This window comes from Motacilla alba, chromosome 20 (assembly GCF_015832195.1).
Source record: "Motacilla alba alba isolate MOTALB_02 chromosome 20, Motacilla_alba_V1.0_pri, whole genome shotgun sequence".
In the NCBI taxonomy this organism is placed as follows: domain Eukaryota; kingdom Metazoa; phylum Chordata; class Aves; order Passeriformes; family Motacillidae; genus Motacilla; species Motacilla alba.
Genome location: NC_052035.1, coordinates 4,714,404 through 4,857,366, shown reverse-complemented (window position 1 = coordinate 4,857,366; position 142,963 = coordinate 4,714,404). Strand labels below are relative to the sequence as shown.

The following is a 142,963-nucleotide window of genomic DNA, read 5'->3' as shown; positions in this document are numbered from 1 at the left end:
TGCCGGGCAGCAGCACAATGCACCACTTTTATAATCTGTTAATGGATGAAAAATATTTACCACATTACCCTGAGGTAACCTTGTCAAACCACGACAGGAGCCACATTGCCCCACACATCCCCATTTGAAAACTTCTGTGCCAAATTAATTAACATGCAACAATTTTTCAGAAGCCAGTGGTGGGAGTGGAACAGCACAGAAATGCATGTGCTTGCCCTGTGAAAATGTTTAGGGTTAAAGGAAAGAAGATTCTTCTCCACCTGGGTGAGAAATCTTTAAAAAGAAAGAAAAAGCAACATCTCACAACTTCCCAGTCCCAGCAGGCAGGGAGCAAGGAGAAGAGGAGCTCAGTCCAGAGAGCCTCCCCTGGCTGTCAGCTCTACTCACTGCTTCAACAAATGAGGTCAGGATTTTCAACCACAAGCTCCTCAGTGTAAAATTCAGAGCGAAGTAAAAACCAGTGGTTTTGCCCCAAAATGGTCAACAGCCTCTGACAGCAGAACTCTGGAACAGCCTGCCCTGAGCATCTGAACCTGCCAGACCTCCTGGCCCAGGGAGGCTTCTCTGGGTTAAGGCAGAAGCCTAATTCAACACAATCCTGTGTCTATGAAACCTTCCAACTTCCAACTGAAGGTATTACTCAAATTGATACATTCCTGGGGGAAAAAAAAACCAAAAAAAACAAAACAAAAAAAAAAAAAAACCCAAACAAACAAACAAACAAAAAACCTGTTGCAAATTATCAGTGTTTTCTTCAAACTAGTTTTGACTAAAATATTTCAGGCTTGCTCTGGTGACAAGGGAGGCTCACAGGCCCCCAGAGGTGGCAGGAAGCAACTCAAGAGCTGGGACAAATAAAGCAAAGATTTCTGTAGGGAATGAGGAAAATAGTGTCCAAGGCCATTTCTGTGGGCTACCAAGGGACCTATGGGAGTTATTACAGCTGCTGCTTTCGGGAAAAGACATTCCAAAGTTTTACTTTTCGCTAGACTCCCCACCTGACAATATGACCAGCTTAAACATTTTTTATCCTGATAGCTCTATTTTAGCCTTGTCTTCTCCTTTTATGCTCATCATAGCCATTTGCAATTTTTTCCTATCTTTTTGAGATACAGAGGTTTCCATTCTTGTAGCCTTGCTAGGCTTTTGTCAAATTGCTCCCTTCCAATTTTTTTTTAATCATAGATAAATTAATATTGCCATTTCCTGTTATCCAGACTGATAATAGGGATAATTGTGGATAGACTCCTAGTGAAACAAAAAGCAACTTTTCTTCTCTTGGAATACACAAATCCTTTCCACCAGGGACATAAAACTGCTGTACACTCAAAGAGCATAAGCCCCCTGGGTCAGGGGCCTCTTGCACAAGACAGGGCTCCTCATTGCAGGCACTGTTTGTCCATGGAAGGATTTGCAGAATCTGGCCCTTCCAGCTCATATTTGAACAGATCCCTTCCCAAATTCCCATGTCACTATTGCACTTTAGGATTTTTGTTAATGCAATGCTACCAAACACATACAGCTGATTCCACATCCATTTCCTGAGCAGCAGCCTCTAGATCACTGGAGAGATTTTTTAAAGCAGACTCTCTGTTTTTAGAGTGCATATTAATTACCCTTAAGCAGGTGCAAAATCAACCTGTTCATTACTGTTTCTTCAAATCCTTAATGGTAGTTGCAAGGAAATAAATCCAGTTAATGCAATAAAAGGATTTATTGTCATCTAAATTTATGCCAACAGTTTAATCATAACACCTTTCCATCTGACACACTTCCTCGAGAACAATTTGCCCCACAATTTGTCAGCAAGAAAATGGCCTTGTATAAATGCTGGGAGAAAATAAATGCTAATACGTGGCACAGTCTTTCATTCTTCTAATTGCCCAGGGAGTTTAAGGGAGACAGACTTATTTACTCACTGTAGGAAGTGTGCTGTAATAAATTATCACTATTACGAGCCTAAGTTAGTCCCTGACAGTGACAGAAGCAAGGGTGGAAGGGAAGCCTGGGGAGGTGTTGGCATCCAGAAAACATCCGTGCTGGGTAGGGTGTGTGAGGGCACAAACATCCACTGGACATCCACACTGGCAGCTCCAGCCCCAAGGGGTTAATGCTTAGGATCCACACAGGAGCCCTGGGGGACATTCCTTGCATTTTAAAGGGATTCTCACAGGCTGTAAGGTGAGCATCCTCCTCCCTGCTTGCTCACTTGCTGAAGGATTCCTGACCCTCTCCAACCACCACAGCCATGGGTGTACAGCAGCATCCTGGCAGCTCCCAGCCCTGGCATTCCCTTTGGCCCAGGCTGGAGCTGACAGCCCTCAGGGACAAGGGGAATGCCACCTCTGCTCAGGATCCCCTGCACCAGTGCCCCGTTTGCAGCATCTGCCTCCTTCCCGCTGGGGAGGCAGGAGCCAGGGCAGTGCACTGAGCACGGGGGTCTCCTGGGTGTCAGAGCCTCCAGGGCTGGGCTCATGGTGAGGAGCAGCAGCCCCTCCACGTGAATCCAGGCATGCATGAACTTCTCCGCTCTGCTGGTGAGTGGCTTGAGAAGTTTATCTGCCCACAGGCACTGCAGCCCTTTGTGAGCTCTTTCAGATGACACCCAGGCCCCACAAATAACAGCAGGTGCCTCAGCAAGCCAGCAGAGAGGTAAGAACAGAAACGAGCAGAGACAAACTCAATGTTCCCATGCCAGACACCTCCTCCTGGGGTCCCTAATGAATGCCAAAGACCCCAAGCCTGTCCTTGAAATGAGATTTGCCTATTGCCATAACAACAGGCTGGTGTTGCCACAACACAGACAAGCTTTAGGTATTTCCCTCTCTTATTATTATTACTTTATTTTCCCTCCTCTTCCTTTTTTTTTTCCCTTCTTTTGCTTGTGTCCCTCTCTACAAAGACTCCCTCATTTCTCTGAAACAAATTGCCTGCAGCTTGCTTTCCCATACATCACAGAGTGGGGACCAGGCCTTATCAACACTGCTCTGCTTTTCCCATCTATTACCCGGTTTGTTTGCACTTTTATCCCATCGTCCTTGCACAAGGGAGAAAACATCCATCATCCATACATCTGCCAGCTGTCACGGGGCTGTCAGCACGGTGACAGCCAACATGACAAAACTGTTGTAACGCTGCACCAGTGCTGGGGCTGAGTTGAGATTAAACAGGCAGAAAAGGGAAAAAAAAAAAAAAAAGGAGGAAAAAAATTTTAAAGTAGATTTAGCTACAGAGAGCAAAAGCAAAAGATTAGGAACTGCACTTTGTGCAAAGAGGGGGGTAAGGAGAAAGCAGCAAAGAGGGAGGTGAGTGAGTGAGTAGCAGAGTTAGGTTTGTTTTAAAAGAGGTTTCAGAGAGCTGGTAAAGCAGAGAAGCTGAGATGTGTGCTTGTTACCTGGCTCAGATGAACGTTCCTGAAACACAAATGGGGTGCACAGCACTTCACCCTGTGTTGTCAAATCTCCTGCAGGAATGTGGCTCAACTCAGGGGGTCAGTGCCAGACCCCAGGTGACACAGGAGGGACACAGTAACACCCACATAGCAAACCACAGGGTTAGGGATCTTTGCTGCCGCTTTGGTTTTTCTCTCCAGCACTTTGAGCAGAGCTGTAGGTCCTGCTTTCAAGGCCATTTCCTTCCTCACAATTCCCTTGTAGCTGTGCAGAGCCCTTCCCAAACCTCTGAGCCAGAGTGGGAGGGCTGTGACCCAAACCCTAAGGAGAACATTTTCATTGAAGCATTCCATGCCTTTAGCATGACTACAGCCCCAGTGACATGAAAACGCTTTAGAAAGCTGGAGTTAACTCCTTCTCATCAGAGCACAAGTTATACCAACATAAAACCTTTGGCTAATACAGGTGTACTCTCAATTTGATAACAACTGTCCAGCCATGCCCTGCTTTGAACTCCTGGAGGGATCAAGGCATGCTGAGCACATCTATTCACTCCTCTCTATTGTACCTTTTCCTCACCACCATTCAGAACAGAAAGTGCTTCACCTCTGTCACCCCATCAGCCTCAATAGGAATAAAAACCAATTATAAATCCTCAGGATGCTCTTGTGCTAAAGTGAAGAGAAAAATCACCATTTGTGTGGCCAGGACCCTCAGGTTGTTAAAGATATCTTCCCCTGAAACACTCAAATGGCAATGGGTCAGAGACACAGAGCAGCTCTGATGTGCTCTGGACAGAGAGAATGCACAGCACTCCTAACACCATGAGTGCAGAGTCCAAGCCAGTTTGAGTCCAAGCCTGTAGATATTTCTTTTCAGGTGATATAAAAATAGGGCTGGAAGACTTGCCCATGTTTATCTTCAACTGATTTATTCATAATACACAGTCTGAAGTCCATGGTCTGGGAATATTAGTTTAACAGAGATTTTTAGCTTGCACTTACTTTTCAGAGAGTTTTGCTTTGCAACCAAAATACCATTCCCTCATGGGATGTGTCTTTACTGGTTTTGTTTTTTCAGAACTTGTGAGTGAAAAGTGTTGAATTGAGCTTTAACCCACTCTTGATGTCAATGAGAAGAGCTGCAGCTCCAGCCTCCCAAATCTGCAGCACGTGAAGCCAAGCCAACTCTGGGAGCAGCACCATGTACCCTCAGGAAGGTTGTTTTGTCCAAAATCAGTAATCAGCCTGGGCTTCTCCGGCTGGGAATGGGATGGCCACACAAGACAAGGGCAGGAATCTTTAAGCCCGTGAGTGCCACGGGGCAGGCAGAGGGATGGTGACAGAGCACAGCTCCTTGCAAAGCACAAAGTGGGGCAGCAGGTGAAGGGAGGCAAGAAAGGAGTCTAAAAGCAGGAAAAAAAGGAGGCTTTTTTTTTTTTCCCATCACACCATGTGTTACAGAGGGGAAGTAATGAATTTACATATGTTCAACTCAATAAATTCACAAAGGGAAAAATCCATCAAGGGCCATTAACAAATGTGTTCCCTTTGGCTCATAAGTTCCCATATAATAGATTGCTGGAAGGATATATTGAGGGAAATATGTGCATACAGTTCTATCATTCCACTTCCAGCCACAGTGGCCCACAGGTCTGAGTCAGAACAGCCATTTTGATACCAGTTTTCAAATTTCTTATTTGCACTATATATTTTTTAAATCTCTTAGGAAGTAAAATTATTCAATTTGATCTAAAAACAGTCTTTCTTCCAATTTACAAATCAAACATATAATCCAAATCTCTTCAGAGGCCTTAAATATATTGAGGTGAATAAAAAATGAAAAGCAAAAAAGGAGTAGATCATTCAAAACTGCAAAGTCCAAGTCAGAACTGAGGTGAGAGCTCATTCATTGGCCCTGTCAGATTTCCAGTTAACAAAGCTCTTGTTCAATAGTTCCATCTAAGCAAGGCCATCTCATCTTCTTTTACTTTCTTATATTCAGGGATACACAGAGTGGGTCAAAGTGGAGCAAGAAAATTCACTTTAGTATTCAGAACAAAAATCTTATTTTTTTTTTTTAAAAAGTAAATAATTTTTATCATACCCCAACTCCGCACTGATTTAAGAAAAACCTTATCAAAAAACCAGTCCAGATCATTTAGCCATGGAAACATTAACAAAGGTTATGGATAAGAAGACAACCTGGATAATCCCTTTCCCCGTGCCCTGGCGGCTCCACTTCCTCAGCACCAGGAGGCTCAAATTCAGCCAAGCACTGCCAACATTCAGCTTAGAATTCAGGGTTTCTTCCAATTTCCCTCTGGTTTGGGACTACACTAACCATAATTTAGCCAAGGCGGTGCCTGACACTGCAGCTCTGCAGGAAATAAGGATTGTTATGGTTAAGAAAGCATGGAAAAGCTTGTGTGTTCCTTTCCCCAACTACTTTCGTGTTTCTGCTAAATAAAAATCCATTTTTATTCTTAAGGGAGCTGACTGGAGAGATGTTGTTTTATGTCCTGCTTTTTGCCAGTGATGATGTATGTCCCTTTTACAAACTTATCTCTGGGTTTTTGCTCAGTTTATAAGCTAGGAGCAATCTTTCTTTCCTAAAGCTTCCTTCTCTCACAGTCTGGAGGAACCTTGAGATTTCCTGCTGGTGATTTAAAGGGCTATAATACGCGCAGGCTAGATTTGTTTTAGTGTCCATAAAACTCAAAAATTTCATAAAACAATTGGTGAAAATAAAATTACCAAAAAATGATGTACTGCCAGCAGACTGTATAATAGTTACGGGGGAAATGGAGAATATGATTCACTGGGGTATAAAAATGACAATGTATTTATTGCAGTGCAGTGACAAGAAACTAATTTGTCCCTTTTACTTTTCAGACAGGACTTGAATTCTGATTTTTCTCCTTTCCCTCTGTGGCAATGTGCACACTGGCTGGAGGGACAGTGACAGCTGTGGCCACAATGCCAGTTACTGTGTCATTGCAAGAAGAAATGTCAAGAGGGGTTGCTCTTTAGAGCTCATGGAAACTGCAGAAATGTAACTACAAGCAAACACCTTTGGCTAAAATAAGTAAGCGTTCAAGTGTTAACCTAGAAATTGGTCTATTTATGTGGCTGACATAGAGTTCATTCTCCTAAATCCATTTTCTCTTCTTTAAGTCAAACCTCTCCTGTGGCTCAGATGTTTTCCTCCTTAGGCTTCTCCAGAAGGTTGCAGGAAAAACAAGCAGACTTCAAAAAACGCAAAGTGAAGACACTACCAGCAAGTGAGGGATTTGTCTTGATTTGTCTATTTCTTGCCTCGAAATGTGCAATATTGAGCTCCTTCCCACTCTGCAACCTTTGGACAATTTGCCCCTTTTTGCTTTGGAATGGGGAGCTGGAAAACCTCGTTAAAACAGAGATTCAGAATTAGATCTGGAAAGAGGGAAAGGAGGTTTAGTCCCTGAAAAAAAATTAACTGATGCAATGTGAAGTATAAAGCAACCAAAAATGCACTTTGTATTTCTGAATGAAAAATTCTTGGGGGAATGAATGCACAGTAAAATTCAAACACTGCTACAGAAAATTCAGCACCAGGAAGTGGAGATCCCTGGCACAGTCAAGTAAAATATGCTGTGGGTGTCATCTTCACCTTCCTTTTTGGGGGGTATTTTTGGGAGTCTCTCTTGTTTCAGCTGTGCTACCTCGCGTAAGCAAACTTAAAAAAATTCAGATCCTGGAAAGCAGAGAAATTCCCTCAAACTGAAGGGAGAGGCTCTGCCCACGCCACAGCAAGGGTTATTTGTATCTAAATATCCCTTTCCTATTGACACAGAGGTGAGCACCATGGCTGTGCTCATGTCCCAGTGACACTTCAAGTCCATATCATAAAGTGCTTCTGCTGGCAGTCCCTGCTCTGGAAAGCCCCGAAGAGAACAGGATTGATTCCAGGACTGTATAAACTGGGTTTTATGAGGCAAGCAAAGCAGCTGAACACATTGCCCAGGTCATTGTCCTAAAATGCACCATAAAAGTGCTCTAAATTCTCTCTGTTTTGGGGATGGAGTGGAAAGCTCACTTCTTCCCCCTTAGCTTGCACAGGTCTCTGAAGTTATTAAGTTTCTGTGGATTATAAAACCCCAGAATTAGATTTCAGCACAATTTCAATTTGTTGTTTCATTCTGTGCTATTAAATATTTTGGTTTTGTGAGCTCCCTTACTCTCCTCAGCCCCCAGAAAAAAAGGGAACATCCTGTAGTTTGTTCCTGGCCCATAACACCATAACTTGGCTCCTTCCAAATCCTGCCAAGAGCTCCTGAGAGGGGCTCTGGACCAGCTGAACGTGGGCTGATTACAGGCTGATGGCCCGGGGATAACTCCAAATGTGGGTTCATAACGTCAGGAAATGCAGTAACTGTCTGCAGCAGCACTGCCTCTGGAAAAGGCTCTGCACACCAGCCTGAACACACCTTATTCTTGGGAAGTATGGCACGGTTCTTAGCATTTCTCCAATTTCCATTTAAATGAGCAAGGACAAGAAGGAGAGACTCTCCTGGCATCTCACCAAGCAAAGCCAGAGCACTGCACCCACCTCCTTGTCCCCTAAACTGTGGGATTTGGGCTCATGTTGGCCATTTCAGCACTGCCATGGACAGCAGAGCATTAGAGCCAGCTCCACTGGGGTTGGAGTGGCAGGAAGAGATGGATCACTCACAGCAGGCTGAGAAAACACATTCTGCTGTGCACAGCTTTGTTGCAGTAAGGTAGAAAAATTATAAAAGAAAGGCCTCATAAAATTAGGCCTGCTCTGTTAGATGAGTGGCTAGCAGTTTGCAAGTTCCCATGTGAAACCAATCCTGGTGTGAACAGTTTGTTAACATAACAGTCTATTCCTAGGTGAAAAACAGCTAGCACCCACATAAACATTAATCTGTCCCATGAGAATCGGTGAAGAAGAAAATATGTAAACAATTTAAGAACAGAGAGATTTGATGGACAAAAAAAATACCTTTTACTAACCAATAGAGTAATTGGCAAGAAAGCTACTAATCAAATGGAGTCACACAGGAAGTCTGTAAAACAGTATAAAAAAGGAGGACATGCAGCAATACAAAAAAGCCTTTGCTACGTTGCTTGGTGTGTGTCCTAGGATGGCATTATGATGCTTGTATCCCCGGTTGTGTGTTCTGTTTATGCTGGATGTTATATCCTGTGCCTGCAAGACTGGCTCTGAGAGTGAAGGAGGGGGGAAGAGGAAGAAGCACAGAGTTTTGTTATCAGCCTGCTCTCACTCCTTCACATGCTGCTGGGCACAGAACTCCATGGTTTTGTCTGGGCTCAGATGGGGTAGAACATGGCACTCTGTGGCATTCACATTTTCTGGAAAAATCTCTTCGCCCAGGATTTTTCTCCTGGGAAACTGAGAAGCCTCAGAGAAAAAGGAAAACAACAATTATCTGATTTGCTTCTCCTGTGTTGTGCTCATGTGCAATGTGTTTGGAGATTGTTTACCCACAGGTGATTGTTTCATTGGATTCTGGTGTGAGTGTTTTGACTCTTTGGCCAATCAGGGCCAAGCTGTGTCAGGACTCTGGAAAGAGTCACAAGTTTTCTTTATTATCCTTTTAGCCTTCTGTAAGTATCCTTTCTGTATTCTTTAGTATAGTATAGTTTAGTATAGTATTCTTTAATATAATATAGTATCTTAAAATAATAAATTAGCCTTCTGAGAACATGGAGTCAGATTTCTCATTCCTTCCTTCCTGCCATGGGACACCCTGCAGATACAACACTGGATATTATATTCTGTGCCTTCAAGACTGGCTCCCCTCAAACGAGGGGAGAAGAAGCAGCACAGGGTTTTATTATCAGAGACTGCACTCACTCCTCTAAAAGCAACACTCCTCCACATGCTGCTGGAACACAGAACTCCATGGTGCTGTCTGGGCACAGATGGGGCAGAACGGGGCCCTCCTTTGCTTTTTAGCTAGCTGAGGCAGAGTTTTCCCTGGACTGTTTTAATTTCCCTTTTCTGGGAGCTGTTCAAACCGGCTCCGGACGGGGAGCAGCGAGAGCTGGCGCTGTGCGGCCTAGCGGGGCCTGCTCTGGGCAGCAGCCTTTCCCAGGGCCGGAGGGATTGATAACAGCACGACCAGCCCCAGGAGAGACTTCCTGAATTTGGCATCTCTTCAGAGCGGTGAATGAGTTTTGTCATCTGGTGTTGTTCATTCTGTGTGCAGCGGGGTGCTTGGCCTGTTCAATAAACAGGTTCTTTCCACTTCTCTCAGAGGAAATTCTTCCCGAACCAGTTGTGGGGAGGGGCTGTGTGGGTTTGCTTTCGGGAGGAGCCCCCTTTGGAGGTTTTCTCCCAAATTTGCCCTAAACCAGGACAAATAATTGGCACCCAACATGTGGCTCGAGAGAGTGGGAAAAACCCTGTTCTGATTGCATTTTGGTTGCCATTACTCTGTGTTGGGATAAAGCAGTCAGTAGCCATGGTGTTTGAATTGATAATGTCTCTTGGGGTGGCAGCCTGCTTGTGTTTCTGGTCCCTAGGTTTTTTTGAGGTCCTAATACCTCTATGGTCCCTAGGTTTATTTTCTTATCCAGAAATAGCTCCAATATTGTCCCTAATACATAGGTTTTGCAGTAGAGGGGCACAGACTAGAAAAGCTATTGGGCTAGGCTTGGTGGCAATGACTTGTAGGAAGTTTATAAACATGCTGGGGTCTGTTCAAGGTATGAATGGTTCATGGCTATGTTTATGCACCCAGCTTGTTGGAGCAGGAGTGGGGGACGAGGCTTTTCAGCCTTTGCTTTCCTTCTTCTCCTCTGAATCTGTCACATCACTATTGGAGAATGTTCAGTTTCCCCTGAATGTAAAGAGACTATCTTTCTGGTATTTAATTTGGTGAGCTTCCTCTACAGAGTCTGCAGCTTCTCTAGGATGAGGGCTGAGATTTCTAGAGGGGCTGATGAGCCCCTTCAAAGCAATAATACAAAGAATTTAAAGGGCTAACCAAGAAAAAAACAGATGGAACTGGAATCAGAGCTTCAATCCCTTCAGAAAGCAAACCAGCATCTTGAAAACATTCTGGAGGCAACCAAAGCACACAAGCACTGAGAAGTCTCTCAACTACATAAGCTACATAGAGAAATCCTTAAAAGCATAACCACTCCAACTAGTGCTTACCAGCTAAGGTCTCACCTTGTGCTGCAAATAAACCCAGATTATAATTTTGAAGATTTTCAGCATTCTGAAGCGATGATGCATGACATTCTAAAAGAGCCAGTTCCTCCAGAGGTGAGTGAACAAGCGTGTGAAGCCATTGCTGAGGAGCTCAAAGTGGCACAGGAGCAACTGAGCACAATGCAGACAAAGCTGGATGAAAAGGAAAGCAAGAATATGAAACTCCAGCAGCATATTAATAAACTGGAGCATCACTCTGCACAAATACGGAGTGCCTAGCCAGGTAGAGGCTAGGGAAAACCATGTTTTTTGGACTGTGTGGATTTGTTGGCCTGGCACATCTGAACCAGAAGAATATAAATCTTTGGTCAATACTTGTCACCATCATATTTTCTGAAAAATCCCTTCACCAGGATTTCTTCTCCTGGGAAGATGAGAAGCCTCAGAGAAAAATTAAAACAAGAATTATCTCATTTGCTTCTCCTGTGTTTTGCTGCTTTGGAATGTGGTTTGGAGATTGTTTATCTAACAGGTGGCTGGTTGATTGGTTTCATGTGAATTGTTTTAACTTAATGACCAATCACAGGCAGGCTGTGTCAGGACTCTGAAGAGAGAGTCACAAGTTATTTATTATTATCTTGTTAAGCCTTCTGTCTGTATCCTTTCTCTATTCTTGAGTATAGTTTTAGTATAGAATTCTTTATTACAATATAATATCATAAAGTAATAAGTTGGCCTTCTAAGAACATGGAGTCAGATTCTCAATTCCTCCTCTGTCTGGAGAACCCCAAAAATACCACAGATACTGGTGCGAGTGCACATTAATCCCATCCTGACATGTGGGGACAGAATCTGTACTGCTGGTGTGACAGGGGGATCACAGGATTTCACTTTGGTGGAAGCTGAGGTGAGCCTGACTGGAAATGAGTGGAAGAAAACACCCTACTGTGACTGGCCCAGAGACCCCATGCATTTTGGGTGTAGATTACCTCTGAAGTGGGTATTTCAAAGACCCAGAGGGACTCAGGTGGGCATTTGGGATAGAGGCTGTAGTGACAGAGGGCATCCAGCAATTGAACACCTTGCCTGGACTGTCCAAGGATCCATCTACAGTGGGACATTTCTGTCCATCTCTACTACAACAGAGTTTAAGATTATTTAGACAGAGAATCTGGTGTTTGACATTTCAAACCAGCTTGGAATCACAGAATCACAAAATCACTGAGGTTGGAAAGGATCTGTTGAGAGCACCAAGTCCAGCCCTTAACCAAGCACTGCCAAGTCTGTCACCAAACCACCAGGAGAGGCACCACAGCTACCTCTGCCTGAGCTTCTCCCTTAGGCACTTCAGGGCTGCATATTTCCTCCTCACATTTTCTCCTTTAACAAGAGGTGCCAGATTTTCCTCTTACAAATTGCTTAGCAGACTTGTTTATTCTGTCATTGTCCTTGAGATTTTATTCATTTATCTGCTAAGTTTGTTTCTATTTTCCACCCTAGTCCTATGAGATGTAAACTTAATTGAGGCTCTTTCCTCAGCTGTAACCTGATCAGAGAGTAGATCACACTTGGCAAGGGTTGCTTTTGCCAAAAGTGACTTACAAACTGGGGGGAGGCCTACAGTGTTAGCTTGAGTGTGAAGTGCCATCCACACTTGGTCTAAAATTTAGGGTGGAAAAGACATAGTTTTTATAATTCATTCATTCAGCTGCAATACACAGAAGGCAAGAGTCAAAAAGCTTGACTAATGCCCACAGAAGATGAGTCCAGGTGAAGCTGATATCCTCCCAGGTACTCTGCAAACACTCCAGAGCAATTTATGAAAGCACCTGCTTTGCCTGCAGCAAACCAAGCTTCTGACCCTCACAAACTTTCAATCCTGTTGTGGCAAAATCCTTGCCCAGCTAGCAGGCATAGGGGAGCTATTTTGTGACTATTTCTAAGCAATGCAGAGATTTAGTCACCCATCGTTTGGCTTTTTTTCCATGATGTTTAGATAGTTTTGATTTTGGATTAAGGATTTTGGTTTTAACATTTGCTAAATTACAGATGAACCCCAATAAAAACTCCTTTTACAACAGCATGAAGTTTTCAAACAATTAACATTTTCCTGAAAAAAAAGCAGTTTGGAGCATTTTAGAGGTGAATTCAGTATTTCTCATGGCTGAAAACAAATCAGTCTGTGCTAGCATGTCTCTTGCTCTCCAGAACAATAAAAATTAAAGCCCAGAACAATAAAAAATTAAGTTTAAAGACATTTTCACAATTCTCAGCAAAGCCAGGAGAGCTGGCTGTAATACCAGAGCCAGCACTGACCTGTGAGGAGCTCTGGCAGGGCAGCAGTGTTGGTTCCCCCACCCTCCTCAGCTCACACCTGATCCTCTCCCTTCTGTCACTGAATAAAGTTTCAAAATTACATTTGTTCTTTTTATTTTTCTGCTGTGCTGGCTAAGGAGAGCAGTGGTGCAGAGCCAGGTGTTATCAGATCAGCACAGACTGTAGATGTACACAGTTTCTGTATCTGATGGAGGCATTGGTAATTAGCACTAAAGTGACAAAAAGGGCTTATTACCAAAATCACAAGTAGTCCCTGCCTCACTGGTCCTGCGTATCTCACAGTGTTTTCCTGGATGTTTTTGGCTTTCCCCTGCATGGACTTTTCAAGAAGTATTTTGGGATTACAGCCATATACCCACAGCCCAAGCAGGCAGGCAGGTAAGCCAGTGCAAATGAAACCATTGCAGGCAGACAGGTGAGGGAGGAAGAGCTGGGAGTGACCATCCCAGGCAGTCCCTGAGCCCATCTGACCCCACAGCTGCAGCTGGTGAGGCCAGACAAACCAGCTCAGGCAGGGAACATCCCCATTCCCTTCTTCTCACTGCCTCAAACACTCTCTTCCCTGACACAGAAATAACCAGCAGCCTGTGGCAGGTCTGTCCGTGGTGGGTGCTCTGCACAGGGAGGTGCAATGATGAAATTCCCCCAGTGCTCCAACACTTGGCTGCCCTTTCCTGCTCCCTCCTCTCCCCTCCAGGAAGTTTCTTTTCAAATGTTATTGTATTTGCACCATTAATGTCACCATCTGAGCTCCTCAACCTGCACACAGCAGCCCTTGGAGCGTGGATTTATTATCCAAATGCCAAGAGCCTTGTTATCTCTAATGAACTTTGGGAAGCAGGAGGACTTGTGCATGATGGTCTGGGTTTATTTACCCAGCTGGCATCTTTTCACTACTGAAAAATGTTACCCCTTTAAATCATGCAGCCCCAGATATATGTGTCTGCTTGAAGCTGGTAACTCTGCTGACAGAACACGTGGTGACCCTTCCCCAGCACAGCTGATGGCTCTCAGATATTAAACAGGATCCCATTTCTTAGGCTTTGCCTGGAATCACTTTCATGGCCAGAAATCTGAATTATGCTAGTCCAAAGATGGGAAATCTGTGAATTTGCACTGGAGATGGATTTCCTGAAAGAGCAGGAGTACATGCATGTGGACACTGAGATAAGCGAGCCATCCACCTCACTTTGTTACAAAAATCAACTGTATATTTTGATCAGCTCATAATTTATCCCATGCAAACAACTTGCTTAATTTAACCTCTTTGCAGCAGCAAGTCTTGCTATCCCACAGATCCCAATTCCACAATACATGAGGCAGCTTTGTGATTGAGCAGGTAAGTGACACACTGGATGTGTCACATCATAAACATTGGCTTTGCTCAAAAACTGTGAACTTAATACTTTGGTTCGCACATGCAAACTATTAGTTTGGGATATGGAATACTGCTGCACACAACTTTAAACTTTATAGAAGGAAAAACTTTCATACCAGCAGGGTTTTATAGTCCCAATTTTCATGGGAAGTACTTGACATAGAGGCGTGAACACAGCTGAAACAAATTCACTTAAGATGTTACACACTTCCCTCAGATTGCACATGTGTTTAAGGGTTCTGCTGGGCTATGGATCAAAAATCCAGTCATAGAAATCCTTCTTGTTTGCTCTGAAATTTTGTTTTAGTACTTCTGGCCCATCCACACACAGGCTGAAGTTTCTGACAGAGATCTGCAAAAGCAGAGTTAATGCTCACCACAAAATTCTCCCATTTACATGGTGGGGCAAGGCCAGCTGCAGAACAGATAAAAGGTGGTGGGAAATGTCCCAATCCAGCTATACCCCCCAAGTTCAGCCTGTTTCTCTTTAGAAACCAAAAACTTTAGAGATCAAAAACCGTTCTGGAGAGATGGCAGGTACCACAGCTTTCTCACCAAGTGAAAGAGGAAAACAGCGCTTCTGTGAACAGAAACAGCTCACAGAGAAATTTCTGTGAACAATTAACTGCACCAATTCTGTTTTCTTCACAAGTTTTTACAATCCAGCAGGTTACTCTGACACACAGCAAGTCTGCAGCTACCTCTGATTGTCCATAGAAAGTGTAACATGGTTGACAAAAACAAAAATAACAAAGACAGAAAAATTAATTTATACCATGTTCATGCCTGAAAGAAAACAAACAAACAAACCCCAAAACCAGCACTGGTACAGTTGTGACTTTTTGGATAATAACAGTTCTTTTTTGATCATAGTCATCATCCAACCACCACAATATCCAAACCACTCAAGGTCTCACCACCTCTTGCTCATCCCTTTAGATGCCAAGGTGCATTTCCTCAATTCCAGTAGCAGAAATTCCTACAGCCACTTCCAACTGGATGTGAATTCACCATGAAAAGTCATTTCCAAGCCCAGCATTCTTTGGCTTGCATTGAATGTGGAGCAAGTGAAGCATCACAGGAGGAAAGCAGTTTCAAATATTTTTGTTGTAGTTGATGGTAGCTGCTTGCCAATTCTTTACATGACACACAACTTTCCAAATGAAAAAAGAAAATAGAAGTGAACACCTCCATATATATAATGATATATATAGACATGTATCGTGAGTATATTGTCCACCCTCCAAAAATAAAAGGAACATAAGTAGCTCAAAAATTAATTGGGGTGTTGTGCTTTTTTAACTTTGGTTTTTCTTTGTCTTCTAGTCCCTGAGTCTTTACAGTGGAGCCAGATCACATTTTAAAGCCATTCTCACAAACCACAATCACTAGAAATGCTTAAAACAAACGCCAGGATTCTCTAGCAGTCCCTTGCCTCCAGGAGCTGGGATAATAAACACAAGCCCAAATATCCCAGGGCTCAGTAAAGCACAGGAACAAGCAGCACTGTCTCCATTTCAGTGTTAAAAGGTACTAAAAGCCCTGGTCTCTAGAGGGTATAAACCAAACACTACAGGATCTGTGACTGGAGATCCTGTTACTCAAATGAGTTTGAGCAGCTCTAATTTTATAGATAAAACTAGAACAATAAATATGTCCTGCAGAGTGTTACTGATAACTCACCCGTGGCCAGGGACCCTCCCAGATGGGCAGAGGCAGCTGTGCCAGCTGGGTGTGAGCTCCAGAAGCTCAGATTGGCTTTGGGATGCAAGATCCAGGCTGGTTCTCTGTTGGACTTCATTGGCCAACTTCAAGAATTCTGATTGGTTTTCTTCCAGCTGCTCAACTTCTCTTGAAAAACAAGAAAAAAAATGAAAAGAGACAGGGAGGAAAAAACTAGGGGAGGGTTTAAAGCAAGATGGGTATCTGGGAAGAGTTTAAAAGCTTCAGCTAAATGCAGTGGGAGTTGGCACACTCAGGTTTTATCATCAATTTGACCTTCACATAAAGTTTTACAGCTGCAGATGACCCAGCCAGCTGCCCTGTGTCCCTTGCCATGGTGTGCAGGAGGTGACCTGCCCACTCTGCTCCCACATCTCCTGCCCCTCCACAGGTGATTATTGACCCAATAATCCCTCAGGACTGAGGTGAAATCCATATGTCACCTCACTGTAAGAGAAGAGCAGGGGCAGCAGGGATGGAGGTTTCTCCATTTGGAATGCGCATTCAGGACTAAATTCTGCACCCTGGTGTGACAGACACCGGGCCCTGAGCATCACTTCCCACCACAGCCAGGGATGTGCTGGGCTCAGCCACATGAAGGGACTGTCCCCACCCCTCTCCTGCCAGTTGTTACCTGACTGACCTCTGTGCCCACCTGGCAGAGCTGGAATCATGGTGCAGCAGCTGCCTCAGGCACGGCTGGGATGGACTGAGGGTTCAAACCAGCTGATTGCAGAGAACAGCCAGTCCTCTCCAGCACAGTGCTCTGCTGGCTGTCCTGAGAGCTGGAGCAGAGTGAAGCCGTTGCCCAGTAAAACCCTAACTGCTCTTCCCTGGCGCTGATGGTGTGTTCAGCAGCATTAACCCCTTCCTGATCAGTGATTGACTTCAAAGAGTCAATCTTTCCTCCTTCCCCAGAGGATCTCCAAGAACACTGCGTTTCACAGGATTCTCCTCTCCACTTTGAAAGGAACAAACACAGGTTAGGAGGAGGCCAGTGCTGCAGCACACCCAAGGGAAAGAGCAGGGAAGGAAAGACAAGAGCCCTGACTCCCAGCTCTGAGCTGCAGGTCAGAGTTTCAGAGGCTCAGCTTGTGGCATTGGGAATAAACATCCAACCCCCCAGACTGGGTTACCCCCTGAGTATCCTCAAAGTGCTAAAAATAAATCTGAAAAATAAAAGCTCTTGCCAGGCACACCAAAACACAACAGGCATCAAATTGCATTAGAATGTTTATATTGAGGGAAATTGCATCCTGCAAACTTAAATTATCTCTCTCCTCCCTCTCCCCTCCCACCTGCCACAGCCCATTTCCTATTATATTTTTCTAACAAACCAATAGATGCTTGAAATCATGGAAAGCCATAAAGAATTGGAATCAAATTAAGTCTACATTCTAACTGCATTAGGTGCTGTCAAGCATAGTTTACTCACTCTTCACAGTTCTATCTAGAGGCTAAACAATTTTGTACCCTTTCTCTACTAATCAAAACTGATTACTCTGATAATGGACCCCTGACGCTGAACACTTTATGAAGGTAAATTATGCCATATCGAACAGGAAGGGGAATGGAAAAATCACCCAGAGATAAATAGGCCTAAAGATGCATATATTGATCTCCCACTCATTCCTTCTCTCTCTCTCAATGTCTCTATGGCTAAAGGTTCAATCAATACTTCCAGTGCTGTAATGCCATCTTTTATAATCCCATCATAATTGGCCGTTCCCGTCGCGTGCCCTCAGATTGGCTTGAGCTGGGGCCTTTTAGAGCTGGGATCTTTTGTTTCTTTCCTTCCCAGATCGGGTAACTGAAGGGGCAGGTCAAACCTGGCCCCAGAGGTCTCTGAAGCAGGACCTGCCTGCACACCAGGGCAAGGGGAGAGCAGGGATGCTCAGCCACGAGCTGGAAGGGCTGGGAAATTCACCCAACAATCTTCCCATTCCTTCAGTGAGGATTGCTCAAGTACAAGCAGCTCTTATGCTTGAACACATTGATTTTTGATTGTGAGAGACAATACACCTTCACTCTTCTGGAGCTTCAAAACCCTTCCTGTCCCCAGAGGAAAGGATGGCTTTGCTTTACAAGGTTTAGCAGTTAACAGAACAAGCTGCTCAAGGGAAAGAAATGCTGATTTGATGCCTACCCACCATGAATTTCAATAATTCTGGGCTATTCTGTCAGAGGACAAAGAACAGAACTGCTTCCCAACCCTGCCCAAGCCTCAGAGGCCCCCCTGGGGTAGATTTATGGTTCTCAGAGATCAGGGTGATACAGAGAGCACAGTGCACACCTCCAGAGGGGAAAGGTCTGTGAGGGCTTTTTTTTTTTCACTGTGGAAAACCTGTATTTGGTCACACTGTGTTTGCCTGTACTGGTTTCCAAACACCCTCCAAAGCTTCTGCTTGAGATGCCACCGGAACAAAGTTGTGTTACCCTGGGGTAGGAACCCCTCTGGCTTTGCTCCAGGCCCAGCACCTTCCCTCTCATTCCAGTGTAAGAAGATGCTGCGCTTTCACAGAAACCAAGAGCTTCCCAAAGGGTGGTTTCAGCTGCTGCTTTCACTGCTGCCTCCCCAGGGCAGAGGTACAAGTGCTGGGCTCTCCTGCAAGGGCCCCACCTCACTGAACACAGCTCTGCTCAACAGTGGAAACCTCTCTGTCAGAACAGCCCAAGATCCCCCACAGCCACAGAGGGCAATATAAGGATGAAATCCTCTATAACCACAGGTTAGGGCACGATACAAGCTTGTGCAGATGTCAAGAAACCTCTTATTGAGAATGAGGTGGCAAAAAAATAAGTAGAAAGATAAAACAAAACAGCAGAACTGCATAAAAGCAGGCACTCCACAGAGTAAAAATGAGCCTTGATAAAAGTCCTGAATTGCATCTATAAATATCCCATAGAATTCCTTCACTGCACTTGTAAATATTCCACATGTAACTCACGTGTGAGACAAGAGCCAGGTTATAAGTTGTGGAGCTTTCTTGGTCCAAGATGTTAAAGTATCACACAAAACAAGGGGAAGATTTGTGGCATCACATGCAGATTCTGCTAGACAAGGTACAAACTGTTCTTTGCTACCTGGATGTGGCCAAAGGATTCCACTCCCCTCATTGATTCAGGAATTTAGACTGTTGCAAGTGTCTAAAGACATCACAATGAACCTGATGAATAAAAATTAACAAAATAAATAAACAAAAATTTTAAAAAGCTTGGCTGGACTGATACCTGGGCTAAATCTTCTCTTTTGACCCATCCAGACTTTTCATTTGTGTGTTTCTCAACAAAGAAGGAATTAATACCCCACTCTCCACCCTCACAAAATTTCCTGTCCTCTCCCCACCTCTGTAAATCTCCAGGAGGCCAAAGTATTTGCATTTCACTGGAACAGGATCCCTGTCCCCAAATTACACCACAGGAAAGGACAGGGAGGATCCCTGTGGGAAGTCAGCAGGACCACTCTGGGAACCTCTTGACCAAGAGGAGGAAAAAGCAAGCAGTGCTCTCAGAAGGCAGGTTACTGCACACACACACTAAATAAAAAGCACCAAGGTTCAGTTTCCCATCAGAGCTGCACCCAGCCTACATAAGACCATGGAATATCCTAAAAAAACCATGGAGCCTCAGGGGCAGATGTGTTTCACTGCAGCCACCCTCGTGCTCCACCAGTGGAAGGGTTGTTACAGAGCTACATCTGCTGTTTGGGTAAAGATTGCTGCCCTGAGAAATCCGCAATTATCTTTGGCTCTGAGGAAAGAAAGTTACTGCTGCAAAGAGTTTGATTTGTTAAACCAACTCTTTGAACAATCGGGAGATTTTGCTTATCAAGGATGAGCACAGCAGCTTGGATCACATCTCAGAAGTCCTGTAACACCTCTTCAGGTCTCGTGGGGAAATGGCTCACTTTCAGAACGACTGTGGGCTTATTTGTCAGATTATGTCCTTTTCTGATTTAGAGATGGGGTAATTGAGAGGTGTTTTAAAAACTTTTATTCTATTTTTAGTCTCATGTGAAGGGTGAGACAATACAGATGTTATAATTTATGCTATTACAATTAGAAGCTAACTATTTTTTAATTACAATACACTATAAGTGTTTCTTTGCCTGTTAGCTTTAGGCCAAGAAATATTTTCACTAATAACCTACAGCAAGGGATTTACTTGTGCTTCCACACTTGTTGGGGAATATTTAGAAATTAAAACATGAATAACTGGCACTTACAGGTGAAAACAATCTTGAATCTCACCATAGCCCCCACCCAAGCAAACAGCACACACCAGCAGCTGGGACTGCCCCTGGATGCTCAGCAAGGTCGTGTCCTCCTCTCCAGGATGGGATCCCCATCCCACAAATCCCCCTGCAGCATCCCTTCCCTCCAGCCGTCCTCCATTACTCATTCCCTGCAAGCCAATCAAGGAGCAATGACAATTAGACAAGTACAAAGAGAGGGTGGTGCTGGGGATGGTGCCTTCCCCTCCACACATGGCTGTTCCCATGCCAGCAGGCCTGGCTGTGCTCACAGACACCCCAGGGCTGGCACATCATCCCCTGCTGCCCAGGGTGGCACTGCCCAGCTCCTCGTGTCCCCTCAGCTTCACCTGCACTGGTGCTCCTCAGGAAGGAGCTCTGGGAAAGGCTCCATGGGAGCAGCACATGGAGGTGGCTCAGCTTTGGGAGGGGGCACAGGCATGGAGAAAGCAGTTATGGGATGGAGCCCTGGTCCAGAGGGGGTGTGGGACAGCCACACCCTCACCCACACCTCTCAACACCTGCAGACAAGCTAAGTGGGATGCCTGAGCTGCATGAAAAAGTGGATGCTTGAAAGGCAAGGAGAAGATCTTTGTTTTAAGAGTAGATGTCACAAAACCCCTGTGGGATCCTGCTAGCAAAATTAACAAGTCAACTTCAAATATTTTGGGAGAAAAGCCTACTGCAGGGGAGTGATGCTCTTTGGTGCAGCAGCACCTTCCTGCACCTGAGCTGCTCCAGGGTCATCTCCTTCACAATATTCCCTGTCTGCCCAAGCACCTCACCTGATTTCCTAGGAAATAAAATCATTAAATTTAACAGGCTCAGTAGAACATTGAACTCTACAGGGTATGCAAGAAATACCTGTGCACCCCACAGTCACATGCCCAAAATCACTGAGCTTTTAAAAATCTTGATCATTACTCTGGAGTTAGGTAACAAAATCTGGTTGAAAGGAAACATCTGGAAACACCAAAAGAAGCACAATTGTACCTTTCTGAAGGGACAGAGCTGCAAAGGGTTGCAGTGGGGTTTTCCTCTCTTTCCCACTACAAGTTCAAACTTGTAAGGCTGGAAGATCCAACAGCAAAAGAAAAATCCCAAAACAGGTTACCAGTTTTTCTATCACATGAAGGAATGGGGAAATGGGGAGAGGACGAAGTCAATCGTTTTCTAAACCTTTGCAAAAGTATTTCATGAACAAACAGTTGCTCCATTTTATATCCTGCAAATGTCATCAATTTTTCTCTCCAAAGTTCTTATTTACAATTTTATTATGAGGCTTAGCAATCACATATTGATTTAATTAATCTCACTTTGCTGCCTGATCTGACCTTGCTGTCTATAAAATGGCCAATGTCCCAGTTAAATTTTGCAAACCCTACCTATTTACCTAGGGTAAAGCTTAGGGTTACCTAAATTTGGTAACCCTACTTCCAGCTGGTGCAGTTGTTTCTACTATCACAGAAACCTGATGAATCCAGCTATTCCTTTAACCTCTCTTCCCAACAGCTGAGCTACATAAATCCCATCTCCTCTGTCAGCTTCCTTTGAGGACTCCTCTCTTCCCCCAAAAATCCCTCCTCAGGGGGCCGGGCAGCTCCTGAGCTGAAGTTATTCACAGCACAAATGCTTTCAGGGCTCTACATCATCCCCACTGCAGGGACCTCCCATCTCCCCTCACTTAGCAAGCCAGTATTTATTTCATCTTCCTTTCCTGCTTTGCTCCACAAGGGAGAGGGGCAAAAGCCAGAGGAAAGACAGAAGCCAGGGGAAGTTATCTTTCATAAAAAAACTAACAAAAGGGTGGAGTTTTTCCTTTTCTTTCTCAAGTAGCTCTGTTTTCCCAGTATTCAACCACAATAAAGGCAGGTAAAAGTGCACCAAGATAACAGTTCATGTGAGCAGATAATGGTGCAAAAGCTGGGATAACTAAAATAGCTCAACAAAATAACCTAGTCAGACCCTCTCTGTTGTTTCTGACTGGTTCTGGGACACTGCCCTTCCTAGGCACACTAAGAACTGGAATAAAAGGGCATTTCAGCATTGAAGAGGTCAGGCAGAACACTTAGTTCCTAACTCACCTATTTCTAAAGTGTGTGAAACAGCAAAGATTTTGCTAGAAGATAAAAATAGTAAACAAAAGGAGCTATTCTAATTTACTGGGTTCTCATTGCACAGATGCACATGTCTAAGAATTATTCACTCAAAATCCACACACCTGCAAGGGACTAGCCAGACCTGTGTCAAACATTTAAATTAGGTGTTTCCCAGCAGAGAACAACCACTCAGGAACTGCACCCGTTAAAACAGGAGAGGTGAAAGGACTCTCCTGATCCCTTTATTTCCAAGAAGAGAGGAGAGGGATGTTCTTCTTATTTCACATGCAACATCAAGACCCAAAAATAAAGTTATTCCATTCCCCCCTGCAGCCAACCACACAGCCTCATTCATCCCTTCTGGTGCCTTATCCAGGCAACACTTTTAAACACATTTGCTATTTCTACAGCTACTGACATCTCTCCTCTCTCACTGTCCTCTCACCATTAAAAGTCTTTTTGAAGTGACTTGGAGTTGGAACATTTGGACAGTTCCCAACACACAGCAGTGCCCAAACATCTTCTTATCCAGCTCTGGAGCAAGTTTTAGTTCACGAGGTGGTTAAGGATAGCTGGAGGTTGTGCCTACACCAACACAACCAGCTGACCTGAGCCTATTTCAAACAGGAAACGAGAACATCAAATCCTCCAGGCACAATTTCAGGCATTTCAAGTGGGAGGAGGCAGGGAATAAACTTCTGTTAATTTAATTACTGTTCCTATTTGAAATGCCTGTGTCCTGGCAGAGGCCTGCCCTCACCTGCCCCCCTCAGCCAGTGCAGTTAGAGAAAACCAAGGAGCACAAATCTCCTGAGCTCCCCTGTGAGAACTGATTCAAGGCTTGTGCGTTGGGGGTGTTGAGGCAGATGTGCACAGGTGTCACCACAGGTGCTCAGGTGACCAGACTGGCCCATTTAAGGGTCATGGCCCAAAGCTCAGGTGGGTTCTGCAGGTGTCCTGGCAGAGCTGCTGTTCCTCCTCAGGATCACAGGCTCCTTTTTTCCTCTCCCTACAAAATCCACTCGGTTTTCAAATAACACAGCAAGCCTCATGCCTCTCCTCTGTGCCTGCCAACAAAGCTGCTTTGTCTCTTTTGCACTTAACAAGACAAAGAAGATGGTTAACAAGAACTTTTGCAGATATGTTTTATTTTTATTTTTAAGACCTTCGGAAGCCAACTCATCTGCTCTCATGGGCTTCTTGCTGATACGTCTCACTTTATTAGTGACTTTGGCCTTGAGTGTCTCAGCTGTTTGATCAATACTGCAGGGGGTCAGTGATATTTTCTCACTTTTAGTGTCTCCCTGCCTTTAACTTTGTCACCTGATGAACAGCACTACCCCTGGAACGCTTATCTCGTATCGATTTTCTCCAGGCTCCTGCTGCATTTCCAGCTGTCCCACCATTTCCCTCCCTGTCACCACATGCCCATTTAATGTTAACTTATCCTCTTGCTCCTAGGCTTTTCATTCTTACGGGGTCTTTTGCCTCCCCCCCCTGCCCAACAGCAGATTGTCAAAAAAACAATTTCCTTTTTTCACCTGACTCATTGTTATCCTTCAGCCGTTCATTGTTTGTCAGCGGGTGCCCCTGGCTGGGCTCAGAGAGGGGCTGAGTGGAAGCAGATGTTTGAAATTCCCCTGCCCCCAGCCACACCACCCAGCCTGGCCTGGAGGGCTTGCATTTACCATAGAAAGTTTGTCTCCCTCACCAACAGAACTTTTCCTCTCAGCTCCATAGCTCAGGAAGCAAAACAAATTTATTTTTGCACAGCGAGGTAGAACAAACAGCATAATAAAGTTTAATACCTTCTAAATGGTACCAGTTTAAAGGCCAAAGCTGATTTTGGGGAACACTGGAAAGCAGAGCCCTCCTCAAGGCAGGGAGTGTTTAATTCCACTGTACCTGGCCACAGGATGGAGAAGCCTCTCCAGCCACACCTCTGGAAGCAGGGAACTGTTTTCACAACTAGCAAGGTGCTGCCTGAAAAGAATCAACTCATTTCATTCCCAACACCTGAGAAATTTACCCACAAAGAACCACTCCTCCTCATTTCCAGAACTCTGGGCTTTCTGCCTTGGGCACCTCACTTTTGGTAATGGCAGAGTCTGTTCACATCTTAAGATGAGACTGAGAGAATCATTTCTAGTGAGAGAATCATTTCTAGTGAGAGAACCTTAGAAATGTACCTCAATTTAGAAATATCTAAAAGCAAACCAAAGTAACTCATCTAGAATTAAAACCAAAACAAACAAACAAAAAAAGGAATCATAAGATCTAAGTCACTATTCCTGATTTCACATTCCAACAGAAAAATGAAAAGCAAAATAAGTTTCACCTGATACTTGACATGTAAAAGTTCAGTTTATGAAGGAAAAGGAAAAAGAAGCAATGATTTACATAGTTCTATTTTCAGTCCCATGGCTGGGAGTCCATTGGTTTCAGCAGAGCAGATCTAACAGGTTTCCATGTTGTTTCCCTGTTACCAGCTCTGATCTTCAGCCTTTCAAAGTCCTGAGCTCAGGGCTGGAGAGACAATGAAAGACAATTCCTTACCTTGATCTACTTTTTATGTATGTCCATGGCTTGAACTGCTCTACTTTTAGGCAAATAGTACAGTAAATCTTAGGGAAACTATTCCACTGCTTGAGTTAACATAGGAACTGTCCTCTGCAGTACTTAGCCCAACATTTTCCTGATTTTACCCTTTGAAATGTATAGTTTCAATGAACACACCCCCTTTTAACAGTTGAGTATCCTACCACAGATTAAAATGCTGCCAAGGAGATCTGGGGCACTGAGCAGTGAGTGGGGCTGGATCATTCCCACATCCAAGAATTAACCAGAAAGGAGGATTTATTTGTAGCCCACCCAGGTGAAGCCATCATTTGTAGCCCACCCATCACGGAGGCAGCTGGGGCCCGAGGTGGAGGAGGAGGTCACCACCATGTAGTGAAGCAGCAGGACTGCCCAGAACACTGCCCAGGGAACATTTTTGACCAGGGCAGGGTTTCACAGAAGCTTGTTTCCCCACTGGGACTGTGGGAAAGGAACCACAGGCACGCAGCACACTCTGCCCAGCAGGACAAGCAGAGCCCAGGGAGTGGAACAAGAGCGCGATGGTGAGGGCTGCTGCCATCACCTGCCTCCAGTGCAAGGATGCTCCACAGATCCTGGCCTCCCAACTCCCTGCTGCAGCAGCCACCCAGTCCCAAAGGAGGTTATGGACAGGTCTCACCCTCTCCTTTTCTCCTCTGGTGGGTGAGAACAGCACATGCACTCAGGACTGGGGGGCAGCTTGTCCCTGCCCTGCCTATTCAAACCCCTGGGGTCTTCCTGTGCCTTCCTCCAAGCTATCCCAGAGGATGGAGCTGCACAGCTGAAGGGCCACCTGCAGGTCCCTGTCCAACACTGAGCCTTCCCTGAGCAGCTGTACCCCCTGCCCAGCCCTCTCAGACCCTGCCATTAGCCCCTGATTTAACGTCCACGTGCTTTATTATTCATCTAACAGGTTTATTCCTTTGTCAGGTGCAGCCTCGCGTGGGAGCGCTGCGCTGGGACAGGCGCAGCAGGATTTATTGTGCTGGCAGGTCTGTTCCTAGAGCAGCTATTCATTTCTGCAGGCTCCCAAGCACCAGGGAGGCAGGAGGCTCCTGCTCAGAGCGAGCCTGCATTGCCCTCCTGCGGCCAGCACCCGGCTCCCGGAGCCCGCACATTCATCATAGCAGCAGGAGTGTAAAATTCAATTTTACCTCTCCATTCATTCTGAGATGAGTTGAAGGCCGGCCTTGTACATATAAACCACACTTTACTTCATCAGAGCCTTGGTAACAAATGGAGTGTCTTCTTCGGGGAGTTTAACCATCAAAAAGCAGCGCGCCGTTTAATTCCACGCGTGCCGAGGGTCAGAGAAGGAGCTCTTGGCATCAGCAAATGCTTCAGCCCTCAGCTGTGCAGTAAACTATGTTTTAGAGATTGTTCCTCAATACGAAATGATCAGTCCATTTATCTGCTAAAGCAGCCTGTCTCTTTGTTCAGTATCCCAATATTTTTTCCGCTGACCTGATCTGGACAATAAACCAAAGTCATCTTAAGATATTCACTGTTCAATTTGTTACTTGAGTGCCTCTGGGTCTGCCTGGCCCTGCTGTCAGCATCCCGGGCTCCCCAGCCTTCCACACTGACCCCAGTGCCTGTGCCAGGCACGCCTGGTCTGCACCAGCTCATGGGGCCAGGCTCTGATCCCAGCCCCTGCCATGTCCCAAACCTCCAGGCAGATGTTCTGCCCTGCATCCCTCCCACACCAAACACCCCACAGCGCTTGTAGGAGGGTTTGGGGCTCTCTCTGAAGCTGCTTTTGCACAGCTGCAGCCACAGTCTTTCCCCAGGATGCTGTGATGCTGGTTCCCTGTTACAAGGAGGAGCTGATCTGTGCTCAGGGGGTGCCCAGGTCCCCTCTTTGCACCCTGACCCCTCTCCTGGAGCTGGTGACCCACCACAGTTTGAGTGAATGCATCTGAGCCAACATGCAGGACAGGAATTTATCACCTATCTCCTCCTATGACTGGAATTTTAACTGTTTTGCAGCAGTGTGGTGCAGGAGCTCACCATCCTCACACTTCTTTGTACACTTACTGGCAAAGGCCAGTGAAATGGACTGTGTCCCTCTCCCTCAGAAGGGGATGTAGCTCGTGCACAGCCAAACCACTGCTGGCCATCAGCATCTCCCTGGTGTCTGAGTTCTTGTCTTCCAGTGCTGGAACTGCTTTGCCTCTCTCTACATCACTTTGTGATGAAGCTTTCAGAAACTCAGTTCCACAGGAGGTTTCACAGTACCACAGAGAGCTGAGCTCGCTCTGGCACTCCCACCCCAAGCTCACTTTTCCCTGCTAGCTCAGGTATCTCAGTCAGCAAACTGGGTGCACCTTATCCTTGGGCATCAGCAGTCCCTGTGCACTGCATGGAGGATCAGACAGCCACACGAGGCTGCGGTGTCCACTGCAGGAGCCAGACACCCCAAAGCCAGCCCTCACAGCTCCCTGACTCACGCCCTGAGCCCTTTCATGCAGGTACCTGTAAATAACTCGTGCAAGTTTACACTACAGTGATGAGGGATTTAATCTTTAAAAATGTTAAAAGAGCTTCCAAACCACCAAACCGTCCTGGCTGCACAGACAGGACACTGCCTGGAAAAGCTGCTCCTCATAATCATTAATTTTGATCCTCTTGCCATTTTTCATGGGCTGTTTGCCCCGTGTTGCTCATGAGGAGCTCCATATCATCTGTCCAGCATCACATAAGCAGCAAGATTTTAACAGCAGCCTGCTGACTGCAGCTTTCTCAATGCTTCCCACCTTGGCTGTGCCACACCAGCCCTTCAGCCAAAACAACAGCAGCCTGCAGGAGCAAATGAGAGATGCTGGGAGTCTCTAGAAGGACATTTTCATTTCATTTAAAACATTTTTGATCTTTTTTTCCCAAGGAAGATCCTAACCCTTTATCCATGTTTTGAAGTTTCACCCTGCTTCTTTCACAATTTTTTAAAAACAAAGGGAGGAGGAAAAAGCTTCTTTTGCAGATCTGCATTTTTCTGCAGTGGAAAAGCACAGCGAGGAGAGGGATGTGGCAAAATACTTTCTGCCACTCAGCCAGAGTGAGTAAAGTGAGGAAAAAAGTGCAACTGAAATCAAGCACAGCATTTAAAGATCAGTCAGCACTGAGAAATATCAGATGTCAGCAATCTGCTCCTTCCAGCTTTAGAATGAAGAGTTTTCTCTCAAACCGTCTCAGCCAGTTTTGGTGACAAAATTCCAAACATGCAAACCCACTTGCCAAAACCATTTTTGCCTTCCAGAAAGCATCATGTTGGTGGGTGTCAATAAATCTGACAGACACTGCAGTCTCCTACTGCTGTGGGAGATAAAATTTCACCCATATTTACACTTCAGTAAAATGAACTACAACTGGATTTATCCAGAGAGAGACAAAGTCAACAGCAAAATTCACATGTTCCAGTTCCTTGTTTCCAACCAAAAAGTGATTCCAGAATAAAATTCTGGAGGAAGGAGGAGAATAATCAATGTTTATCTACCAACTTCAGTAAAAAATACACCAAGCAGCCTGCTCCAAAGTGGTGGATAGTGCCTCTGGAGTCCTTGAAGGTGTTTTTCCCTGGAGAGCCCACCTGGGGAAGAGCTGTGATGCTGACAGGCACTGTGCCCTGGGCAAGCTCTGTCAGGCTCAGCTCCACTCTCCTCTCGCTGCAGCTGATGCAGGAATTCTGGCAAAGCCTAAAACTCCTGTCTTGCCAGAAGTTATTGCTTGCTTAGGTACAAGGGCTCCTGGAAAGTTTCCAAACCCTAATGGGAACTTCACTCAAATGACTGAGTAGTGGGTTCCCACATATTTCAGCCTCCCCAGTCCCTGAGATTTCCTTCCACAATACATCTTCCCTCTGTATTTCACTCCTCACTCTCACAAGACAACCCTTAAATAGACTCAAGAGGACTTTGTGACAAAGGGACAAGAGTTAGGAGGTGTCTGTGAAAAGCTTTTGGATGGAGAGCAGCAGGAGGACATGGAGCAGATGCAGAGCAGCAGCTGCACTTGCCAACATGCACCAGCCCCTGGCTGCCTCCATTCCCTGTTCAACGATGAGTGCTTCCCACTTGGACCTCCTCACTCATCTCCACAAGCCTTCCTTGTGGCACAGCACATCCCCAGGATGCCTCCAGATGGGGCTGAAATGGAAAGGTGCAACAAAGAATCACACCAAGGGCACAAATACCCACAGAGTAACCTGCACAGAGTGGGTTTCACACTGCTCCCCTGCTGCAAATCCTGCCCCCAAAATGGCACCAGTGGGGACATGCTGAGCAGGGGACCATGAGGTCTGAATGGGGCCATTTGCCATTTAGAGAATTCACTGAAAATTAGCCTTTTCCACAAATATTTTGGGGACAGGATGAGGAACAGGACATAACATGAGTCTGATAGCTGCTTGGAAAATCAGTGCTAGGGGATGTGGACACCTTACAAGTACCACCATGTGGGACCCTTGGCCAGCCAAAGGGGCAGTGACAGCCTGGTTCCTCTCTGCACAGCAAGAGAGATGTGCCCTGCAGCCAACAAGAAGCACACACTCACCACCAGAACTGTCTCCTTCTCTCCATGGTGAGCCCTGCAAGGCAGATCAGTGTCCAAACCCTGCACTGACTCCCTGCCATGATGGTGCTCAGCCAGGCAAGCTCTGAGGGCAGGGTTTGTACCACAGCCAGGAATCATCTCCTCTGGAAATGCCCCGGTGCAGCAGGAGCCCTGCACACAGCTGCAGGGGGAATCACTTTCTGCTTCTCTAGCTGAACCAAGAGGCTTCAAGGCTTCTCTGATGGGTCCCTCACCACTGTAACATGCTGCTTTCCCACCTGTGGGATGCAAAAGCTTAAATCAGCAGCAGCTGCAATTTCCAAAAAGACAGATTTTGAGTAAGCCAAGACTTGTTCAACACTGCTACAGCTCTGCTACAACCCCCCTCCATGTGCCAGGCTGGCCAGCATCCCCAGGAAGCTGCAAAGAGCCTTCCTGGTGTCCTGGCTGCTCTGACAGCTCCTAATGGCCACCACTATTTCACAGTGCCCCAGCTGGATTTACACTCAGAGCTGCCTCTGTGATGGATGCCTCCCACCAGCACTGCCCCAGCCTGTGCCAGCACAGCAGGGCCAGGCAGATCCTGCTCCCTGTGGCAGGACTGAACATCATCTGGCTCTTCCAGGCCCCAGCAGAGTCCCTTCCCTGCCCTGGCTACAGCAGGGTCTTTGCACAGCTTATGACACGCTGGTATCTCCCCAGACACCAAAGGGAGAAGCAGCAGGAGTTCCATAAAAGCTGGCAGATGGAAGATGTTTCCTGACATCAAAACATTCCCTGTCTGACAGGATCCTCTCTCTGGCAACAGGCATCTGCAATAAACAATCGATTTCTTGGCTGAAGGAAGCCAAGAAGCTCTTGTGATTTGCTGCTCTCTGTCCTGCTCTCTCTCCTGTAAGGTTGGACTTTTCCAAGCAGAACAGGATGGAAATCTACCAGGATCTGGTGGCTGACCCCTGCTCAGTGGCAGACCTTGAGAGGAGCCTTGCAGGCAGAGGCTGCACAAGCAAAGCAGGACTCACTGCAGGGACCCCCACCCACCTCCAGGCATCTGTGGGAGGACATCAGAAACAGCCCAAGGACAGGAAAGATCCTCCTCTGACTGCTTCTGCCTCAGCTTTCCCCCTTCTGCCTCTGCCTGCAGCACCCAGCCTGGGAGGAGAGCACAGGGAGCAGCCTTGGACCTGGGAGAGCAAGGAAGCAGCAAGGGTGGGATGTGCAGCTGCAGCCAGCTCCTGATCCCACCGTGAGCTCAGCAGCAGGGATTCCCTGGAGTGCTGCTCCTGACGCTCTGTGCACTCCAGGAACTGTAAGAGACAGTTCAAATAAATCTGCGAGACAGGTTAAACGCATTTAGTTATTTTCAATTCTTTTATTCTAGAGAGGAGAAAAGAGGGATTTTTTTTTTTCCGCAGGAAATTTTGATCATTCATAATTGGCAGCACAGCCAAATTCAACCCCTGCATCTCACAGCCCTGCAATCCACAGCCCTGCAAAGCCAGTTCTGGAATGGAGCAGGAAGACACTCCTGCACCCTCTGAGACAAATCACATCTGCCATGCACATCTGCCACAAAAACCAAAAAAAACAAACAAACAAAAAAAAACCGGGGATTTTTTAGTCTGGTTTGGAGTTTTTTGCACTAATCTGTTAATTTTGTTTATTACAATAGTGGCTAGAATCCAACAGAGCTCAAAGATTCCTTTGTAGTGAATATGAAGTGTGGACAAACTGCCATTTTCTAGGACTCAGGGTGTAAGTGAAAGAGCCACTATAGAACGTCCTGCTTGGGAATTTTGGGGGTTTTTTAAGGCATTTTGTTTGTTTGCTTTTAAACCAGCAGGATATTCAGCCCTCTGGGTTTTTCACTAATCTCTGCACCTCAAATGCTGCCTTTATCCCACAGCCACCGACAGCTTTTTCCTTTACCCTTTCTCATCCCACTTACCATTAAAGTAATTAAATATTAAAACTGAATAAGGAAAACTTTTGAAGAATTGGCAAATTAGTTTTTCCCCACGATACTTTTTGAAACCGGTGCCTGCCATCTACTGGCACTTTTCTCAAAATGCAGCCACTTTTAAGCCAAAAACTGGAGAAAAGAACATTTTTGCCACAAGCTCCTTACATTCATCTTGCAACTTTCTTATTGCAAGCCCCAGCAAAGTCACTTCCTCTAAATGCTGAGTTAGGGTGTCACCTTTTTTGCTAATTGTTGATTGCATGATCACTTGATAGATTTACATTATGAAATTAGAGTAATAAACCTGTTTCCAAGCTACTTTCAGTAAAATTGTCTGAGCTCAGTGACAATTACCAGAATCCTGGGATGAGCACAGTTATCCATGACACTGATGCTCCCAAGAGAAGGAATTCTGAAAGGCTCTCTGCTCCCCTGCTCTCTTCTCTCCCACCTTCCATGCAACCAAGGCTCCCAACTTTTAATTACTTGTCTCTTCAGATTAACCAGAAAGAGTTGTGTCTGTTTCCCAATAGTTTATCAGAATTGCTTTTAATCCACAAGGTGGGAAACATATTTCAATTCATATTTTCTTTGGCTGAATCTTTATTCCAGTTTAACTTGATTTTCTTCTAGAGCTGACAACACTGAAGTCCTGAGTAGAAACACTGACAGCACTTGCTGAGGGGCTTGAGGAGTGCACCTTTTACCCCACAATCATTTAATGTCAATGGGTAGTAAATTTACTTATTTTTAAAATCTGTCTCTTTGCCAGCAATGGAATGACTTCTATTCCAAGCAGTATTTTGATTCAACTGCTATTTTAACCTCATTCTCTAAAAACAAGGGTTCCAATCCTTAAATGTTCCCTAAACTGACAACCAACTTCAAATGACTCCAACCTTCCCCACAACAGCCTGTTACTGCAGCAAAGGGCCACCACCAAGGCAGTGAGCCACCTCCTTACAGCAAGCTATTTAAAGCAGAATGCTCTCTACTAATCTAGCAGGGAGCTGGAGGCCAAAGCTTTACAAAATAAAGAGATTTTCAGAGGGTTTTAAAGTCTTCTGTCTTCCAACACCTTCCAAGGGCCCACATCTCTGATGCCAGCAGTGTTTTCTCTCTAAAGGTGACCTTAGTCTGGATTCTAATAACACTTATTAGCCTGCATCTCTAGTGTAGGGTATGCCTGTTCTGGGTGTGGTGATACCTCAATAGTTCGTAAAACTGCCAAAAAGTCTCAATTTTTTTTTTTGTTTGTTTGTTTGTTTATAAAGACCTACCACACTCATTCTTACCTAACTACAATGGTTTGCAGTGTGTGACAAAGCTTGCACTTCCCTGAGTTCTGACCTCAGCAGGAATCACAGTCATTCCTAGAGGAAATTCTGCAGCTGTGCAGCCAGGTAAAAGAACATCTGGACAAGACAGGTCTCCAGAGCCACCCAAAATTCTCAGAGCTGGCAAATGCAGAGGCCAGCCACCGCCAGCCCAGCCCAACACACCCACCCAGCACCCCTGGAAATCACCCCCTGCTCAGGCCCAAGTGATGCATTCCCAAGCTTCCTCTATTCAACAGTTTTATTTTTCTTAAGAATACTTCCAGAGGACAGAGAAACACAGACAATTGACAAGTCTTCATATTCAGTTCTTTCTCCGATCCTTTAAGAGAAAAAAACCCGCAAATGAGATCTTTTTAGTGAGTCCCAACACTGCTCTCAGCTCTGGCTAGGAGACAGTCCCTGCCCCGAGGAGCTTCCAGTCTAAGAGAGTGATACAAAGGTGAGGGGCACAGGGACAACAAGAAGGAAGGTGACAGTTTTCATGCTGCTGGTGCCATTCCTGGAGACTGGTACATGTGTTTGTGCTGGCAGTCAGGATGGACACACCGAGGAGACCACACAGTGCACGTGGCACAGCGTGTTCTCTCTGCAGGTATTTGGAAGGGACAAGGTAAAGAAGCTCTCAAGAAAGTTTTCAAGGCAGTCCTGTGATGAGGAAGGCATTTGTTCTATGTAGAAATTTTTGCCTATTTACATCCTTTTTTTAAAGAAGAAAATAAAACAGTTAATATGAAAAAAACCACATTCATCAAATCAGCTGAATTACAAAAATAAAATTTTCAAGCTATGTCTTTCTAAAATAAATATCATTAGGTAAAAATGGAAAATGGAAATAAATAAATACATGTATCCAAGCTGTCTTGTTAAAACACAAACAAGCATAATTACTGAAAAAGTAGCCATGGAATCCAAATTAAAGCAGCAACTGTTCAGAGGATCCTTCTCCTCAGTAACAGAGGAAAACGAGTCCCAAGCAGCAAAGAACAGATTTGTCTTAAAAGAAATATAAAGGACTGTGTTCCTTATAGGAAAGTATAGAATATTTCCTTCTTTGCTGATCAACAGAGGCTAAAAAACAGAGTTTCATGATTTTCCCCAATGAAATATTTTACTGGTATTTCCAACCAGTGGAAGGTCAACATTTTTTCCCTCATAGGATAAAAAGAAAAGTAAAGCCCCATCTGTGAACTTGATTGATTGTGAACATACATCTTTAGTCCCCTGATTGAGCAGAAAATTAATCCATCTCAAAAATACTGAGCTGCTCTTTCTCCCCCTCCCCAAACAGCAACTCCCATGAGCAGAACCCAGACATTTGAGTGCCCAGGGACTGCTCAGCACAGTGAGCTGGGCCAGCTCAGCCTCGGGCAGGACACTTTTACTGCTTGGGAGCACAAGCTGCACCAGTTTGGGATGGTCCAACAGGAAATCCATGTTTCCATGGCAGCACCTTGCATTTCAAGGGGTAGTTGATTGCCCTGAGCTCCTGCTGGCAGGAGCCAGGCTCAGTTTGGCCGGTGTAAGTCACAGTGCTCTGGGTGACAGGAGGCAGGGTACCCTACTCCCCACGCTCATAAGGCAGTACCACTCCAGGAAATCTGTTTCTTTCTTGAAGGTTTTTTGTGGTCCTGTATGTCCTCTTACTTTTTAAGTTGTTTTTCTACCTATTTAAAAGGAGCAACATGCCCAGATTAACAACAGAGGTCAAGTAGGCAAAGATTAAAATGTCCACAATGCAAGCTCTAGGTTTACAATGTACTGGTCATGCATAAACCCCTACAGATCCTGGCAGGCATTTAAACATTTAGGATGATGGAAGATCAAATTGCTAATGAACTGACTGCTGAATGGACTGTAGCCAGCTTGAAATCACTGGTAGGTTCTGCTTCTGATGTCACAACTAAAGTCATGTCAGTGGTCATCAACTTTAGCCCTTTTTGCTTTCAAGGAAAGATGCTGCAAGAAAAGAAAAGAACAAAAAATTGCTTAGCAGATACACCAAAACTTAAGAAAAAAATCAACTACAATGCTTTCTATCCTTAATCACAATTTAAATAAATTCTAACAGAAATATCCACACCCATCCAACCTCTGCTTGTTACTGACTCAATTAAAATAAACCCGTTAAATAAAAACCCACATGTACCCCAAAGCGATATTCTGGCTTGTAATAAAACAACTCCTAGTTCTTCTGTACTAGCTGCAAGCAAAGGAACAATTTCCCACTGGAAGCAATTTTCCAGGTGTAAAAATGCACAGAAAAATGTGCTCCCAACAATACATCTGCAAAAAAAACCCAGAAGAATGTACATGAAGGGGAAGATTTTAACAATTGTATTAATCCTGAAGTTCCACTGGAACTTTGGAACCTCTGTGCCTTTAAAGACCTTCAAATGTGGAATGAAATATGAAAAGAGTTCTGCAAAACTTGGAATGAGAAATAACTGACCAAAATCAAGCTGTAGAACATTTTTTAACAGAGTCCTATTCAGTGGTAATTTGTTTTTAACTTGACAAAGGAATAAAACCTTTCCTTCCTACCACAAAGATGTGTCCTTCAGTAGAAAAAGGGTCTGAATATCTGTAAATTAACACAAACCTGTGTGATTTGTAACAGTTCATTCATTAAATTTTTTTAGGTATGACTCAAATTTTTACACAAAAGAAATATTTCTAATTTTCAAACATTTTATAAGGACACCCAAGACTTCTGGCTGATATGGATAACTGACCAGGCTGGAAGAGAGAATCTTCCTCAAAACCAGCACCATCCTTGAGAGCTACCATTTATTTTAGGATGAAAGCAATGATTAGATCATACTGCAAACTGACTTCACTTGATCAAAAGGTAAAAAACTTGGTAAAAATTGGGTTTTGATGTAACTTCCTAGGATATCTACAGCACTAGTAGCACTACTTTGAAAAGCATGTTCCCTCATTCAAGACAAGTCCTCTTTGCTACCACCTACCTAAAGGAAAACCTCACCCCAAACTTCAGCCCATGGAGAGGTCACAACAGGATTCTGTGTGGGTGTGGGCTGCTAAATGTAAATTATGTGACAACTGTAAATATGTGAGTCAAAGGACTAATTATTGCAGGAACAGATTTGATCCAGCATTGGCTCAGCTCCTTTTTACAGCACGTCTGCAGATCATCTCCCAGCAGCTGAAGGCTCAAGGCTCTGCCCCACAGGGGTCATCCCTGCCTTTGTCAAATGTCTTACAGGAAAAAGGCAGAAAATATTCAGCTACTTAGGAAGTCCATTTATAGATGGGAGTTGTCTGGGTAATTGAGATGAATTATCCAAGATGAGCATAAAAAACCCCTCTCTCAAGTCAATCACATGAACAGATGCCATACTGTGGGGAACTGGAACCACAGAGGTGTCCTAAGGTGCTCCATGCACCACAGGATTCTCCCTTTTGACAAAACCCCAAGGAAGTGAAAGAAAACAAACATCAGATTCTCCAAGAAGTCAAATAGTGAAGCAGATGTATAAATGAGAAACACACCACCTTTTTCACAGGTCTGTTATGCAAATGCATTTTTTCACTCAGATTTTGGAAATATTTCATTAATTTAAAATATAAAGCTCAGTAGATATTAATGTCCCATGAGAAATTCAAATACAAGATCGATCTGGTAATCTGTACAGTATTTATAGGCTCTGTGGTACCAACAGCCCCAGCTGAACTAACATTTAGGTAATATTTAATACCAATTCAGTTCTCAGAATGACCAGTGAATAAGTCTGGATTGACAGATTCACATGGGACAGTCAATTGAAAGATACTTATAAATAAAAGGTATCTGTATCACACACAGCAATTTGCAATAAAGCTCTGCTCAAACAGCAGCTGCTCTTTGCCATTTCACATTTGAACAGATCAGTAAACATAATTAATGCTCAAAAAAAAAAAAAAAATACTCAGGATTTTCACAAACATTTGCAAAACATGCAAAGGCTCTCCTAAAATTGTTATGCAAAGTGTGATCACTGTCTACCTACAGTACTGCTCAGGGAATTGCTACCAAGAGCTACCACTGAAGTGTAGAATGGCTGAAGGCTTCATTTCCCAAAGTGATACGATGGTGAATGTAACTTCACCAGCAAATGGATCTCACTTTGTAACTCTGAGATCCACTGGCTGGATCATAAGGAAAAACATTTCATGCATTAACTTATTATCCTCTTCCTTTATATTAAAACCACTACAATGACCAGAGCCAACTGAATTTCTGTCCCATCAGACCACAGCAAAACAAAAGCCCCTAGAAAGTTCAGACACAAGAGCTGCTGTGCAGCAATGGTACCGTTTGGCCTTTATGCCGATTCCGTACCGTTCCTTGCTGGTAAAAGTGAGGGGCCAGCTCCAACAGCCAGGAGGATTCAACAGCTGTCACATCTCTCATGTAGTATTTAGCAGTCTGTATGACTTCATTGTAGACTACCCTGGGAGAAAGGAGACAAAAATGAATAGTGTTTGCTGTCAAGCGATGAGGGAGAGCTGATTAACACATATTTAGACAGTTTCACACACATGCTGCCAGAGGTGGCACTTACAGAGTGACAAGAGGGTCCTTAAGCTGTAATTCAGCCTCTTGCCTCCTTCTGATTGGTTGGTCAAAGTTGTCCACATTAAGAAAATCCTTAGATTGCCATGAAAACAACCTCACGAACTACCAGACCATATGGGTGCAAGGTATCCATGAAAGAATGTTTCTTATAATAGGGTCAAGGGGGACTCACAACTGATGCTTTGGAAGACAGAATATGAATTACTCTGTGATATCATAAGGGAAAATGTCCAAAGCACCAAAACCCTGCACCCACAACAAGGAGGGCACAAACCCCAGCATGACTATCCCTGGCGCCAGTCTGCAGACAGGTGAGATAAGCATCAGAGGAAGAAATCAGCTTTAACTCCTGCCAGAACATCTCCTGGGAAAAGATTTAGGAACATCCAACCATGTGGACTCGTCCCCACTGCCAGCACAGTCAGGCTGCCAGCAGGGACAATCTATTTCTGAGGTCACCTTCTGCAGGTAAGGTCTTTTTCCCCAAGGAAGTACAAACCCTTGCACTGAAGGGGCAGCTACCAAATCCTTAAGTCACCATCTGCCTTCTACACACAGCAGAGCTGCAAACACCTGAGGTTTGTGGTTTCTCATTAATTGGTATTTAGCTCTCAAAGAGGAAAGAGTCCAAAATTCTCTTTGCCAAATGCATCCTGAGACATGGCAACTAACACAACTAAAAATAAATCAGAGGAAAACAAACCAGAATGAAAACACATTTCCTATACACTTGTAGCAGAGAGAGAACTGAAGCCCTCAATAGAGGATGGCTGCCCAGGCTGCAGCAGCACTGAAATTTAGTTTGCTAAGTTAACTCCTATGTGACAGGATGCCATGACACCAGGCCAAGCTTATCCTTCTAAGTCTCAGCAGCAGGCAGTGCAGGATGGAAGTCCAAATACTTCAGGCTGATCATGCTGACCTGAGAGCTCCACACACATTCTGTTTGTTATCTGGGGACCTTTAACCTGCAAATGGAATGATCATATCCCAGCTAATGGGAAGTATAGCCAGTTCTTTCCTCAATCTGCTGGACAGCCATAACTTTTCACATCATGCATTTTATGTGTAAGCCCTTTCCCTGCAATCCATTTACCATTTCTGCAGCACCTGTTTGATAGGATATTTCCTTAACAGGCTTAATAGAAGTAAATTAACCCTGGCTCTGTTTAGATACAGAGACTACTTGGAGAACAATCTGCAGTGCAATATGCCCACGAAACAGGGTCACCTGGCTCTGCTTTCCAGCCTCTGCAGGTTTTTTTGACAGTCAAACATCACTCTATTCCCCTTATTTATTTGGATACTCCCTACAAAATGTTTCAAAGGAAATGCTATTTGGATTCTCCCTGTGGGAACTATGACCTTCTACACCTATTCCTCCACTGATGGAGAGAAACAATTCAATTTGGATGCTTCAAGACTCTTAAAAAATCCCCAAAGAGGAAGCAGCTGTAACTTACCAGCGTGGAGGTTTCTCTGCATACAGCACTGAGCTGGGGTGGATATGAAGCTCGTGGTCATCACGGATAGTCCTTGAAAACAAGATACTACTTCAGACTGTGCCTCTCTTTATTGCTTAACATTTGGTTCCTTTCTGCCCCAGTATGAACGTTTAATAAAAGCAAGAATGAAAGGGCTGGAATAAATTAACAGTTGCATTTAATGAACAGATGAAACCAGGCTTAAATGCTAGCGAAAGGAACAATCAATAATTTGATGTCCTAAAAGAGTTTTATCCACATTAAATGAAAAAGCAGCACTTCAGGCTTTTACTCAGTGCTTTGGGAGTGCTACAACACTACTGCACTACAATTGTACCTGCTTAACTTAAAGCAATCTAACGACTGCTAGTAGCAGCTTCCCACTATTAATAATTTTAGTTATATTTGCCAAAGAGAAGAGATAAACACTGAGGCAGTTTCCAAATACAGAACTTCAAATATTTAGTGCATTGATTGCCACATGTTTCTCCTAATTTGCAATTAGGAACATCTGCTTGTTGATTAAACTCAGATTAATTCATCAGGGGAGCTTTCCAACCAAGCACCAGTTGTAGTGAAACTGTATAGAGTCACCTGTAAGCTCCTGTGGAGTGGAATTTAGCTGCATTAGCAAAGAATCCAGAAACTATGCACCTCAAAACAGGATCTGGATCACCTGGAAAGAAGAATTTTTCTGTAAGGTGAGTCAATGGAAAGGCAAAAATCCCTAAAATACCACTTAATCATCTCAAACAACTTTTCAGAGTGCATCAGGCTTTGACAGCAAAGACAGGAGAGCAGACAAACCCTGCAATTCCTTTTGACTTCAATTTCACAGCAAAGCAAAAATTGCTGCCTAACGAACGAATGTTGCCACCTGTGTCTCCATGAAGAGTTTCACTGTCCCCAAAGCAGCCCAGTGTGACAGCTGAGCATTGAAGGCTGATTTTTCAGAGCAGGTAGAGACAAGTGCTAAGAACCAGTCCTGGCACCTGTGCACACACAGCACAGCTGGAAATCATATCCCAAAGGCAGAACAGCACTTTGAACAAAAATGGCCTTTTTGAAAAGACAAAGAGGGAACAGGGTGACCTATTTAGGAGTCTTTTGGAAAATCTGTCCACTAAATAGATAATCAGTGGTTTAAACTTTTGCTGGAAATCTCAACTAATGAAGACTGGACTAAAATTTAATTGTACAAATAGGCTGAAGTACTCTTCTGCAGTCATTTTTAGGAAAAAAATCTGGTCTAAATTAACATTATTTTGAGGCCAGGATAAAAATACTCCAAAGGTTACAAGAAAAGCAGGGAGCAGACTGCCAGTTTGGAAACTACTTTCACTATGTATTGGACAAGAGCTTAAAAAAAATATCACCTTCACTGGACTTCTTTGGCACTTTAAAGCGGACGAGAAGTTTTTTCAGCTGCTCTCTTACAACAGAAGCTCTCACAAGCCCTTTGTAGTTCAGAAAGTGTTCCTGACACCACTGGGAGCTCTTGCTGTGCTGTACAGTGAGAAGAGAAAAAAATCTCAGTGAGATATCATCAGTAAAGCAAACCCAATCTCTTTTGGATAGCCTTGTTCTGTTTTAATTCTGGTCTCCTGCAACACATTTCTTGTGGTTTTCCCTGAAAATTACCTATTTACAGAGCAACTAACAAGGGTATGTAGCACTAGTAACTAAAAAACATGTCTCAAACAACTTGTAAATAGCAGATCAAATGCTATGGGGTATTTTCAAACAGATGTGCTTCATTTCTTCACATGTGGTGAAAGAGAAGAGCATTCATTCCATTGAATTCTCTCAGATCATAAACTCGTCTGTTTTCAACCTCAAAATGTAAACAACCTTTTCAGTGCTGTTTTCATTGGTCTTCTCTCTGCAAAGGGCTGTTTCTCCAGAACCCAGCACTCCCTCCAAGAACTTTTGCATCTGACTGTTTCTAAGAGAGTTACACAGATACAAAATGTGAAGGGCAACATTTCAGTTGGTGCCTGCCTGGCTGCTTTGTGGCTGGGGAAAAAGAGTCATGGTTGAACACTTGGGTGGTTATATTGCTTCAACTCAGCACTGCTGCAAGTATTTTACTACAGAATTGGTTTATACCAGCAAAATATACTCCTCCCAAATAGGTGTAGCAACTTCAAAACTATTTAATAAACCTCAGCTTACAGAGCAGTACTAAGGTTGGTGTTAGACCTCAGGGTATGACGATCAGTGAGTTAATTTAACACCAGAAAATAGACTGCTAGATTTAAATGCAGATTATCATCAGTAAAACGTGAAAAAATATTAATTTCATTGGAAATTTGGACATTTGTTTTCCCCAAGACCAAATCCCTGTCTCCTTGAAAACACAGCTGTCTACCCATAAGATTTCCACGCTGTACCCCAACAAAATTCTCTTTTACTCCCTGTTCAGAGGAACTGAGGAAGATCTGTGGCAAATGGTGATCAGAGAGTCTTTTAATGTAGACTTATCACTTGGTAGGCTTGGTAAGTCCTCAGCTTTGAGAGCTTTTTGTATCCAAAACTTTCCGATTCAGAAGTGAGAACCTCAGGTTCCTCCCATTCCTGCAAATCCACATCCACTTGAACTGACTTACTTTGATAAAGGCTTCATAAACATTCAGCATGGTCAGATGATCACCTTCCTCCACAGCAAACTTTCTGTGTTGCCTGGCCTGCAGAACAAGAAATACCATTTTATAGGCAGACTGATTTTTGCTGAAATCATGTCTGACATGCCCAATTCCTTTCAGCTCCATATTTCTTGGGGACTGTTAAATTCTAACCATCTATGGCAGCTCCTCTAGGCAACAGCAATGCTTTCCTAGCCCCCCTAAACTCAGGAACACTTTTAAAACTGAAATTGGAAAAATTAACAGATCAAGAATCTCCATTCATTAAAATTAGGCTATTAAGCATTTGCTACATCCTTCCTTGTTTTGTTCATCTCTAAAGCAAATGGTGTGTGGGAAGGTTTTGGAGGATTTTTTTCTGCAAACCCTTCCACTGACCAGTATTGGTTTATAACCTTTCATGTTCCTGGACCTCAGAAGGAGGTTTATAGCACTACTAAAAGACTCCAAGGTTCCCCTGTTATTTAGTTTCTTCTTCTACCTACAACAAACAGATACAATTCCAGACCTTATTTTATTTTCGCACAAAGCTGCAGTCTGTAGTAGGCACCAATACTTGCCAGAAGTCCAGAAATGTGGAACCAACAAGCAGAAAAGGAGACACAACTGAACTTACAGCCTGGTTTTTTTGATTTGGAGGGATCACAAAGATGTTTTGAATCTGCATCATGGCAGCAATTGTCAAAATCTCTTGGGAGCAGCCAAAATTTCCTGAAGAAATGAATGAATTTTAATGAAGAAATTCAGTAAAGGAAGTCTTCCATTCAAGTTACCTCCACAGAGAATAAAATAAAAAAGAAGCAGAATATGTTTTTATAGTCTTTAAAACAAAAAATACATAAAGTCCTGTATTTTTTTCATATCACAGTGAACATTTTCAATGGAAAACTTAAGAAGAAAATGTTAGACTTATTAGACTGTGAAATGTCTTAGACTAATTATTTAATAGACATTTTAACCAATTCTTTTCACTGCAGACCACACCAAGATGAAGTATAGTATGAGTTTAGCAAATGTCTAGCAATGCATTACAACTCCATAACTGTGAAGAAACTGTGGTAGTTTTCCTCCTACCTGATTCCAGAAGCATCTTTGCAAACATAGGATTCAAAGGAAACTCTGCTATTCTCATTCCAAGAGGCTCTGTTAATCGGCAGTGCATGTCCAAACCTGCAGCACATCAAGAAAGGTAGCTGGGACCCAGGCAAACAGCACAGCAAGGCTCCTTTGAGACTTCAGCTGTACTAAAGAGCAGAATTACAAGCTAAAACATAGCAAATGCACCTTAGAGTTGCTAAGTGTATATTACACTCAGCTTAAAGGCAATCCATGACACCCATTTACTCTCCCACGGGTCACCAGATTTATTTTTCAAAAATACTTGAACACACAAGTTTTTTAATTTTGACCAAGTTTCCCTCTCGCTGTCAATAATTTTTAAAAAATTCAGTCCAAGTCAATGCCATGGCCAGAGAGGATATTAGCTGTTAGACCTCCTATCCTCTTTTTAAATATTTAGTAACATCTTTGTTCATGGGGATGTAAGGCAGATGAGAATGGAAATGGGAACAAAAATGGAACAGGCATTATTGCAGGAACAGGAAGCACTCCTGATGGCAGGGTGTCATTTTTCTAAGCACATCTACTTAGGTCATGGAGAAAAATAATATATTATTATGTAAACAAGAGATGCACAGCTGATGAAGCTTTTCTACAGTTTAGTCTGCCTTGTTTATCAGCCACTCAACTGCCAGTCATGTTCCAGCTGTAGCCTTCTCCCTGGAGATGGCACAGGAGGGAGGCCTGACAGCCTGATCTGTGATGGCCAGAGCAGCCCAGAGCAACCATGCACATTTACCATTTTAGAGGTTTGGCTCCCTCCAGTCAAACCCCTGCAGCAAGGGTGACCCATGCAAAGCACAGGTCACACTCTAACTCTGAGCTTTATGCTGAGATTTCAGGGAAAGATTTAAATGGCAAAGCCTTCCCTTTGCAAGAGGACATAGAATTAAAAAAATACAATACACGGGGAACAATAATAAGGAAAAAAAGCTTGCTAAGAAAGGCAGCAAAGAGTAAAAATTGAAAGAGAAAATAAAAATTGAAAGAGAAAACTTCAAGAGGCTAAATTGTATGAGGTATGACAAAGAAGTAAAGCACAAGAGAAAGGCTACACTAGTAGGGGTGAGTGAGAGCCCAATAGCAGGACTTTGGGGCACTGCAGGTTGCATAACCAACCACAGCAAAGCAACCTGAGGAAACACAACCACAGCTCTCACATTATATAAACACATTATTTGTCAGACTGTGTGCTGGTAACAAAGCCACAGCTGCACCGTAGATCTATTTCACAGAGAAAAGCAAAACCACAAATCAGGTCAAGGAATGAGATCTCCTATAACTCATGTCAGCATATCAGAACCCACAGATCCCTCCAGCCAGTGTTTATTTCATTATTTGATATGCTACCTACTCATGACAAGGCAGTGATTCACTCACACACCCCTACACTGTCCAACAAAACCTACCAGGCTTTTCACATCCAGTTTTCCTCAGAAAGAGCTACCAAAGCTTTTGTGCAATGGTGAACTAACATATTGAAACACAAAGTCACAGCACCTGCAAAAATTAAGGTATGACAGCTTTCATTGGACTAGTGCCATATGAGAAGTTCAAGGTTTACCACAACTAATAGCTTAGACAGGTTTTCATCTACAGAAAGAAAACTGCATTCCTAAGTAGGAAAAAGGAGAAATTTCCATATATTTATGCACCACCTTCTACAGGTACATCAAGTCAAAATCCTTTGGCTTCTGCTGCATCCTACAAATGTCAGTACAATTTTGCATGATCTATATGGGTTGTGCACAGATCTATTTGTAGTAATAAGCTTGAATATAGCCTGCAATGGATACTAGTTTGGAATAGGTGAAAGTTTCCTTCAAATAATCCTGGAAGCAATCACTGAATCCACATATATACAGGAAATTAAAGATCTTAGAAAAAGATATTATAAAGATTTTAATTAAATGTGCTCAGGAGAGATTATTCAAGTACCATGGCACTAAAATGTTTCAAGTAACAACCACTAGTGTGTGACAGACTGAGGGATTAAAACTATCCTTTTTGAACTTAGGTGACAACTCTCAAACAAATCTTCAAGAAAGACCTGAAATAACCCTAAAAATAAAGCCACTTTTTGCCTGCTTATTTACCTCTTAAATTATGCTTAAAACCAATAAACTCCAACTGACAACTCAGACTCTCAAAAGGGCATCAAAGGAGAAGGCTGAGGAGAGATACTCCTGATGTGATCAGTTTGCACCACTGTAAAAATAATCCCTGTACAAACAGTGATGTGTTTATTCAACACAGCTATCTCAGCCTGAGGACATCTGCCCTGCACGAGCTGGCACCACGCTGGCACAACAGAGGCCTGACCCCAAACTGCCTTTTTGAATGTGGCTGCAATGGCAATGATGAAATTCATGCTCCTACTTGCACAAGAGAAATTTAATCCTCACTGCACCTGCAAATGCTTGGGCAGCTCCACCTCTGCACTTTTATATAAAATCTTCATAATAAACCACCTAAAACTTAACTTCACCCTAAACTTCAGCAAAAACTGAAGAGTGTATCATACGCATTTCTTTCCATCTGAAACACCAAGATCAGCACTTCTCTGTTCTGCTACAAAGCTGTGCAGCCAAGAGAATAAGAACTCTTTGAACCTATATGAGCAGAACATTTCTGCCAAAACATCACCCAGCTAATCAGTGAGTTTATTGAACTTTCCTCACCATTTCCCTAAGGTGGTTTTGGCTGTGAATTCATCCTTGCAACACATTCCTGAGCCACTGTGAAGGTCCTTGTTCCAAGCTTGCAGAGGTTGCCAAGAACCAAGTGTCTTAAGTGAAACCCTCCTTTGCAAGATGGAACTGAACCAGCACAGGGCAAAATCCTGGCCAAGCAGAGTTACAGCTCCATGAGAATAAAAAGAGAGCAGACTGCCACAAGTTACAGCACAGCATCTGTGAGTGGTCTAAAAACAGCCACAAACCCCTGGAAGCTTCCAAAACTTACACAATCTCCTTCATGCTGCCTCATGTTTACATTATGGAGCAAACATTGTCAACTCTGAATTAGCTACAAACAAGGAGCTGAAGTCAAACAGAGCTTAGTTTTGACTACTTGGCCTCGCATCAAGTTTCTGTTTTGTTTAGTTTGTTGCATTCAAAAAGATTACACATCTGTCAAAAAAAGCTCAACAATATAACAGTTCTTCCTATAAACAAAATTAGGCAGCAGGCATCCCACTCACCACACAAAAAGGAGTTGAAAACTGTGTATAAAAACATATTACTACGGTGTGATCTGAGTGTTAAAAGTAGCCAACAGCAGCATAATGAATAAAACCAAAATGAACACACTTAGAATCAAAGACTATCTCAAGTTGGAAAGGACCCTCCCATAAGGCCCAAGTCCAAGCCCCTGCTCCTCACAGAACCACCTAAAACCAAACCATATGCCAAGTGTTGTTCAGACTCCAATGACTTGGAGAACAAGCTGTGATTAGTAACACAGAATTTTTGAAAAGATACTCTTTTAAGTAGCTAAATAGTAGAAAAGTACTTTGAATTATGCTCTCAAGATCTGTCAGACTAATCTTTTCACTAAAGTTGTGTGTATCTGTTGACTTGTCCATAACTAGCAAGTTCAATACTAAAACTAGAGCAGAGTCTTTGCAAGTGGCATGCATTTAAAAGCATGAAAAGCCAGAAAGCTGTTCACTGAAACACACACACTGCCTTGAGAAACAGAGTTCCATGTCCATCCAGGAGAAAATGTGCTGGTTTTAGGGATGATCAGGGGTTTTTGTTACTGGTTGTATCCTGTAATCACAGCTAATGGAATCAGAACAGTTTGACTTGCTGTGGGTTTGAACTTTGCCCCAGCTGCAGGACCAACAGCACAACCATGGAGACCATTACACTACAGCAGGTGTAGCCTTTCAGCCACAGCCCATCCTGCATCCAGAGCAGAGAACAGACTGGAATTCATTTTAAAAATTATAATTAAATTAGCTCTTAATAACTTCTGTCAGTCAAACCTTCAAAATCATAGCAAGAAGGCAGTTTGAAAACTACCACACTCTCTGTGGGGTTTTACAGCCTGCACAGCCTCCAGGGACTGAGCTCTCCCAAATTCAGGCATCACATTTGACTCACAATGCTTGGGCAGAGTTCCAGCACACACACAGCAGGATCAGATAATGACTGCGATGTGTGAACAGGAAAATTTACAATAGACAGACTGTGCTTTTCAAAGTCCCATTAAGGAACAAAGTTGCAATTCTATCAGCCTTGATAAAGTCTGGGTTATTACAGCCAAACCTTTGCTTACAACTTTTTCTATCTCCAAGTGTTACATGTTTCCATTGCTGGCACAGTAAGGAAATAAAAGACCACAACACCAAGTCTTAGGTATGTAACAATTTATCTAACTGGATGCAGGTAAAGTTAGTGTCTAACTCCTCAACTGGTCTAACTAGTATCCAAACTCCATTTTTATCTTCATACCACTCTGTAAGGACTGAAGGAACACAAAGCGGATCTGACAGGGAAAAAACACCCTCATCAGCTCAGAGCCCTGTTCCTAGCAAGGACAAATAGGTGGTTTCCTCTCATGAAATTGCAAGGAAATACAGATAAGATAGTTATAAAATACTCATTTACCCAATCTAAATAGTTAAATTCTAGTTTAAACTCCATTGCTGCTGTTTGCTTGCTTATCCATCTGAAATAACCAAAAGAAAAGACTAAATCCAGAAGAGACTGAGGTACACTCTAAAAACCCACCAACAAAAACTTTCCACCAGTCACAGCTGTGTTTCTCCTTCTTTCTCAAAGCACAGTTCTGAAATGCAATTTTAATAATGCCCATCCAACACCAAATACAAATTAAGAGTTTTTTCCACAACTCCTGTAATGTAGCTACAAATAAAGCAAAGCTTTAAAATCTCACCTCCTAAAGCATACAGCAGCTCTAAAGCTTGCACCATCGACTGTGCAGGGGGTGGCTGTGAAGAGAAAATGTGCATTGATTGAAGTTATCAGCATAGGACATGAATTCATTGACTTTCCTCTTTTACAAAATCCTTAACTACCTACTCCCTGCTACAAAATGAACAAAGAGCTCTCACACTCTTCCTCCTTCATAAATTCAATGCAAAGGGACAGTAGCTACAATTCTACAGAACCTCGCTTTTTTTTTTTTAAGGTTTTCCTGACTTCTCAACAATTGAAACATCAAACTCTGGAATACAAATGGTTGTTTCTAAGTGGTCACACACATTATTTGCACCACTGGTTCCCAGGAACACACTTTGCTGCCTGACAGGGGCCAAGGAGCTACGCTTTCCAAACCAGCAGGGCAATGGTGAATGGCTGTGAGGGCAATCCCCAGGTCATCCCCTGATCTCTCTTCAGCCCAAGGAAAGCTGGCAGCCTGCAGAGCCTGGGACTCACCGAGAGGAAGGGGAACCTGAGCACGTTGTCAATGCCCAAAGCCTTGAGCTGCAGGATGACAGGGGCCAGGTTGCTGCGCTGCATCTCCGGCACCGTGGACTTGGGCAGCTTCTCAAAGTCCTCCTCTGTGGGGGGAGAAAAACACAGCTGGGGACTGAGCTTCAGCTCCCATTCTGTGCAGTCACCACGACACAATCACACCCATTTCAAGTTTGAATTATCACATATGGATAATTAACAGCTATTAAAAGACTATCTCTATCCTAAAGATGATATTTCTCCAATTACTTTATTTTACATTATTTTATTTTAATAAAAATTCAGTGGTTTTGGCTACAGTTGTGATTTTGTAGTTCACCCACCCACATTTCAATTTGAAATGTTATAAATTCTTCACAGAAATCTGGAAATGTTTTGTTTCTCTTCTGTTTCATGTTTTTGTCAGAAAATAAAAGGCAGGGTGCAATACTACAAAAAAAGCATTTTTTTTAAGAGACATGGAAAAGTTTCAAAGCAGCATGCTTTCAGTACAAGAACACTATTTTTGTAACTACTCAAACAAATGGTTTAAAATATATATTTTAAATAAAGGATGGAAAAACAATTTATTTAACAATGCCTTTTTAAAATCACGCTCACTATAAATCCAAGTCTGGAAAAATACCCCATGTAAGGATAAAACCTTCCACTAACCAACTGTTCTGCAGTAAAAAAAGGCACATTCTACATTATTTTCACCCAAAATATTTTCATTTCTACAGAAGCCTTTTCTATCTCAAACCTTCCCTAGGACAAAGACAGTGCTGTTTCTCTGCTGTTGTTCACTCTGCACACTTTCTTCTTTTCTTTTTCATTTTTCCCTCCTTTAAAACACTTCTTAAAGCACTCCCTAGACCAGCTCTTAAGCACACAAAAGTACCTTCAGTGTAGTCATGGTTTCTCCAGGAAAACACTCACAAAGCTGTGTAAGCTTGGGATATTGCACAGCATATATTGTCTCCTGATTCTTACTGGATATATATAAATTCAGAGCATAAATCATGGCTTGGTTTAATATGGCAATTACTGGCAAGCACATACACTTTTTAAAGGAAAATGCTGCATCTCCAATGTCTCAGAGCTCCAGTAAAACTAGAGGGGACCTGAAGCCCATCAGCAATGGGAGTGTTCAGCTGCAAAGCCTTTTCTCATTAAGCAGCTGAGAGCAGACATTTTGATTGCAGCTCTCTGGACAGTGTGAGGTGGCCAAGAGATTTATTTATAACAGCAATTTTGGTGCACTGCCAGGGTCATTGATTCAAGGGAAGAATTTGGGGTTGGCAGCTATTCCTAGGAAAAAAAAGAGACATGAAGTTTTCTCTGAGTTACCTAAAGGATTTCCAGAGCCCTTTTGTTAAATGCAAGGTCTATAAAGACTTCAGTCAGAGAAGAGAGTGTATAATACTGGTAAGTATTAAAAGCTGAAACTGCTCAGAAACCAAAGTCCTTAAAGAACGAACTTCTTAATAAGCTCATCACTTTTAAGAGCTGCACTGACATTTCATGTTTGTAACTGCTGACTCTGCCCCATTTGTGCTTCTGAGTCACAAAAAGATTCCGTTTCTAACACCTAGCACATAAGAACAAGGTATTTCTAAACAAGCCAGAGGAACAACTGTGGGAATCAGAAAAACAGAAACTTCCAGAGATACTAAAGAATTTGATTTACAACCTTAGAAGAAGCTTAAACTGATGTAAAAAGACAATACACAAACATTAAACAGAAAAATTATAAACTTATGTTTCTATAGTTGTAAGTAAGAATTGTACCTTAAGTAAGTGAGAAACTGTATTGATAAGATAGTGAAGGGTTTACAATGTAGGGGTGAGGTTATATAGATTATATAGGTTATATATATGTAGTGTAGAGGTTATACAGAGTAGGCTAAGAGTTTAGAAGTTATAATAGAAACGTGTACACATAAAACAGCAGCCTGTTAGACAAAAGTATTCACAGTGCAGTAGAAGTAAAAGTGATAAATTAAAAAAACAAAATAAACCTTATAACATCTATCCATTAAACTAGAAAGTATATAGTTATAAATATATAACTAGAAAGTTATATATTACCTTGTAGCAAAGAAACTTGTGACTATTCTTGAACTATAACCAGCTACTTAATCTCATAAATCTCACAACCTCTAAAACTAATATTTATCTAAATAACAAATCGTTCTTAACCCAAAAGTAATCCCATTCCTTCATTTCTCACAGCAACAACAATGAACAACAAAGGGAAATATTGTTCTTTCGATGAATGTGCAAGCACAGCCTTTTCTCCTTAATCTGACACTAATGAGCAGCTTATAACTGGCAGGTTAAGGCAGCCAGTGCAGGGCAGAGGCCCCAGCTGCTGACCTGTGTAGAGCCGGTAGCACTTCCCGGAGCGGTTGCGGCCGGCCCGCCCCGCCCGCTGGTTGGCCGAGGCTTTGGACACGGGCACCACCACCAGGCACTCGATGGCCGTCTTGGGGTTGTAGGCACGCAGCTTCACAAAGCCACAGTCGATGACAAAGGCGATGCCGTGCACCGTGATGGAGGTCTCGGCAATGTTGGTGGCAACGATCACCTGCAGGCACGGGAGCAGAGAGGATGCTGTGAGCTCCCTGCTCTCAGTGAGCCCATCAGGCTCACTGTACCTGCCAGGGACATCTCAGGAGCACAAAAAGGTACAGTACAAGCAGCAGAAGGAGTTGTCAGCTTGAAATAAGCCCAGTTTGCACAGCAGTTCTCACAGCTTCACTATCGCTTTCTTATTCAAATTTATTTTTTCTTCATAAAAGAAGAGCTTGGCAGTGTTTGCAGAGAAAATCTTTGACAGTGTTTGCAGAGAAAAAGATTAACTGACTGTAAATAAAGTGTTCTTATGTGGCAAACTAAAAATGTTTTCTTTCTGCCTCTCAGTTACACTGAAGTATTCTTTGTACACTCACAAAGATATGTAAGGTGAGGTAAAGCTATGTAAGGAATGGGAAGATGTAGAGCTATGTAAGGAATGAGGTGGGAGACAGGAGGGGAACAGAGCTGATTAAGAGTTCCACATTCAGCACTTCTGCAGGGATTCACTTAAATATGTATGCCCTAAAATAATAAAATAATTGTTCCCAGACAACAGTGGGAAATCTAATGTTTATTTCACTTGAAATTAAAAAGTAAATTTTGAAAGTTAACTGACTAATGTCATATCCCGGAGAGAACTATTTATATGAAATGTTCTTCAATGGCAGATGAACAATTTCACTTGTCAAACCCAAGCAGGTACAAGAATTACAACTCATCTTGGTGTAGTTTTGTCAGCTTATTTCAGCCCCAACACAGGCTCTGCACAAGCAGAAAGCACTAATCACATCCAATTATATACTTTTGTGACATTGAATGTCCAAACAAGACTTGCAGAAGTCAAAACAAAGCTTTTTTTCCACTAAAATCAAGTAAGCTTGAGCTTGTTCCTTAGATGAAAATATAGCACTTACCCACTCTGTCACTAATTTTTCTACTACTGGTGGAAAACAGCCCCATTTAGATCACAAAAAGGAAGAAAAAGGTAAAAGCAAAGGAGTTCAGAGGGTAAGAAGACAAATACAAAGTTGTATAGAGACACTGAAAAATTGCAGAGTTGATGAGGCAGAGAGGAGAGCTGGAGCTGACATGTCTAGGAGTGATCAAAGATGAAAAGGGAAGCCAGGGAACATGTTCTTGGCTCCCAGTTTGAAAGCTGACAGGCACTGATGGGAGATGCAGAAAGCCTCCCTCAAAGCAGCACTTGCAATAGTCCCGTGATGTGAAGCTGATAAATGCAACCTGTGTGCTGCAGACACCCTTCTGGGTGGTGGACATTGAGACAGACACAAGAGCTCACCTTCCTGACAGTGTGAGGGACTCTCTCAAACACTTTCAGCTGCTCAGGAGAAGGCAGCCCAGCGTACATGGGCAGAACACGGAGGTGCTTCTTCATCCCGGTGCGAGCGAGGGCCCGAGCCTGTTCTATGAGCATGGAAACAACAGTCTCCACTTCCTCCTGCAGCCAGAGCAGCACAGGGCACACAATGAGAGAGGCTGCACTTGAACAGCACATTCCTGTCACCTAGATACAAAAACTGCACCAAATAATACCATTGCAATTGTCCAAACTCCAGGACGTTGACTAGCTTATTCCCTGCTGTAATATTTTAAAGATAAATTGCTATTTACAAGTAACAAATAAAGTAACAAATAAAGCTTTATACACCTGTTTGTGTTGAGTCAATGTCATACCAAAAACACATCATGGGGAAGGACTGAACCAAGCTTAGGAGGAAGAAGGTTAATTGTCCTGTCTATCTCAACTGGTGAGAGCAAAATGGGAGGCCAAAATATTTTGGCAGAGCAGAATGCTGTGGGCCTGGATGAGGAATGGCACAGGAACAGCACTGACACCTCTTGCTCAGCTTCATGTTTAATCACAGCTGTGGCATCTCACTCTTAAAGACACAAAACAAAATGTTCAAATGAAATACCAAATTCATTATTCCAAAGTTAAATCAATAAAGGGGATGAGGAATTGCTTTTGAAAATATGCAAGATGCTACTGAAGTTCTTCAAGGTAGCTCCTCACTGGAGAAATGAGTTGCCTCCCATTTGCTCTTCCCAGCTGCAAAGTGAGCTGACAAGCACAAATAGAGCAGAAACCAGTACATTCTGATCTCATGGCAATTTGTTTTTCTGTCAGATACTTCAGATGTTAAGCCTAACAAATGGATATTCCATTTGCCTTAACTATTAATGATGATTCACCGTCAATTTAACAACTGGGTATGTGTGACTTGCACCAGCAAACCACACAGAATTCCACTCACTAACAAGACTGAGAAATACAGCATTAAATGACAAAAACTATCATCCATCACTAGCTTTGATAAATTCAGGCCATATATTGTCTTCACATCTTTGGGACTGGCCTAGTTTTGCTCCCATCAATAGAGAAATGCTTGTCATCTTTACTGAGAATAAAGTAAGGAAAGCCTCAGGAGACTGAGGCAGCTTTGCAAAGCTCACAATACAGCACTGTAAAGCAAAAAAAAAAAAAAATTGTTTATGTCTATACCTGGCCAGTTAAAAATGCCAGTATATCACCATCATTCTCCATCTGGTGAATTTTCATTGTAGTTTCCACAGTTGATTTTATATAGTCAGGAACAGGACTATAGGGAGAGAAAACAGCAGAGACATGAGCAGAAAAATAGGCACAGACTCCTCCCCTCCAGCAGGGACAAACAGAGCAGCTTTGGGACACCAGAGCTCTAACCTAGACAAAATGATAGCACAGTTGCACAGTCTCACTACTGCCAAGACCAGACAGGAACACACCTCTGTAGGTAAAAGATGTCCACTGGAAACGTCCTCCCCTCAACAGTGAGGATCACACTGGTGTCTTTGCTGGGGTCACCGGTATCATTTTGATTAAAGAAATCCCTGAATTTCTACATGAAAATAAAAACAAACACTTTCAGTTTGACATTTCAAGGAATGGAGAGAAAAACCTAAAGACACAAAGATGTTAAATTACTACTATTTGGATGTTTACTTCATCATTATGACAGGCAATTAAGCAATCAAAAGCTTGATTTTGTTGCCTTCTATTCTGTCTGGGGTTCAGGCATTTAGCACAAACAGCACTGCATGTTTATTACTTAGAGAAGTAAAAACTGGAAAAGGAAATAAAATTAATTATAGCAGCTACTACAATTGGAAAAGAAGATAAAGAAACTTTTAACTGGAAGCTAAATCTACCAAATTAGCAAAGTCAAAGCCAAGAAGAACTTAGAAATAATTGGTACAAAAAAGTTTGTGTAGGGCCTGCATATTCTCATCTATTTTTGGGTGAGTGAGTAAATTTTACAGCCCTTACTGAACACCAAGATCTCACTTTGTAAAAGCAGAGGCATGAATTATGAACGTTTTTGATTTATGCATTGTGAGACACCTTCGTAAATTTAGATTATTGTCATGAAGTATTTTCAATAAATAACAGCAAAAGATGGAACTTAAGAACCCATATAATTCATCTCAACTTTTATGAGCATTGTAGAGATAACCATCAACTCTCTGTATTAAAAAAATATTTATATAGTCACACCAATCATTTTGCTCATATTAACTCATTTTAGATTAACTGTCATCTATTTGAAATGTGGTTTCTGGCAGTTAAAATTTTGCATTGCAATGTACAGAATATACAGCAATGCAAACACTACCAAAGCACAGCACACTACCAACATTCATGGCATATGGTGCTTGTCACTGCAGGAAATCTCTGTGTGCCCACGTCTTCAGTGCCACATGCAAGCTCTCAGCACCATTTCTTGTTAAGGACAGAGCAATTAGGAAAAGTGGAGAAGAGGAATGAATATGATATAGGAGATGGAATAGCTGCCATATGAGGAGAGACTGAAAAGGCTGTTCTTGGGGAGCACAAGGCTGAGAAGACACAGCTGAGGTTTACAGAATCAAAGGTGACAAAGTGAATGTAAAACTGGTGTTGGGTATTTTCTTTAAACACAAATACCCAGTACAAGAGCTGGGAGACCCTTGATGAAACTAACAGGTTTGAAAGAATTAGACCAAGTACTTCATTATACAGCAGGTGGCAAACTCCTGAAAATTACTCATGGTGTCCTGGAGACTTGAAGATTCAAAGACAAATGAACAAACAGCAGGTCCATAAACACATAATAGAGGGAAACAGCAGGAAGGTGCTGACGAATATCTGTACTACAACTACTGCAGATGCTGAGGCAGCTCAGACCGAACACACCCACAGCAGGTGCACAGCCTCACGTGCTCTCCCGAAACAGCACCTCCTGTTGCTGCTGCTACAAGCAGTACACAGGGCTGGGTGAGACACTGCTCAGCTCTAAGAGAATTCCTCTTCTCTTCCTATTCAAAATGAAATTCAGGATGTTTTTACTAAGTCTACGTAAGTGTCCACAGGCCATGAGTCAGTCACGGATGTAGTAAGATCTCACTGAAATTAAATCTATTCATTTATCACTTCTTTTTACTTGTCTTTAGTTGCCTCAGATTATTTCTATCAGCAAAACTGAGCTAAATGTCCCTTAATAAATTAAGCCAAGAGAACCTATTTCTATAATGAATACAAATAAGGAAAAAAAAAAAATCAATACATAAAAAGCAGATTCGTATTTAAATTCGCACCCAAAACAGTTTGCTAATAGAACATGAAAACCAAAAAGAGCAACTGAACTACAGCAGATTTTTTTCCTGCGACCACTCAAGCAGCACAGAGGATAAGCTGTACAGGAATAGCAGTGGAGCTGTCACCTAATGTCACCTCATTTCAACCCAAATCTCTGAGCTGTACCTCTGCATCCAAGGTGGCTGAAGCCACAATCAGGCGAAGATCCCCACGCTTCTTCTGAATCTGGGAGAGAGACCAACAACACCCAGAGTTAAAAATACTTTCTGAAATACAAGACTAGAACCAAGATTTGGAGAATCCAGATTACCAGAAACCTCTCTCTAAAACTACTTTAAACTACAAGACTGGTGATGAATGAAGCAGCCATATCACCCCACAGGTCTAAGAACCCAATGACTGGTTAGAGTTTTATGTATTTATTTTAAGGGCATTCAGTCAGTTATTTTAATTTACTCCTGATTTCTGGTGGCAGTCAGATCTTTAGTAGGCTGAAAGTCAGCAACAAGCCCCAATCAGATCACTTCACATGATCAGCAGCAGCAGAATCAACAGTGTATTTTTGGAGCTATCAGCTAAGGAGACATTTCAGCATCAGGGGAAAGAAACAGAGGATCCTCAATGTCAGATGACCAAAGTAAATAGCTGGGTATGTACAACAGGCTGCAGGATAAATGAGGAAGCAGCAATCACACTCCCTAAATGAGGAAGCAGCAATCACACTCCCTCAATTACCAGCCATCAGGATCAGAGGTTCAATGAAAAGGATGGAAATGAAAACAGTTGCAGAGAACTGTATTAAAATCACCAAATTAAAATTACAGAATTACAGTGCACTAAAAAAGAATTACCTTTCTTAGTAAGCCAATGGCAATGTCTGTATACAGAGTCCTTTCATGAGCTTCATCCAGCATGAGGACACTGTGAAAAAAGCAGAAAAGTAAGGTTTCAGAAATTACTTGACTGACACTAGAATCAGTGCCTCCCTGTCTTCTAGAAACACCATTATTCTGCCACTTACAGAACTGGTGAAGTTCAAAAAGCTTGCAGCAGTGAAGCAGGGAGAAAAATGTACCTGACAGCACATGGGACATACACACTGCTCTCTATTCAGGCTGGATTTTGGAAAGGAGTAGGAAAAAAAAAGTCTGTGTTTACTGTACTGCATAGGTTTTCTGGACATCAGAAAAGCTTGTTTGTTGTTTATTTTTCTTTATTAGTATAAGGAAGAAAAAATAATCTAAAATTAGGAAATGAAACAATTCAGACTGCATAAGGCCCCCTCAGCTTTTGTCTCAAAACTACAGGATCAAACCCTGGTGGTTTTGGTGTTACAATGATCAACTAACAATATGATGTTGCTAAAAACAATGTTGTTTTTACAACATTAAGTCAGACTGGTACAATAATTTTCACTTTTTTGGTATTTAATTTTTAATAGCCACTAATAATTTATAAAAACTGCTATCATAATAGCTTGAAAAAAGCAGTTTTTTACCAAATTGCACTTCAGAAAGCACTCATTCCATGTTTTCTTACCTGTATCTTGTTAATAAAGGATCAGCCATCATTTCCCTCACCAGCATACCATCAGTTAGAAACTAGAAGTAAATGGGAAAAAAAAAAGTAAAAAAATTCTTGTCATATAGTCTCCACTGTGATTTTTATAGATGCTTTTGTAGGCTTTTGCCTGAATGTTTCCTGCCCTTTAATTTTCTAGTGATCTGTCAAATTAGACTGTGATTGCAACTGTGGTCTTGAACTAAGTAAGAATTGATGGTAAAACCCTCAAAATTTCCAACTCTAAATGAATAATCATGCTTAAAATAATTAAATTCAGCTCTATTTAGTGAACAAATATCTCCATTTCTTTCACTGTAAAAGGAACACCAGCCTCTGAAAAAAAAATTACAAAGCAAATTGTCTCATTCATCATCACTGCTATTCCAGCACAACTAAAGCAAGTCCTCTTCTGCAGAACACAAGCAACACTAACATTGCTCATAGCACTGAAAAAACAGCTGCAAAGTTGCTATTTAATCCACCAAATTATCTCCCAGCCTACTCATCTTGGGTTTTATCTTTGCTTTTAATCAAAATCTATTCTTAGGGGAGGATACTTTTAACCTGTGATTCACTGCAGCCTTTCTCTATGACTTTGAGTGACACACAGGTCACACCAGCACTGTACCAACAGCTGGCCATACCCTGAAACTGTCCTCTAGATTTAAAATTATGCTTGTCAGACTATCAGAATAGAATAGATACTCGTTTTATTAAGGTTTGGATTGCCACAGTCATTTCAAGCACAATTTTGGGGTACACACCTGGGAAACTGAAATGTTACCTATTCTCTTGAGTGGGCATCACAAGGTTCTCATTAATTTTGCAAAAGAACTTGAAGAGTTTCAACTAATCCCTTCAGAGTAACCACACACTGTTGGTGTTTCACCTTAATTCTTGTAGCCTGCGGGTCTGTGCAGTCGTCAAAGCGGATACAATATCCAACCTCATGTCCCAGCACTGCACCTCTTTCATCTGCAACTCGGCCTGCAACCTGAGAAAAGAGATCCTCATAAGCAACAAACAGCTCAGCAGCCTGCAGGCTTGTGTCATGACAAACTACAAAGACCTCTAAAGACACAATAAAACTCCACAATACATTAATTAGTCCCTGAAGAATTCCAACCACAAGTTAGTGTCAGTCATTTGAGTGACACTCTAGCCCGTACCTACAGGCAGTGAATTCAAAATTTCAGTTGGAATCTTATCATCCCCATCACTCTGAGCCCAAGAATTCAGGATAATTGTCAGTCTGGGTAATGCAAGCAGAAGTTAAGGAATTTCTAAACTATGTTTTATATCTTTGCAGATACCTATCTTTATTTCTAACAACCCCCATGCTCTAGATGAGCAGATACGTCACCTATTAAAATAAAATATCATTTTCAGTTCAGAACAAAGCAATAAATCATCAGTTATGTTTCTCATCTCCTGTAACAGCCACAGTCCAGGCAGGCTGCAACAACAGCCTCAAAGAAAAACCCTGCTGAGTCCATGTACTAAGCTTGAATGGAATAATCTTTCTATTTTAGGCTTTAAAATGACGCATTAAGACATGAAAGGGAAAAGAGAAGTGAGTTTGCTGTGAGAAATCATTGCAGCACTCACAACATCTCCTGTAGAACTTGCGCTCTGTCAGCTGGATGCCCTATGAAGGAGAAAAGGGAGGACACTGCAGGCAGACTGCCCAAAGCACAGGATGCAGAGCACTGCTAGAGACTGTTCCCTTAACCAGGCTGGATCTGGCCAAGGAATACTGGATTCTACAGTATCTGCTGAGGTCAATGCTGCTGTGTTGCAGATACCATTTACTATAGTACAGAGAACAGGCAACACGAGGGTTAGAAAATGGCACCTCAGCTCTCGGTATAAAAAGAATGCTGCAGCAGAAACTTCACCCAAGTCAGAGCCTGGCAGCAGTTGTGAAGACAAAGGAGCAGTGGATGCTTTCTGTGCACGCTGCTACCAGAGAGAAGAAGCCATTGCCCTCAGTATCTCCTCTTCCCCCCTCACAGCACATCCAGATGACGTTATGCTTTCCAAGACAAAATATGTATATGCAAAAATTTCTCACAATAAAACTGTTTCTCCTTCTGTCTCACATTTTTACAAGGAGAAAGAAAAACCCCACACCTCATAAAAACAACAAAAAACGAAGACAAAAACATTAAAAACCTAGTTATGAATTGCTAGAAAGAGGTACACAACTTCTTGTTTCTTCCACTGGCTGCATAACTATATGCAGATTTACATCACTGTTTCACCTTGTGAAAGAAGTTGAGGGTCACACAAGCACAGTTCTAGTCCTGAGTCACTCACAGCTCAGCCCTAACTTCCGCACACAGTTCTGCTGACATCAGTCAGTTTTACTTCAAAGCTTTGACATCTGCAGCTCTGGAATGCTGGAATGTTTGGCAGAGCTACTAATCAGGTAGAATTCGGTGTGTAACACCAGCAGCTCTTAAAGACAAGCAGAAACATCCTTTCCTTCAGGAGCTTGTGCAGATTCCTGCTGTTCAGCAACGCCTGCTGATAAACTGGAGGTCACAAAATGCCAACAGACTGGGAAGATGGGGACACTCACTGAAACTGCAGCGACCCGACGAGGCTGGGTCACCCCGACAACTCTTCCTTCAGCTGTCCAGCCAGCTTCTGCCAGGTACTGCAAACAACAGTGGGGATAAGAGAGACACTGGTCATGCTGTGGTCACACCAAGCTGTTAGCTCCTCACACTTTGTGTTTTCACCTGGTTCTGCTCAATATTCCATGTAAAATCCCCCGAGGGACTACCTGATTTCACCAACCCAAAGAGACACTTACTTGTGGAATCTGCGTTGATTTCCCACATCCTGTTTCCCCAATAATCACCAGGGTCTGGTAGTTCTCCACTAGGTAAAGTATGTGATTTCTTAGCTGAAAGAAAGGATGACATTTAAACATAAAAAGCCAACTGTACAAAAATGATAAAACAATTAAAATTACAATATTTACATATCTGGCAGACACAGTAACTTCTTGTTACATGGAGTTCACTGCCAAAAGCAAAACAGTCCTTTAAAATCTGTAAATGACATGTACAGCATATAGTAAATAACATCCATCAACAAAGCCCTTAGAACTGTCACTTACACTTGCCAAACAGGACAATAAATTCCAACAAATAGAGAGCAAAGCCATAAAATTATTATTTATGTTGCAAAGTGATTTTATACTGCTCTTTCAAAAAAAAAAATACAAGAACCAGGCATCATACAACACATTTAATATATCAAAAAGAACTCCTGTACCTTAAAAACAGGCAGCTTTTGCCTTTGCTGTTCAATGGAGAGGGAAGCATAAGGGTTGTAGATGACAGTGACAGCGCTGCTCTCAGCCGGGCTCTGCCTCTCCTCAGAGACACTGACCCCAGGACCTTCTGAGCCTGCACAACAGGAGTGAATTTTAGCTGGAACAACACACTTCTGCCTGGTGTATCACAACACAGCCAAAATAAGTATGTTTCATACAAGCAGGAATCATGGGGGGCAGCATATTAAAAAAAAAGCAAACAAGTTTTCTGTGAAAGCAATCGAAATATTACCTAACAATAAACAAGGGATATGCCCCTCACTTCAGCTCTGAATTTACCTCAGGAACTGAAACTTGATTTATTCCTGCTGCAAATTATCACAAAGCTACTGACAACTGGAACTGTGGAATCACACGAGTGAACTAGAGACAAAAACTCATCTCAACAACAGCATGGGTCATCTCCAGCTGCAGATTCAAACGGGAAAGTCTGAGAGAAAAGAGGAGGAGTCCCCTGTTTTGTAGGATTTCCTTGCTTGCACTTCTCCCACTGTTAAAAGGTTAGTCCTTTTCAGAGCTGCCAAGCAGTTCTACCACAAATCAACAATTACTGTCCTTGTTTCCAAGGTGCTTCTCCACGGAGCTGCTCTCCCTGGTGTTAGCCACGGTTATTCCCACCCATGGCCAGGATTTTGCTCCTCCCTCAGAACTCCCTGGGATTCCCCTGCACACTTCACATCCCCTGGAGACCCCGGCAAAGGGCAGCACACCCACCCCACAAACCACCCACTCCATCCCCTCCCCTGCCACCCCATGGCGGGCAGCACCCAGCCGGAGCCACAAACACCCTCGGGGCTTTGGCAGTGCGGGGACAGACACTCCCCCACTGTCCTCATCGAATCATCAAGGTTGGAAAAGACCTTCACCATCATCCAGCCCAACCATCACCCCTGCACCACCACTGTAACCCCTAAACCACATCACCCAGCACCAGATTCAGATTCTTCTTAAAAACCCTCACGGATGATGACTCCATCACCTCCCCGGGCAACTTATTCCAATGCCTGAGCACCCGAACAGTGAAATAAAAAATTGTAACAGCTAATGGGAATCTGCCGTGTCTCAGTTTAAGGCTATTTGCCCTGGTTCTCTGACGGCAGACGCGGCAGGAAGGACCGGCTCGCACCTCAGCACAGCCTGCTGTCAGGGACTTGTAGGGAGCGGTGAGGTCACCCCTAAGCCTGCTCTTCTGGAGACAAAGCAAACCCAGCTGCCCCCGCCGCTCCTCATCAGACACGTTCTCGAATCCTTTCAGAACCTTGCTGCCTTTCACTGTGAACGCGCCAGCGACCCCAAAGAGCCGAGGGGGGCAGCGCCGCACCCCTCAGCACGGCCAGGCAGCTCCGAGCGCTGTCCCCCACACCCCTCACCACGGCCAGCAGGGCTCCATTCCCCGCTCCCCTCACCGCGAGCAGCCCGCGGCGGGGGTCCGTGCCCCGCACCGCCACATCCCGCACCCCCACACGCCTCACCCGGCTTCCAAAACTTCACCGGCCCCACGGGCGCCGCCATCTTGGGGTGAGAGGGCGGCCGGAAGCCGCGCGCGGCGCCCACGTGACGCGGCCCGCGTTGCCATGGAGACCGCCCCCCCGGGTCCCCTCAGGCGTGGAGCCCGCAGGGTTCCGCCCGCGGCCGAGCTGCCCCGCTGCCCTCCGGAAAATGCGTGTTGTGTCATCGGCTTTTCGCAAATATTAGGATGAATATTGTGCGTGTCACGTTAGAAAGTTATGCTGCATTCATTTTCCTCAAATATCGTTTTAGGTTATGACATAATGTTAAAGTAGAAACTATGTATGTGGGATGTTTTTTTAAAGAAAAGAATGAGGTACTCGCACCAGATAGCAGCCACAGGACACCTAAAACTTCCAGAGAAAGAGGATTTATTGCTCCCTTAGCAGAAGAAAGGAACTTCTTCCTGCCTCGTTCAGTCTTGGAGATGCCTTAGGATTAAGAGGAAGAAGTTTACATGGACCAGGCAGAATCTTTTGTTTAAATGGAATTTATGCATCATGCGTGAGGTGTATGAATATGCAACAGGCTATTGCTTTTAAGGGTTAATCCTCTGTTAATGTGTGTCCTTTTTGAGGCTTATTTTGCCCAGAAAACGTACCTGGACCGTCCATAACTCTTTGTTCTTATCGTCTTGTATTGTCCTAATCTCAATTGTTCAAATTTTTATTGCTCTAATTATAGTGCTATTTTTATAACCACTATATTAGTATTAAACTTTTAAAAATTTACAACCAAGCGACTGGCGTTTTCCACATTCCCTCTCCAGGCAGAGATTTGCAGCAGGGAGAGCCCGGCGTCACTGGTACCGCTCAGTGCCAGCTGGGGTCGGGCAGGCTGCGGCTGCAAGGCAGGCAGCGGAGACCCTGGCACCCAGAACCTGGGGCTGCCCCGGGGTCCCCAGCAGTGCCCAAGGCCAGGCTGGACACTGGGGCTGCCCCTGGGTCCCCGGCAGTGCCCAAGGCCAGGCTGGACACTGGGGCTGCCCCTGGATCCCCGGCAGTTCCCAAGGCCAGGCTGGACACTGGGGCTGCCCCTGGGTCCCTGGCACTGCCCAAGGCCAAGTTGGACACTGGGGCTGCCCCTGGATCCCCGGCAGTTCCCAAGGCCAGGCTGGACACTGGGGCTGCCCCTGGGTCCCTGGCACTGCCCAAGGCCAGGCTGGACACCGGGGCTGCCCCTGGGTCCCTGGCAGTGCCCAAGGCCAAGTTGGACACTGGGGCTGCCCCTGGATCCCCGGCAGTGCCCGAGGCCAGGTTGGACACCGGGGCTGCCCCTGGGTCCCTGGCAGTGCCCAAGGCCAGGCTGGACACTGGGGCTCGGGGCAACCTGCGATAGTGAAAGGTGTCCCTGCCCATGGCAGCCGTTGGGATGAGATCAGCTTTAAGGTCTTTTCCAACCCAAACCCTTCTGTGGTCACCTGGGGGAGCACATAGGATTTAACGAGGTCGAAAGATCGCTGCCTGAAAAGTCCCTGCTCATTCATTAATTAGAGCTGATTCCTTCTCCAGTGAAGGATGCCTCCACACTACCCACACCACAGCTGCTGCACTTTACACCAGGCAGCTGAAGGACAAGAAAGAAAATTATTGTTCTAATAGTGAATAGATACAGCTGTGCCCCACCACAGGCCACTTACAGCCTGTTCAAACAACAAACACGCCCATGGAAGTTACTATTGCATCAAACTTAACATAGGCTTTCAGTTAATTAAGTAGAAGCTAAAGGAAATATAAAAAAAAAAGAAAGCCCAAACTGCTTCTAGTAACTTTAGTAATACTGTCATATATTCATGCTTATGGGAAAATAAAAATCTAATCACATCTTATATTCTTATAACTTCCCACGCTAGCAGTGCAGTTATGGTGATTAACACAAACTGTACCTCACAACACTCTACCTCCCTGGTCACTTGTTATGCTGAGTAACCACATGTAAAAGAGGTTATTGAGTTATAATTATGATGTTCTTTAAAGTTCTAAGTATATGTTTCAATGCACTTTTGATATTAGGTCCACACTATCAAAAATAAACACAACTCACAGAATTTTGTATCATCAATATATTAGTAATTGTTGAGAAAAAAATCCCGCATGGAAAGAGCTGCCTATTAAAGTAATGAGATGAATAACAAAGTGGAGAAGTTATGCTTGAGAAAATATATACAGGCAATTATTATGAAAATAAGACTGCACAAACAGTATTTTGCATAGAGTCCAACATTGCGTGGGCCTTGCCTTTATGGAAAATATAGCTAATAATAAAAATGCCTATTTCAAACCTCTTTACACCTGGATGGAAGTTAATAGTACAAAGGTATAAACTACTGAATATTTACAGATTAGGAGACCAGAAGGATTACATTTCCATGATTGTCAGTGCAGAAGAACAGGGCCCAGATTAGTTGCATACTAATCAGTACATTTTTGCAATGTATATTCTTGTAAGATCCATCTGTCCAGTTTAATGTCACCTTGCTGCTGTTTAAGTTTTAATCTTTAATCACTTGCTGCCAAGTTTTAATCTTCCCTCTGAGGCCCAGAACACACAAGACACTCACAAAAGCACATACCCAAGTATTTTGCAGTAGAAGAGCCACAAGAACAATTGAGAAATTATAAACCTTTGTTTTGGCTAAGGAGTATCTGCATTGGCAGGCAGCTGGAGCTTCAGTACCTCAATGTGCAGCTGTTCAGGAGGATATCTTATTCATTTGAGGGTGATTTTTTCCCATCCAGAAATGAATTAATTAAAAGAAAATAACAAAAAATTGAGCTTCCATGAGACCTTAAAAATGGTTCTGTCACTGACTTCTGTGTCATTGCATTTCTGGTGAAATTAGGACTTTTGTGAAGAGGCAGCAGCTTCACAGATTTCAGATCTACTCAGCTTTTCCCACAAGACCAGACAGCAGCAGCCATAAAGATAACGAAAAGTCTGTCTGGTACTGCCAAGGAACTGGTCTCATTTGGCTCTCCTACAAACACAGTGGGTCCTTTAGAATACTATCACTTGCACACATCTATTGCATGATGTCCAGCAATCCAGACAGTCTAAAGGCCATTTGAAATTCAGTCACACTAAAGCCTGGTTTGCTGAGCCATTAGCTCCTTCTGCCTGCCAGCACAGCTTTGTATGAAGAAAGTGTAATATTGAAGGAGTAGCAGTGTGGTACTGACCTACTGGTTTCTAGATTAGGGTTACTCCTGGTTTGTGTCATGAACCAGTTGGGGGAGAGTTTGTACAAGACCAAGACTGATTTCAGAGCCTGCTTTCATCTTGGAACAGACTTTCAAGCAATATGAATTTTAATACCTAGATTACTTAACAACAAAAAAAGGGTTGAGCTACTGAGCTATGACACTGCCAACCCATCAGCTTAAAACATGCATGAACAGGTTAAGAAATGAAAATTTAACAGAATAGTAGAAGTCAATAATGGCTTTATAGTATTCTTCAAACAAAGCCACAATTCCAGTTTCACTTTCTCTCAGTCTGAGGTTTCTTTCCCAGCTGCCCTCACAAACACACTGCAGGACAGTGCTGGACAGGGATGGACGGACGTGGTTCCTGAGGTTCTGCTGCTTGCTCTGCATGGACATGCAGTTCATCTCTCTATGATCCAGTGTGGCCTCATAACCAGGGAGCCATTCCTCTTAGTCAGCGGGGGAGAGGTGTGCATCGTGTTATTTGGGCTGTACACGGCCTCCCTGGAGGCGTGCAGCCAGCTCCTCTTCCTCTTCAGATCTCCTACAAATGCTCTCAGATACAAAAACTCCATTCTCAGGAAGTGTTCCCTGCTCACGTCTCTGGAAGCCACTGTTATCCTGAACAGCTGGTCCCACAGCCTGTTCTTCTTGCAGCTAGAAAACTCTTTGAGGTTGATAGGCTTTGACCGTGAATGAAGAATCCGAAATTCCAGGTCAAAGTGTGCAACTGCAGGGCCTGACAGGATCAAAATGTTACTGCTGTTCAGCTTCCCATCTGTCCACGTAAAACTAGCAAGGGAAGAGTGAGAAAATGATCAGTTAATTCAAAATAATCAGTAAAGTATTCACCAGAAATTCTCCTTCATCACATTTAGTTATGTTGCTCTTACAACCCAACTGATGAGCAGTGGGCTCTTTTAGGATAAATGTTGGTCATAAAATCTGATAAGGAAAGCAATTCTTCCTTATTGCATTGCTGGTTTTTCCTTTCCATGGAGAGAAATCATGTAAAGCAAGAGAAAAAAATTGGCACTTGCCTGTAGGAGCCTGTTGTCACTCTAATGCCATCAATTAACATGAACTTTTCACGGACTTTTCCAATGATTTTGGTGCCCGACCTGGTGCAGTACGTGCTCCCCGTGATAATCCGAACCCTCATCAACTGTTAAACACACAGCAAGAGTCAGGTGGGCTGCAAAGCTCAGTGCTTGCACTTAAAGGAGTAACACAGCAATAACCATCCCTGAAGAACTGTGCACTGGCACAAGAGTCACCCACTAGGAGCCAAGCGAGGATTTTGTAGACAAAGAGGTGACATTAAGGGGCAAACCCATAAACTGACTGTGCAGAATGTGACTGTGAAAATTCCTGTCACCTAATCATCAGGATCTGAATTCCACAGACTCCTGAGAACCTGCTTCTCCCTCAGCCTTCAGTCTCGACGAGCCCAAGCAACTCCAGTCATGCTTTAGGAACTGGACACTCCTTCTGCATTTCCTTGAACATTCAATTAGTATTTGTGCTCAGAAAGCAGCTGTAACAACCAATTACAAATGTTTCAGATTTTCTATTAATTGCTGTCTTATTTAAGAATAGTTAACTCTTCCAAGATAAAACTGGAGCTACATAACACCCATTTTAAGTTGTGGCAGCAGGTGTAATAATTTCTTCTTTTCACAGCTTAAAGATTACACTCGTAAGAGGATGAGTTCCCTACCCCTATAAATATGACAAGGCTCACCTTTTCCTGCTCAAGGTCAACTCCCAGATCCTTGCACATTTTTAGAAAGTGGGGAAATGAAGATTGATCTAGAAGGATATACACTTTAACTTGCCGTTGGCTACAGGCTTCCAAGAGGTCTGTGAAGATGTCAGTGTCTGTGAAGGAATCCATAACCAGGGCAATCATCTGAAACAAGTTTCAGAAGAAACCATTAGGCTGTTTCCACAGCATTGCAAAGGAGATAACACATGAGAAATTTGAGTTTAAATACTCCCCCCGCCTTTTTTTCAGGTGGTTATGGAACATGGTACAGTCTTCTGCGATAAAGAGTATTCTTCCTCACCCCGAGATAGAACTAGACCCCTGGTTTTGCCCTATGTTAGGCAAATTTGATCTCTTCCTAAGTAGGATAGGTTTTTTTTCTTGAGAACAGATGCCTTTTCCTCAAAAGCATTGCCAGAAAAAAAAAGTTGAGCTTACTTCCAATACTACAGTTTTGCCATCTTCCAACTTTTCAAACACAAAAAGTAACAGTAAGAAAACCCCAAACCACCAGTGTCTGACTGCTCTTTATATCTCAGCTCTCTGTTTAAGATAAAAGTCAGATTCGTCTTCACCTTATTATTCAGATTCTCATATTTCAAGTCAAGATCTGAATAAAACATCCCTTGAGAGCCAGCTCCTACGCCCGCAGATCTTCCCCATGGACTGAACCCCAGGGTTTGCTGCGGATCCTCTGCAGGATGGGGAAGCAACGGCTCTTTCAGAGAGCTGGGAACGGGCATTCCGGATTGATCGCTCACGGGTGCCAGCTCCGAGAGAACTCAGCGGCACCCAGAGAGCCCGGACCCGCTTTTCAGCACTGGAAGGGGGGAAAGCTGGCACATGAAGAACCTGATTAAAAAATAACTTCACATGATGGTGGAAAAGACATAAAGAAATACGAAACGGCAGAGCAATTAAAAACGGAAGAGTATGTAAGTAGGAGTATGTAAGAGTAAGCGGGGAAGGACGAGGCGGCCCCGGGAAGCCGCGCAGCGGGAGCGGGGCGCTCCCCGGGCACTCACTCACTCGCTCGCTCGCTCCCTCACCTGTCGGGCGGAGCGGATCTGGCGCCGCACGGCCTCCTTGCAGCCGTAGATGCTGTCCCCGCAGCCGGGCTGGAAATGCGCCTCCACCCGCGTCAGCCCGCGGAAGGCGCCGCTGGCGAAGCCCGGCCAGCCCAGCTCCAGCGCGGGCGGCTCCAGGTCCGAGCGCTCGGGGAAGTAGGTGAGCGACGAGGCGTCCAGCGAGGCTCCGGCCGCCGGCTCGGCCGCCGGCTCCGGGCCCGCGGCGGGCGGCAGCGCGGCCCGAGCGATGTCCTGCACCTCGGGCTCCGACAGGAAGGGCGGCAGCTGCTCCCGCCGCAGGAAAGCGCGCAGCGCCTCGGGGCCGCCCGCCACCAGCTCCTCCAGCGCCAGCCGCTGCGCCTCGCTGTACGGCCCGGCCGGCGGCGGCCAGCGCCCCGAGCCCTCCTCCAGGCACTGCGACGCGTTGGCCATGGCCGGAGCGCCCCGGCGCTGCCCCGGCTCTTTATAGCGCTCCGCGGGCTCCTCCGCGCCTCCCGCCCGGCTCCGCTCCTCCCGGCCGCTCGCCCACGGCTGGCACAGCCCGCAGCCTTCCCCACGCCCAGGGAAGCGCCCGCAGAAGCGCCAGCCTCGAAGGAGGAAGGATCAGCCCGGCCCCGGTCCTGCTGCCCAGCCCGGATCAAAAGGCTGCTCCAAAAGTTGGAGAGGGCAAATGGCCCCAGCCGGAAAGGACCAAGCGGCGACGAAGTGACTTAGTCACCCCGATTTAAAATGCCAAATAAACAGAAAACAAAGCTCAGCGATGATCAGGTGAAAGCCCCGTGGCAAAAAAGGAGTTTATTTGGAAACTGTTTCTTGTTCCTGTTAGAGTACCTTAACAGCTGCACAGTATAATAAAGTTAAAAAGCACATAGAACAAACAAGGTAATTTTACATATATTCAAGAACTGCAGGTCTTCAGCTCTTAAAAATACAACTCGATATTGGCTTTGATGGTGTAATCTTGGCTCCCTCCCTGCAACTTGGTTTGGTGCCAGTGTTCCAGATCCACAAATCAAGCAATAAAGTACCTTATCATTTTGAACAAGTGCAGACAGAACTTTTTTCCCCACCTCCAGCTTTATGGAAGGATTGGCTGCTTAGAAATCCAAGCAATAAAAGTAGCTAAGCCTCGTTGTCCTTAGAGATTTCAGACAGAAAGGCCAAAGTTAGTTACTCTCAACACTTGCAGCCTTTTTGAGTTGTGCATATTTTTATTCATTCATTCATTCCATATTCAAGCCAACAGCTGAAATGTGCCATCTACTGGACACGCATGCCCCTGAATAAAATAATACATAACCCAGACTCCAATTTGATTTGGCAGGATTCAGTGTGGTTGGTCACTGAAATACTGAGATGCAGGTCTAAAGAAAAACCGTGCAGGCCAGATCTCAGGGAGAGACTGCACCTACTGCTCAGGTAAGAGACCCAGCAAGAACAGACATGCACAGAAATCTGCAAGCAGATAAAGGCTTTGCAAAGTAACCAGACCTCAGGTCCACTCAATATTGGAAGTATCTTCAGAAACTAGAGTGGCACTTTAGCTCCTCAAACTGAGCTAGTAGTGGAAAAATGATAGAGCAGGAAAGAGTATTTCAGACAGCAAAGTTAAAAAGAGAAAAAATGTTTCTTTAACTCCTACAGTTGCTTGTCAATTAACATTACCCAGCATATTCCATAACATTCTGTAGTGCATTTGTCAGTTTACTTTTGAAAAAGGGCTTTGTCACATGCCCTCAGTGATTGTCTTGTCTTGGAGTTCACTGCAAAGAAGGAAGCACACACACACACACATATATATTTATATATCTCTAAACAAAGGCACCAGAGCATGATCAAACTAAAGGGCTAGTTAGCTCATTCTGTTTCAGAAGGCTTAAACAAAGGAAAAACAATACAGTTGAAGATAACCTGCAACCGTTTCAACACTCTTTGCAACTTTAGTGGAAGAGTAACATAGAGATCACAGAAGTTAGAATAAAATCAGCTTTATGGCTCTTTGTAAAAGCTGATTCCTCTCCTGTCAAAGATAAAGAAGAAATAAAAGCCAATATTGGAAAAAAGATTGATAATTCCTTGACTTAAGATAGATCTCCAAAGCTACTCTGAGCAAGTTCCATGTGACTCAGATTTTCCCAAGTTTACATAAATTAAAGTTAGGGCATTAGCAATCCCAGAAAGCAGTAACAAGTTCAGTTTTGAGGTTAAATACCCAGAATTAAAATGATCTTCCCCACTAATGCATACAAGAGGAACCTCTGAGTTGTTACTATATAATGTCTCTTTTTCATCACTCACATCGCATAGTATAAATCAAAGTGCTGGAGAATGGCATATTAAAAAAGTATTAAAGAAACAAAAGTGCTGGACGGAAGTGGAAGAATCTTTAGGTACAAAGTGACAGCACCTTGAGCCTGGGGTTTGTGTGTTGTGTGGCCAGGGCAGGAATCATTTATTGAGGGAGAAGAGCGAGGCGTCGCGGAGGCTGCGCAGGCTGGCGCTGACGTCGCGCCTCTGCTTCAGGCTGCCCCTGGCAGGGTACTGGCTCAGGTAGCTGGCAGGGACACGGCCCCGCCGCGACAGGATATCCACCATGTGGCTTAGCTTCGACCTGATCGTCGAGTAGTGGAACTGCCTCTCTTTGTGCAGTTTTTGGAAATACTGTGCTCTGTGACTACTGGAATATTCGAAGGACCGAAGAGAGGATACTGAGCCTGCAGAGCTTGCAAGAGAGCACTGGGACGATGATGAAGACAACGATTGCAGACTAGAACTGGATACGGCCTTTGCAGACAGAAAATACTCTTCTTTTGACAACTTTCGGGGAAGGAGGGGTGTTTCTGTGCCCTCCTCTTCCTTCGTCTGTGTCACTGCAGTCTTCAGCAAAGTGGATGTCTGAGTGCCTGTCACTCTGGCTGTGACAGAAGCCTGAGTGCTAGTGTCTGCTGTGGCAGGGCTGGCCTGAGTGGCTGCATTACATTTGGTCACAGCTGCCATCTCTTCCCACGGGCCAGTTTGAGTTGATGCACTTCTCTGTTCCACTGAGGCCACTTGATTGCTGAACGACTCCTCTTCATAGAGGCAAGAATGCTGCAGGTTACAAAGCTTTCCTGCAGGAGTATATTCAGTTTGATCTGCTTTTTCCAGCAATTTCTTTGGAGTGCTAGACAGTCTGGCAAATTCTGCTCTCAAGTTGCCTTCCACAGTGTATTCTTTGGAGGATTCTGTTCTGGTCAGCAGGTGATCAAACATGCCACTGTTCCTGCAGCTGGATGGTTGCTTTGGGCTGATGGGCAGTGACTGTGCATAAAGGATCCTGAACTGGAGGTCAAAATGTTCAACCACTTGACCTGACAACACCAGCAAGTTGCTGCTGTTCAGCTTCCCATCAGACCATGTGAAACTGTTGAAAACAAACCAAGATTCATAGTTAATCTCCAGTGCATTTCAACAACACATCTACAGACAGCAAGACTCAGCTTAAAAATGAAGGTAAGCTAAGAAGTCAACAGACTATTCATTTCTGCAAGAAGGACTCTATTTAGCCATGGCCAAGCTCTCTGCTAGCAACAAGCTGAGTAAACCAGTTTTCCAAAGGTGTTTTCAGATTTGTGTCAGCCCCACTTCGACTCAGCTAGTCCATGTGCCATTGGCACTCATTAACAGCGGGCAGACAGCAAAGTTAATACATCCTTTTGCAGCAAATCCCCGTTTCTACAGCTTCACTGGGCACCAGCAGACCCCAATACTTGCCTGTAGGAGCCTGTTGCCACTCTAATGCCATCAATTAACATGAACTTCTCCTTGGCTTTCCCAACAATTTTGGCACCTGACCTCATGTAGTACGTGCTCCCCGTGAGAGTTCGAACTCTCATCATCTGGTCCAGAAAAGAAAGGGAAAAAGTGACATCAAATTTAAGTTAACTTCCAAAAACTTTTGATTAGCAATTCTACTTAAAAGCAGCTAAGCACAGTATGGAAAATAGGAATGAAATGAACTTTTTAATACAGTCTGTGTATGAGTGTTTTTAGTCACACAGTGCTAAATTGCTGTTAGATTAGGTGACAACAGTCAGTTCCAATTAGTCACTGCCCAGAAAGGCAGGAGTGTTTTTCCCTCTCCAGAGAAACTTTTACTGCACTGAACATAAGCCTATCCAAGCCAAGCCATAACACAGCCATGTCTGTTTATACTCACAGCAGCTAAACAAATCACCTGGCTCACATCATCCAAAGCCTTTTAAAAGAAAGTGTTAGGAAAGAAAGCAGATGGTACCAGAGCTGTACCACCCTTGAGCTTCCCACGTTTCTGTTTTCCTTAGCAAGCAGTTCCTGGAGCCAAAGAATAAAGCTATATAGACATTGCAAAATTAAATCCCTGAAAATTGCTGCATCCTCAGGACAGGGATCCCAGTGCACACAGCACATGGGGCTGGTGAACATCATGGTTGTAGCTCCTACATATGAGCAGCAGACAGGTTGCTTTAGCCTTTCAAGGCAGTCTGATGCTTTATAGAAAGGTTTCTTTGATATGCATTAACTGTACCACAAAAATAAAACCAAACCACACTGACCCCAATTTGCTACTTACACTTTCCTGCTCAGGACAAACTCCCAAATTGTTGCACATTTCCAAGAAATGGGGTACAAAGTCCTGGTCAAGAAGGATGTAGACAGGGACTTGGCGGTTGTTATAGGCATCCTGAAGGTCACTGAAGATCTCAATGTCTGTGAAGGAATCCATCACAAGGGCAATCACCTGCAAGAAAAGCCACACCACTTACTCAAGGGATTTATTTTACACAAGGCCACTGCCTCCCCCAGCCATTTTCTCCTGCTGCTATCATCAGGGCCTCCTGCACAGGCTCTGGCAAGCTCTGAAAGATTTCTATATTCCCACAACACTCCTGTAGATTCATTGTGTCTCAGCATACAAAGCATAGGCCTAATGAGGTTTTTCCTCTGGCTGTTGCTTTTGCACACTTTCACATCCTCCTTTCCTACACAACCCCCTGTAGTGTGGCCAAACTGGGGAAGTTATCACAGCAGAATCTGGCCTCCAGACAAACCATCTTCACACCTGTTCTCCCAGTGTTTCAAGCAGCTACAGGAGAATTAGCTCGAATGGCCTCCTGGCTGTCCTGGCCTCGAATGGCCTCCTGGCCTTGAGCTCACAAACCCCAGCTGATTTTCAGACTCTTCCTGGTTTCTATATTCTTACTGAGTTTCTATCCCTTACCTTCACAGGAAAGCCCTCCACTCACCCAAGTGCTTTCAAAAAAGCAAATCCTAAGATGGGAATATCACATGTATGAACCATCTCTCCAGCTAATTCAGAGCCACCTCACACACTGATTTGGTGCTTGAATTCTCACCCTTCCAAACCACTTCTGTGTAGGAACACACAAGTATAAAAGGTTCCACTTTATGACTGAATTTTCCACTTTTCTATTAAACCAGCACAAAGAACAATGAGAATACAACCACTGTGGGTACCTGGCACTTGCCCTTATCAGATGGAGGCTGCTGCAGCACACCCAAGGTGTATAAGCACGCAACACAGCTGCTCTGTGTGTGGCACAGCCTGTACTCACAGGAAACCTTTCCCACAGGAATAGGCTGAGCTCTGCATTCCCACCTCTGTCCTGCTCCCTAAGGGACTGGTTCTGTTTGGCTGAGTTCTGACATATAACATGCACAAGCACATGGGTATTTCTAGATAAAGTTACTTTATGTTGGTGATTCTTGCGTGTGTCCTGAGTTTCTTGCCACCCCATCACTTGTCTAAGTGTTGGAGAAGATTAAAAACCAATAAGATGTTTTTTGACAAGACCAGACAAGTAAGAAAACCATCCCTAAAAACAAAACAATTCACGCTAAATCCTTGGGAGTACTGATGCCTTCATATGACAGCTCAATTCACAGCACGTTTGAGTTCTAGTCCCAGAATCAGCAGCCAAAAAAGAAACTGTATTTTCTCACAAAATGTTTAGAGGAAAGAGAGGAAAACCTTTTCTGTACTCATCCATTCAGGGTAGCAAGGACAAAATCACAGCAGTCACTTGAACTAACTGCATTTGAGTGCATTCATTAGGGAAGAAATTATGCAGGAGCTGAAGTTTTCACAGTCTTCACATTAACTTGAGGAACTCAGAAATGACTGAGAAGTATCACACAGAATCTGACATTCAGTAAATCTTAGGGTGTCAAAAATGCCCATTTATGTCCACAAAAACGCTCCCTGGATCAGGCACAGCCACAAATGGGGCAGGAGCAGCTTGCCTTGCTCTTGGCTCAGAGTGAGGGAAGGTGTTTGACAGGACGCTGCAAGGAACAATATTACAAACAAGTACAGCTTTTGGGGGGAATGAATCCCTTTATGGTGCTTACTCGAGTTACCAGACTGGTCTCATATACCTGGAGGGATTGTTTGAGAACAGAGCTTTCTCTGTGACCGTTTCTGGCAAGGAGCCCATCGTTCATGTCATCCTCGCACACTCCCTAAGCTTCTGCCCTCGCAAGGGAGTAGAGACTAAGCTCGGTTCTCATTCAGGGTGTGCCGTGCACGTTACTCAAAGACACAGGGCTTGCTTCATCTGGCCACCCAAAAAGGAAGCTACACATTTAAATTTTAGCCGAGCCAATGGAATGGCTGCTAAGGAGAAGGGTGGTTCCCGGCTGGGATTACAGTTGGAGGCTATAAACTCCGGGAATGCAGTGAGTTCCAGGGAACAGTTAGAAGTTACTACGCCACGTGGTTTTCAAGCCATACTGTGCACCAGAACGAAAGTGTTCACTCCTGTAGGGAGAAAGTCCTGTCAAAAGCAGTTCTGTACGTCACTTAGTGAGCTAAGGAAGGAAAATACAATCTCGGTGTTATATCTATAGATAACCTTCTCTTATAGAAGAGGCTTTTTCTGTGTCACACCCTTTAAAGGACAGTAGGAGGTTTCTACAAGCGCACCTGTCTGGCAGAAAACATCAGCGGGGAATCTTGAACAGGACACCTTTTGCTCCGAGTGAAAGCAGGGTCGGCTGGATCCAGCGGCTGTGCTGGCCACGGCAGCAGCTGCGGGACGGGCCTTGGCGCATCACCCAGAGCACCCGGGAAAGGGAGGGCTCGCAGATACGGCAACCAGAGTGCCACTTTTTCTGTATTTTCTTGTCCTTCTTAATGACACTATCTGCTCGACAAGGGTTTTAAAGCCACTTGGCTTTGCTCGGTATCCCATGGCGACGCGCATCGGTGCTGATTCTTGATGCGCTCGCAGACCCAGGGGAGAGGGGCCCGGGCAGGGCAGAGCGGGGCGCTCCCCGGGCACGCACTCACTCCACTCACTCACTCGCTCACTCACTCACTCGCTCACTCACTCACTCGCTCACTCACTCACCTGTCGGGCGGAGCGGATCTGGCGCCGCACGGCCTCCTTGCAGCCGTAGATGCTGTCCCCGCAGCCGGGCTGGAAATGCGCCTCCACCCGCGTCAGCCCGCGGAAGGCGCCGCTGGCGAAGCCCGGCCAGCCCAGCTCCAGCGCGGGCGGCTCCAGGTCCGAGCGCTCGGGGAAGTAGGTGAGCGACGAGGCGTCCAGCGAGGCTCCGGCCGCCGGCTCGGCCGCCGGCTCCGGGCCCGCGGCGGGCGGCAGCGCGGCCCGAGCGATGTCCTGCACCTCGGGCTCCGACAGGAAGGGCGGCAGCTGCTCCCGCCGCAGGAAAGCGCGCAGCGCCTCGGGGCCGCCCGCCACCAGCTCCTCCAGCGCCAGCCGCTGCGCCTCGCTGTACGGCCCGGCCGGCGGCGGCCAGCGCCCCGAGCCCTCCTCCAGGCACTGCGACGCGTTGGCCATGGCCGGAGCGCGGCTCCGAGCCCGCCGGGCGCTTTGTGGCGAGTTTGAATCCAAACTGCGCGGCCGCCGCTGGAGCCGCCCCGCCCCGCGCCGCCGTTGGCTCCGGCAGGGCGGCACCGCCTCCGCCGGGCGGGACCGGGACGGGGCTACCGGCTGGGGACAGCCCTGCCAGCCCTCCGTGCAGCCCCCCGGCTGGGGACAGCCCTGCCAGCCCTCCGTGCAGCCCCCCCGGCTGGGGACAGCCCTGCCCGAGCCCTGCTGCCCTTCAGTGGAACCAGGACAGCCCTGCCCGAGCCCTGCTGCCCTTCAGTGGAGCTCCCGGCTGGGGACAGCCCTGCCCGAGCCCTGCTGCCCTTCAATGGAACCAGGACAGCCCTGCCCGAGCCCTGCTGCCCTTCAATGGAGCTCCCGGCTGGGGACAGCCCTGCCCGAGCCCTGCTGCCCTTCAGTGGAACCAGGACAGCCCTGCCCGAGCCCTGCTGCCCTTCAATGGAACCAGGACAGCCCTGCCCGAGCCCTGCTGCCCTTCAGTGGAACCAGGACAGCCCTGCCCGAGCCCTGCTGCCCTTCAATGGCCGGGCAGGGATCGCGGAGCTTTTGCCTGAACAGAAGCAAACCCCTCTGAGAAGGGCGCTCGTACAGATGCGTGCTAACGAGTGCTGCACGTAAAGCCTCGAACGCTCCCACGGAAGGCAGGCACAGCTTTGGCTGTCCAGCTTGTCTCCAGCTCCACCCGCTGCCACTTCACAGAATCACGGAATATTATTCTGTGCTGGAAGGGAGCCCCCAGCCGCATCAAAGGCCAATCTCCGGCCATGCATAGGGCAGCACCAAGAGTGCCGCCATGGCCCTGACAGCATTGTCCAAACGCTTCCTAAGCTCTGCATGTGAACAGTTACACCTACCCACCGCCTAGATTTCCTCTTCTGGACATCCCCTGGCTGTAGACAGCTGAGAGGCAGAGATATTTAACAGAGTGCCAAAACTTAAACCAGTTAAAAACCAACCAACCAACAACAACAACAACAAAAAACCCTCAGTGGCATTTTTGTATTATTAAAAGAAATTTAATATAATTTTTAAATTAAAAAATTCAATCTCTCTATTAAAGACACTGAGTCAGGTGCTAATACTGTCAAACATACGCTTTTGGCATGAGTTTTACATAAAGTTTAAGATTTTATGCATTGCTTCAACATGTTAAGAAACCATCTTCATACTTACAGTAGCAATAAAGTCAATTCCATACAATATCAAATATCCTTTTTAAAAAAAGTTTTAAATATATTAGACTCTGATTGCCAAAATGCCATTTTATACACAAAGCTGCTAATACAATATACAGTTCTTACATTATTTTTTTTTCTTCACATAAAATACATTTCATCAAGTTTTATCTGTACATCGTTTACTACGGATCAGTGGAATTACGAGTTATTGCAGAAGGCTTGCCATCATCTCTTCCTGTCCTGTGCACGCAGCAGTCCCGCCTGTACCAGGCTTATCCACACTCCTGCAACCTCACACTGCAATCTAAAGGCTGAAGACATGGTGGTGGCAATACTAAGGCTGCACTGCACTGTTTAAAAACCCGTGTGTCCCCTCCAGCTGTGGGTGATCATTGCATTGGTGTGGCTTTGGGAACAGGTATCTCGAGCAGAGTCTCCTCTGCTACAGCTTCCATGGTTGAAATACAGCAAAATGTTCCAGGTCATAACTGTGCCATGGCAGATGTTGCCCGCAGAGCCCAGTGGTACTTCAATTGTGTGAGGGAACTGAGAAGTCCATTAGCAGTTTGGCCAACATGAAAACAGAATGAAGGTGAAGAACAACCAGGGAGAACTGTTCTGTCACACAGCCACAGGCAAAACAAAACAAAAAATGTAAATGTGCTCTGGTGTAAGAGGTGAGACCTTGCTGCTGCAAGCATGTTCTGGATTCTGCCTGTAGAGAACTGACACACCAAAGCAGTCAACGTGATTTGTTAAAATACAGTGAAGCCCCTGTGCATTTCCTTTCTGTGTATTTAGGAAGAGAGAAGTGATGATCATGAGAGAAATCGAAAGAGCAAATAGTAACATCACAATCTGGCATGCTCTGGACTCTTATCCCCTTGGAAAAGTCTCCAAGTTAAAGATTAGCAAGAACTGTATAGTCACCACAAACCTTCCAGAGACGAGTTACCTTTAACAAGTATAAGGCACAGAAATAACCCAGGTGTAGAGAGAAACCTTCCAGCAGACAAACAGTTCACCCATGGCTCACTGGAGACCAGTGCTATTGCTTTCTCAGGACATTCCCTTTTCCAAGGTTTAGTTTCAGCAGGGACGGTGGGGGTAATCAGAGCTCCAAGACTGAAGAAAAAAGACACTAGACAGAAGTTGTAATGCCATTTGGGAGCTTTAAGGGATTTCAACCCCATGAAGTAAGATCCTGCTCAATAAACTCAAGAATTCACTGCCTCCACTGAGTATTGCACTGAGCCATTATTGCTATTGCCCTGCCACGCTCTTCTCCTTCCCTACCAGGAGTTCCTCATCCAGGAGGCTCTTAAACTACACCTCCAAGATGGCACAGAATCACATCAGCTAGAGTCAGTTCTTCCCAAAACTGGGAGGGTTTCAAGATTCAGGAGCACCAAAGAAGTGAAATCTAATGGGCTGAAATCGCATCATGTGGTATGTGAAACACAGATCCAGGTCTGATTTCAAACAGATCCCAGCAATGGGACTTAAGCCCTTATCTAACATTTCAGTGCTGAGCTCACCAAAGTAGAGACATTGTTTTGAAGGACACCTTTTTCCTCCATCTAACACATTTCTTTCAACATGGAATGTAAAGCTGTCCTCCTCAACCACTGGAAACAGTACAAATTCAGCACAGAGGAAAATGTTGTGAGGAGAAGGAAGGGTTATTCCCATGAAGCTCTGCCTGCAACAGACCTGTCAGTACATTGACATTCTCAGATCTTTGCACAGTCTCTATGAACAATTACAACCTTTGGCTCACTGGTAACTGAACTGGGGCTCTAATCTGGCCTTGAATCAGTAATTAGATATTTACTGATCTTAAAACCATTCAGTAAATCATAAAAACCTCAAATGCTCCTCTAATAAACTAAGATATGCCAGTCACAACATGATTTCTAGCTTCTATAGATTTTCAGCCATATTAAGATCCAATGAAACAGCCAAGTGCCCTCTGCTCTGTACCTCAGATCTTTCCTCTGGGACGGCCTTTAAAACACACAGATATCAAACCCCCACTATTGTTGTAACACTGCTAAATTTTACAGTGAAAAGAGTTATTCCTAGAGGTAGGCTGCTGCAATGCCCATGTAGAGAATCTGTGTGGTTTTTATTCCCCCAAAAGCCTGTTTTTCTCCACAAAATAGTCCACCAGAAGCAAGTTAATTATCCACCTTACGGAATCCCTCATCCCAGACCTACGACCAACAGCTCTGCTAGTGCTCCACAGGCAGTGACCATTATAGCCCAGATGTCACCACACAGAAGCATGAATCCATTCCAGGCCATTCTTCAACAGCCTTCCAGCTCACACCCTGGTGCAACTTCAGCCCAAAGCCAGTGGTAGGTAAATACTTGGCAGGGCTGTGAAACATATCCTGCAAGATTTGTCCATTCCTGCTCTTACCATTATTAACTCTGTCTGATTAAGAATGGATTACATTTGATCAGACACCACTGGACTTCACAGCTAGGATGATGAGTTCCCAGAGTTTTACTTATGTGAAATACCAGTGGAAGCCAAACAGCTGTTTGTCTAAAATGGACTGGTTTCCTGCAGTTTTAACCTATTAACAGCTCTCAGTGAAAAGAAGCCTCAAACTACTTTACACTATTGCATTCAGTGATGTCCTTCTCATTTCCTTGGAATTAGGCAGAGTTCAATACACTTGCTAGCACAAAGATGCTCTGAGAAAGAAAAGGGCCCTACTCCTCCTTTGCTGGGAGGGAAGGCAACATCTGGGCCCAAATTTTGCACCATATACAACCTAGTAGATAGCGGCACCAAAATTTGTTAGAGTGAGTTCAGAAATCTCATCAGGATGGATGTGGAGAGACAAACCTCACCACCATGGGAGAAGAGAGGCACCTGAAAGAATCATCTCCCCAGTTCTGAACAACAGCCAGGCCACACTTGGTGTTAACCCAGAATAATTTACTCAAGGTAATCAGAAGATCCACTGTTAACCACAGACAGATGCAGTGAAGTCTTTCCAGTTACCAAATCATCCTCTTACTACGAGAGAATGACTTTTAAAATCCCTTAAGGTCAAGCACAAGAAGCAGTTCTATAATTAGCATGTTTCAACAATGGAGGGAGCCCAACTTCTCTGAATGCTTCAAGCCCTGCCTTTAGCAGAACTGGGGTTTTAAGTGAACCAGATCAACTGCTACCACTTTCTAGTTTGCACCTAAAACTGGTGAGGAAAGTGAATTCTATCTTCGTACAATTCAAACCATTGAATTGTCAGCCTGGTACCTCACGGATCCAAAGGTGTCTCCTGCACAGCGTGGCAGTGGTGGTGACACACAGCCACCTCTGCTGCCTCGAGGAGCCCAGAGCCCCGCATGGGAATGCATCCAGCCCCAGCAATGGGTGGATTTGATGGAGGGCAGAGGGTAGCACTTAACAGTCACTGGCAGCCTCAGTCAACTTTTTATAGCCTAGAAAAAAGTTAAGGCTGTGAGGATCCCCACAAAGGGAGAGTACATGTGAAAGGGAATATTGATGTCCAACAGGTGCCAGTCAAAAGGAAAATGGGTGGAAGGTGCATTTGCTGTTGCTTGGCTGGAGCACAGCTACGTGAGCTGTATTTAATCCACTGAGGCTTACAGAGACCCAAACAGGTTTATGTCTTCAGAGTTTGGAATTTAAGCTGCCCAAGAAGACACATATTCATGCAGGCAAACAGTTACGTGTGTGACAGCCCCTCTGTGCAGAGTTAGAGATTTACAGTTATTTCTTAGATACAACTGAAATGTGGCCAGCTCCTCAGAGCTGTCCCACACTCTCCTCTCACCTCCCCAGGTACACAAAGCCTGAACCTGCTGCAAAGCCAGTGCCAAACCCCCAGGTTACCCCGTGCCAGTGTCTGCCAGGTGGGCTGTCAGAGCTCACATGAACTACACCAAGACAGGGCTGACACTGCAGCTGCTCCACAGCAGAGAGGCTTTGTTAAGTGTCAGGCAACTTCCCCAGACAGAGAGGCATTTAAACCTTCCTCTGCCAGCTGCTACCCACTGCTGACAGCTTCAGCAAGGGAGCTGGAAAACAGAACAGCACATCTCCTGTCCTGCTGCAGTGTTCAGCTACCACAGCAATGGTTACAGTTATTTCTCAGCCAAAGACTGCAGGTTAATGCAGGTGTCACTACATCTACAGGATTAGAAATGCTTTCATGGCCTTCCTGGGTTAGTGCTGGCAAGCCTTTCCTTCCCATCCCTCCTGAGCCCTGTGGTTCTGGAAATCCAGAAAAAATCAGAACACAAAGCATATTGCCCCTAGTATCTGTGTTGAGCATACAGAGTACACAAACAGAATCAATAGGAAAGTGAGATCAACAAAAGTATTTTCAGTTTTAACAAATTAAGAGTCTAAATAGTACAAATAAGTTTTTTAAATTACTTATCCAATATAGACCTTTGTCAGTATTTTATTGCAGTAAAATTCTATTGCCAGGGCCCCTTTATTGCAACATCAGTTTTAAAGCCTATTGAGTGAAGCCTGTTCCAGGAAAAGTTCTGCTTCAAACCTGATGGCAGTCTGCAGTGACGAGCTGATATGAGCAGAACAGGACCCAGCCAGTGCACAGTTTGTGGTGGTGAGCTGTCATTGCAAGGAGGTAACACCTTGCAAACTTCCTAAGTGCAGCATCTGTGCTTGCTTGTTGCTCTGGCCCAGGAAGTGCTGGATCCAGCTGTGTGGAAAACAGTTCTGTCCACTCTTGCAAAGCTCACGTGGGGGCTGACCTCCCCTCCAGGATATGTGCATCCCCCAAGAGTGAAAACACAGTTCTGAACTGTCACCTTCCAGCTGCTCGGCAACTTACAGCAAGAGGCTCAGACACAAAGATTTGAATTCAGATCCTTTCTTTGTTCCAAGGCATCTCATGACTTCCCAAGGATGGGGAGGCAGCACACCATACCTTCTTCCCCAGGGAGCAAGACTCAGGAGACTCTTTTGACATCGTACTGATGTGCATCCCTCCTAAGAGCCTTGCTCCACCTGCATTACTCATCCAGCTGCAATGGAAGTAATTGGCAGGGTAAAGTACAATTCGAGATGAACAAGGCTGCCACAGTCAGGATGTCCATAACCAAATTCTCCCTTTGAAATGCAAACAACCTGGCCACTGTGATAGATCCAAGCAGCCCACCCACGTCTCGTGTCCTCTGGGGTGAGACACAGACCAGACTAGGAAATCCTGCAGCACCCGTGCACCTTCTCTTCCATTTCCTCCATGGGAGCTTTGAATTTCAAGAGGGGAGGATCACCACTGGACACTGTGTAATACACTGAGGTCCCATTGGAGCTGTAGGGAGAAGTCCTGGATTCGATTAAGTGCGACTTGGCCTCGCCCACGCTCTCGGCAACTCCCGCCATGCCGGTGCTGAAGTGGGTGCTGAGGAAGGGGTGCTGCAGGAGCTTGGCTGCAGCTCGCTGCCGCTTCAGTTCCGACAGCGTTTGGTGGTTGTGCTCCTTGTAGGTGCCCCAGAGCTGCGGGGCCTCGGGCAGCCCGGGGGTGCCGTAGGGCAGCACGTGCCCGGGGGCGCTCTCCGGCTCGGCGTGCATGCTCCAGATGTCCCCGTTGGAAAAGGTGTACTGGTAAGGGCTGGCAGATGCCATCAGTCCATTCTGGAGCGGCATCTCGGTGTCACACTGGGTGCTTTTGTTCGCTAGCTCCGGGAGGAGGGAGGAGTTCTCCAGCACTGAATTCTGTAACGAGACATGAAAGAGCATTTTCCCCCATGCCCCATAGCAGGGTTCATCCCTGTGACAGCCTCCTAAGTCTGCTCACGCTCAGCCTTTCTACCAGACAGGTGCTGCAGCACAAACACTGAATTTCCCCACTGATGCTGTCAGCCCCAAGCAGGAACTGTTTCCCAAATAGGAACCTTAGCTCTGAAGGCCTCACACACACACAAATATAATATGCTTATCTACATAACATGACAATAACTTAATTAAAAACAAGCCACTACAAAGCAAGTTTACAATTCTTTTGTGCTTACCAGTTTGTGAGCTCTAGAATGAAAGGCAGACACTATTTTTGTGGAGCATCCTGGTTCACTTTTATCTCCAAACTATGTATGCACCTGTACATCCAAAACAGGCTTTCCACTTGAGTGGGACATCCCCGTTGAAACCAAATGAGAATTTGGTCTTTTGCTTACACCTGGTGGATGAGGTCTACAAATTTTTCAGCCACCTTCCACCCACTGCTACTGAAGCTGCACCACCAACCCTCCTCAGAACCTCCCATGAAAGAGAAGAGATTCCTTACAGGGTCTGTATTCTCCTGGTCAGACCGAGTCTCCCCAATCTCTCCAATGAGACCCGAGTTTCTTCCTTCTTCTGCTGCCCCCAGTTGCTGCCACACCATGGCCTCCTTCTCACACTCCTTCCTGTAAAGGTTTGTCCTGTCCGAAAGGCTGGCTCTCCTCACCACCTTCCTGTGGGACAGGGACAAGGGGCATCAAAGCTGTGAGCAGGACGTGACATTTCCTCTTAGCCTGTAGCTCTTCTCACCTCCTCCTCCTCCTCCTCCTCACACTTCCCAGCCTCTCCCTCTGGAATGGAACATGGATTCAGCTTCCTGGCACCCACGCAAAGCAAAGGCACTGCTGTGGATACTGAAGGTGGGAGGAATTTTAGGGAGCTCTAAACTTGCACTGCAAATTTGTTTTAGAGCTCAGGCAGGTCACCTTGTGGAACTATTCTGCAACCAGTGGACTAAATGTAGAAGGAAATGGCCCATGGGCTGTTTAGGGAAACTTGTGGTGTGCAGGACTGCTTTGGTTTCTAATAAACATCTCACAAAGACCTCTGCAAACTCCATCTCAGCACTGCATCTTGGCCATGTGACATACTACTGAAAAGCTCAAGTTAATCGACTTGAGGCACTGATTTTCCACCAGTTTCAGTGGTTTAACAGGGTAAATTCTTGCCACTTGGTCCTGTGCTCTGGGCAGTTCTCAAACCACACCAACACAAAACCATTTTCCCCCAAGAATTAGCACCTCTTCCTAGTGAAAAAAACACTCTTCAAAGGAGCTCTGCTTTCAGCAACCAAAGTGAGCTACTGCCTTTCATTCAGAAAGGACAGATGGGTTCTCTCACCAACCTCAGGGTGCTCTGCACCCACACGTGGGTGGCCAGGCCAGTGCCCCAAGTGACCTGCAGGGAACAGCAGAACTCACCCCCGGCTGCCCGTGCTGGAGGTCCTGCGGCTCAGGGAGGATTTATGCCTCATCTGAGACTTCATGATCACGTCGTGTTTGTGCTTCAGCTCCAGAAGCAGTACTTTGAACTCCTCCTCTTCACACAGATCTATGGCACACACAGACCAAGCCCTTTGTCAGATATTCTCATTAACACCATGTGGGGTTTCACCCCCGGATTGGGATGACCCCAAAAGATGGAAAAGTCCCTCCTCCAACCCGTGCCTTCGAAGAAAGACTCAGTAGTCTTCTGTTGTCTGTTCTCAAGGTAGTTTATTGTTGGTTATCTTAAAGATTCTTCTCCCTGAACTGCTGTGGCCCGTTCAGCAGCTCAGACAAAGGCACACTGCCCTCCCAGGGGGCTGGTGCCATCTTTTATATCATATATTACGTACTACATGTTTATACTTTCTCCCCAATACCTACTATCTATATTGAATGGTGAGTTTCTACTCTAAACCAGTCTGTGAGTGCCAACACCACCAAAGACATGGAGGTTAGGAAGGAGAAAGAAAGAGGACAGGGCACACCCAAATCCCTCCATCTTAGAACCCCCTGACCCCCATGTACAAAACTTGGACCCCTGCGTACAAGGCTTAAAACCCCCCTGTACAGCACTCAAAAATCCTGCCCTTTACTTCGTGACTACTTCTACTACAATATCTAAACTTTTGTGATTTCTTGTTCTTCCTGCAAAGTTGGTAAACTGTTCCATGGGTCAGATTCAAAGCCACAGGGGTCTCTGGCTGCATGCCAAGGTCTCAGATGCTTTTGACCTGGGTCTGAAACGTCCGAGAATGTCTGTGGGACATTCTGAGTTCCGACAACACCACATTACTAATTGTGCTTTCCTAGTTAGACACCCAGGTCTTAGGGCTGCACACAACAGAAGGGAGGCTCCCAAGCACAAGGGATAACATAGGAAGCATACAGCAGGAAGACTTGCAAAGGTGCTTGGGATATGCTGTCTCCCTTCTTTTTACGAGCAGGAAGAAGCATTTTCTGTAGTAAAGTGGTGCTTCAAAACTTCAGTGCCAGTTAAAGAAACTTTAACTTTGATTCTAAAAGCATACCTAAAACATTATGTTAATGCTTCTGAAAGCACCATGTGAGGACTCCACCCATTTCTTAAACATTTCTTTCTTTAAGCTTCATAAACTCACCTATTGGCATCTCATCCAAAGATGTCCTGGCACTCAAACTAGCCCCATGGGACACGAGCAATTCAGCCATCTGCATCTAAACAATGGAAAGAAAGCCACGTTGATAGAGGTATTTTAGGCAATTTAAGTTTTCCTCCCTAAAGCTGAGAGGTTGGAATAGGATGAGAGGCAATGGCACGCAGGTTCAACTTGCCTCAAATAACTCTGGTATGTGTGTGATGTTGAACACTGTTCCCACCCATCCACCTGCACTGGCATGCTCTGCCTGAAATTTCTCAGCAAACAGCTCCTTTTGGAGCCCTGGGATCTCCTCTGATGGTGCCCAGAGCCCAGCCCCAGTTCAGATTCATTCCATTTGCAGAGTACTCCACTGTTTGCCCAGGCAGGAAGAAATGCCACCCTCACACGTGACACTTAGAGCAAAATCCTTACCTGTCCCCAGAAAGCAGCAGCATGCAGAGGTTCCCAGCCATCCCAGTCCTTAACATCCAGGCTTGCCCCCTGGTCAAGAAGCACTTCAGCTGCATGCAGATAACCATTGGCTGCAGCTATATGCAGCTAGGAGATAAGGAACAGAGCATGAGCTGCCTGCAAGGACCACAAATGGTTTTATACACCGAGTTTCAGAGGATTTTCCTGGATAATGTTTGGGCCTAAAGCTGGACAGGCAGCACATTTCACACTGGGCAGATGGCACCAGGTCAAAAGCAGGTCGTTCCCGTTATTAAAGCTCAGTATTGCCTGCATGTAATTCTGTTTGGAGAGGAAATTGCTTAACAGTTCTTAGAATAACTTAGATATATGGATGAGAAAAATAATGTATTCACATTTTAAATCAGGGGCTTTTAAGTGCTTCCCTATCTGAAGGGAAAGCACCACCAAAACACGAGCCTGCAATGCAGAACCTCATCCACTCTAAATTCTGCATTCCTCATGCCAGAAGAACATCTCCTCTTCCCCACTGAAGTGCTGTGGATGTGATTTTTTTGAATCAATTTACAGCCTGCTTTAGTCAGGACTCTCTGTGTAATTGCACTTCCAATCACACTATAATTATTTTCTCCATTTGAAAGTCAAAAACATTTTAAACCTTGGCTACTTTAACTTAAGGGAGGATGATTTTTCAGATATTGGCTTCCAACTTCAGCCACCACTTTGGAGACAATCAATAATGGTCTCCTTCAGTTCCCCAACTGCATGTCTCTGAAGATTTTCTTAATTGCAGTCTGCTCTTGCATCTCTGAGCAAAACATTGACCCATGCACTGCTCTGAAGGGATTAACTCCACTCAGAGCTCCTCCTGCTTCAGTTGTGCTAAATGAGAGAATCAAAGCTTCTTCTCAAAAATTTTCATGAGGATGCCACCACATGGAGTTAAAACTTCATCTGGAAATAAATCCTGATGCTTTCTGGCAACTCATTTAATTCCTACATAAATTTTATGCCACTTTCTAGAGGCCACATGAATTAATAAGAAATCAGTTGGGGGTGATACAAAAGGGGGAGCCCAGAGGTCTGCTTAAATGTATGTTTATAATCCTTGTCAAAGGGAAAAATGTGTTAAAAAATAAGCTGCAATAAAAACTTCAATCATCCAAGCTTACCCTCGGGGGAGCCTGCCCTGCCCTTACACTTCTGGTACAAGCTGAAGGTGACATTTAGATTAAGAAAGTGGAATGCACTGCCATGGCCTGGCCCTCAAACACACAAAGCAAGCGCCTGTAATCAGTTATGCCAGGACCCAAGCATTAAATGACCATGGTTGTATGAAACTCCCAGCACATATGACCTCATTACTGAACTTTCCCTAAGCTGGGACTGCTCTAAGAGACACATTTGTGGGGTAAAAAGAACGAGGATTGCTCAGCCTTCCCAGTCCCCGTGCAGACAAATCAGATGCCAGCTTGCTTTGTGCTGCACACTTGTCCTGGGTGCCCAGCTCTGCCCAGGGCCAGGTGCCACCAGAGTGAACAAACACAGCGGCCACTGACTCTGTGTGAGCCAGACGTGGGAGGCAGGAAGTCTCCAGGGTTCTCAGCACTGGATCCTGCTCCTGGGAAAACCACAGGGCTCTCACATCTCCTCCACAGGAGTCCAATCAGCCCATAAGAAGCAAGAGGTTACTGGGAGGTCTTCCAGGCCAGTTCCCTGCAGGTCAGCAGATGTGTTATGTTCTGTGGGACTGCTCCTCTCAGTGACTTGCACCTGTTGATTTTGTGTAACTCCTGCTCCAGGGCAGGTTTCATAACCTCTGGGCTGAAGGAAAGCAAAACTGAAGGCGCTGCAGTTTCACTCACCAGCGTAGCACCTTGGGCATCAGTCCTGTTCAGGTCTTGGCCAGTGGCAAGTATGTCATGAATGTCACAGATCATGACCTGCTCTGGAGCAGCTCGCATCTCATTGATCCTTTCCTGGGTAATCCCTGTTAAAATTCCAGTTCAAAGAGGACAGTTGGAAAGGTTGAGTAAAATAAGATTTAGGATCCTGGTTGGTATGACCTCACATCCTCCACCCTCATGATCTTTAGGAATCAGAATACCCAGAGTCAGGTCCCAAGAAATTATGCCAGGAGCAGCTCTCTGCTTTTCTCCAGAGGCAAACCAAGAGCTGAGAAAGAGGGTAATTTTTAGTACCACATTGACCCATTTCTGTGTTTTACATAAACTCAGTCTCCTTACCTTGATAGGCCATGCAAGTCTCAATGACATCCAGGGTTGGCTCATCTTCACAGAGGTCATATGGCATGTTGCCATCTGCGTTGACTGCCAACAGGTCTGCTCCACTGCAAGGGGAAAACTGAGTTACAGCAGCAAGGACCTCAGACATCCTGGAGCAGACAGTGCCAAACACTGGGAAAAATGCTTAGGAAAAACAAACTGGGATTTGATCGTTGCCCAAATGCCACCAAGGTACATAGAAAGATTTGAAGCAAAGCTGTGGAGCTATGAGTGGGGAAGATTACTTCCAGAACTGGATGAAAGGCAGCACACTACACCTCCTTCCTGAGTCAGTAATGCCCTGTGTTCCACATCTGCTCCACTTTTATAACCTCCAAAAATTTCCTAACCCGAGTGGGAACATCCTCCAAGGGATGCTTGACTGCATCCTCTTCTCTCCTTCATTATATAGTCAAAAAATGAGCCAAATTTTCACTGCTTATGTCCCAGATGACAGCACCACAGGGAGAAGTCTCCCTCCCTGGGAAAAAGCAGCAGGCACAGCTGTGCAAGGCAGCAGGTTAACAATCCCAAAGCACCAGCACTCTGGGAAAGGGAGGAGAGGGCTCCATACACAAGCACAACTATCTGCTCCAGGCAGGAATCACCACAGGTGCTCATGAAACAGCTCAAAACTCAGCTGGTTTCCTCCTCCTTGCTGGCAAGTCTAGGAGGACTTGAGCTTTAGGGATTGGTCAAGCACCCTGTGTCACCACTGGGGATCAACTATTGCAGAAGTTTAGTGATCACTAATCAGGACCCAGTGAGACAAGTCACAAAGTTCACCCAGGGGTCTGAGTTACACAAGCACACTGCTGCCCTCCTACACCAGTGTCTGCCTGACTGGGGCTGGCAGATCTGAAGTGCTGTTTAGGAGCGTGAGGGTGGATCCTGCTGGCTGCTCCTGTTTCTGCCCCCCAGTGACCACAGCTCCACAGGCACACACACACACCAGAATACAGGCAGAAAGGGGCCATTTTTGGCCCAGTCTCCAGAAGCTTCACAAAACTGAGCTAGTCATCCAGGGTTTTCTTGTCTCCTGAGCCTTTCTGCTCTTCCTCCTTCACCCTCTTCTTCCCCAAGCAGGAAGGACTCCCATGAGCAGCCTGAAAGCAGGGAATCACCACCACTGCTGCAACCTCCCAAGGTCCTAGGCAGTCTCAGTTTCCTTCCACAGAAGCTGTGGGTAGAACGAGACCCGCAGAAAGGACAGACACAAAAAGCCACCTACTGCTGGATGAGGATCTTCACCAGGTTGATGTGACCACACGTGGCTGCTGCGTGCAGTGGAGTCCACAGCTCGTTGTCCTTGGCGTTGACGTTGGCCCCGTGGTTGAGGAGCAGCTTGACTATGTCCTCATAGTTGTCTATGCAGCACTGGGGAGGAAGAAATGCAGACACATTGGGGTTTTTTAAACTTTGGGACAATGAGGGTTCATACCTGCTCAGCTGCAAAATAATAAAGGGCACCTGGACATGGAGACCTGCTTTATCCTGCACTGCTTGGCAAGGAGCATCTCCAGCAGAGTTAAACACCAAATTGAGCACCAGCAGGTCAAAAAAGCAGAACACCTACACTGGACAGACCAAAGGGTCACTGGTGTTTTCCAGGGCCTTCTGGTGTGGGGGCAGAACCAGCAGGGAATAACAGCAAACACGCTCACAGCTTCTATTCCACTGGGTCTTCCATATTCAAGAGCAAACACAGCAGAAATTCAATGTAACCAGTATAACCACATACCAAGGGATGAGCTGACAAGCTGACATTCCCTTTTCTTAGGGAGAATCCCACACACTGGCATGTGATGAGCAAAAGTCTTCTCAGGAGCTCACGCTACCTACCACAGTTATCTGGGGAGGCACAAATTAGATTCCCAGAATTATGGGGCACTTTGCAGGGCACTTTTCACTTCCTGAAAAAAGCAGCTTCCTTCCTGCATTTAGAATATAGCCCAGGAGGCCAGAAGGGCCTCAAACTCCTTCCTTTGGTGAAGGTGGAATTTGCTCTTTGATCCCGCTCTTGTTCACCTCTAGACATGAATGTGCAGGTGATAAAGACATTAAAATAAGATTTATCCTCGTGCAAGAAGGCTGTTTGCGGTCTGTGCATTGCTGCAGACCCACACAGCTCTGCACACAATACAGGCTGTTAATGGGGTGAATTCCAACACACAACAAACATTTCAGCAGCTGAGTGACAGAGACCTTTCAGGTATTTCTATTTTGTTCACTCTTTGTACATGGAAGCGGGGTTAAAGTCATGCCTGTCACACAGCCAAGTTATCTCAGAAGTGGAAGGAAGTCACACTCGCTGAAAGGAATGCTAATGTGCCCACTGAGGGGCTTCTCTGTGCTCAGGGATTCAGTTAATTCCAGCAGATACAAAGCTCCCATCAGAACTCCCAAATGCACCTTTACAACCCCTCAGTGGGCAAGGATTGATTCTTCAGGCTTCAGAGCCTGGCTGGGAAAGCAAGGAGGCTGTCAGTGTTTCTCTGAGTGGAGGATAACATCTCCTGGGAGAGGTGATGGTGGTGGGACTTTTTGTTCTTCCAGGAGCCAGTTTGCATTTTTGAACAAACATTCAACCAGCTTTGAAGAGAGCAGGCGACTGGCAAAAGAATCCAAAATCCCAAGTCAATGGGAGCATTCAGAGCAGGGAGTTATGGCCAGAAAGCCCTGAGTGCTCGTGTGACAACCATGCCACTGTTGTTACAGGCAGCGGGGGCGGCAGCTGCCAGGCACGGCCAGTCCCACGTGCCTGAGACAGAATAGAAAAACCCTTATGGAAACAGCACAGGGGCTCCAAGGAAGGCCACAGACCTACACACCACTGTAGCAAGTCTGTATTTCACTGGTGATCAGCTACTGCCGTCTCATACTGACTTTGGAAGTCCTTCAGTGAGCAGCCTACAGTGAGCATCAGTGGATTCTTCAAGCATCTTGTGCATCATTTATTTAAATCACTTTCAAAACTCATGGATTGCCAAGGTCTCTAAATTTATCTGTTATGAGAATTTAGAGCCCAGTCCTACAAAAATTAAAGGGAAGGGGAAATGCTGTTCACATGTGAAGTCCAGCCCTAACCCTGAGTTCTTATTATCACTGAATAAAATCTGGGATAGAGTAAGAAAAGGATTTGATCTCAGTTTGCTCCCCAAGAAACCAGATCACTAGCACAACAGGGTGAAGTTTCACTGCTTTAACAGAGGAAAACAAAAGAAATCTAAGAGGTCTCCCTGTTAGAGCTGGCCAGGCTGGCTGAGTGGGCAGCAGGGAGGTGTGAGCTCCTGCCACGCCTCACCTGATGCAGCGCAGTTAACCCATCCTCATTGCACAGGTCGGGGCTGATGTTGCTCTTCAGCAGGTAGCACACTGCAAGGCAAGAACAGAGGAGAGTCAGAGCAGCCACCCTGCCACCTCTCGTGCTCCCAGCCAGCCCTGGACAGCTCAAGGCCATGCATCTCACACCATCAGTGTGGGCAGAGTGCTGGCTTGTCACCGCACAGAGCAGAGCCTTCCTGGCTTTATCCAGCAGAGAGCACCAGCACACAATTTTCCCCCAACTTCCTTCCAAAGGAGACTTAGCACAGTTGCAATTTTCATTCAGTTGTGCTGGAACAGTCTCCATTTTTGCCGTGCTTCATAATGCCTGAGAGCACAAGCTCTGCAGTCTGTGGCACAGGAGAGCCCAAAGGGCATTTGGGGGTCCCGAGTTACAACCATGAGAGAGATTCCTCCCACCATGAGAGCGATGAGGCCTTGCCTCAAGAAGTAATCTGTGCATTCAGGGCCCTGCCACATTGAATACACCAGGGCTGCTTTGGACACTTCACTTGAGCTGCTGGGTGTTTGGAGAAACCTTCCCAGAGGCTTTAGTTTATAATCACTGCTTTGGGGGGAAAGGGTAACATTTATTCCATTAAAATGCAAATTTCTGAAACACATGAAAAGCCATTAGCCCCTAGGTGAAGAACTTGCACAGAGCAACAGCAACAAGGTTGGCAGAGGGCATAACTTAATAGCAACACCAGAAACTCTTCAAATTCAACACTGCTGACAGATCTTGATGATCCATGCCCATTTTCTGTTGTTTCCTTGCTCGTTCCCTGTTTTTTCTCTGGAGATTTCACTACCTAATGCTTTTCCTACCTCAAATGTCACCGACAGCACAAGCACAAGACAGAGGTTCATAATCATCTCCCCAGGGCCAGAGCAGCAGCAGATATTCACGTCACATCTGATCTGATGGCAAGCACGCAAGCACTGAGAGAAACCAGAGCAGCACAGCCAGGAACACTGACAGAGCTAAAAGGGCAATAACTTTCCTCGGAGCTGGCAATCAAAACCGCTGCAAAGCTGCTCACTCCAAAGCATCCTGCAGCCTCTGATCGCTGAGCTGCTGTCAGAGGGAGCTCGTTCCCCAGCACATCCACAGGGGGAACCATCTGCAGGGCTGTCCCTGGGGACAGAACACTTCTGGCACGCAAAACAGAACATGGAAAACACACCCACCATGACATCAGTGATGATTTATGAGGCTTTGTTTAAAAGATCTGGAAAAGGCACTTGCAAGAAAGGCAAATTGAAAGCAAAGTGAAATTTTGATTGGAAGCCACTGCTCTGACGTTATCACAAAGGAAGGCAAAACCAGACAGAAGTGAAATAAAACACTTCACATCACGGAGTTGTTTCACCCAACTCAAAATGAATGCTTGGATTTACTTTTGCTGGAAATACTTTCAAGGCATTGACACCTGCTCGATGAAACTGCTGCAGAAAAAGCAGAATACAGCAAAGACAAAACTCATCCAGCACCACAGTGAATTCAAAGCCTTTTCTTTTTTTCCAGCTCAAAGGCCAGTGCAGGAAGCCCACGCCTACACTGCACTCACAGCCCCAACACTTGCATGCTTAACAGTAATAAGAGCACTGAACCTCAGCCAGTATATCCAATTTAATGACTCTGCTTCTACTGTTTCTGGCCAGCCCTGAGCTCCTGCTCTCCTAATCCAAGCAGAGTGATAGACGAGTCATTCACCAGTGGGTCTGCTTGTCTCTTATTTACCTTGGATGCTCTGCCATTAGGGTTTTAATTCAATCTCAGTCAGTTAAGTGCCATTGTGTACTAATGACACACAGCTCCATAATCATGTTTTGCCTGATTATGGAGATTTGGACAAGTAGATGCTGGCAAATTAACCTTGTAAGTGCTGTCTCTCCATGGGAAGAAGCAGCAGCATAAATCCCAGCTCGTTACAGGGTTTTGTGTCAAAGGCACTGTGATCACGGCTTGACAGAGCTTGCAAGAGGCCCTGAAGGGTTAAGATTCAGAGAAGTTTTAATCTTACCCTAAAGAAGCTTTGAATTCTTCACTAACCCCTGCAGCAGCCCTCCTGTTCCCAGTGCACCTCCCCTTGGCTCCCTTCTGCCTGCAGGACAGGCTCACCTTATTTCCCAGTACCTCCCAACACACTGAACACTGACAGCCACAAGACACCAGAAAAGGGCTCAGAAAAGTCAGATAATGCAGCCAGCTGTGGATGTGGTACCACTGAGTCCAGGCAAACAAGGCATGAAGAGATGAGACTGCTTTTGTCCAGTCCTAAGCTGAAGATTGCATGTCAGGGCTCGGGAAATGCACTTCAGGACTCAGGGCAGCACAGGGTCAGGCAGCAACATTCCTGCCCAGCAGCCCAAGTTCACAGCAGAACACAGCCCCAATCCTGCCCAGCAGCCCAAGTTCACAGCAGAACACAGCCCCAATCCTGCCCAGCAGCCCAAGTTCACAGCAGAGCACAGCCCCAATCCTGCCCAGCAGCAGGCATGGGGTGGCAGAGAGCAGCTTCATCACCCACTCTCCCTGTGAGCTGCGGAGGCACATGGAGGGAGGACATGGACACCTTCTCCATGCCCACTACCCAGGAACAGCCTTTCCCAAACAGCCAGGAAGAACAAGTCCTCCCTTCTGATAAACTTCAGGAGAAAATGTGCATTTGTGGCTTATCCAGTGCCCCAAGAATAGGAAAGGGGGGCACATCTGTGCTGCTGTGCAGTGCTGAAAGCTGGACCCTCACCTGTGACAGTGTCACCAACGTGCTCTGCTGCTTCACACACAACCCAAGTTACAGGGACCTGAGCGTGCAAAATACTTCTCTCTCCAAGCCCTGCTGGTGTCACACGCTTCTCTGCAGAGCCCAACACCTTCTCCCCACCTCCAGGCATGACTGATGAAATACAGGTACGAAGCAAACCCTTCAGCTCCCAAGGACACAGATTAATCACCCAGCACCAGCTGATGCCTTCTGCCGGCTCAAGCCTCAGCCTGCGCTGGTGGAAGGACAATCCCCCCATGCTCGTGGAACAGCACAGAAATGAGCCCTCTGCAAGCCCCTGAGCCCCACAGAAGGGGCTCTTTGGGGTCACACCAGCGTGTTCAGCAGCATCAGGCTCCACACTAACACCTGATTAACTTCTTAGAGAGCTCAGGGCCAAAAGTGCTGAGCTCTGTCAGGGCTGCGCTGCACGTGGGCGGAGGCAGGTGGGGAGCAGGGGCTGCTGCGTGGAGATTCTTCATTACGTGTCGAGCACAAGCGGTGGGAAGCAGTTCCAAAAGCACAGCAAATGAAGGAATGAAAATGATGGCAATAAGAGCCGGGTGAACAAATTGTTGTGAATAATTCATTGCAAATTATATTAACTGAGCGATCACTCAAATGTATTTTCCATTATTCTCCTTGCTCTGCCTATAATTGAAACTCTCACACACCAAGATGGTGTACATTAATCTTCAATTTCTATTTTATCATTCACATCTGCGCTGTGTTAAATGGAAAGAGCTCCCACAACAGCTGTAAAAATACACCCTCGGTTTTAAGCCTCCCTCCATCAGATGTCCCGGGGCAGCCTTAGAAAGATTCTCCTCCCCAAACACAGCAAACCACTTCTCAGCAGCTCCTCTTCCTACCAGCCTCACTAATCTCCCCAAAAAATAAAAGGCAGGGGAAAGGCAAAAACAACACTGCAAAGGTCCTAAGGAAAATTCAACACGGGGCAATCGACTCTTCAGCCTGAAGAGATGTTGCAGTGCTATCATTTTTTACTGGTGTTACTTCCCACTGAGTTTACTCTAGAAGCAGCTTTTCCAGAAAAGTTCCTAAACCAGATGAAGGAAAAAAAAGCCTCTGTTAGTGCAGTTTCTCCTAAGTCAATAAGCTACACCATAAAATCCTGGATACTGTTACACTCCCATCTATACCCAGCACTTGCATACCTCAAGCATTAATAACTCGTAAGAGAAAAAGCCAGCTGGAACTGATATGGACACCATGGAGGGATAAAAAAAATCCAACAGACACCTTCCTGATAGGAGGTCCTGATTCCTCCCAAAAATATATAATGGCAAACTGCCTCCACTGGCAAGCAGGCTTACCTGCGTGCTCCAAGTTTACATACACACACAGGCCATTACTTTGCAAAAATCCAGATCTGCCTCAATCTTTTTTACTCAACAATTTCTCTCTGAAATCATCCAAACTCTTCAAGTTCCCCTTTTGGTGAACCAGGCACTTTCAGGCCATCTTTAAAAGCTGGGGTCTCTATGACAGTACAATAATTTCTGTATGTTCCCACATGATTTCACTGCATGAAATGAAGTTTCACTTGGGTTAATAAACCATCTTTATGCATTGCTCCAAGTCCCTTTCACACAAATGCAGCTTTAGTCAGAGACCCAGTGTAGCAGAAGCTCCTTGCAGCATTATTTGTAGTGACATACACACAGGGGTGTTGGCAAATGTCTGCAAAGACTGATCCCAGCCTGCCAGGCATGGGACTGTGGAGGAGCTCAGCTACTTCAAAGCTGCATGTTTACTGCTGTGGTTGTGCAGGGATATTTATTACACACGAGAAACAATGCCAGGAAAACAGCACTGAAGCTGTGAGTGCTCTGCCAGCTCTCTAGCCCAGCACACAAGGATACTCACATTTTACAGCATATCTAAACTCTGAGCAATAACAGGATGAACTCACTCAGCCTTGTCCTCCACTCCCTGCAACGTACAACTGATAGCCCATGCTGGTCCATTGATAAACTCCACAGCTCCCTAAAGCTTTCTGAAAGACAGAAAAACCCCTCAGAAAGCAAAATGCCACACTCAGCTTCAAACACAGAGTACACCTAAAAATAAATACGGCCCAGTTTGCCTGCTGAGCCAGCGACCGAGACATCCCATCCTGACTGATCACTGAGCTTTCTCAGGAAGGTTCAAAGCCTGTTAAACACTTCCCACCCAGTTTATAGCCAGGCACACACACTGCTTCTAATATACCCACAAAAGCTGGCAAGTCTGGAGAGAGGCCAGCAGAGCCCCATCTGCTTGGTGCCACATTCAGGGCAGGCACACTGCACGCAGCCACACTCAGTCCAGGGGCTGCATCTCTCAAGGAAAATCTATTTCTGACTTTGATGCTTCTTTAGTTAAGAGGGCACAGCCCTCCTCAGCCCCAAGGAGCCTGTTTTTCACAGCAGGCTGCTCCTGCATGGTTGGGGGCCTGGCTTATACAATTTTATTCTGACAGCAAGGTAACAAGTTGTACATTTATTTAATGCATAGAGTACAATTCTTTCTACCCCTGTTTGTGCGTATTTAAATCCATTTTTGCTTTATGCTTTCACCCTTACCCATCACTGCAGCACCACAGCAACAAGAGCAATGCTACAAAGGGACAACCTCCTACAGCTGCTTCTCAAATGGATGGGCCCCAGCCTGGCTCCCCCACCCTTCTTCATCCCACATTTTTCTTGTTCTGCATGCAGGACTTCAAGCTCTGATAATCCACTTAGTGCTAGTGATGATAAAGCATCTTTCCTCAATGGCTGCCATCCACCTGGGATTACTGGGATAAGGAAATGTGCAAGTTACCCATCTGCAGCCACGGTGCTTGAAGGGCGTAGCAGAAACAAAGCCACATTTATTTCAATTGGGAAAATAAGAATTAGAGGATGCTGCCATCTGACACAGCTTTCTAAGGATGTAGTGTCATGCTCAAAAGTATCCTGATCCTCTTCTCGTGTCAGGCTAACAGTGAAATTGGTCCACACTGGAAATGTTAAATACATAAAGCAAAATTAAAGTCAAAGGTTACTTCCCCGGTTTCCCATTTGTCGTCTGGTATTGGAAGAATAAATAAATCATTTCGGGATGGTTTTTAAACAGATGATGGGATTTGAAAGGGATGAGTGTTTTATATAACCTTTGGGCTCAGCTGCCTTCAGCAGGATTGCTGTGGGCAGGGAGCCAGGAAAGCAGATTCCCCAATATCACTGTGACAGAAACACCTGGGCTGCAGAGCCTCCTCTCTCTTTACCAGGCATTTCAGAGTAGTTATTTGAACAGTCCTGATTTAAAGAGTACTAAAAATTATATTAGCTCAGACTTTGGGAGGCATGGACCAAGCAACCCAAGGCCAAGTTTCCCAAGGATGACTCAGGAGCTTGGCACCAGCACAGCAGTGCTGGCTTTTAGGGTGTGAGAGCTCCCAAAGGGAATGGTCCTCCTGTGCTGGAAGCCACACGAGTCAGTGGCCTGAGCAGAGAACAACACCACAAAGCGAGGGATGATGGACAGCCACGTTCTCCAGCAGCAGCTCCAGGGGCACCTGCACCCCTCATCTCCTGAGGTCACACCTGGAATTTTGGGTTTGGTGGGCCCAAGCAGGTGAGCAACACATCTCATTTTAATTTGAGCTTCAGGCAGAGCAAGACGAAGGGCACCTACAGAGCCAGAAGCTCAACCAGGACCTCCTGGTCTCCTACTCCTCTGGCTGCTTCCAAGCCTTCTTCCTACAAAAAGCACTTCTTGGAAGTCATGACAACACAAGTAAATCCATTCAGACAGCACAAAATCAACACTACACGTGCCTTTTATCTGAGCAGCACAGAGGATCGCACTTGTATACAAGTTCAGAAACAACTTTTGATGTGTTGGACCAAAATCCATCTACTGAGACATGGAGCGCTCATCACCTGTCTGTACCAATCTTAGTAGAAATTAAGTCTTTCAGGGTACTAAAAGGGAAATGCATCATAAAAATTAATTGGCTTTAATAGAAATGACAGCCTGAGAAGTGTTTAGATAAAAGGGAGCAGTGGTGGCAGGAGGGAAGCTTCTGCAGCTGTCTGTGAAGAGCTTCCCCAGGCACATTAACACAATAACCTAACAGGTGATCAGAGGAGCAGGATTGCAAAGGCTCCCTCCAACCTCCACACAGAGCCAGACTGTCAGGATTTGCAAGAGGATACTCTGATGTGCTCTGTGTAGCAGGAAATAGCTCCTATTGCCACTTGAAAGTGCTCTTAGGTTCCAGAGCCACCAGCCTCTGCCCCAGCTCGTGTTTCAGGCATCCTATGGCCTCAGCTAAGCAGCTGTATGCTGACCTGAACCACAGGAACGTTTTTAAGAGTTTCAATTATAAACCAGGAAACTTTCTACTTAGAGTAATGGAAGAGAGGTTGTGCTGGAGGGAGGGGAAATAAAGATCTGCTTTTCAAGCTGCCCTGAGTTCATACTGAACAACTCCTGCAGGGACAGCCTGCTGACCACATCCCAGGAGCTCGTGGCAGGCTGGACTCTCCTTCTCTGCCCAGGACTCTTGTTCTGTGTCTCTCTAACCACACTCTGCTCTTCAGAGGGCCCTGGTCTGTTCTCTCCGTCTGCTCTGGCTGTTTCAGTACCTGCTCCACTCTGAACTCAATCGATGCTGCTTACTGGGGTTTTTCCTCCCCACCTCCAAAGCTGTCTCTTTTTGCTTTAGGATGGGTCCAGTGGGGATGGAGATGTTTCAGAGCTGCAGACCCACATCACACCCTCAGCTGGCTGCACTCCTGCAAGGGCCTGGTGTGCCAGGACAGGGCCACAGCAGGAGCTGCTGCCAGCCCACATGTGTCTCACACCATTTCCCACCTGGGAGACCACAAGGGACATGCCAGCAGTTAAAGAGTAATCTGCTAAAACCTCTGCTCCTTGGCACTGTTTCTAACTGAAATGCTGTGCTGCTGTGCAGTGTGGGAAGGGAAATGTCTATAAAAGCAGAAAATCACCTCCCCTCCTCTAATATCAGATAAAGACAGAATATGGTTTCATTTTAAAAAACAAACATTACAGAAAAAAACTTTCATGCAAGTTAAGCAGCAACCTGAGCTTTACCAGAGAAGCACTGGCAATCCTGAGCAATCCTTTTGCTTTTGCAATCTGTAATTATTCAGCAGGAAATTTTACACATTTCAGAGATTTGAAGTTCAACAGCACCTTCCATCCAGAGATCCAAAGTGCAGCTGCCTGTAGTGGAGTGAGCTCCAGGCTATCTCCTGGGATTTTACAATCAGTTTTTGCCTCGTTTCACAGCTGTGACATCTCAGCCCAAGTTACACCAAGGCTCTGGAGTCTCAGGGACCTTTCTTTGCCAAGGTGACAACGACAGTCCATGGCACAGCTGTGACACTGCCCTTTAAGCACATGAAAATTCTACTTTCCCCATCCTTTCTGCTGTTCAGAACTGGACAAAGCAGCTGAAACCTCAGTGCTAACAGCAATTATTTATCCCTACTCTCACATGCCCAAGTCCAAGTTTGCAATTTTTAAGGGCTGATCAAATCTCACTGTTCCCCCAGACTTTCCAACCACTTCTCTCTGAACTTTCATTTCAGCACCTGCCACACAGACAAATCACACAGCCCACAATTTATTCTTTGCATTAACAAAGCAGTGCATTCAAATTTGCTCTCCAGGTCAAACATCTCCAATCCCAAAGCAATCCCCAAAGGCCAGTGTCCCTTGGTTACCAACAAACTCTTGCCAGAGAAGCCAACTTTATCTGTGAACATCATCACCAGAGGCATTTGGCACTGCAGGGAAACCAGCTCAAACATGTGAGAATGGAATCAAAAGTCAGCACCTGAGCTGGGCAGAAATGCAGGTTTTTCACAGCTACAGTGGTGCTTGCAATAAATGAGTCACAGACTGCAAAAAAGCCTTCAAATTTGGTCAAAACAAGCAGGCACACAGCCATAAAGCCTGCCTTGGGCTGTAACCTGACTGAGTGCTGTGCACACAGATCACCTTGTGTTAATAATTATCTCATCTGCTCCATCACACAAAGTTGAAAACTCTTCAAACAACTTCTGCCACAAGCTCCACATGATTTCTGCTTGCCACCACCAGGAGAAGGAGAAGAAGAGTGCTCCCAGGCAGGGGATGCAGTGCAGCTCTGTGACTGCTGGGAGGCCCACGGGAGGCAGCTCCAGAGCTTGACAGGTCATTCAGACCTTAGAAAGGCACAGAAAAGCCCAGCTGGCTGTCTTCACCCATCCCTGCCCTGTGCACAGACACCAAAGGGCAGCCTCATGTGAACTCAGGACAGCTCTTGCTGCCAGCTCTCCTCTGCTGAGCTTGCAGCACTTTGATGCAGAGAAGAAAGGAACAGAGCACAGGGCTGGCAGCACTTTCCTTTTCCACGTCATTTTCAAAAGCCATCTCCATCAGCTTCCATCTTTCATGTGCACAATGCAGCCTGAACTCAGCAAACCCCTTCAGATCAGTGATGGGCAGAGAGAGAAAAGCTCTCCATTTCCTGGCAGGGCAACGAGGATGCTCCCTCAAGCAAGGAGAGGTTTGGGGTCCAAACCTACAGCAGCTCAGAGTGGAGCTCTGAGCTCAGGACTCCACCAGCCTTTGGGGCAGTCTGAGAGCCTTTTACTTAACATAAAGAGGAAAAGAACTGAAAATCTCCTCCAGAAAGTGCTTTGTCTTAGTGCTTCAGGCCAAGTCACTGATGTGAGATGAGCACTTCAGTCTCTACACATACACTGATTTATTTATTTTTAATTCATTGCTTTGTGTTTACACACTGAGCTTATTATAATTATATGTATTATGCATTATCTGAATATATTACTGTATTTTGTATTAACAAAATACATAGTTCAAACCACCAAATTAAAAAATACGTCATTCCTGCAGCTCCCACACAGGTTTGAAGCACCCCACTTAGCAGAGCAGTATCTCTGAACATTGAAGCCACAGCTTCTTGATGCTGGGAACAAGGAGTTACAGGCAACAGCAGGGAGCAGAGAGAGCACAATATATCCCGCTCAGAATCACAGAATTGCTAAGGTTGGAGAAGACTTTTAAGATCATCAAGTCCAACCATCTGTTGACTTCTCTCCCTTCATCCCTGCGAGAGGACTCTTATCCTGGGATGAAAGACAAGTCTCCAGGTCAGAATTGCAAGCGCAATGCCTCCCCCAGCCTCTGCAGCAAGAGGCAGCTCAGAGGAGTTCTAGTTTTCCTTTCTGCACCAGTGGAGAACAGTTTCAGTTTGCCAAAGTATATCACATTTCCCAATAAAATGGCAGTTTGCAAAATAATTAACAGCCATTAAAATTCCCCATTAAGTTTTGCCACTAGCAACAGCAGGACTGTTCTCCTCCCAGCAGCAGTGAAACTCTGCTTATTTCTGGTAAACCCAGTGTTGTTAATGAGCCATTTTATCCATCCTGTTTGTTTCTGAAAGCTCCCTCACCGGCAGATCCCTCTTATCAGGGAGTTTTTCATTACATATTTAACACTACAAGAGCCTGAGTGCCATGGACCACCTTTGAGCTGTCACAGAGCAGGAATGGTGACATCCATCTTCTGGGCATGAATGGCAGACGGCCCTTACACCGAGGAGTAAAGGGGGAGTAAAGCAGCCTCCTTACTCTCTCCTGCCACGCTGCTTGAGAACAGACTACATGATCAAATGAACTAAAATAACCCAAATTTTGAACATTAAGGCAAGAGGAAATCCAGGCTCCAGCTTTGCATCATCCCCCCCATCAATTCTGCAGTCTAATATTTTGACTTGAACATTTACAGGAACAACAAAATGCTTTAGTAGCTCAACCCACCTGGGTAAGTTCATTAAAGTAATTAAAGCTGAAGTGGCTGCTTACAGCTCTGCTGACAGCACTAATTACAGGCTGCAGAGGTGGATCCCAGTGACAGCAAAGGGGACCAGGAGCTGGCATGGAAATGGGCAGATGTGCAGCCCTGTGCCATCCCGGGGCTGGACCCAGAACTCCGCTGGTTCCCCCTGCTCCTAACCCCAAAATTCAGCATCTCCAGCACTGAGTGTAACTGAGCAACTCCAGCAGCTTCTGCTGTCTTTCTGCAGACCAACACCCAGCAGAAGAGACCTGGAGCATCCTCCTAAACACTGTTGGAGAGCAAGCCCTTCATTAACAGGAGTAGGGCTGGCTAGCCAAGGTGGCAGGGCCCTTGCAGAGGGGAGCAATCCAAGTGTTCTGGTTCCTGGAGACATCAGGGACCATTTAATCTCCTGTGAAATGAAGTGGGAGGGCTGTATTCTTCCTCACTTAACCAGGGGCAGAACATTCCTCACACAAGAAGTCCTGTCCTAAAGGCATGGGCAGAGACCCCCACATGCTCAGGGTGACTTGTACCACAAGCACCTGTGTCTGTTTTGGGAGATGCAGGAGATCTGATCCTCATTGCTAGATGTGTGATCAAGCACAAGGTCCCTCCCCAGCTGTTTTTGGTTCACCTTTGTCTGGGAAAAACACAGGCGTAAAGAAAATTATTGTTTTTCCAGTCAGTTGTTTGTAAGAAATGCTTTTGATATGTTTCCCACATCTCACAAGCTGAGGCAATCCCACTCCAAGCCTCCATCAGCACCCAATTAGTGCTACAACAGAGGAGTCCTGTTTCTTTCTGTTCATCTGATCACAAAGAATCATTCCCAGGGAAAGGAGCCCACCCCACCAGGAGCATCCAGCGGGGCTGGATCTCACAACCAGTACAGTTGTGTAATGGAAACCTGACCTACAAACCCTGAACCAAATTCTACTTGTCCCCCTTTGAGCAGTGAGCACGTGAAGGCTGTGCACATCTTCTGCCCTGGCTGCTGCCAGCTCCCACACTGCAATCCCAGCTTGGCTCCACGTCCCAACAGGACTGCTACCTCTCCTCCATCCAGCACAGCTGGCAGGAAGAGGACCACCAGCAAAAAGTGAGTTTAAAATGGGCCCTGGTTGCATAAATTGCATCATCTGTGCCACCCACAACTCAGGGATGGATGTGTTTTGGTGGCCAAGCTCTCCACTGCTGGGTTGAAGGCACACAAAGGAGCAGCTGGTGCTGCCTCTTCACCAAACGGGGCAGCACCCGAGCAAGGGACATCCCCCAGCACACACATCCCTCATGGAGCTCACAGCCTGCCAGGGGACAGAACAGCTGCGTGGTGATCAAGGTGACAACCAGGTGACACAGAGAGTTTTGGGGACAGACAGCATTAACCTCGCTCTCCAGTGCAACCCCAGCTCCTCAGGAGGGCTTTCTCTTCACAGAGCCAATAACCAGATTGGTTGGAGGTGTTGGTTTGTGCCTGTGATGCACAGCAGCACCAAAGACATTAAGAAGAAGAACATATTGCACCAGAGAGTCTAACAAATAACACACCCATAAAAGCAGAGATGAGAGCTCAGCACATGCAGGCAAATCCCAGCAGCTGGGAACTGCAGAGTCACCCTGGGAGGGGGACAAGAGGCAAGGCAAAGCCATCTCCTCCTCCACCCCAGCTCCAGCCAGGACAGCCCTGGTCAGGTGGGAATATGGACAGACCTGAGCCCCAGAGCAGCTCTGCAAGATGCACAAACCTTCCCTTGGGTTTCTGTTCTGCAGTAAAATTCCAAAAAGCATTAAAAGGAGGTTCTTCAGAGGACTGTGAAAGGAGCAGGAGCTCTCGTAAGGAGGTCCTTACACTGTCAGCAGTTTAGAGATGCTTTGCAACCATCTGATCCGTCCTTCCCAACGCAGCATATTTAAATCAAGGAGTTTCTTCAGAGAGTGGACTAGATTTGAATGACAAGGTTTCCCAGCTCCCTGGCTGGAAATCCCTTCTTTCCTACAGTCTTGCTGAAAATAAGGAGAAATTTGCCCATTCCCAGCAGTGATGGACAGGGGCCAGGCTGTGCTGACCCACTGACCAGTCCTACTTGGCCACACTCCTGGGCCAGCTGCCACATGCCCATGGACACAGGGTACAGCATCTCCCCTCACAGCTGACACTGCCCCCTCACAAGAGAAACAGCGGGATAAAAGCTGCCCTGGTGGACTTACCCCAAGAGAAAAACCAGCCCAGTCTGCAGTCAGGAGGGGGCTACATGAGCCAGTGGGGAAGATGCTCCTTCACCCCCACCTGCCTTCCCCAGTGGGCAGTTTGAGCGTGTTAGAGACACCAGGAGCACAGTGAGACAGGTTTTAGCCCTCACATGTAACCCATAATAACTCACTAAACACCTGACTAACTCAATGACTGTAGCAGCAGCTTCACAAAATGTGGATGATTCTAGAGGTACCCAGCGCTTTGCTGCTGCTCCCATTTGCAGCCAAGCCCCAGAGCAAGGCAGGAACACTGAGGTTTCCCCCAGCTGCTCTTCTCTTGTCTCACAGTGCTGGAAACTGGGACCTACTGAGAGCAAACAAACAAGCCATGGCATTCACTGAACTCTGCTGTAAATCATGTGCAGGGACAGGCTCTTCATGCAGGAGTGACAAGGAAGATGTGTCTGCAATGCTTTTATGCATAGAAAATGGTTTTATGTCCCTAAAAGCAGGTGATTAAAATTCCAAGATGTCACAGATTTTAATCCTGAGCTAATTTTTCCTCTCTTCTGTGCTCTATCATACATCACCGCCATCAAGAGAGCAGAACTCTCAAAAATCAGATTTCTTGAAGCTAGAGTACAAGAAAATTATGTTTTCTACAGCAAATCAGTTCAACAGAGGCTCAATAAAACATGATTGATAATTAGTGTTTTCTTTTTGGCAGCTAGTAGCAATTGTCTTGTCCTTAAGCCTAGTGCATTTGCCAATTTAAAACTAATCTGTCCAAAAATGAAACAAAACATCTGCCAAAAAAATTCCCAGTGAATATTGGTTAAGACTTACAAAGTTCCACAGCAGAGTGTCACCTGCTACAGCATCAGACAACTCAACAGTAATTAGGGTAGAGCTGAGACAGCCTTGTGGAAAGAGCCATCAGGCAAATGGATGGGAATAGCTAAATCAGTTTAGATTTCCTTAACAGAGGTAGATCAAAAGAAAACTAACCCGATTAGGAGGGAGAGAGACACTGATCCAGATCCATGGAGCAAAGCAGAACAGCTATAAAGTGATATTTATGCCTGTTTTCCTTTCTAGGGCTGCATAAAGCATCAGCATGTACCAGTAGATCTGGCCCAGATTTATGGGCTAAGGGTAGACCCTTTTAAACAAGGACAGCTTCTCTTCTCCAGTTTACTTTCCCAGTTAAGCAACTATCAAAAAAAAAAATTAAAATAGGCCATAAAAAAAAGCCTCCCAAATTCAATTAAATGGAGTGGGTGACAGTCAGTGCCTGCTGGCAGTGCCATTCTCCCTGCCCAGGGCACCTTGTCCTGGTTGCAGCAGGGCAGGGATGCATTGCCAGAGCCCAGCTTTGGGCACAGCCCATGGCACACTGCCCCAGCTCTGGGGCCAGCACTGCCTGCGGCCAGGCACAGCTCCCTGAGGATGCAGGGTGGCTCCGTGCTCCCTGACACAGCAGGGCCCCTCAGTGCTGCTGCTGGGATGCTGCAGCACAGGTTATTGCAGAATAGAACACCCCCCCGGGAGCACTGCGCTGCCTTCCCACGGAAAGACTGACACAGACCCTGCTCCCTGCACCAGCCACCACCTCCTGCAGCAAACCTGAGCACTGAGCTGCCACCACTGCTGGCCAGGGCTCATCTCGGCTGAAGGCAGCTGCTCAGTGACTTTGGGGGTGCCCAGGCTCCTCATCAGCCACCCCCAGCACCCTGTGCCATGCCCAGCACAGCCACAGCCTCCCCCTTAGCCCCAGGGCAAGCGCCCGTGCAGCAACACCCAGCCTCTGCCAGGGTAAAAAGCTCCATGAAGCCACTGCTGCTGTCCCCAAACCCCCCGGGAACGACTCACTGCCCGGAGATAATGACAGCACAAAAGCTGCCTGCCACCAGCAGTCTCAGAGAAGGCCACCCTGGCAGTGTCCCCACATGCTCTTGGCAGCCCTGCTGCTTTCCAGAGCTGCGAGTGTCCCAGGGGATGTGTGAGCACAGGTACACAGCATTCTTCCAAAGCGAGTACACTCCCAGGCCCGCGACACTTTGGCTCGGGTTAAATAAACACCCATGCCCCCAAGGCAGCGTTTTACAGCATCCCCTACACCACAACTGGAGCCCAATCCCAAGAGGTTTGTGCTGCTGAGGAGGCTGTGCCAGAGCCAGGGCAGCTGCAGCACTGCCCCTGCTGTGACAGCGACACCTCCAGCCTCCCTCTCACCTCCTCCATAAGCACTTCCCCCAGCAAACCCTCTCCCAGCTCCGTGCCTCATCCTGCTGGCTTCTACCCCAGCTGTGCAGAATTCAGACACCCCAACAAGAGCAAAGGGATGCCCAAAACAAGAGAGCCCAAAGTCCTCTCATGGTTTTGTGAGAGATAAACATGGACTTTGCATGAGTCCCACCTTCCTCCACACTCCTGCATGTGTCAGATGCCACCTGGCACCTCCCAAGGAGCTGATATTGACTGGATATCCAATATTGATTGTATGTTACCAAGATCTTACATAGAAGCTGTTTTGGGACAGGGCAAAACCAACTTTGCCCACTGCAGTGCCAGCAAACACGCTTCTTGTGCCCTCCAGTCCCAGGATCCTGGGTGACCAAGCTGTTCTTGTCATGTCCCAGCCACACAGCAGCCAGGGCTGGGCTCTTCACACTCAGCCTGCTGGGTTTGGAAGGCTCCTCTGGCTGTGGCACCTCAGGATGCTCCATGCAGAGCTCCTGGAGGGAAGAGCAGACAGGACAGCTGACAAACGAGGCCACAGCCGTGAGCAGCATGGGGCAAGGAGGAGCTTTAAACAGATGTGAGCAGCTCAGTGGGTAGGTAAACAGGATCCCCACTGCTTTCCTGTTCCACAGCTGGAAAACCCACAGGCCCTTCCTGCAGGAAGGGAAGGAGGAGGGTGGGGAGCCCACAGCACCGGGGTCAGCTTCCAAAACAGGGAACTGGCTGTCCCAGGGAACCACTCCTGCCCGTGGTACTCACGAGATGTTTCCACTGCTGCTGGGAACTCCTGGTTCTGATCAGGGTGATCCCCGAGGACTCAAAATGCCATGTCAATACATTTTAATGCCACAGAGCAGTGACTAATGGGGTGGTCTGCAGAGCAGCATCCAGCAGGAAGGAGCTGAGTGCACTCTGGATCCTGTGGAGCACAGTGCTTTAGGTGACCCAACCAAACTGACTGCAATCAAGGCAGAATACCCAAAAATCTTCAGAGGACTGTGCCAAAACGCTCAGGGATCCCCAAGAAGTCCCCAGTCAGTGGTAGCTGCAGGTGCTCATACGAGAGCACCCAGGACAGCTGGGTGAACAAGGTGTTTGTGGAAGCTTTGAACCCCACGAGAATGACACCAAGCGGCCACACCTCTGACTCAGCACCCTCGCCCTGCTCTGGGCACAGCTCCTTCCACCTCCACCTGCAATCCAAGCTGTCAATCCCACCTCACAGGAGAAAATCAGCCAACAAATATTGCCCTTGAGCTACAAGACAAGTCTCTGGATGTAAGCAAAGCAAGAAATATTTCCTGTTCACTTGCTCCCCGTGGGGTGACTGACAGATCAATGCTGCAAACATTCCCATTACTGAACCCATGGCAAATCCTACAGCACTGCCTGAGAGTGCAATGATGAGCCAAGCCTTGAATTAATGCTACAGATCCAGGGCTGACCTGTACTCAGATGAACCTTTCCTGGCTCTGAAGAGTGGTAGAAAATTGCCACAAATGAGAGTAATTAGGGTCAGGGGACAGAGCAGCAGCTTCTTCATAGCTATTTCACAACTGCATGATTGAAGTTATGAGAAATAAATTTCCTATGAAAGCACAAGGAATCCTGCTTAGGTGCCTTTTCAGATAGAATTTTAAACCCAGTTGCCCTTCTAATAAAAGCAAAATGGACTTCCAGCATCTCTCCATGACCCACTGCCACCCCCCCAAACCAGACATGCTGTGGTTTTGGCCTAGCATCCAGCAGCAGGTTGGAAGCTGGCTGGTTACAGGCTAGACTGGAACTTCATAGCACACTCAGGCCTTGCATCACTGTTGTGACAGCATCAGCTTTAGGAGGAAAGAACCCTGTGCTAACTGCCTGACGGGCAGGAGGATGTCACCGCACGTCCAGGGGACTGTCCTCCTTCACTGGAGCTCTGGCTCTTTCTAACTCCTGCTATTTCAGGCTGTTACACCAAAGTTTTAATTAAAACAAGAGGCCCATTTAAGCTCCCGTGGAGCCCTGCTCTAGCCTTGCTAATTAAAGACAAACTGACAGGATCTGAAATGATAAAATAAACCAGGTCTGAAAAGTTTGAGGGGCACAGGACAAGTCTGAGCTCTAAGTAGGTTGAAGCTTGCTCTGTGTGGGAACCTGCCCAGCCCCAGGCTCCTGAGGGAGGTCCCGGTCTCTGTGGAGCTGTGGGCTCTCCAGAGGGTGAATCACAGCCCCCCAGATCAGATCTCACCTGCCTTTCCTGCCAGCACACAAGACCTGAAGCCAACGTTGGCTTCAGACAGACACAGGAAGTTCTCTCCAGGTCCCTAACACGAGTGGAATGGCTGTTCTTCACTGCAGGCTCCCTGCTCCTCTCCAGCCCCAAGAGGCTGAGCTGGGATGGATTTCCAGGTGAATTCCTTGACCCAAGTCATTGGGCAAACCACAAACACCCTGCAGCAATGAAACCTTGATGCTCTGTTTCTGTGCAAGGACTTTGTACTTTCATTCAGCATTACTGAATAGGGTAAAACTTTGCTGTTATTGATAAGGATGGGTTTGACACAGAGAATCCTTCAGATCAGATAATTTAAAAGACCCTGAACACACCAAGCCATGGTGTCTCAGTCCTTATCACTGCAACCAGAACCAGGAAAGTGCCAGCACCTCACCTCTAACCCTTGCTGCCCCAAATGGAAACGCTTTGAAGGTGCCACAATCTTCCCCACCCACTCAAAACGTGGATGTGTCCAGACAGATGCAGGTGTGACACAGGACAAAACAGAAGCTGTGTGCAGGTAACCCTGCCATGGACACCATCAGCTGCCAAGCAGGCTAGAACAGGGCTGGTGCCAGCAAGGAGAAAGTGTGACAGTGCCTTAGAGGTTGATTCCTGCTCTAGTCTTCCCCTTTTTTAGAGCTGAACTCTATGGCAGTAGCCCTTAGGACAAAAAAAAAATGTGAGTGTTGTTTTGTCTGGTGGGTGGGTTGCTTGGGGTTTTATTATGGAAGAGGATTGTGGTTAACATTTTTTTACTAATGGGATTTCTCTTGTCAGCCCAGGTAAAGGCAGACAAAGATAAATGAGACTTTGGAAGCTTCCCAGTACATTTCAGAGCTTGATGCTCTTACACTCAAGGCAGGGACCTTTTTGCTGCTCTGAAAGCAAAGCCCAGCACAGCAGACAAAACCACCAGGGAAATGTGAATTAAGGCCTAGCTTGAAAACCTTGGCCAAACTGAGAAATGCTGTGAACTGTTATAAAAAGGTATTCAGAGCAGGAGAAACACCCCAGAGTAACTAAAGCCCATTTCCCACATGAGTGGCACTCGCAGCCAGCCTGCCTCATGCTATCCAGGGAATCTAGAGGCCAAATCCAGCAACAAACTGGATTTTCCAGTTGCAAATTGCAGGGACCTCAGTGGAAACTGCATCCACTGGCTCAGAGCTGCACACGGGCTCTTGTTCCCCAAATTAAAAGGGAGTGCAAGGTGCTTGATTGCATCTCGGCTCTTGATTACAAATGCACCAGCAGCCAGAATTAAACAGTTGGCTTCCTGGCCTATTTAGCATCCTTTAGTGCTGGGTTAGAGGGTGGGCAAGGCTTAGGGGATGTTTTTATATACAAGCATCTGATTTTTTTAATTTATTTTTTTTCCTCAAGACACTCTCAGCAAACGGTAACGTTTCCCAAAGATCTGGCCAAGCTCCAGAGGGAAAAACAAGCAGTGGAAGTGTCTGTAGAAGCAGCTCTGCACTAGGCTATAAGGCACTGCCTGAACCAGCTGCCATAGCAACTGCTATTAAAGAAAGAATTAGAGCATTCTTCACGGAAGTAGGAAAACTCCCAGTCAATAAGTGCAAGGATGAGATGCAAAGCAAAAAATAAAAAAAAAAAAAAAGAGGACAAATATAAGCAAGTAGGAAAAATATGCACAACTGAATGAGAAGCAGGGCTCCTTGCACAGGTAGATGTGCTCTGGTGTTGTGGAGATGCCTATAAATACACTAAGATACCTAACTCCACCCTCATTAGCAAGCATTTTAGATACAGTTGATCCTGCCTTGGGGCAGGAGGTGGATTACATGACCTCCTGAGGCCCTCTCAACCTCTATTTTCCATGATTCTAGGAGGGAGAAATCTACACCAGCTGAGCTGAGCTGGCCTCACTCCAGAAAGGCAGGAATTTAAATCTGGAAAAAAAAATAGATTTAATCCACTTTTCAAGTTCTCCTTGACCAGGAGGAAGGGGCAGAAAGCAGAGCCTGCAACCACAGCCCAGAAGCAAGGAAACGCATTTTCAGCCGTACCAGGGGTAAAGCAGCAACATCAGGTTTCACCCTGCTAGATGGATTCACCCCCAAAAGTATTCATTTCCCCACCAACCTTCATTTGCAAAGAACAATCAGATAGGTGGCTGCAGACCTGAGGTTTTGGTTGTGGGCTGCTGTACAAAATACACTCGGAAAACAGAATGATGCTGCAGAAAGCCAGCGAGCTCTCGGGAGCAATCAGGCTCATACCCTACATCCCTTGGTAGAACTGGATCAGACCCCAGAGCAGGACAGAGCCTTGGCTCTCAGAGCTCACAGCCAAGGACAGAAAGCACAAAATTCCCCTCTGGGTTGTGCTGCTTACTACACAGAAGACACCAGAGTCCCCGATGGAGCTGCTGTTTACACTCTCTGAATCCTCACTGCTGGAGTGGGACAAAATATCAGAATCAATCATGTGAGACTCCATTTTCTTCATGCAGAAAAGCCTATTCCTTATTCACACAACTCATTTTATACTGTTTTTACAGAACTCGTGTGCAACTGTAATTGGTTAATAGTTTTCTTGCCAATTACTCTATTGGTTAGTAAAAGGTATTTTTCTTGTCCATCAAATCTCTCTAGCCTTAAATTGTTTACATATTTCCTTCACTGATTTTTGTGGGACAGATTTAATGTTTATGTAGGCGCTGTTTTTCACCTAGGAATAGACTGTAATGTTAACAAACTGTTCACACCAGGACTGTTTTCACATGGGAACTTTCAAAGTACTAGCTGCCCTCAGAAGAAACGACAGGCCAGCCATCAATCTCACCGAGCAGGCCTGATCTTATGAAGCCTTTCTTTGATATTTTTTCCTGACTGCAACAACAAAACACACCGTGAATCGGAGCACAGGAAACAACACTCACCTGGAAGGCAGCCAGGCAGGCAAGAAACACTCTGCCTGCAGGACAAACCCCCATGTCCCATCTCCTGGGGCCAGGACCTGGCTGGGCTGTAGCACCAGCCCTTCCAGGTGGGCTGCTCCCAGTGCTCCACCCCATGCACATGGCAGGCAGGGCTCCCCTCAGCAGGAAACACAAGGACAGCCAAGCTGGGAAGGTACAGGCTAGAAAGAGCCACTGCCGTATCAGCAAGGGGCAGCAGATTTGGAAGTCCTGGCTTGGACATTTGGCAGCTCTGCAGACACCAGGAAACCAGCAGGCATGCGAGGCTGCCTCCACACCACAGGAAGCAGAGCAGCCAGGACAGGGAAGGGTTAAATGGCCCTGACTGAGCACCTGTAGGCAGGGACATCTCCAGGCACCTGGCTGCATTAAGGTCCCATTGATAATCTGCCTTGGGCTCACCAAAGCCTGACGTTCCTGTTTGAGCCCTCCCTGCCGTGCTTTGGCCGGCAGGGCTGGAGAGCAGATGGTGACCTGACATATCCTACCTGCTGCACCTTGCAGCACCACCTGAGCAGGGCCAGCTCTCCTCCCACTGCCCACACCTCCCTGGGAGGCAGAACACTCCTCACACACTTTAACACCACCAACACCACCGATAAACCAAGGAAATGCCCAGTTTGTACTCAGGTGCACATGCAACCAAGGAGACACTGAGTTTCTCCCCCAAAACACACTGTGGCCAAATGCTGGAAGATGATTAAGTGGTTTAAGCCACTTCTTGTAAGAAACAAAATCTTGAAAACAGCGATTGGCCAATTCCTGTTTGATTAAAAACACCTTAAACCCAAACAGAATTCTTACTGCAGTTTGAATCCAATGTTTATTCATTACCCTGTAATCCTATTACAAAGTACACCAGAAGTATTTTCAGTGGTATAAGAAATGGTCGGAGGCAGCACACGTGTAAAAGCCAGAATGTGAAATGATGTGGAAATGACCAACTTTTGGGAAATAAAAGAAGTATTTCTGATCAAACTTTTTTGTTTAAACAAAAATTGTCAAATGAATTGGTGAAGTTGACTCCAGATTTGGGGAGGGAGAGGGCCACATCCCAGGAAAACCTGAGATGGACTTTCAGTGTTAATTTCGAGAGAGGAAAGTTGGCATTTGAATCTCTTATGGATATAATTTCCCCACTTGACTGAATTTCAGAGAGTAGGGGGAAAAATTTTAAAATATTTACTTGTTATGACAATAGAGAAAGTTGCTGATTCAATATTACTCATGCTTCCAGATGCCTCTAGTTAGCTGCCATATGCAAATCACCCCACGTTGGCATCACATCCAAACTGCATGAAAAAGCCAAGTTAAAATGTGGCCAAATACATGAATCTGCTTTTGGAAGACACACCAACCCCATTAACAAAATTAACAAAATTCATCATTGCCAAGGGCTCCCACACGCAGCTTCCTAAAGAGGACAGCTCTCATTTCCACACCCAGTGAGCTTAAAACTCAAGAAATGCCTTTGTTATTAAAAAGAAACTTTTCATTTCTGACTCAAACCATTCCCAAATACCCAGATAGACACTCAGACTGATGGTGATAAGAGATCTTTTCTTTTCAGAGCCCTTCAAAGGGCACAAAACCCAGGGGAGAAACCTTCTCAGACAGATAAATGCACTTACTCACAGTCCTGGACACAGGAACCCCAGGAAAAAAAGCTTCAGGAGATTAATAATGTGGGTGGAAAATTAAGGCACCTCATAAAGGGTTTGAAGTAACAAGGGAACAGATCACATCAGCTTGGAAAGGTTAAAGAAAGCAATTTATAGACACTAATTAGGGCCTCTTTTAAAAGTGCCTTTGCAAATGACAAGGTTGGGTTTATTCCAGAGAGGTGCAAAGGGAGCGTGCTCGGGGATGCTCCCAGAAGGGGCAGGACCCAGGCTGGGCACCATGGCACAGGAACAGGAGATTTGGGATGGCAGGGGGATGTGTGGATAGGAATAAGTTGCTTTCTCCCCAGGGTAATCTTCCCCACACAGTGAGCTCCAAGCTTATGCCCTCTGCTCTGTCACTGTTTCACCGAATGCCAAGTCCAAGGTCACCAAAGCTGAGTTTTCCTTCACTTTCAGGCTCACCAGCAATGAGGATCTGCATAGTTAAACTCCTGCAGAAGTGCTGCTTTATGCAACACGCTGGCTCTGATAAGGTTTGGCTCGCAGGATGAAGTGCCAGGAGGTGGGAGCTGAAGGACTCTGCAGCAATGCTGGGGGCAGCAGGTGCCTGTAGGAGGCAGCTCTCACCCAAGAGCAGGAGAAACCAGGGCACCTCTGGTGCTGCTGGAAGGTGAATCAATCCTTGGGGTCTGCTGGCTCCTTGAAGGAGCCCCAGCTCACCTGAAGCCAATGCCAACACCTGCAGTTTGTGTCATTCAAGCAGGAGCTCCCACCACAAACAGCTCAGGTGTGCACAGGGAGTTCCAGACAGCAAATGCCACATGTTTGTACAAGCAGCCACTTCACCCACCTCTGGGATCTGGTATTTTTTTCAGTTTACAGAACACCAGCTCATCTCCCCATGCTCTGGGGCTACTTTTAGAAAAGCTCAGTGATGTAGAAAGACCTGGACATGACAGCCCCGGCTGCTTTTGGGGCCGAGGTGCTGCCCTGGGAACGGCAGGACCAGCCTCCTCTCCATGGTTTCAGTCCATCACCTCACAGAACAGCCTCAAAGGGCCACAGCCCTCAGCAATTTCTTATCTTCTCAAGTCCTTTGCAATCACTAGAGCAGCTCATAAAGCATTCCTTTGTTGCATTATAAAGCAACTCCTTCGCAGCCATCGGAACAGCCGCATCCAGCAGCACACCCCCTGTGAGCTCCGTGTGGGCTGGGGGTCCTCCCTTTGCACCATCCCTTTGAAACCAGCTGGGACTGAGCCCAGAGCTGGGTGAGGACTGGAGAATATTTCCAAGTAAACTGGAGATGGTGTGGGATGCCCCTCCCCAGCACTCCCACAGAGGGAATGGTCTGGTATAGCAGCTGGGAGTGCTCTGGGCTCCCACCTCAGACTCACCCATGAGCTGTCTGGAGCCACCCCAGCTTGCCAAACTGAAGGTCCAGGCAGCACCCTGCAGCCCAGGGGCACTGCTGCCATCAGTCTGGGGTCACTCACTGCCTGTCACCTCACTGTCCCCAGCCTGGCTGCCTGCTCACATCTGCCACCAGCATGTTTGCAGTGTGCCCCTGCTCCTCTTCTGTCAGCAGACATCCAAAGGAGCTTTAAATAGCAGCTTGTTTGTAAACCTGGGATGTTTTGACAGATCTGTTGCAGAAGATGAGAGGAACAGGCAGACAGGAGCCATCACCCCCTCTGCAGCTCCTGCCCAGGCTGATGGTCTCCTGGAGCCTTCAGTCCTGCTTGGCCACCACACTGAGACCATGGAGCCACAGAACAAGTGAGCTTGGAAAAGCCCTCCAGGATCACCCAGTCCAGCCATTCTCCCAGCACTGCCGAGGCCACCACTAAACCACGGCCCCACGTGCCACATGGATGCATCTCTGAAATCCTCCAGGGATGGTTACTCAACCACTGCACTGGGCAGCCTGTGCCAGGGCTGGACAGCCCTTTGGGTGAAGAAATCTTTCCCAATAAGCAATCTAAACCTACCCTGGGGTGCAACTTGAGGCCATTTCCTCTTGCCTTTCACATGTCACCAGGCACACTGCAGCTCTCTCAATTACACCTGGGCAAGAGGCAGGCAAAGGACAGCGAAAGCAGCATGTCCAGGACCTCAGGACCCCTGAAGAGCCCAGCTGGGTTCTGCACCCACCAGCTCCACCCTACAGCACTCAACTACCACCTCAGGAGGTGGTCATACACACCACAGCCTCAGACACCACCTGGACAAAGAGCCAGTCCAGTACCCAACTCCATTTCTGCTCCCTGATTCCATTGCACAGCACCCACCACCATCCCCTCTCCCGCTTTGGGGGAGAGAATGATAAAAATAAACAGAGAAGTCACAAGGGATGGAAATGGCACAGCCACCCAGAGGTGACACGTGCCAGCTGCGCCCCCAGCTCCACCTTCCTCACACTGACTTATCAACTCCTTAATCATTTATATTTCACCTCCCCCTCCACATCCCACATGGAAACAAAAGATGATTCATATATCAAAATAATCACCTGGGACCTCCAAAAGCCCACGAGTTGCCACACTTTCTTGATAAAGAATTTTGCCAGTTTGGCACCTGGGTTTGACTCTGTCCCCTCCTCCCTTTATACTGGTCCCACACCACAGAGGGGGCAGAGCTGGCACAGGACCTGCCCACACACTCCTTTCAGGACATAGATTAATTGAGCACAAAACAAATTCACTGTAAAAACTTAAGGCATCTGAAAAATCCAGCTACTTGGGAAGCACCTGTGCCCTGGGAGTACTGTCCCTCATCCTCTCCAGAGGGTGGGCAAATTGATTTTCTGTCAGCAGAGAAGTGAATTTGTAACATTTGGGTTTTATCACCAGCATCACGTTGGAAAGAGCAGCTGCTGGTTCAAGCCCACAACCTGGGCTTGCCCACAGAAGGAGAACAGGATTATGGTGCCAGAAGAGACCTGCAGGGATGGATTTTCCCTCGCAGGAGGAAAAGAGTGAAGCTGAGAGCTGAAGGATGAACTCTGCAGCTTCAGCAGTGAAGTATCCATGTCCACATGCGGTGCAAGAGCACTGTCTGCAGGACCCTGACCCATTACACCGGTGTCACAGCCCGAACACGGGCCAGCCCTGCCTGCTCGTGACCCTCAGGGAGCACAGCCACCCTTCACCAGGGCCTGACCACAAACACCTCCACCATTCCCGCCTCCTTCATAAAATGACAAAGCATCTGTAGGACACACAGTGAGGAGCCTTCCTCCTTCCAAATGGCCCAGATCCCAAACCAGAGAGAGCTGAAAGCAAAACCACAAGGCTGGGCCTTGCAGACCCATCACACCCCCAGCCGCCGTGCTAAGCAGGGGCACCAGCACCAAAAGGAAGAAGATGAAACTCTCATCATCAGTCCCAACGCTGTGACCTGTCACTGGCAGCTGCACAGCTGGGTATGAAACCCAAACCACAACCTGCCAATAGGCAGAGGTGATACAAGTGCCAACCCTGTCCCCTCAGGCAATGCCAGCAGTCACAGCTGCCTTCACTGCTGGAGCCCTCCTAGAAGACCACAGCAGCTCAGAGAGAGAGACACAGGGCCACTGAGGCACAGAGCTGGAGAGAGCTATGAAACCTCTAAAGCAAGGAAGCAACAAATAAAAGCCAGCATTTCCAGGGCACTGCCACAGGTCTGCTGTCCCAGGGAGGTCACAAATGCACAAAGAACCAGAGCCACGGCAGGACTTGGCAAATGCAGTGACAATGCCCAGGCAGGGCCGCACTGTCCACGCTCTGTTTCCAAACAGGAGCAACACACACACACAAGGACAAGTTACAGTGCAGAAAAGGCTTGCTCAGAAACAGGGACATGACTTTAGGGAGATTCTTCACCAGACAAGATGAGGTCCTTGCCTTCCACCCACGTACCAGGCAAGGATACACTGCCTCTTGAAGAGGGTGCTGGAAACTAGAGCAGCATTCTCTAGCAGAGATGCTCAGCTGGCCAGGTTTCCTAAGCACCCTCCTCTGCCATGCCAAGGGATCAGGAAGATCACACCAATTCTGTCACCTTGCAGAGCACCGACCCCAAAGGCTGCTCCAGCTCTCCTGCAAGAGATATTTTTACTACTCTGCAGAGAAGCACTCTCCGGCTCCCCAGAGCTCACAGGTTTTCCCCCATGCTGTGCTGAGGCTAATGGTTATTGACTTTCAGACATAGTTTTCCCTCCTCCCTTCAGATTTTGTAGCAAAGCACTTTCATCCACTCTGAAATGGTGCAATTAAACCAATTTTGGAACGATTTGCAGGTCTGTTCTTCAGGAAGCACTAAGCAAAGCTGTGCTTCCCAGCATTTTGGGAAAAAAATTCAGACATTCACGTAGCTCTGAATCCATGCCCTCAAGCAGGGAAACAGATTCACACTGACATGTAAATCCCTGCGACAGACTCCTCTAAAACCATGAGAGGCACACCCAGAAGGCAAGGAAGTGTTTCACACCTCCTGTAAGTAGGAAGTGTGAGAAGGAAAGAGATGAAAACTGCCTTCCTCCACCCAAACCTCAGTCACAACTCCTGCCCTATCCTGGCACTCATGCACCCACTCCTGATGCCATCCAAGGTAACGCTGGTGTCACACGGGGCTTTGGGGACCTCAGAGCTGTGTCAGAGATGGCAACGCTTTAAAGCCCACCACCACCCCAAGGGCAGTGCATGGACGGCAGCACAGATGCCTCTGCACACCACAGAGGGCTTCACACCACACAGAGCTCACGGGCAGCCAGACAAAACCTGCCAGGCACCAGTGCCATACCTTCCTCCACGTCATTCCTCAGGGAAGCCTCCAGCAGAGCAACGCTGGCTTCAAAAGACACCTTCTTTCTGTTCACAGCATTTCTCTTCTTTTCATGCTTCCTCTTCTTGTGCTGCATCTCCTTCTCATACTGGGCCCATTTCTTCAGCTGCTGAGCCCTCCGTTTCTGGGCTGCCCGCAGCCTCTCCAGCGTGGGCACCTTGTCCAGCAGCTGCAGCTCGGTCAGCAGGTCCACGTGGGCATCCATGGCTTCTGCCCAGAGAGGGGACGGGGAGGGTGTCCCAGGGGGAAGGGATGTCCCACCACAGCTCCTCCGGATGGCAGCCTCCTGCTGCTATACCAGCATCCTGAGGCCGAGCTGGGGAGGGCCCATGGCAGAGTCCGGTGAGGAGCGGGTGGGAACCTGAAATGGGGAGAAAAGCAGGAGAGATCCGGTGTCAGCAAGCACACGAGTTCAGCCCGTCAGAAAACACAACAGGCAACATCTACCACCTCAAAAGGCAGCTGAGTTAACTGTGCTTTAATTGCTCTAATTGCTTTAATTGTTCTTACCAGCCTTGGTGATTTCCCCCTTCCCTCTCTCCAAACCTCCCAGCAAAACCCTCTTGATTAAGTAGAAGTTCCACTGTGTTCATGTCTATTGCTCACATTAACCCTCTCTTAAGAGCACAACAAAGTCTTAGTGAACAAAGACCTTCCACATGCTGGATACCATTTGTCAGAGAGCTTGGGAGCAGTTTGAGTACTGAGACTCCCATCCTTCCCCGGGCTGGTCCTCCCCACCAGCCCTGTTCCAGGTGTCCCCACCCCACAGTCCTGCTCCAGTGCACACCAGCAGCCACCTCCCTGAGGCATTTCAGTCTGAGCAGCAAGGCACAGGTCAGAGGGGACCAAGCTGCAGTGCTCGGGGCAGTCACAGACACCAGACAGGACCATTCCAGCACAAATAACCCAGAGGCTGGACATACCTGGGGCTGCCTGTCAGGTTTGCCAGAGGAACTCTACCCACCAGGAGCATCATCTGTGCTGCTCTGCCTCATCCATCCAGCCCCAGCTGGACAGATGGATAGACCTGGCTCTCAGGTATTAACAACACTCAAATCACCTCAGCTCTTAAAAACACAGGGGTTGTGTTCATTTCTCTCTTCCCTCAGGTTTTCTCTTCACCACACACTAAATCACTCTGGTTCTGCTGTTCAGAGTCCACAAGCAATGACAGCGGTCAGTTCACAGCTCCTGACCCTCAGTGTGACCACAACAGAAACCTCTGAGCAGGGCTACCCACAGTGACCAACCAGTCACCTGCTGCACAGGATGAGGAAACACAGCCCAGATTTCAGGAGATGTCCAACAGGTGCATTTGAAATAAAGCTGAAATCCCAAGCAAATTGAATTTATCCTTTCCAATCAGACCTGTGCAAAGCACATTGAATGGCTCATGCAAAATCCAGGCAAGCAGCAAATAATCAGGTATGAGATGAGAGCTCGTGTGGTTCAGCCAGCTCGGAGGGGACAAAGAAAAAAGAAAAATAAAGCGTTGATGGGAAAGGGCAACTGAGGAACTGAAGTACTGACAAGCACCTGAGAAAGCCTTAATAAGACAGCTGAAGCCCAACCCTGCTGCTGCAAAAGAGAGGAAGCAACAGCCTTGTAAACACTGGATGCAGAGGATCTATGGGAAAAGTAGCAGAGGAGAGACAGCTGGACCCAGCTGAGAGCCATGGCGAGGACACCAAACCTTACCCAGCTGAGAGCCATGGTGAGGACACCAAACCTTAGCCAGCTGAGAGCCATGGTGAGGACACCAAACCTTACCCAGCTGAGAGCCATGGCGAGGACACCAAACCTTACCCAGCTGAGAGCCATGGTGAGGACACCAAACCTTACCCAGCTGAGAGCCATGGTGAGGACACCAAACCTTACCCAGCTGAGGGCCATGGTGAGGACACCAAACCTTAGCCATCCAGGGGAGGCAGGAAAAGCCACAGCCCATCCCTGTCAGAGGGTGAACAGCCCATCAAGAAGACTCTGAGGGGCTGCAGGGCAGTGTCCACAGCACATCCACCACATCTGGGGAATCCTGGCTGAGGCATCCACACCTACTAAACCCTGCTCCAGACCTTCCACAGGGCTTTGACCTTACCTATAAATATCTGGGCAGACTGAGAGCAAGACACACCATTTCCTCCAACAGATAATTGGTTTGGGAACTGAAAACAAACAAACTCAGCCAGAGCACACAGGCAGGTTCAGGCAGCTGCTTTATCCAGTAAATGGCCAAGGACAGCTTCAGCAGCACCTGCAAACCTTATTTTGAAGGCTTCAGGATAGACCCGAACAGAAAAAAAAACAACCCTGCTTAATCCCACAAGAATTTAAGAATGCAAAAAAATGCTTTAGTTCCACACAGGAACAAACCCAAATCCTTGCAAAGTTTTTCATAAGGAAGCTACTCACTCAAAATTCAAACTCAATTCACTTGCTCGAGATGGAAAATACCAACTTGTGGCTTTAGCACGGCACTGGAAAGCAAGGGAAGGGTGCCATGGCTCCTCCCCAGCACTCACAGCTCTCCCTGCCCACAGCCCCCACGGGCTGGACTCACCACAGTCCCCAGAAATCCCCCAGAAAATGCATGAATGCACTCCCCAAGAAGCTTTTCCTTCGGGACAGACGCATTTCCCCACGCAGGCGCTGGGCTGGAAAGCTCTTCAGCACCTCTGGTGAACTCAGCTCCTGCCCCTGGCAAGCATTCCAGGGAAGTATCTTTGTTGGCAATCTCAGCCTCGGCTGCAGCAGCACAGCCTGCAGATCTGAAGGCCCAGCTACAATACCTCGAAGGAGGGGAGATAAGGGCAGGAAATGCCTCTCGGAATACTGCACAGGCACTCCCACCTTGCTCCTTTTCCAGGCCACTTCTGCCATTGTTTGCTCAAAGATGAACAAATATTTTCCAAAACATACCTGGAGTAGAAATGAGGACCTAATTCTGCAGGATTATTAAAGCAGGAAGCTTTGTTCCAGCATTTCACAAGATCGGCTGGAAGTTTACTTGTGGGTTTAGGACTGCACCTTGGAAAGTGCAATTTATAAATAAAGGACAAGTGTGGCTGGGCTTGTCCATGTTTCAGCTTTCCTGCATGCACCTTATCCTCCAGCAGCTCCTCTGCTCTCACAACAGAAGGAATGGGAGATTCAGGTGGTCTGCAAAGGGGAGTGGAATGCAGAGGGGAGATCCAGGACATCTAGGCACGTCTGGAAGTACCAAACACCAGCATGTCCTCAATCCAACCAGAAAATGAACCTCTAAAGGAGCTAAAAGGTCACCCTGAAAGCTCTTCCTGAAGTGGGCACAGCTCAACTTCTCTCAGACATAATTCCCTATCACTCTCACAGACCCCAGAGCCCCCAAAAAGACTCTGGCCCCACAGCTCTGACCGCCTGCTTTCCAGTGACCTGGTTCCTTCCCTGTACCTAAAGAAATGGCACATTGACTTGTGGCACAAGCAGGTCAGGCTAACTATAGCACAGGTTCAGGCCCAGCATTTGTTTACCTGCAAAGTGACACAGAAGTGGCTGTGTGGGTGTCTGTGGCTTGCAAGGCATCACACTTTGGTTTCTGTTTTATTTAAAGAAGCAGAGGGGGCAGGAAAAAAGCACCTTCCTCGTGTGGGACAGAGCTGAGCAGTTTCCATGAGCTCAGCAGAAGTGGCGCCACCACACTGAGCACATCCTGCCACACACACAGAGCCCTGGCCCTGCAGGGACAATGGGGGCTATTTCAGGGGCCAAAAGGAAGGCAAGGCACTGGTGCCATCCCCCTCCTCCCGGTACTGCAGCAGGGAAAGGCTCACTCTGACCAAAGATTGGCTCCTGAGAAGGGCACACAAGTGTTGGCCAACACCGTTGTGGGGTTTTTTGGTAAATTTGCATTTCCTGTGTGTTTTGTATCACCTGACTCAGCCCAAAAGGACTCTCAAGGCAGGGTTACTCTGCAATGCAAGAAGCGACAGCAGTTCTGTGGAGTGGGAGTTTACTGAGTCAGGGCTCGCAGCTGGTGCCACCAACCCTGTCTGAAGGTGTCTCACACACACACACCCACACTCCTTCCCATTTCACTCCTTGAGGTTGGCACCTGCATCCCTCAAAGGTCAAAACCAAAGGTACTCATTTCCTCCACCAGCACACACTCAGAGCTGCCCCTGACCTTCCTGTTAAGCATTCAACTAGCAGACAGTTTGCCCTAACACTGCTGAGGCTGGAGCTGGGTCTGGTAAAGCAGCCATGCTGCTGAGTGGGGCTGGAGAGGCTCCTCATCTCTCCATCTGATGACGAAGCTGGAGCCGAGACCTGCAAATCCTCTGTCACATCTTCCCAAGGCAGCAGTTAGAGCACAGCATGACACTGATGCAGAACACAAACACTCACAGAAGTCCTTCACTTAAGTGTCATCAACTGATTTCAGTTTTATTCCACTTTAAAAAAAAAAAAACCACCCACAAACCATGGAAGAGCAACCCTTGAATGGTACACTTTGAAGTGAAAGACTGGAGATTTTTAAAGTGTTCAAGCAAAGGGAAAACAGGAAGGCCCAGAGCAGCCACTTCTGAAGTTAAGGAGATTGTTTCCAGCCACTGGATTGCTCGTGGTGACACACCTGCAGGACTGAGCCCGGATGGTCAGGTGAGGTGTCTGCAGCACAAAGCCAGCAGCATGAGCAGACAGAAATAGCCCTCTCCTCCCCACACCAAGCTAATCTCTCCACTGGAATTGGAAACCAAGCACCAAAGCCTACAGCAGGGATCTGAGTGCATGAACAGCCAGCAGAGGAGGTGGTGCCCGATTTATTTATTTCATTAACATCAATTCCTGCACCATGGAAGGTGAGCAGTTGCCAAATTCACCTTTTCTGCTCCCTGAGAGGGCCAAGGGCAATCTGTGTGCTCCTTCCCATGAAATGCAAGGTGACCAGCCCACTGCAGCCCTTCTGCTGAACCCATCCTCTGGAGCAGGCACCCATGCAGAATTCACAGGCTTTTCCTTTCAGCACTGTCCCTGCTTGGGGACACAGGCCAGCCCAAGATGTGTGTTCTGCACGGGTGCCCCTGCTGCTGGCCAGGATCTTCCCAGGGTCTGGAGGAAGCAGCAGAGCAGCTCTTCACCCCTTGATCCCCAGTGAGGCACGAGAGCCCAAAAGCCAAACACAGCCAGAAAGCCACAGAGAGGAGGAGGAGACAGCCCAAGGGCCAGGGAGGAACAGCAGGGCAAGGCAGCATAGGAGCTCAGCCATGCCCCAGGGAGGACAAGGTGGGGCTCAGGGGATGCACCCTGAGGCTGAGCACACACAAGGAGCTCAGCTCCTTTCCCTCCTTCCCACAGCCCAGCCTGGGCGGGAAGGGCAGCAGGGTCCCCCTCCCACCCTTCCCAGGGAACACTCTCCAGGTCATTTCCTAAGCCATGTCCCACAGAGCACGGGCCCACGGCAGCCCTGCCCAGGCACTCCCCACCCCACCAGACACACCTGAGCTGCTCTCATCTGCTGCACCTCCAGGAAGATGGGAAACAAACAAACAAACCCCTCTCCCGCCCTGCTGATGGGAACAGGAGCCCTGTGCTGGACAGGAGCCCTTGGGGTTTGTGTGGTTTATTTTTAATTCTTATGGAGTGCATCAAACCAGGAGGGTCCTTCATGCTTAGACCACCACAGCCTAAAACTGTTTTTATAAAACTGCCTCTGTCACTTCCTGCCTTTTGGGAAAAGATTTCACTAGAGCACCATTGGTAAGGACACTGCACTGAGCCCCACCTGCCACAGCCTCACACACCCACAGCTGGGGACCTGGCACTGGGTTTTCACACGGAGGGGTGCACACCAACAGTGACCACATGGCAAACTGGGAAGGGTTTCAAATCACAAGAGCTATTCCTCCACAGAATCACAGCCCCAAAACAGTCATTGTCACCTGCAATGCCACAGGACACAGTCCCATTTCCCACACAGGCATGTTTCCAGCCTCCTGAAGGCTTTCCTTTTTTCCTGAAGCCTAAATGTTTATTTCTCCAGTATCACCCTGCCAGGCAGGTTGTACCATCCCCCTTGTCTGGGTCTCTGTGCATGGAGTGTGACACAGGTGGGCACTGACACCACCTCCTCTGGACACCAGGGCTGGTGGCAAGGCTGAAACCTGCCCACAGCCCAAGGCAGCACGTCAAACATCAGCTGGACACACACCTCAGCCAGCGCACCCACAATCATCTGCACCAAACCCTTCTCCGGAGCATCCCCAGGTGAGCAGATGAACACAGATCAAAGTCACTGGCTCCTCTCTGGGCAGCAGAGTCACTGCAAGAGCCACATCACCACCTCAGGATTGTTATTGCTAGTCCTGTGCTCCTGCCACAAGGTGCTGGTGGAACCTGCAAGCTCCTCAGTGCTACTCTGAGAGCTCTGGCTGTTGCTTCTGGTGGCAAATTCTCCTTGCACACCGTGTGATTCTCTGTGTGCTGCGCTGCGAGCCCCCCAGCACTCACAGGTTAACCACACGGAGGAGTGAAAATTATGAAAATTGTTGCTGCCTGACTGAATTTCACTGGTATCTTAGAAGTAAACAGCTCCTCTCCTCACTCAGGGCTTCAGCTACACTTTAAGCAGCAGATGCTCAGCGCTACCAGAAGAATGGTTCCTCCTGAGGGAATGAAGGGAAAGTGACAGGAAACATCACTTTAAAAAATATATATATTTATATATACATATTTCAGCCAGAACCTCTTAGAGAACACAACTCCTACATCTGCCCTGGAGTGCTGGTGGGGAAGAGCAGGTACAGAAATATTCTGGGTGAGAGATCTCATCAGAAATTGGGAGAGATTCTTGGCTTTCCCACAGGTTTCTTGTATGCAAAGTAAGTAACTTAATCTGTGCCCCAATTACCTTCCTAAAGGGAAGATACTGTTTTACCATCTGCAGCAAAGGAACTTCCATTGCTGCCTGCTGTAAAGGTGCATCATTGTAAAATATTTTTCTAGCTTGATGGAAAGCTCAAAATTTCAAGCTAAATTCTGCTCCAAAGAATTAAAAATATTTTCGTTTGGCTGCTTTATCTCTAATTCCAGATAATCTCTCTGTCTTCAAGGAGCTCCTTCCCAGCAGAGGATAAAATACAAGCAAGAAGAAAAAAAAGTGAAGCAGAAAGTCAAAAAATCTATTTGGAGCCAACACTGGTAATAGAGAATTTTAAGTGCCTCTTTCTTTTCTCCTCCCAACTGTTCCACTCCTAACAATACTGAGAGTTGTTTGAGGAAAGCCCCTCAGTATTTTCACTATATATTTCCTGTAAACACCCAACACAGCACAATATACATTCTTTTTCCTATCGCTATTTCAACGTGGGCTTCCTTAAAGAAATTTAAAAAAAAATAAAAACGCCTTTTGTGCCAAGCAGTGCTCCCCCAGATCAGTGTGCAGTAACCCAAAGCTGCTGGTGCCCAGACACAGAGGGCTGCAGAGCTCTGGGGGCTCAGCAGGCACAGCAGGGCAGGGCTCTGAGCACAGCTCACACACAGGATTTAGGAGCACAGGGCATTAAAGCTAAACCAGCTCAGATCTCGCTTCCCTCCACGTGGCTCCTGAGCAGAGCAGCTCCTGGAGCGCAGCACGAGGCAGCAGGACCTGGAGGTGTTTAAAAACCTTCCTCTAAAAGCTCTGCAGAGCAAATGCACCTTTCTGTTTCTGCTCCAACACAGCCCTTCAGAGCTGCCACCTGTGAGAGATGAGTAACGGGATGGTTACTCAATTAAAGGGCAAATATTATGTATATGTTAAGAGAAGTTTTATAGATTTATAGATACGTTTCACTCCCCTCCCGTGTGTTGTTATCAGGGGACTGCCTGGGTTTAGGACATTTGGGAGGGTCAGCTCATTACTATGGCAGCACCTGACCTCCAATCAAGATGTAGGAGATTCCACCACTGGAGAAGTGAAGAAGGAGTTGATGGACAGAACTTTGGGAGGGGCTAAAGGGTTAAAAGGTGGAACATCAATTTTTTGGGTGAGTACATGGTGGGAAAAATCCTTTGTTCCCCATATTGTAATATTTTCTCTATTCAGTCTTCTGTTGTATTTTTGATAAGGTTTTAATAAATATTCTAAATTTTTGTAAAGTGAGTACCATTTCTCACCCACCTGTCTGCATTAAGCTGCCCTTGCCTGGGGATATTTTCAAAACTAGAACTTCCAAGTGGATGGTTTTCCCACTCACTAATAGTTGGGGGTTTCTTCTCCCCTCTCTATTTTTATTCCCTATCATCCTCCTCACCAGCCAAGCTCCACTCTCACTGGCTCTTCCTCCACATCCATGGGCAGAATGGGTTTTTCCTGCCCCAGTTTGAGGTGTAGCTCTAGTCCAGGCACTGGGAACAACTTGAAGGATGCACTGGAGCTGTAAGAACTGCTCAGCCCCCTTGTACTCCCCACAGGGGACACCTGGGGTTCCCTTCTGCTTTCAGGTCGATCAGTGAATCACTAAAACAGGACACCCCGGGCTCTTGGCTATGAAATTCCACAGGGAGAAGGGAGGGGGGGCATTTCTGCCAGCTTGAACTTGAAAATCTTAACGGCGATTGCGAGTAGGGTTAAAAATCAGAAAGTGAGTTCAGGGCTCAGTTTCAAACCACAGCAGAACAAGGCGTTCCCCTTTAACCCGGTGCAAAGAGAAACCCCACTCAACAGCACTCATTAATTGTCCTGATTGCTTTTCTCCCTGAGCTGGGGGCTGAGCACATGGAACCAGGAGCAGAGCTCTCCCCTCTGACTGTGCCCCAGACAGCACACGGCTCCAGGGAAGGTGATGCTTGAAGACAAGGAAATTTTATTCCTTCAAGAATCCAGCACGCACCACTCCCCTCTCCCCTTTGCTCCCCTTAGCAGAGAAGTGCCTGCTCACAAAATTTATCTGCAGCATCAGAGGAGCAGCAGGATCCCTGCCCTTAGGCAAAGAAAGAAGGCTCAGAACGGGATTTCTGTGCAAACATGAAGCGAATCCCAACTTCCCTCCCTCGCACGAGAGCAGCCCCGTCCTCTGAGCCAGGCAGTTAAATATTGAAGGAAAGGCATGCAGCAGCTCTGATTATGTGGAACAAAAATTAATTGAGGGCATAAGTCTCCGATTGGGCTCTCAATTTATTTTTTCCACAGCACATTATATGGGAGTGGGGATTGCAATGCAGACACCTGCAGGGAAAGCAGCCCGACCCATCTGTGACAGTGATATTACCTCTTTTTATTTGTTTTTCTGGTTAGAGCTTCCATTTTTTATCAACCCTGCCACAGACAGATGTGTGGAGGCTTCCAAAACTGCATCCCTCTTCCTGACATTTTCAGCTACACATTGAGAGATCTGTAATTTGGAAAACAACAGTTTTCCCTCAAAACAGGCTTGAAAATAAGACATGGGGAAAATTAAAAAAAAAAAAAAAAAAGCAAACCCCAAGCTAATTTCCAACAGAATCTCAAAAACACCACTGGAAGAGCCCACACCCTTCCCTCAAGATATAAATTACAACCCTATTCACACCCCCACCCCACTCTTTTCAACAGAAATCCTTCCATTGTTTAAAGCCATTTACACATATTTTGGCCCACGGAAAAAAATAAATCCTTGGAACAGCCCTATTCTGGCACAGCAACAAGCTAGATAAGAGCCTGGATTTTCCATCTGCAGCTCCTGGGCACCTCAGGCCGTGCCAGTGGGATGTGCCAGCAGCAGGGCTCTTGCAGGGTCCCGGCTATGGACAGGGATGTGCTTTTCCCTGGCAATTCCCACTCCAGCCATCCCGTCTGCCCCCACGCAGATGTGCACCCCCAGGGCTGTGCCTTCTTGCAGGGAGTTACCATCCAGTAGGACTGCATTCCTCAAGTTTTATTGATTTTCTGGGGTTTTTGCCACCAAAAGAGAGTCCTGCCTTGCTGGTCCCTTTCCAAGGCAAAGGTGTGATTCTGTCAGCTTTATGGCACCATGGTGACAAAGCCAGTGACTGGCAGAATTTAAAAGCGTTTGCTACACACCTGACAGGAGGAATATTGATTTTGGGGGAGATTTATGAGAGGATTCTCTTCCCAACCATCTGATCCATCCGTTTTAAACAGCAGTTGCATTTAATTACTGCTAACAAAATGCTTTCAACTCTAAAGCTTATGGACATTATTGAGCGTATCTCTAACAATCCCAATAATCCTCAAAAGGTCTTAACAAAATAACATCCAAAGGCACCCTCTGACCCATCCTGCATCCCTCAGGGAGCCCGTACAGCTGCTCAGGATAGTGTTACCCTCCTGCCTCTGCTGAGCAGGGCCCAGCACGGTGCCCACAGGCTCTGCTGGGACAGTAAAGAGGTGAGACTTTGGGGAAAATTAATTATCCATGTGACACTGTGGGATGCTTTGTTCCAGACAGCTCAAACATCTGGATTTGTTGTCTAGGGTTTAGCTCTTATACCTTAGTGAACTCGGTGATGACTTCTTGACCTGCTAAACCACACACGTGTCACCAAAAAATTCATCCTCCGGTTCCCCCAGATTCTGCAGGTCAAGGTTAGCTCCCAGCATGGAAGAAGGGGGCCTTGAGGCTGCTGATCCAATACTTACAGAGCAGGCCAGGCCGCCTGCAGCACCCTATAGCTGCTATAGGGTACCAGGGCCAGCCCACTCCCAGCAGCACCCACGATCAGCACGCCCGGACCAGGGCAACCCAGGCTGTTTTCCCTGGAAACCTGCAGGATTATCACAAGAGCATCTTCTAGAAAGTGGAACCAGAATACTTGAAGAGGACAAAGGCTCCTTAAGATGCAGATGAGCAGAAAGCTGCACGGGGAAAGCAGCACCGCCTCTCACTTCCACCTCTGCCCGCCCCGCTCCAGAGGAACTCGCCTTATCTCACATGCAAGCCATGAGATGGAAACGAACTGTTTTGCTAGCAGAATGCTAACAAAACCTTAGCACAGCTCTCTGCGGCGCCAACATCACCAGTTTCAGTCTGAAATCAGACTCTGGGAGCAGCTTGCCACTGCCTTGCTTGCGAGGCAGATTTTCTGTTTCTGAAGATCCTTATTTTTAGGCGCAGCCATCAACCCGCACGTCACCATACGTGCCCTACTTTCTGTGCTTTCTGCATCTCCTCTTGGCCACAGTCAGGGTGGCTGTTGGCTTGACTCGCTGCTCTGACAATACAATTGCTCTGACATCTAGTTTAATCAAATATTTACCACTTACTCATTTGAAAATAGGATTTCTGATACTTTAGATTAACTTGACTTGCGAGCACGGAACCAGAATTGCTGGTACAGCTCCCCCCCTCACCAGTCCAGCTCTTACTTTGCTTCTACCATTTCTGGGATTACCAGCACAAGGGCTCTGCTGCCACAGGCCGGGGAGAGCCAAGGAAAGCCTCAGAAAACCTCAGCCACTGATGAGCCCAATGTTCAGCCATTCTTCTGGGCTGTCCCAATGTGCAAACAGTCAGAGCTGTCCAGGAAAGACTCTTCCCAAAGGTATCAAGATTTAAGGGCCTCAGCTGGGAAGAATGGCTGCTCTTAGGGAAGACTTTCTGCAGGGCTTCCTGGGCAGAGGTGCCAACCCTGCCACTCGATAGGAACCTCACTTGAATGTTTGCTCTGAGAAGAAGTGTTATTTGGATGGCAGAAAAAACAGAGCAGAAGTCAAATTCAGGTACCAGGGGCACCTTAAAGCCTGAAATCTGATCAGACCCAGCAGATGGTGGGGATGACCCTTCTGCATCCCACTGACAGCCCTGTAGCCCTGCTCCCACCCACTGCTTTGGGGGGGGGGTAAGCAAAGCCCACCCAGTACAAAACCCACTTAATTTCACATAGCAGATGAACTCTTGCTTGAGACCTCACCAGTAAAAAGCCAAGTCCTATGCAAATCCTTAAATCTCAGCTTAGCCACCCCAAGGAGAGAAAATGAAGGTATTACTGGACACCTCACAGCCAGCACAGGGTTCTCCTCCTTCCTTCCTTGGTCTTTCTCCTTGGAGGGGTATTTGACCTTTGAGCTACTGTGCCAGTCATCAAGCAGAATCTGTGCCCATGAAATGCTGCCAAACTCCACCATCACCACACGGAGCACCTTAGAGCAAGGCCTGATACTTGGGGTTTTCCCATATGGATCATTAAGGATGCCATAACATCATATGGAGCAGCTGGGACAAAATTAAGGCAACTGGTCCTGAGGAATGAAGCTGTGCATCTCCATCCTTCCCTCCTAGGCTGTCCTCTCTCCTCTCTTCCAGAAATACCCCACCTGCAACTCCTGCCCCTCCCAGCTCAGGGGCAGAGCAGCGAGACATAGCAGACCCTCACCTACAAAGCAGGGACAAGAGCAAACTCACAAGGAAGGTCTCTTGGCAACTCAGGGTGAGAGAGAAGGAGGGGGGAGTTGCTGCCAGCTTGTTTGTGTGCACTTAGGGCAGCATTCCCAACCCTGTAATTGTTGCATAATGAATTTAGCAATGGAGTTCAAGAGCTATGAATCATTCAGGCCTCAAGAAAGCATGAGTCAGCCCCCGAAGAATCAGGAGATGTTAAAATTCCATACATTTAACTTGAGCTTGACAAATCCAGAGGAGCAATGTCCCAGCACAACTCAAACCATCATGCCAACAACCCACTGCTCCTCCTGATGGATACGAGACCAGAGCAGCACCAGAGCAGAGCCTTTGACCACTGCACATAATTTACACCTGCCACCCCTCGCCAGCCCAAGTTATCAGCCCCAGCTCTGAAAAACCACCTGATGCTGCCTCTGAGCTGCTGCTCACACTGACTCACTGAGAAAGGCGGCGAGCCTGGGAAAAGCTCTTGGCACAACCCTGACAGGGACTGAGCACTCAGAATGCTCATTTCACTGAGTGTGACCTGCTCAGGAGCTGGATGGGGACAGGGGAGGACAGCAGAGGTGGCTGTGGGAGCTGGCAGTCAGGCTGTTGGAGCAAAGAACAGAGCTGGGGTGGGAAAGGAGCACAGCTCTCTGCAGGGGATTGAGAATGAAACAGGGCGGATTCATGACAGAGAAGGATGCCTGAATTAAGGAGTGTGTGTGGATGCAGAGAAGACCTCGGGATAAAGAAGGTGTTTCCCTGGCTCTGGTGGGGATCCTGCTTAAGCCATGCCCTGTATTTTGCATTTACAGGGCCTGCATATATGGAAGGAAAGTTATCTTGAAGTGAGATAGGGCGCGAATTCAAAGCAGAACAACTATTCTAGGTTAACTCCCCAGGTGGCTTCTTATTCTAGAGTGGCAGTACCTTTTTCTAGTTTAATTCACTGTAAAAATAGATTAGGCCAATGGTTCTCATCTGCAAGGCCATGGTAGCTGGCCTGCTGCTTTTAGAGCATCCTTAATTGGAGCCTGGCTATGGGGACACGGGGGGCGCTGGGATGCAGATGCGGCACTCTCAATTTGGGAACATCGTATTAACTTAAACCAGGAGAAAAACAACCACCTGCAGGAGTGTCTGCACAGCCACAGGGCTGTCCCTCAGCAGGTGCACGGGACACCCAAGGCAGGGGACAGAGCCTGCAGTGCTCTCTGCCCACCATAACCAAACAGCACTACAGCAGACCCACAGCCTGCCCTTTACACGCACCCCAAGGCCTCCTTGTAAAGCCATTTTTGTTTGAGGTTCCTTTGAATTTACCATTTATCAAGCTTCCATTTAGCCCGTTAATCACAGCCTATCAAGCTCTTTCAAATGCAAACACGGAAATGTAGCCAGCAACTGCACTTCTCCCGGTTATCCTTCTCCGGCTGGAATTATGGAGGGCTACAAAGCAGGAATGCCAACCCACCTGTCTCATGCTTTTCAACCACTTCCCATGGGATAAAATCAGCTGACTATTCTGGAAAAAAACAGACTGATCTCTTTCCCTGCCAGCTAGCAACATTCAAGGAGAGCAAACAATGTGTTGAGCAGGAGAAAGAGCATCCCTGTGAAAGTCAAGGGGAGAGGCAGATGGGCGGCTCCAGCAGCTCAGCACCTGCATCAGCACATGGATGCTGCCTCTGGAAGCAGGGACAGCCAAGCCACCTTTGTCAAAGGCTGTGCATTTCCTAGCTGGGCCTCTAGAGCCAGAGATCTCACAGCTCACTTAATCCCCATCAAACGATACACCATTTTTTTTTGCTTTGTTTGGGTATTAAGGCTTAGCCTTCCTCAAGCTATTCATTCTTTTTCCTCAGTGCCTACGTGGCTGTTAACCCCAGTGCTGACATGCTGCTGAGAGCTGCAAGGAAAAGCTCTGTCAGGAAGAGCCCCATCACTCTGCAGGTGTCGTTTGTCCCAGACAGCAGCGCCCAGTCCTGACTCAGTCCCGTGTCAGCAGCCTCACTGACAAACCCCTGCCCGCTGCCGTGACACCCGGGGTGTTGCATTCATTCCTCTCACCTCCCCAAGTCTGACAGCTTTTCTGCTGCTCTTTGCTCAAGCCAAGCCCAGCAAAGTGAGAATTGTCCTGATTTCATCCGTGGGAACTATCCTGATTTCAGGGGTGAGGTGCAGGCAATTCCCACCCATCATCACCTGGCCCCTGGTGCTGCTGCTCCCCGTGCTCCATTCCGAGCCTGCAGCTGAGCAGGATCTGACCTAGGAGTGGGCTTTGCCTTAATCAGAGCTGGACTCAGCTTGCTGCTGGTACCACCCTGCGCCTCCACCCAGCCAGCAAAGCACCCGGGGCTCCACTGTCCTTTCAGGAGCATCACCTTCAGAGGAAACCTTTAAAAATACAGTATCTCTCTCTATATAAAGAAAAAACATGTTGGATGGTAAGAAGTGACACAACTGTGCAAGCCCTAAACAAGGTTCTGGCAAGCAGCAGAGCTGGTGTGGGGCAGCAGCAGAGCAGGGCTGTGGAGGTGAATGTGCAAGGGAGCGCTCGGGAAGGAGACAAGGAGAGACAAGCAGATTAATAGAAGACGACAGATTTCCAGTAAGATTGTGATAAGCCTCTTGAAACTTCCCTAAAGGATGAGCCAGCTGGCAAGACCATCCTAGGAGGTGGTGTAAGTCGGCTAACAGCCTTGCAAAAAGCCACCAGCTGACCCCTTTCACACATCCCGGCTCGCTCCTGCAGCTGCTTTAGCAAGGAAAGCTGAAAAGGCCACACCTGGATGCTTCTACCCTGGCAGCCTCCTGCAGTTCCAGCTCTCCTGGCAGAGCAGCCACTGGCCCTGAGCTGCTCAGAACAGGCAGCGAGGTCGGGCTGACCGCAGCACGGCACAGCTCACTGCCCTGCCCTGCTCTCCCCAGCGGGCCACCCGGCACCTCTAGCTGCCCACGAGGGGTTAACCCCGGCCCGTGTCCCCAGTGCCGAAGCTGCCAGGCATCTTTGGGAAGTGGCACATGGCTCCTGGAAAGGGCTCAGCCAAAGCAAGGATGGGAATGACGAGGTGATGAGCGGGGCCCCTGCATTATGCTTTGCCTTCCTTCCTAAATTCAGCTCTGCTGGGATCCCCCCAGAGCCAAGTCCTCCAAAAACACCACACCCCAGTGAGCAGGTTTACCCTCTGAGGAGGAAGAGGAGAGGGCTATCCACAGGGGAAGGCAAGCTTGAAGAGTTAAGATTTTTACCCTTCAAAGGACAATGCCTTCAAAACCTGCTGGAGGTGGAGTGGACACCACACCCAGGCATGGCCAAAAGAAGGGACTCCCTGTGTCCCCCTGCCAGTGTCACAACAAAACCCTGTCACTGTTTGAAACTGCAGCTTTCACCTGGAGCATCTTCCTCAGGATAATGAACAGCAGCAGCCAGTTTATTTGGTATCAGGCAAGTTTTTCTTCTTAGGCCAATTAGCTGCTGATATAATTTGCCCACCGAGGTCACTGAATCATCATTTAGCAGTTTCAAAGGAGATGAGATGAACTGCAGGCCAGTTTCCCCCCTCCAGCTCAATGAGTGATTCAAAATGCAGTTAATGATAGTGGCTCATAAGTATCTGGCAGAGGATTTGAGAGAGCAATTTATTGCCCAAAAAGAGGTTGATCTCTTTCAGCCAAAGCAGCTCAGCTGGTGAAGATGTAGGATCTGATTTTGCCACCTTACTTGACATTTGTTAAATACTCAAGAGCTGCTAAACTTAAGTCAGACACAAGTAAAAGGAAAAAGAAGACCCAAAATTAGGGTAAGGAAGGTCACAGTTAAAACCCACTCTGTCACCAGCAGGCAAGAGACCTTGTAAAGGATGTGAGAACGAACCAAGTAATAACCAACAAGACTTTCAGTACAAATCCTGCATTTTTGTGAGTTTATATAAGATAAAAATGAGACACCCCCTCATCCACAAAAGCTTCATTATTTGTCAACCTCAGGCTTCATAACCAGTAAACACTGGTTGATGTTTTTCTTCTTGCTGGATGAAATGTGCCTAGAGGCAACAGGCATTTTATAAATTATTAAACCAAGGGAAAATAGGGTTCCAACAAAGTGACTGCAGAAGCACTGAGGAGCTGGTACAATTGGTACCAGCACACTTACACAGAGTCATTTTTCCTGCAACAACTGACTCAACAACAAGACATTGTTAGAAATGCACATCCTGGACACGTGGTCTTGACGGCAAAAAGAAGATGTGCTATCTCAGCTTTTCATCACATCCATCACACGTATCTGAAGTTCAACACTTTAAACCTTATTTTTCTTATTAAACAGTCACTTATGTTTTCCAGTCAGAGGAAAAATTAGCTTCTTTTTTTTTTTTGTAAATTCCAACCTCATGAGAGATCTCAGGATATAAAGCAAAACCCATGAAAATACTGCAATAAGAGTATTTTAAAATCATCCACAGTTTTTTATCCAACCCAAAGCATTGAGAAGGAAAGGAAGGAAAAAACATGAATGAAAAAGTGTTCTTCACTATCAGGGTTTAATACATTATGTCTTTCACAACAAACACAATCCACCTCCAGACTAAGTTCTGTTCCAGCCAGAAAAAACGCTTCTGCTTTCTGCCATAACAGCACTTGGCCCTTCCATCTGTGAAAAACCACTTAACAGTAATGGCAGGGCTCAGGACAGCAGGTCAGGGGAGGCTGGGTCAAGGTGACAGCGAGGGCAGCCCAGGCAGCCGCTGCTCCCGAGGTTCCCTGAGGGTTTGTTAGGGAACAGGAGGGCTCAGAGATGGGTTTGGGTTTGTTTTTGGGGTTTTTTCCCCGGTTTGTGAACCTTCTCCCTTCTCTGACAGTTTGTGAAAAGCCACTTTTCCAGCTACTACTCTACTGCAGCTTGAAGCATCTTCCTCCGCCTGCTCGAGTGCTTTTCACCGTGCAGAACAGATTTTTTCAAGATAAGCAAGCAGAGAGATAAACCAGAATTTGGGGGCTTGTCAGTCAACCAAAAGCATCTCTACCACCACTGCCACCTCAGGCTCTGGAGCTGGAGAAGGGGCTGAAGTTCAGACTGAAGTTCCCCGGGTCTGCCAGAGCCTGAAGGAGAGACTGTCCCAAAAACCCTTCACCTCGCCTGAAATTAGCACTTGCAACCACGATGCCAATTTCAGCGATTACGGTTGCTTGTATTTATGCTACCTGGAGTAAATTTCTTCCACACCCCGTTCGCGCCAGAAGGGAGAGGAATTCCACGCGCACCGAGCGAAACCCACCCCCGAAGAGCCGGGAACATGCCCATGCACAGCGACCCGCGGCGCACACGCCGCTTCAGCCCGAGCGACAAACGCTGCCCTGGGAGGGGAAGGAACCGCGTCCTCATCCATGTGCCGCGGGAAGGGGCCGGGCTGCCCGGGAGGCGGCGGCTGCTCAGCCCGCTCGGGGCTGCAGCTCCCCGAACTCCGCGGGGGCACCGCACCCGCCCCGGCACGGCACGGCAGCACCGCCGCACCCCCGCAGCATCCCCCGGGCCGGACCGAGCCCAGCCCAGCCCAGCCCCAGCCCCCCGCACGGCCCCGCACTCACCGCGGAGCTCCGCGCAGCGGGCCCGGCCCCGCGCTCCCGCAGCGCGGCCGGCGGAGGGAAGCGCAGGCAGGGGCAGGCAGCGGCGCCGCGCACAGCCGGTCCCCGCCCGCCTCCGGCCCCGGCTGCGGCCGCAGCTCCGCCCCGAGGAGGGGCCGGGGCCGGAGGCGGGCGGGGAGCGGCGCCCGCCCCGCAGGTGAAGGCGCGGAGCATCCCCGGGGATGCTGCGGGAGCGGCCGCTGCGGGCTCCGGGCAGCGAGGGCTCGGCCGCATGGGGCGGGCGGGGTGGTTGCTGCCGCCGGGAGGGGTAATTAGGATAAGCAAATAAATATTTTTTTTTGAAAAAACCTCTCTGAATTTCGGTTTCGCGCCCCTGCCTGCCTGCCCAGCTGCCTATGTATAAGATTTACCCTGACTTTCGGCTTAGCACAAGGTGAGGGATGCTGCTGAGGCTGGAAGGTGGATATGTGGTTTAGAAACTGTTTTGCCAGGGTTTCTAGCCTAAATACCTGAGCCTTACAGCAGGTTCCTATTTGCCACAGAGTGATTTGGTGTGAGGGAGGGGGTCCCAGAGAATTTTTGGGAGGACCCAAAATCCCCCCACCAAAGCAGTGTGACATCACTTTAAACCCAGTGACTGATACCAAAACCAAATGCCATTCCTGAAGTGTGCCTTATGCCAATTTTATAGGCAGATAAGAGCCATTGCCAGGAGTCAAACCAGTCACTGGAGCTGGGAGAGAAGCCAAGAAGCCTCCTGGGCCAGGGAGTGGCACTGGGGAGCCCACACTCACCCACTGGGAGCAGAGCAGATTCCTCATGATGCTGTCAGATACTGCGTCTGGGATCAGTTGCCTTTTCAGGGTGAAATGGGTTTCAGAGGATTAATCACCATGGACTCTATTTCTCCTTGGGAAAGAGCCTCCTCCCAGGCTGAACAGATCCACAGGGAGCAGCTCTGACACCAAGCTGTGGGGTTTCAGTGAAACCCTTCTAGCCCCAGAGAGGCCTTTAGGTTCAAAATGTGAGTCAGTGCCTGAAACAGGACAAGATGTAGATGAGTGTTCACAGGTAACAAAACTGAATCCTTGCAGTTGCACAGGAGTGTGAGACACCATCCACAGGGTGAAGGTCTAACTAAGGTGGGAGCTTTCTCTGACATGAGATTGAGAGCTCTGTCCGGAATTCACTTCTTACTACTGCAACATGGCAGGACCCCAGTTGTCAGCAAGCGACCCACAGAGACACGGCTTAACTGTAAAACTTGACTTATTGCTGCCTCTGCATGTGCAAAAATCTGAAAAAAAAGCTGATGAGAAGAAAGTGCATCTGTGTTCTCCTCCTCAGTGGATCCACAGGGATGTAGGTGCAGGATGGATGAAATGGGAAAAGCTTTAGCCACGTCAGAGGTTAATTACAGCTCTGGGACTAGACTTAGATCAGCAGCCAGGACCTTGGCAGCCCTGGGCTGCGCAGGGTGGAGGCGGCTTTCCAAAGCCCGAGTCTGGCAGCAGGAGCCTTAGCCCAGGGCACTGGAGAGCTCAGCAACTTTGCATCAGTCTCTGAAGTCCATAATTCAGTTGTCTGTTTATTGAAATTGTGTTGTAAGCACAGCTGCTTTCTGAGGCACGTATGGAAATGAAGGGGGAGTCTCATAAATACCCTGGCTCTGCGCCAGACCAGTGAGTCAGCGTAAAGAGCTGAAACGCAGCTTAACAGCTACAAGATAAAAAAACCCCTAAAATATCCTCAAAATTGCTCTTCCAGCACCACCCCCCCCTTCTCTGTTCAAATTTGGGTATCAGCATTGCTATTGGGAAGATAAGGGCAGCTACAGCCTCAGCAGGATCTTGCAGTGCCCAGGGCCTGGGACTGGAGAAGGTGGAGACCTTCAGGGCAGAGGGAGGGCTGAGCTCATCTGAGAGCCCGCAGGCATCTGCATCATCTTTGTTTCTGCTGGCAAATCAAAGCCTTTGCTTCAGTTGCCAGTGCAAAGATTTGGAGCTAGAAGAGAAATACAATGTCTGTTTACTAATATAGTCAAAATTTGCGGCATCAAGTTTTCTTTTTTTTTTTTCTAATACAAATAAAATTTTGCAGAGACCGCAGTTAAAAAAAAAAAAAAGACATTTCAAAGGTGAACTTGCACAACTTTCGCAAAGGTGAAAAGCACCACTAAAGCATCCAGCAGTTTCAAAGACTCAGTTCCTAGATTCCTCTTCCTCATCCAGCATTCCTCTTCCTCATCCAGCATCCTCATCCAATTTCACAGGTAGCTTTGGTTGCTCAAACTCCTTTCTTCAGGGAGCTCACTATTTGCTGGAAAGATTTTACCCAGGCCTAAGAAGGGGATTTTTCTCTTGTGCTTTTATAGTACATACGTTGCTCAGTGGCCAGAGGAGCCTCCTGGATTAAACAAACAGGTGGAAAGCTGCAGAGGCTGAAGGACGCTGAGCAGTCCCTGTGCCTTGGATGCACAGAAGGAGATGCTGTGGGCCGTGCTGGGAGTTTCAAGTGAGGAAGTGAGGTGACAGCAGAGCTCCTGCCCTGCTCTGCAGGCATGCAGGACACGTGTGGCTGTGGTCCCTGCTCCAGCATGCAGTGCTGCCGTCAGCTTGTCAAGCACACAGCTGGCACAGCTGGGCACAGCTGGGCTGCAGCCCCACACAGGGCTGAGGGTGCTGCTGTGTTTTCCTCTCCCCTCTTCAATTTGTGCTTCCAATCTCTGCAGTTTTAGTGCCCTGGCAAAGTTCTCCTTTCGTGGTGTTTCAAGGACTCCCGGTGTATTTGTTTGACTCCAGCTCAGAGCTGCTGTCTGATGGAGAGCGAGCAGACCATGTCCTCACTTAAACCTGCTGCGAAGGAGCAAGAGCCTCTGCAGAGCAGGGGAACGTGTCCTCTCCCTGCCTGCACATCCAAACACCTCTGGGAATGCCCGTGGGCACTCTGGCAGCACAGTGAGGGCTGGGGAGGAGGAACAAGTCATGAGACAACAAATGAAGGCAGAAGTTGGCCGCGCAGGCTGCTCCGAGCACTGGGGCTCACCCAGCACAGGAGCTGAAGCCAAGGGAGGCACAGAAAGCACTGGGGGTGTGCTGGGAAGGAAGGTGGGTAAAACAGAGAGGGGGAAACAGAAAGAAATGTGCAAACTTGCAGGTGAGGGCAGGTTTTGAAAGGAGATAGTGGGAGGAAATCAGTGGTGCAGCACAAGGGGAACTGTGGGGTGGTGGGAGGGGAGGAGTGATCCAGCTTTGGGGTGTGGGTTCTCTAGGACACAACAGCAAGGGACAAGAAAAGGAAATGATGTTCAGGCCAGCTTCCAGGGGTGAAATAATATCATAGAGAAAGATTTGTAAGTAAGAACACTGGCATTGATTATTCTCTGTTAAACAAACAAACAAACAACGGATTCAAGGGCTTGAAAAGTGCTGATGTAATGGGAAAGCTCTCAAATGTCTTACACGTGGAATAACCAAAGTCTGACTTAAAAAGGGAAATTAGATAAAGGAAATCAGTAAGAGAAGAGAGGACACAGGAGGGCACCAAGGGAAAGGTGAAAGTAGCAGCAGAATTGAGGCACTAGGAGACAGAGGAGCAGATCTGGGATATTCATGCTGATTTCAGCAGGAGGTCATGAGAGGATATAAGGGATTAGCTGAAGAATAAGGGATGCAAAAACAAGGTGCATTCATCTGGTACAGCTGAATTAAAAAGTGCTGTAGCAAGAAAAGTCAAAAGTAACTGATATTCCATGCTCCAGCTTCAGATCAGTAATAAACCTTGCAAAGGTTGGTGGGAGGGGCTGTGACCTTGAGGACATCACTCCACCTGCACCAGGAAAGTCCACACCAAACTGGGCAGTGAACTGGCACAAGGAATTCCCAACACACCAACAAGCTCTCCTCACCACTGCAGGAAAATTAAGATGTGGGGTGGTGCCAGTGGCAGTTTCTACCTTGTAAATAGACCAGAAGAAGAAAAAGGATTAAGCGATCAATCCCCAATATTTGTACAACACACCCCTATCACAGGCTGCCACTCACTCCTCTTCTGCAGGCACAAAGGCCAGCTCCCTGCAGCACAACGCTCAGTACCAGCCCCAGCACTCACCCAAGGCAGTGAAAGCTGCACTGTCACACCAGGCCTCTCCCAGCATGGTCCCTGCAGACATAAGCCAGGAGCAGGACTGGAGAGGAAAACCTCTCTAAACCCACAAAGAGCCAGGACTGACCTATGAAGGGTTTCAAGCCTTGGCAGGAAATATTACAGGCTGGAGGGCAAAGATCCACGGCTTGCAAGGTCACAGGTCAAAATCCCTGTGGTTAGGAGCTGCCTGCTCACAGGGTGAAGCTGTGTCCCAGTTAGCAGCAGCCTGCTCCTCCTCATCCCCAGGCTGCAGGAATGGGCACTGCCTGCCCCACCTTGCCAGGGATGCCTGTAGCCAGAGCAGTCCCCTGGTGTCAGGTGAGCACATCTTGGGGTCACCTGAGTGCCTGGCATGACATCCTCTGGGGTTTGCTTTGAGGGGATTTGCTCTGGAGGTGGTTTCCTCCCCGCACTCTGCACGGGAGCTGCAGTGACAAGCAGGAATTGCACTGCAGCACAGCACAGCCCTGCAGAGCCCTGGTTTAATCTCACATCTAACCCCTACCTCCCCTCCAGTGCCTCCAATCCCTGCCGGGGCCTCCCTCCTGCTGCAGCAGAGCAGCACGGGGGGTGACTGCCATCTCCAGAACTTTCTGGGAAGACCACACAGACAGCTCCAAGCATTTCTTTCTGTCCATAGTTCGGGAGATGAAAACCTTTGGGAGATGAAAACATAACTGCTATATCTTGTTTCCTTCCTCTCACCCTCACGTGGCACTTTAATACCTGTTACTTACCTTCTTCACTGCATTTTGGGGCAATTAATCACAAAGATCATCTCAAGGTGCAAACTTTGCACCTGGCTGGGAACTTTGAAGGTCAGCAGTGAGCTGGTTTATGTTTGTTACAGACTGGAACATGAAAGCACAGCACTGCTGGTGCTGCACAGGCTCACTGCACTGACACATTGGCAATAGACTCAAATCAGGGAGTTTAAAGGTCACAGCTGCTCAGAGCAGGGGAACCTCAAAATACAGTCTCCAAAAAGAGTGAATCAGAACAAGACCCTCGTGCTACCTGAAATCAGGCCATTCTGGACAGCTCTGGTGTCACTGATGAAGGTTTTTAGGAAGAAAATATCACATCAGGCAGAGCAGGATGCTTCTAAAATATCTCAGCAAAGGACTACTGAAAGATGCTTTAGCATTTCGATGAGACAATGTTATTTCATTTGCAACTCTCCCTCCTGATAGCATCCTTGAATTTCTCAGTTTCTGGCCTTGAGAAAATCACCCAGCCCATAATTCACTTGTGGAACAGGGTGGGCCTTCACCTGTAGTTCACGAAGCTGATGGAAATTTGGAAAATAATTGCCATGCTCCTGTTCTCCAGCCTGGGAATTATGCCCAGAGAAAGCAGAGACTTCCAGAAACCCAGAGCAGAGCTGTGCTACCAGGTTTGGTACACCTGCAGAATGGGGTCTGCACCATCCTCAAACACCTGCAGCAGCACTCATTCCACTAAATTCTGCTTCCTTTAACCTGTTAAAAAGTCTGAGAATAAAGCTCTTGATCACAGAAACACAACAGTGTTAAGTGTCGTGGCAAATACAAAGAGCAGGACTGGTTTTGAAAGCAAATGTCACTTTTGCAGAGGACTGTGGTTTAGAGGGAAAGTCAGGGCACCACCAGAGGAAAACCATGACATTTTCTACACAACTCTCACACACTGGTCCCATTAAAGGCCCTTCCACCTTCTATTAGGCAGCCATTGATTGGAATTAATTAAAATATCTCCTGTGCATTGGACTTGAAACTCATCAGTGCTTTGTCATTATCTGTGAGCCTTCTTCCTAGTTAAAGCAAATATTGTCCAATAATCTGGTTTGCAGTAAGTGTACAGAACATTTAGCCACAAAATACCCTGTGGCATTCAGGTATTTGACAAGCTGGAGGGTTTAAGGGTGTGCCTGGCATTTCTGTTTAGATATACAACTGTGCAATGTATTTTTTAATCCAAGCTCACGTAGAAACTTGGCCTCAGAACCCTCTGGAACAGAAAAACTGCAAACATGTTTCTGGAGTCAAAACCTCAGGCCCTTGGCTTGTTCTGGCACTTAACCCTTGAGATGAACCAGCCATGCTGTCCTTGCAGCCTGCTCACTCATCTGGCTCTGCTGGCTGAGGAGCTTCATCTTCCAGTTTCCAGGTGGGTTTATTCTCAGAAATGTGGACATTTAGGGTACTGAGAATATTTCTGTCTGCTCTGGGGTGCCCTGACCCTGAGGGGAGCACTGACTCTGACCCTCATTCATGGAGAAAGTTTCCTACACTTCAAGATAGACTGGAATCCACAAAGGTGTGAAATAGATTATAGAGAGTAGTGTAGGTGTGTCACTTGGTGAGAAATTGAGGTTTTGGGATTTTAGTATGCTGTGGATGGGAGCAAGATGGAGGGCACAGGGTTCTGTCCTAGGTTTCTTCTTCATGTTCTTCTTCCTCCTTCTCCATGAGTTTGGGTGGCATTTTGTAATTGGGCAGAGGAGTCTGCATTGGGGCTCTGTGGGATCAGTTATTGGGTTGAAAGGGAAAATAATCCGGGTGTCAGTTCTTAACTGGATAGTTTAGTCTTGAGGGACCTTGTAACCAGAGATTGTTGGCCATTTTGTGCCTTCTGATGAAAAGCTGCTGAACTCACAGCAGTGAGACTGTTTCACTGACAAGAAATAATAAACACCTGAGTCTGAGCATGAACTATTGTCTCAAGTGCCTTCAATCCAGACCCAGAGAAACCAACACAGGAACTTCTCTCCAGCCATTCCCATGGCTCTGGTGCCTTCACCCAGGTCCTGCTCCTTTCCCAGGAGTGACCCTTTGTCCCCTGGAGCAGCGCCCAGAGCTGCTGGGAAAGGCTGGCAGTGCCTCCCCTGACTCGGAGCAAGCCC

General features: G+C 46.6%; 4 protein-coding genes across 4 annotated transcripts; all 4 read right to left on the bottom strand.

Moving 5' to 3' along the window:
- Positions 1-33,037: 33,037 nt before the first annotated feature.
- On the bottom strand, positions 33,038-61,755 carry DHX35 (DEAH-box helicase 35). Its single transcript, XM_038159268.1, has 22 exons — positions 61,671-61,755; positions 60,138-60,271; positions 59,671-59,763; positions 59,434-59,511; positions 57,739-57,843; positions 56,826-56,887; positions 56,138-56,207; positions 55,452-55,511; positions 53,438-53,550; positions 53,175-53,271; positions 51,951-52,109; positions 50,450-50,660; positions 48,053-48,177; positions 47,550-47,604; positions 42,600-42,695; positions 42,142-42,236; positions 41,490-41,567; positions 40,257-40,386; positions 39,475-39,556; positions 38,860-38,931; positions 37,160-37,271; positions 33,038-34,773 (listed from the first exon to the last, which is right to left on the bottom strand). Exons 1-22 carry the CDS (start codon positions 61,708-61,710, stop codon positions 34,729-34,731), a joined length of 2,112 nt encoding a protein of 703 aa, XP_038015196.1. The 5' UTR covers positions 61,711-61,755; the 3' UTR covers positions 33,038-34,728.
- Positions 61,756-63,790: 2,035 nt separating this feature from the next.
- On the bottom strand, positions 63,791-68,295 carry LOC119710159 (protein FAM83D-B-like). The gene is made up of 4 exons (XM_038158846.1): positions 67,731-68,295; positions 66,658-66,825; positions 65,954-66,078; positions 63,791-65,705 (listed from the first exon to the last, which is right to left on the bottom strand). The coding sequence occupies exons 1-4, from the start codon at positions 68,178-68,180 to the stop codon at positions 65,315-65,317; spliced, it is 1,134 nt and encodes a 377-aa protein (XP_038014774.1). The 5' UTR covers positions 68,181-68,295; the 3' UTR covers positions 63,791-65,314.
- Positions 68,296-69,829: 1,534 nt separating this feature from the next.
- On the bottom strand, positions 69,830-75,635 carry LOC119710195 (protein FAM83D-B-like). Its single transcript, XM_038158920.1, has 4 exons — positions 75,140-75,635; positions 72,340-72,507; positions 71,502-71,626; positions 69,830-71,151 (listed from the first exon to the last, which is right to left on the bottom strand). The coding sequence occupies exons 1-4, from the start codon at positions 75,587-75,589 to the stop codon at positions 70,197-70,199; spliced, it is 1,698 nt and encodes a 565-aa protein (XP_038014848.1). The 5' UTR covers positions 75,590-75,635; the 3' UTR covers positions 69,830-70,196.
- Positions 75,636-76,641: 1,006 nt separating this feature from the next.
- PPP1R16B (protein phosphatase 1 regulatory subunit 16B) lies at positions 76,642-136,066 on the bottom strand. Its single transcript, XM_038158773.1, has 11 exons — positions 135,937-136,066; positions 117,959-118,361; positions 91,242-91,312; positions 89,169-89,314; positions 87,899-88,002; positions 87,518-87,642; positions 85,653-85,778; positions 85,221-85,296; positions 84,037-84,166; positions 83,121-83,289; positions 76,642-82,552 (listed from the first exon to the last, which is right to left on the bottom strand). Exons 2-11 carry the CDS (start codon positions 118,203-118,205, stop codon positions 82,031-82,033), a joined length of 1,716 nt encoding a protein of 571 aa, XP_038014701.1. The 5' UTR covers positions 118,206-118,361; positions 135,937-136,066; the 3' UTR covers positions 76,642-82,030.
- Positions 136,067-142,963: the final 6,897 nt, after the last annotated feature.

Coding starts and splice junctions, on each gene's coding strand:
- LOC119710195 (XM_038158920.1), bottom strand. CDS start 75,589: ATGGCCAACGCGTCGCAGTGCCTGGAGGAGGGCTCGGGGCGCTGGCCG. Junction 72,508..75,139: donor AGATCCGCTCCGCCCGACAG/GTGAGTGAGTGA, acceptor CTTTTCTTGCAG/GTGATTGCCCTTGTGATGGA. Junction 71,152..71,501: donor GTGGCAACAGGCTCCTACAG/GCAAGTATTGGG, acceptor TGTTTTCAACAG/TTTCACATGGTCTGATGGGA.
- PPP1R16B (XM_038158773.1), bottom strand. CDS start 118,205: ATGGATGCCCACGTGGACCTGCTGACCGAGCTGCAGCTGCTGGACAAG. Junction 85,297..85,652: donor CTGCTGCTTTCTGGGGACAG/GTAAGGATTTTG, acceptor TCCATTGTTTAG/ATGCAGATGGCTGAATTGCT. Junction 82,553..83,120: donor ACCAGGAGAATACAGACCCT/GTAAGGAATCTC, acceptor GTCTCGTTACAG/AATTCAGTGCTGGAGAACTC.
- LOC119710159 (XM_038158846.1), bottom strand. CDS start 68,180: ATGGCCAACGCGTCGCAGTGCCTGGAGGAGGGCTCGGGGCGCTGGCCG. Junction 66,826..67,730: donor AGATCCGCTCCGCCCGACAG/GTGAGGGAGCGA, acceptor AACTTGTTTCAG/ATGATTGCCCTGGTTATGGA. Junction 66,079..66,657: donor TTGACCTTGAGCAGGAAAAG/GTGAGCCTTGTC, acceptor TGTGTTTAACAG/TTGATGAGGGTTCGGATTAT.
- DHX35 (XM_038159268.1), bottom strand. CDS start 61,710: ATGGCGGCGCCCGTGGGGCCGGTGAAGTTTTGGAAGCCGG. Junction 59,764..60,137: donor AAAAGCTGCCTGTTTTTAAG/GTACAGGAGTTC, acceptor CCTTTCTTTCAG/CTAAGAAATCACATACTTTA. Junction 57,844..59,433: donor GTCGGGTCGCTGCAGTTTCA/GTGAGTGTCCCC, acceptor CTCTTTTCTCAG/GTTGCAGGCCGAGTTGCAGA.